The sequence below is a fragment of the Pelobates fuscus genome, chromosome 7, assembly GCF_036172605.1.
Source record: "Pelobates fuscus isolate aPelFus1 chromosome 7, aPelFus1.pri, whole genome shotgun sequence".
In the NCBI taxonomy this organism is placed as follows: domain Eukaryota; kingdom Metazoa; phylum Chordata; class Amphibia; order Anura; family Pelobatidae; genus Pelobates; species Pelobates fuscus.
Window position 1 is genome coordinate 125839142 of NC_086323.1, and position 144179 is coordinate 125983320.

General features: G+C 40.7%; 1 protein-coding gene across 9 annotated transcripts; it reads left to right on the forward strand.

The window, feature by feature from the left end:
- The first annotated feature begins 16429 nt into the window (after window positions 1-16429).
- On the forward strand, window positions 16430-101549 carry SEMA3F (semaphorin 3F). 9 transcript variants are annotated; one of them, XM_063426587.1, is made up of 21 exons: window positions 16430-16909; window positions 35382-35515; window positions 72478-72638; window positions 74476-74538; window positions 75347-75466; window positions 77541-77630; window positions 79478-79571; window positions 81489-81608; window positions 81701-81840; window positions 81931-82045; window positions 82187-82256; window positions 82349-82493; window positions 83044-83266; window positions 84335-84423; window positions 90197-90238; window positions 95514-95671; window positions 96021-96088; window positions 96858-96991; window positions 97591-99867; window positions 99908-100107; window positions 100388-101549. In XM_063426587.1, exons 2-19 carry the CDS (start codon window positions 35407-35409, stop codon window positions 97990-97992), a joined length of 2343 nt encoding a protein of 780 aa, XP_063282657.1. In that variant the 5' UTR covers window positions 16430-16909; window positions 35382-35406; the 3' UTR covers window positions 97993-99867; window positions 99908-100107; window positions 100388-101549. The 9 variants fall into 9 exon arrangements, with proteins under 9 accessions (XP_063282657.1, XP_063282659.1, XP_063282660.1 ...); XM_063426589.1 differs by lacking the exon at window positions 100388-101549 and adding an exon at window positions 100348-100366; XM_063426590.1 differs by lacking the exon at window positions 100388-101549 and adding an exon at window positions 100308-100326.
- Window positions 101550-144179: the final 42630 nt, after the last annotated feature.

Here is a 144179-nt window from a genome sequence, read left to right on the forward strand (position 1 = left end):
TTATAGTGATTGGAGTGTTATATTTCACTGGGCAGTCCCTTTCCAGGCTTTTCTTCCCTGTCCTATGCATGTAATTATTACTAAATAATATACAGGTATGTATGGATTTTATATATAAAACATCACAATTGTGTGAGAGTACATACGATTCTGAACAAGGCACAAAAAGAGGGTTATTCGTTACCAGTGGTTTCCAAACCAGTCCTCATGGCCACCAACAATCTTTATGTTTATGTATTTCACTGTTTTATTCCAATGAAAATACTGACATAACATGGACTGCTGGTGGGTCTTGAGGACAGGTTTGGGAAACATTGTGTTAAACTAAGAATTCTCACAAATTGGCCAGTACATTCTAAATTGTAGGCCAAAATAGTCAAGATGGAAAATAGTGTTGGAAGAATTTTTCCTATTTATTTTTTGGGGGATTAAAATAATGTAATTAAACAATCTTCTTTTTAATTGTTTTCTTTTTCTTTTTTACTTATTGTTTGAAACCTGGCTATAAAGTCTCTACTTAGGACATTGATATATGACATACACACACACACACACACACACACACACACGCATACATACATGCATATTATTATGAAATTATTTGAGGGGAAAAAAAGGCCAAGCACATTTCAGATGCTTTGTTGATTTTTTTAACAGCTGTCATATTCCGAGAGCTAGCACCTTACTTACTAAGCCAATTATACATAAAGGTATCCCTTGTGAGGAGGTTCATTTCCCTGGGGGTAATGCCAGGTTAACTGTGCAAGGTGTTACTCTGCTTCAGAAAGCAGATGTGGGTGAGAGCTTGTGATTTTACAGATCTTTTATCGCATTTGTAGAACAAAATTACTGCTTACATCACATATTTCCTAAACATAATGAAGGACTTGATGAGACAAGAGAAACAATCTTATTTTGGGATTTAAAAAAATGCACAATATAACACATTCCCGGCTGGATTTATTATGTTTAAATCACATAAGAAATACATTGAAAATTATCCATCAAAGCAAGCATGTGAAACTCAGAGATATCACTGCCAAATAAACAAGGTCTAAGTTTAGGTGGCCCGCAAAAAATAAATAAAATAAAATAAAGAGTTTAAAGGGACACTATAGTCACCTGAACAACTTTAGCTTAAAGGACCACTCTAGGCACCCAGACCACTTCAGCTTAATGTAACACATGGGAAATTTCTCGGTATCCCAGCAGGCCAGTCTGGCCCAGGGCCACAAAGATACTCATTGTGGGCCGCATGCATGCTTAAATAGTTAACCCCTTAAGGACTGGACAGTTTTTGCGATGTTGTACATTTGCGACCAGGCCTCTTTTTACACTTTTGTGGTGTTTGTGTTTAGCTGTAATTTTCCGCTCTCTCATTTACTGTTCCTATACAAATTATATATTGTTTTTTTCAGGACAAAAAAAGGCTTTCTTTACATACCATTATTTATATAATCTCATGTAATTTAATTTGAAAAAAAACCAAACAAATATGACGAAAAATTTTAAAAAATACATGTTTTTTTTTACTTTTACTTGAAAAATCTTTTACTCATCTACAAAAGCAAATAAAAAAAACTGCTAAATAGATTACAAATATTGTCCTGAGTTTTAAAATACCAAGTGTTTACATGCTTTTTTGCTTTTTTTACAAGTTATAGGGTTATAGGTACAAGTAGGATATTGCGATTTCAAAACATAAATTCTTTCAATTTAATAGTGACATTGTAACACTATTATCTGCCAAAAGTCTCTGAATAACACCCCACATGTACATATTTTTTTTAAAGTAGACAAACCCGGGTATTCAATATAGGGTATGTCCAGTCTTTTTTAGTAGCCACCTAGTCACAAAAACTAAAAAACTAAATTGAACGCTAATTTTGGCCAGTGTTTGTGACTAAGTGGCTACTAAAAAAGACTGGACATACCCCATTTGCAATACCTTTTGTTGTATTCTTTTGCAAATGGTATGCCATCATGGGGGTAATTCTCATTCCTGGGCTACCATACGCTCTCAAAGGCAACATAACCAACCTGGCCATTTTCAATGTAAAAATATTTGACCCTGTAACTTTCAAAAACACTATAAAATCTGTACATGGGGGGTACTGTTGATCGCCCTGTTGAGCGATCACATGGCCACAGGGGTCCTAATCCGCCATGGGGAGACTGCCTGGGCTGCAGGCAGTCTCCCCACACCGGGAGCACCACCGATCGCCGCCGGGGGAACGACGGCGATCGGGTAAGTACATTGCACCGTTAGGACGGTTCAGGACCGTCATCGGTCGGCAATGCAAAAATGCCGATGACAGTCCTGAACCGTCCTCGGTCGTTAAGGGGTTAAAGGAACACTCCAGGCACCATAACAACCTCATCTAATTGAAGTTGTTATGTTGCCAGGAGGCCCCCGAGCACACTATTATATCAAGGGGTTAAACTCAACATCAATTGAAACAATCTGCTTCTGAAATGTCAGTTTCAGGAATTGCAGGGTCACCGCTGATTGGCTCAGACCTGTCAGCTGACGCTTTAAGTCAATTAGACTCACCATTCATAAAACTGGCTTGGAAAAGATATGTTTCTTTCCAAGCCAGTTTTATGAATGGTGAATCACTGATTGGCTGAGAGTGTTATGAAGTTGTTGTTATGGTGCTTAAACTGTCCCTTTAAAGGGATACTATAGTCACCAAAACAACTTTAGCCTATTGAAGCAATTTTGGTGTATATATCATGTCCCTGCAGTCCCACTGCTCAATTCTCTCCCATTTAGGAGTTAAATCATTTTGATCATACAGCCCTAGACACACCTCCCAGCATGTGACTTGCACAGACTTCCTAAACACTTCCTGTAAATTGACAACTAGTGTTTAAATTTACCTTATTGTACAGTCTGTTTAACTTAGAATTTATTATCTCCTGCACTGTGAATAGCGTGTTAGACCTTGCATGGGGCCTCCTGTGTATGATTAAAGTTCAATATACAGACCAGGATATAAAACCGTCTAAAGCAAGTTAACATCTGGTTGAAAATTAGACCATATTTTTTTTTCATGCAGGCTGTGTCAGTAACACCCAGGGGAGGCAAGGGATGCATGGACAGAAACATAGGTGACTTAACTCCTAAATGGCAGCAAATTGAGCCGTGAGACTGCAAGGTATTTACACAAAAAATGCATAATTGGGGCGGAGCCTAGCATCCAGGCTGAACGGTTGTGCTGACAGCCGCTCCCCGCGCTGACTGACCTGGGCACAGATCCCTCAGGGTTACCACCATCTAATCCCCCCCCCCCCCCTGGACCGATGGGGGTCATCTCGGTCCACACCAAGCGACGACAGGGGCGGTCACATGCTACACCCACAACTCGACAATCCGCAGCACAAGGGCAGCCGAATACATGGCGTACCCAAAATGGCGGCGACAAGCACGACATGCGAGCCAAACTGCATGCCTGAGACAGAGATCCACAGCGATGTACAGCGGTGTCTAGAAGCTGCTTTTGCCCGATTCTGGCACAGACTAAACAACTGGCTGCAAGCACCGCAGGCACACTTGCACATCCTGACAGGTACGAGCAAGCTGAACTGTACCCACGGGGAAAAGAGAAAGGTACCAGGAGCTGGGAACGGGTGGGAACAGGTGCCCCATTCCGGGCAAAGCAATTGTCCCCAAGCTAGCCACACAAACACACAGCCCGCCCAGGCCGAGGGCCGTGAGGAAATTGCCTCTGCAGCATCAACCACCCTGCAGGGGGACTGCCCGCCACAAGCGGCGAAGGAACACTGGGTCCACCTGCACCCAACATGGGAATGCCTCGAACTCTCAGAGCCCTCGAGTCAGTGGTCTGAAGATGCCACCCTCCGCAAGAGCCTGGGGCTGGAGGGGGTCCTCGCCCCGCGATTGCTGCACCGAAACCTTCTGCCTTCTCAACCCTGAAGACAAATTGCCACGAACCGGCATGGGCTGAAAGGGACTGAAAGCAGACACGCAGGTCTCCTTAACTTGCTCCTCTCGTTTTCTTTTATTTCTTAATTTTTAATCCATGACACGTTATACTTTGAATTGTTGTCCTTAATGACCTACCTCTAAGCTTATTATGATCACGCAACACAAACAACGCATTAAGACATGCATTAGCCTGCTTGACTAAGTATTAGTATTTACCTTGGTTAGAAATGTAATGTTCTTGTGAATTAAGACAAGCCTCCCTAGTTATTTCTATTTTTTCCAATTGACATACACTGCCTGAATAATCTAATATAGCCTGCACTGCAGATTGAGGCCAGCATGCTCTGCTACACCTAGATGTCCATAATTATCATTTTTGCGTTAAGCTTAAGCCCATGATTTACGCGGATATCTCCCATTTCTACCCACAACCTGCAGGGAAACCGTTACTCACAACACATAGAGCCAGTACATCTCATAACACAACCTAAGACTCAGCCTGTAATAAGCGACCATCATCCATTTATTTTACATTTTAAGCAGTGCTGACACTGCCTCCCCACTGTTCCACATCGCTTTATAGCATAGCCAGTTGTTCTTAGTTTGACTAGCATGTTCACTATATATAAACTCGTGACTTCTATACATACCTACCTAGCATGCTCCAAACTTGATCCTCTTGTATTTAAAAATAAAAAATTGTGTGGGCGGAGCCTGACACCCAGGCAGACTAGACGTGCAAAGCGAGAGCTCCCGAGTCTGGAGCCAAGATTCAGGGTATAGCGCCCGACCACCCGAGCACACCGACTGCTAACCGCAACAATCGAGTTTGGGAGACCGAACTGCACCCGGGGATACCCAATTCTTGGTTCTCCGGTGCAAGGCGGACCGCACTGCAACTTGTGGCCTGTGCGGGTGGGAGCCGAGGAGAGACGGCCGCTCTCCCGGTTCTCTGGCCGACAAGGAAACACCACAGAATCACCTCCCCCCCCACAGACCGGCGGGGGTCATCCCGGTCAACTCAGAGACTACACCATATGCCCGCACTCACCACACTGCCGGGAAACGCTGCCCCACTCCAATAATGGCGGATGGCGGCTACTCGAGAACACGAGGTGAGGGCCCAATGCTGGGACGGTCGGATGACCACAACGCTGACACCATGGCGAGGCTCGACAAAATTTTCCAGCGCTTCTGGTGGAAGCTACAGCAGTGATTTACCAAGCCCGCGATCAAACCACAGCAGGAAGGCGGGAAAGCTCAACCTCGAGCAGTGAAAGGGCCGGTCAGAAAATGGACACTAAGCAAGAAACCGGTACACATCACGACGGGCCCAGCATCAGGGCCATCACAGGTCGCGGGCCCCAACACGAGCCGCCAAACCCTAACAAAGGCCCCTAAATCCTCGAAAAGACGACCCCCGGGGCACAGGCGGAGAGAAGCAAAGTGCCAAACAGTACCCACACGACAGACCTGCAGGACCTCTCGGCCTGACGCATTGGGGCCGAACCAGAGCCTTCACAGGTCACCGGTCTCCGACAGAGTGAAGCACAGTCTACTCCGGGCATGTATCTGGGTAAGCCAGTCCACCAAGCTCCACAACATGGACGCTCACCCCAAAGCTGCAGGCATGGCCCCCAGACGGGGTATCGGCTAGGCACATATGGACTGGCATGCAGGACTCCTCACACTCTTTGCCCACATGCATGCCAGGTGAACTATACGAAACACAAAACCTGGCCACGGGACTCTACACACCCACAGGCAGACATAGGGTAAAGTGTCTACAATGGCCACCCATTATAACCATGGGTCAGGACTCACTCTCACATAAAACTGAACGCTATCCTGTTTCTCATTAATTGTTGTTTATCCTTGTGTTATAAATAAGCAGCCTCCCTAGTGAATGTGAGCACACCTCGTGATTTACATCTAATGTACCTATCTCTTATACTAGTATCCTATGCTATCTGATCGTGCACTCCAGGTTACTGAATCAATTATACTGCTTAATGTATATCAGCGTTCACAGTATTACCAACAAGCATGTATCACCTGTACCTATTACGCTCCAACTACCATATTAATGTACTGGTAGAAAGCACAGATACCGATGGTTCACTTAATCCCACCTAATCCTATATAACTTAGATGTGTTATCGCACTTGTAAAACTTAGAAGGTTAAAAAATGCAGAGACTTGCAGCAAACGAGTACCAAAGCTTGACTATCTTTATAACTTAAAAATTGTGCCGAGATCAGACTGTCATGCAAATGTTCAAATATGTTACAACTGTCCTTGCACACGCCGTTGTGGCAGTGTAAGATGCCTTGTTACTACTTGCACAACGAAAAATAAAGAATTAAAAAAAAAAATTGTGCACTGTTCATATATACACCATTGTTACCTATGTTTTGAACTACGCAAGTGGAATGCCTTTGGGGTACCACATGCCTGTATGTTATCCTAATATGCACTGCAAAAAAAAAAAAAGCATAATTAAGCTAAAGTTGTTTTTTGTTGACTATATGTAGTGTTACTAGAACTTTAAGATTACTAGAGATTACTTACCTTGTTTACAGCGCAAAGATCTCCACTGACTGCTCCACAATATCATCAAATGCTTCTCTGAAAGAAACATCGGAGATGAGATGCGCATGCATGGCAAAGAGCTGCAGGTTCCTTCAATCATTGCTAAGAAACACTTCTACAAAACATTTATGGGTTAAACGACAATATCAAAGCAACCAGACCACTTATTTTGGATGAAGTGGTCTGCATGCCTTTAGTGGATCTTGAAAAGGTTCCTATGGTTACTTTGTGATGGTATTCTATTCCTCTACAAGTTAGCTGGTTGCTGATTAGGGCTAAAAGCAGGAATTTGCTAAAGAAACTGTTAGAAAATCAGTCCTCTCATTACTTTCAAAAGGTAAACTGGTGACCACAATGAGTGTGTATGACACCTAACTGAAATCCTGATCACTCACAGGGAGAACTGCAGCCAACTCATATTCTGCACAACTCTGCAATGACCAACATTTTATTCTCTAAAGAAATCACACCTGATCATGCAAATAATATATATAGAGTAATCTTTACATGACAAGCAATCTTCGGCACTCCAGATGTTCTAGACTCTATCTCCCCTGATTCATTGCCAACATTATGGATGTAGAAGCACTATGGGAGATGTAGTCCACAACACCTGGAGTGCTGGAAGTTGCCATCTCCTGTTCTGTGTAAATATAAATTAATATTTACTCGATAATCTATAATTCTTCTTCTAAATGCAGCTAAGGTGAAAAGCTGCATTTGCATTCTATTAACACTGCTGAAAAACAGGAATCCTGCAAAAAATAAAAATAAAAAATTGAAACTCCATGAATGCTATATTTGATTTCTGCACACTGGGTGCCTGGATCGCCTATTCATATGTTCATAGGCATAGTTTATAGCAATGTAGCAGAATATGTATGTTTCTGTCTGCTGTATGTTAAAGGAACACTATAGTCACCTAAATTACTTTAGCTAAATAAAGCAGTTTTAGTGTATAGATCATTCCACTGCAATTTCACTGCTCAATTCACTGTCATTTAGGAGTTAAATCACTTTATTTATGTTTATGCAGCCCTAGCCACACCTCCCCTGGCTATGATTGACAGAGCCTGCATGAAAAAAAAACTGGTTTCACTTTCAAACAGATGTAATTTACCTTAAATAATTGTATCTCAATCTCTAAATTGAACTTTAATCACATACAGGAGGCTCCTGCAGGGTCTAGCAAGCTATTAACATAGCAGGGGATAAGAAAATCTTAATTAAACAGAACTTGCAATAAAGAAAGCCTAAATAGGGCTCTCTTTACAGGAAGTGTTTATGGAAGGCTGTGCAAGTCACATGCAGGGAGGTGTGACTAGGGTTCATAAACAAAGGGATTTAACTCCTAAATGGCAGAGGATTGAGCAGTGAAGCTGCAGGGGCATGTTCTATACACCAAAACTGCTTCATTAAGCTAAAGTTGTTTAGGTGACTATAGTGTCCCTTTAACTAATAATACATGATAAATGACAAGTCACTACCAAATACTACTCTTTTCCCGAAATGCCAAATTATAGTCTTTAAAATTCAGAATGGCAAAACTGAGACTAAAATAGTCGAGATGAAGACAACAGAAGGGGTAGAGGATTTTTCCAGTGAAGCTATTTTTGTACACATTTTGCCACTTCGATGTAAGCTCACTTTGGCGAGTAAACCCAATACTGATTTATTATAAGATATACAGAAAAAGTACCTTCAGAAAGAAAATATCACAATTTAGCCAGTGTTCAAAGTGGTTTATATTCACTAAATACAGAATTAGGAATAATTTGAGAAACAATTGCTACTAGTTCTTTTCTTTTAGTCTACATTTTGCAGTATGTCATTTGTTATCCAGTATGAATAAGTCAAACAAAAAGGCTAGGTTGCAATAAAGATATCCCACAAGAGATCACTGCAGGACATGATACAAGATCTTGAGAGGGTGTGGAGCAAGCCACACTGTACAGCTGACAAGAGATCCTGTAAGACCACATTCCTACATTCCATTCACTACCTTAAAAGCCTCAAGTCACTTCAATAGCACAATGAAAAGAAGTTTAAAAAGCAGGGTTAACAAGAGATGTAGGGGAAAGTGACAGAGTGACATATCACTATAGATTGTCTCACCGATTTTGGGATGAAAAGAGGGTAAAACTGCCTTTTGCATATACATGCTGCCACTGTTTCTCTAAACATCTAAAGAAAGGGAGGCCAAAAAGAAGAGTTCTAGCTGTTGAGTAACAAATTTCGTGATGCTTTGCCAACTTTAAAGGGACACACCCTGGACTCCAACACAACTTGGGTTTTTGTCTCATTCTGCATCTCTGAAACATTAATTTAATAATTTTAGCTTTTTAAAAATTATTTTGTTTGTTAAAGGAACACTATAGGCACCCAGACTACTTCATCTCATTTTGCCGCGCATGCCACTAGCCTCCCAATGCTTTCTCAGCCAAAGAGGAAGAACTAAACGGAGCAGAGGGCTGGAAGGAAGTAAATCATGTTTAACACTGGCAGTGCTGGTCCAGGTAAATTAAGGCACTAGAGCATTAAGAATACATATTTGTTGTAGCGGAGTGCAATATTAGAATCCACGATCTCCGCTGGTAATACAGGTAAATCCACAGTCAGCGCTGAAAAGTAAGGCAATATCCCTAATCCTTCCAATAACCGGATGAAACACAGTCTGGGAGTCAACTAGCAGCTTTATTTAGAACTTCCAGTATTTATGCAAGTCCCCATGCAAGGGGTTTCCTTACTGACAAAGCAGGGGTGATACAGTAAGGGACTACATGGGGGACTTAAAGGACCACTCTAGTGCCAGGAAAACATACTCGTTTTCCTGGCACTAGAGTGCCCTGAGGGTGCCCCCACCATCAGGGACCCCCTCCCGCCCGGCTCTGGAAAGGGGAAAGGGGTTAAATCTTACCTTTTTCCAGCGCTGGGCGGAGAGATCTCCTCCTCCGATCCTCCTCTTCTCCTCCCCGTCAGCTGGCTGCGCGCGCATTCAGCCGGTCACATAGGAAAGCATTCATAATGCTTTCCTATGGACGCTTGCGTGCTCTCACTGTGATTTTCACAGTGAGAATCACGCAAGCGCCTCTAGCGGCTGTCAATGAGACAGCCACTAGAGGATTAGGGGAAAGGCTTAACCAATTTATAAACATAGCAGTTTCTCTGAAACTGCTATGTTTATGAAAAAATGGGTTAACCCTAGAAGGACCTGGCACCCAGACCACCTCATTAAGCTGAAGTGGTCTGGGTGCCTAGAGTGGTCCTTTAACATTTGGTACATTTTTCCCATCAGGCACAGCTGCACGAGAGGGATACTCCCACTGAAATATACTGTTAAGTGGATTATCCCCTCGTGCAGCAGAACCGGCATTTCACATTAAAATCTGTAACTTTAACAATATTCGTCTTATTTGCACGAACAGGCGTTCGGTAGATAGCTGGGGTCTGCGGGTACATTTCGTGGGAATACCGCTCAGATCCCAGCTAAACTAACCGAACGCCGCACAAAATACATTCATCTATTTAATTCGTTTAAAAAGTACCGAACACCAATGGGTCCCCCAATAGGAGAAGACCGGAGCTCCCGAACAGCCTGGAAGTACAGCGGTGTTCGTGCCGTCAAGTAGCCGTTTTTAGTTCCATGCACTCGACGACCAAACACCGCTGGGGGAGACAAAGGATCCAAGATAGCCGACCGCCGCGTGGTCGGTAGCCGAACGACGGCCACCTAAGAATCCACTTAATATTACCGATTGCAACAATGTTGAAATCGGGTAATTGGTGCCACACGCCTCTAAGTGTGTGGGCTTGCATTTGGTACCTAATTCGTTTCACAGGAATACATGCAACCATACATTTAAAGGCGGAATACAAAGTACATTCAATTACAACATATTAGCAGTGTGTAGGACAACCTTTAGGGAACTAGTTCCATAGTCTGAAGTGGCTAGGTTTGCCACATTTGTATTCCTAACGCTATAATGTTACTTTAAAGTATGCTACAGCTTTCTGCCGTGGAGTCGTATCCCGTTAGCTTTGTCTCCATTTTAACAAAAATTCGTCATGAGTAGAAGTACACAATATATATTTGGGGATCACTATAGGGTCAGGAAAACAAACATGTATTCCTAGGTGGCTTGCACCCCTTTACCACCCCTCTAAAAGTTTAAAAAAAAACTCACCTTATTTCCACCACCACACAGGTCTGCCGGCGCTGGCTCCACTCTTTTCTGACATCAAAATGGCTGGGTTTTTTTATTGTTTTTTTTTTTTTTTTTTTAATCGGCGCGGGGCCAATTGCCGTTTTAGCCAAACAGCAACTAATGTTTACATTGTGTCAATGCATCTCTATGAGGAAAATTCAGCGTCTCCATGCAGAACGTGGGGACACTGAACGGCAGGGCTGCTTACTGTGCAGCTCTGAGCCAGGAAGCCCCTCCAGTGGCCATCTGACGAGTGGCCACTTGGAGATGTCCCTAGGGGCAATGTAAACACTGCCTTTTCATAGAAAAGGCAGTGTTTACCTGGAAATGCCTGAAGGGAGCCATTATATTCACCAGAACAACTACATTAAGCTGTAGTTGTTCTGGTGACTATAGCGTCCCTTTAAGATATCAGCTGAAGAGAGATCAGTGTGAACACATGATATGACCCTGCCCTACAGCCAATCACAGTACTTTTAATATATCTACGGTATTTCAAATACAATTACACAGGAATAGGGGCAAGATATATAAGGAGATTCATTTTTTTTTTTTTTTTTTTTTAAGAAATCTGGACGTGGAGAAAAATACAGCATCATTATAAATCAATCAAATATACAAAGCCATGAGTCTGGGCACCATAACCACTACAAGCCAATGTTGTTGTTAAGATGCCATTAGGCTTTAGACACTGTCCCTTGGCATTCGAAATATCTATTTAATATATATTTTAAAACCATTCATTGGCTGAGCATGTCATCTGACTGGCTCAGCAAATCAATAGCGTTAAAATATGAATGAAATTGATAGTTTGAAAGTGGAAATTCTGCATTAACAAAAGGCAGCATGTGGCTTGAGTTTTGTTCAGTAAAGCAATCTTTCTTACTTAAACCATGACAAACCAGTTGTTTCTGAACTACATCTCCATGATACTAGCCTAAAGGAATTGTAGTTTGGTTGTTGGTTAGCCTTCACGGCTACGGATAGAGATAGTTTCAGTTTGATACCGTGTTAATGACAGAGTGGCAGATTAAGCTAGTAGCCTCCCTGAGAGTATAGAGCATTGGCCAAAGTGGACATCTGACAGTCTCTTCTGCTCCATATGACCACCCCCTAACAATCATACAAAATAATCCTAGGTTTTCCTGGTCACGTTAATGACTGCCATACTTTTACCGTCACCTACACAGTGTTTGGCAAGCGACTCAAGTCTGGCGGGGAGGGAGTTAAGTGAACAGCAGAGGCCAGTTCAAACATTGGCAGAGATGTAAATATTGACAGAATAATTGTCACTAATTGCATTCCTTACATGAGCCAATAAGAAGGGCGGAGGGGGAGGGGGACCTGTTACCTCCACACGTCAAGGATCATTACAAACAGAAAACACTGGCTCAAATAAAGCGTCCTGCTGCGGGAGATAAGTCTAACACCTGCTCCTATGTAACATATCTTCGCAGTGCCTAGGATTCCCGACCTTATAATGCACAACCACAAGAATATACTGTGGGATTCAACTAACGTAAAATAAAATACTTAACATGGAGATATAATTGCCTCGTCCCTTAGGGTGGAAAACCCAACGCAGGCTTAAAACCTATTACTGCAGAGCAGGTATACTCATTATCCTGCAACACATACAGTGTTATTCACTGAAGTGTCAAGTGCCAGGAATTCAAAGTGAATTCAAATAGAATTTCAAACTTAAGGCCAAAGCTGATGAAAAAAAATAAAATAAAAACCTGGGTCAGCTATGTTTTTACTGTTATTTTGACCTCAAACCCAATTCCCAACAATTTGCACATTTGTGTCAATATTCAACTCTGTACAGTTTCTCATTCAGCCATTTGACACACATTATAACTTTTTTTTTTTTATTCTTTCTATGCACGGTTTTGTGAACTCGGGCATCAATGCAATTCTTTTGGATACATGTTTCAATTGATCACAATCTGTTATAAAAAAGTTTCCAATTATTAATCTACCAAAATTCCTAGACTTTAATGGTGACTTTTTTTTCCTAAAATAATGAAATTAAGGCTGATGTTAGGAGCTATTAGAATGCACTGTTGCTGTGTTTTGATTTTCTCCTACATCCTATTGTGTGTTTTATATATAACTGTATCTCATTTTCACTACATCCTGATCATTCTTTCCTCCTTTCTTCAGCGCTCTGTCTGCTTTCTGCTATTTTCTTCCTTTCTTTCCTCCCATGTTTTTTAATATATCAATATCTCTTCTGCTATTTCCTCTGTGTTTGCTTCAGTTTCCCTCTGTTTATGTCTCCTTTCCCCTTCTTCCTATGCATGCTTCCTACTGTCTCCAAATCTCTCACACTCCTCCTCGTTTTGTTTATACTCCACGCATCCATCCACACTATGTCTCATGTTGTCTCTCCCTGCCTAATTTAACACCTAATTATGTAATAACACGTCTTGAGTTTTGCGGTTCATTTCCAGCAAGCTCAGTAATGAAATGATAATAAACTATGACAAACGAGGTGACAAATCCCTAATTACCTTAAAATAATGTGCCCTTAACTGTCCAAGTTGCGACCCGCTTTGACACAAACCCTAGACATGACCTCCTGACAAAGTCCTTGGCTACTGTGTATTTCAGACAAGTGGCAAGTATCTGCTATATGAAGCTCAGACAGGAGATTACCTTCAATTAACAAGAGGGGATTAGGGTATCACCATCTTGGCTGCCAGAAGGTCCTGCTTTGCAATTCACTGTAAGTACACCTGATAACTAAAGGGTTAAAAAGGAAGGTACCCTGATAATGATGATTGCTCATATATACCATCTGCTGGGATAATACATGCCTTGTCTTTGAAGGGCATCTCTGGTGATGGAATGTGACAAGCCGATGCTGTGTACTGCACTAAGGAAACGTATTTATTTCAGATACACTGTGACACAGAAGGATATAAAGTGACACGCACATCGCAGGCTGGCCTGGTAGTTATTTTTCTGCCTCTAGGAAGGTCCTAGGTTCAGCTCAGATAATGATCCCCTGAAGGAGTCTGCACAGGAACAGTACATTGCTGCAGGGAGGACATGAGATACAGACACAACAGCCCCATACTTCCATGAATATTTTACCAACTTGGCCTAACAACCACCCCACTTCCTCAAAAGACCCCAGGGAACACACGCCATCTCACTTTCTACCTGATTAAAGTTTGTACTGACTTTACAAAACTTTATTTTACAATCTGCAACTACTGTCCTGCTTACCGATACAGATAACTATATATCTATAAATAAAATGTTGTCAAAAGTTGTGCCCTTGCAAATATTAAATAAATGATATTAAACTTTTTAGCTTACTGCCTGACACAATAAGCCCCTTGACTTGCTCTCTTTCTACAATAAAGAATAAATTCCATTAAAAGGTCTGATCTTGATCTACTGGCCACAGTTCCCCTCTCTATAATTTGACAGCACTGTCTCTCTGTGCTCATTTCCCCCTAGTGGACACTATCCAGCTGCTGTGATTTTGTAATCCCTTTACTTGAAAGATGCCCGGTTTGTCTCTGTACATTACAGCCAAGCCACTTAGTCAACCTAAAAAGACATCTGTGCCGTATTCTGCATAAGGAGCAAGGACCGGCCAACTTTTTTGGCAGGACTTGAAAATCATCAAGCTCTGCAAATACTGACTTGTCAACCTGAGATTTATCACATAATATCCATTTTAATGGAGAGAATTTCACATACATGATTCATGCCTTAAGGGAACATTACATTATTTGAGAAATTTAAATGAGGTCAGTGCTCTAAACCCGTAGGATTACATGCCTGACATGTCACAAAAAGTTTCTTCAGAAAAGTCAATACATTTATAGGAAAGTGTCACTTTAGATCTGGTAAATAAAAATAGTTATCACAATATGCCTACAATTCACACGTTAAAACCCGTGGTGGCAGACGGTGAGCTGGACTGATGATAGAAGGTGTCTAACCCCTTGTGCAGACTGCTTTAATACACAATTATATAAAGAAATAGAGGAAGCTATATTCCTAATGGGTTTTGCTGCGAGGGGTCTGATGTCTTTGCTTACGTGGGCACAATTCTCATTCATTCTTCCCTCTGCTCCAGCACTGAGAATTCTACATGTATTGCATTGCTTGCAACGTCAGTCACAGTGCCAGGGGGTATACAGGGACCATAAACCTTTGCTCTCTTGGGGCAGACAATGTCCAGGATCTAGATATTTTAGGGGACCCTCTGAAATCTCACTACACTGCCGCAAGGTGCCACAATGTGCTCAATGTAGAACATGCTGTAACCCCTTCCCTGCTGGAGGAGCTGCAGATCAATGAGGAGACAAAAATGAGCCGAGGACCTCCCGCTGACACCCAAGCAAAGCCATTCAAATGGAGACATAGACATTTATAACTCTTTTATTAGGCAGCGGGATGTTTTGCTCAATCAACATGAAAGGAAGTGATGGTCTGCATATGGTTATGGGTGAGAGGGGGTGCGCTACAACAGACTATCCAGGATAAAAATGGAGAGACGCTCGCTCTGCATGTATCCCTAGATAACGAGCTGGGGGTAGATGCTCTGCAGATGTGCCTGAAAATTACAAAGCTCTCTAAAACTGAAAAATAGTGTATTAATATTTATCTTGCCTGCCTAACTCCTTTCCACCCTGTTCTCCCCTCGACCCTCCTTATGTCTCTCCTCTCCTCTCCCCCAACCCCCTTTTTAATAGCACCTTAAGTAAGTGGATACAGTAACAGGCATTTATCTTGCAGAGAACAGTCAGGCATCCAGCAGACCTGATCGAGTGGGTTAATAAAAGCTGATTTATAGGCTGTACGTAGATGATGTTGGGCGTCCAGAGAAAACTCATTAGTAGCTTGTCTGGGGTTTCAGGAGAGGTAAGAAAATAGAAGGGGTGAAGCAGACAGCATGAGAGATGAAGAGTGTGTAACTGGGGTGAGGGAGCTCACTGAAAAGATAGTGATGGGCACAAGACCAATAAGGGAGAGGATAGGAATGAGATGAAGGGGAGTGAAAAAACTAAAGGAATGGTGAGATTAGAAAGACAGCAGTAACAAGGAAATATGACTGGCAATTAAAGAAACAAAATAAGATATGGGCACCCAAGCAGAGGAGGAGGCACATAAAAAAAACAAAAAAAACCTTGACAAGAACCAGTGCGAGGTGTGCAGAGAGAGAGGGGGGAAGGAGGGGTGGCAGACTTGGCGTCAGGAGGTGGTGGAGGAGTAACTGGTAAAAACAGTCTGGAGAAAGAGAGCTGAATTTAAGAAAAATATAAGAAATACATAACAGAAGGCTGGAGCAGCGCAGAGTGAGAGTTGATTAAGGAGTAAAAAAAAATATATACATTTTTTTAAAAAGTGTGAAAGGAGAGAAAATGAATGAGATATGGGAAAGGGAGAAATATTCAATTTAAAAAGATATAAAGAAAAAGATGGAAATGTATGTCTGCCTAGCCTGCAAAGAGTGCAGCTTGTATACACCTGCACTCTCTCCCCTCAGGTGAGGGGACATCTAAAAGGGGACAGGCAGGTAAAAGAGCATGTGTCTGTAGGGGAGGACCAGGTGAGCCGATATGTGGATGGGGGGTGGGGTGGCTCTCTCTGGGAGGCTGGAAGAGGCTGGTTTATGTAAATTTTTTCAAGTTCCTGACTTTCTCAGCCTGACTGCTGTTCAGTTCCAGTGAGAACATCATCAGGGGAGGCTGTGGTATCTCGCATGCTTGAGAGCTGCTGCTGCTTCTTGCTGCCCACAGTCACAGAGCTCTGTGCCCTCAGGACAGGAAATCTAGCCTGCAGCGCAAGGGAAAGACACTTGGATTTATCATTTTTTACACCTTTCAGCTTTTCGGATCACTGAATCCCAGCTGATTCCTCCTATAGCACCCCTGCCGCTCTCAGACACGCGTACATCACTGCCACTGTCCCATTTAAGTTGCCCACCTTATTGGGGCATGCGCCATTCTGTACATTTATGATTTTTCTTTGCCTTTTGTGTGTTTACCACCCCATGGTACTGGAGGACCTTGGATGATATTTTTTTTTTCTCCTGAGCTTCAAGCGTTGCCATCTGTTATAATTCTTCGTGGCATCCCCCTACAATCTCCATCCGTGGAAGTGCACAGCCGGACATCAGGGGTCGTGTTAGGTAAGTGCAAAAGGGGGGTACTGAGGGATTGTCTAAGAAAATACATGGTTTTCTCGTTCTTAATGCAGCAGTCACTTCTGTCCTGCAAGTCTTTAATGTCTCGTATCGATTATACCTCACATCTGTCTCTCACTCTCCGGCATTAAACCTTTCTCTGGTCTTATCTCACACTCTCTTTAAGGATTTTTTTATAGAGTATCTTTCCTTATATCTCTCTCACTGAAATTCATTGTCTGTCACACATATAATGAAGATCCCTGCCTGTCTGTCCGACTGTCTCAATGCTGCATGTGAGAAGTCTCATAGTCCATAGCAGTCTAACCTCCTACTCCTAACGCTCACATTCCACTCTGCCATAAAATGCACACTTTACTCCTTTCTAGACAAATAGGGATATCATTATGTTCTATCACTCCATCTTTTTTTCCCCCATTAAGTCTTATATTTCCCCTATCTTAGCATTTTTCTCCCCATGTTCCCTCCCATTCCTTTCTCTCTCTCTCTCTCTCTTTCTTCATTGCTGTTCTCTCTTTACCTCTTTCTGCCTTTGTGCTGCCCGTTCGCAGGGTTTCCTCTGTGATTGAGACAGAGAGAATGGAGAGGTAGATTATTGAGAGAAACACAACCAGAGAATGGGAGAGGTAGGGCGATTATAACACAAGTAGAGAGAGGTTAAGGAGTAATAATTCAGGGTAATCGAGCAGTAAAAGAAGGGTGACAGAGCAGTAAAAAGGGGTGACAGAGCATTAATAAGAAAGATGATCGAGCAGTATTAGGGGGTGACAGAGCATTAGTAGAGGGGTGATCGAGCAGTATTAACGGGTGACAGAGCAGTAATAGGGGGGTGATTAAGTAGTAATAGAAGTGATCCCCATTAAGTAATAGAGGGGTGACAGAGCAGTAACAGAGGGGTGACAGAGCAGTAATATAGGGATGATAGAGCAGTAATAGAGGGGTGCCAGTGCAGTAATAGGGGGGTGACAGCGCAGTAATAGAAGGGGTGCCACCGCAGTAATAGGGGGGGTGACAGAGCAGTAATAGAAGGGGTGCCAGCGCAGTAATAGAAGGGGTGCCAGCGCAGTAATAGAAGGGGTGCCAGCGCAGTAATAGAGGGGTGACAGAGAGATAAAAAGAGATGTAATGGGGCAGTTAACATAGAGGTATAGGAGCAGCAGAGGGTGACTGAAAAAAATGAAAACCTTGAAAACAGAAGGAAGGTAGACTGAAAGTAGAGATGACCTGGGAGAAAATGTAAATTTAATGATAAAGGAAAGAGAGACAGAGTAAAAAGTAATTATGCAAAATAAGCTGTTTGTGATTTGAAATGCATAGATTAACCCCTGTGTATTCGTTCCTTTTAAAAAAGCATGAAAAGACCTTCTGAAGAGCCTATAAAAGAATAGCTCTATATGTTCCCAATGGACATCACTTAGCATGTTACACACGCTACTCTGCTCAGAAGAGACAGAGTATCAATCTGCATCATATTTCACAGCTATACAACTTGATGTTGCATTTATTTAACTTCATATAACACGCTGTATCGACTCAGTACTTAAAGCTATTGCTGCCCTATTCAACACTGTATAAGACACGAATCCATGTGTTTAACTCTATGCAGCATAAGTATTTAACTTTATTTTAAAAAGCTCTAACATATATTTGTTTAATTTTGTACAACTTGTAGCTACACTTACTTGCAATGTAATAAGATACTATCTATATATACAGGAGGAAGCAGGCACGTCAATTTATTTTAGAAAAATATATGCACTGCTACATATAGCTGTTAAATCTAACACTGCAATATGTATTATATACATTTAAATTTTTGGTATTAATATATACAGCTTGGTGCAATTTCTCCAATGCTATACCGCAAGCACCTGTATTTATCTATGGCAAAAGAAAACATACAAAAATACTCACCTCGCATATTGGTAATCTGTATTATTCTAAAATTGCTGGGGACATGACAGGGGTATTTTTGAGGGAGGGGGTGGGGGGGATTGACAAAAGTTACAATTTCTCAGCTAGGCAAATATTTCATATTCACAAATTAAGTTGGTTTTACTTTTTGTAAAATAAATGCACCCTATATATGTGAAATGAACTCTAACTGTAAAAATCTAAATATGCATGTGTTTTGAAACAGGCTCAGTGGGATTGTGAGAGCTCACTCGTGTAGATCATTTTCCCGAGACATCCCAGGGGTAGCCAAAAGGTAGTCCCCTACTTGTAGAACTATAGCTTCCATGATGCCTTACCAACCTCAAGGAATTGTCACCTATAAAACTTGTAGTGGGTGAAATTAATGTAATAATGTTATGATCATAGTTTCAGCTCAATCAACAAGCATTCCTCAATAAATGACAAATGTGGATTAATGGGATCGAGTACCAACCCTAAAAATCTAAATATTTTTCCTCTTTAATTTGGCACCGTGCTACAATATTTTGCTATAATATTCTTGTAAATGTTTTTTCTTTTGGCAACTACATAGGTACATTTCTTATTGGGAGATTGAGGGTGTGTATATTTTGTTTCTTTGTTCCAAATGTCAGAGATAATTATACATTACTCAGCGAAAAATAAGAAAATAAATATAAACTTGTCCTACCACGTCCAATGCAAAAATGGACTTCACACATGAATAAACTTAACTATACCCCACATTCCCCAAGTCTACTTTTAATTCTGCAGTCAATGGAATGGTTCCTATCAGTTGGTCTGTTGTCTTCTTGTTTCCTTTTCTTCCTCCATTTTTAGCTTTTGTTGGTTCCATGAATTACTGCACTTGTCCAAGAAAAGGGTAAGATAGGAGAGGAGGGACAGACTGGTACATTTAAGGATCACAGACCAAACCATGCCACCACCTGCCTTTGCCATTAGCCAGTGAATGTTCTTTATATTGTATTATTATCAACTCCTTTCCAGTCTCTCTACTAGATACATTACCCACTGCTTCCTAACAGACTAATGGATAAACAAACTTAAGCAAAATGCCCAAATAAACAAAACCAAAAAAAAGCCAACAGGAAATGATGTCCAGTCTGTCTAAACATTCTCTGATAAGTGGTACTGTCATTCTGTTACAGTAGCAAAACTGGTGGCTCTGTGACTTAAGATGGAATGGAGACCGTCAATATACTATTCTAAACTCTTACCCATATCGCTATGTATTGCACTGTGCCATACCAGCCTAAACCTAGACCTCACAGCCTACTTTGTGCTTCCACTCTCCGTCCTATAATAAATCTCCATACACATTTAGCAAGGCTGCATTCCCCATTAGTGATTTGTATTTATGTATTTATTTTAAGCACAAGTTGCGCTTAAAGAAATTTTTTTGCATGCTTTCTACTAATATATTCAGTTACACAGTCACCTTATTGTGCTTGGTGCTGTGTAGTTAGCATTGTAATGGAGACTTACATGAAGTAAACCAAGAACTGGACTAAGACCAGAGCATTATAACAATGTAAGTGTTCTGATGTAAATTAAAAAGCAATTCAAATTACAATGCCTCAAAAGGCTTTGTTCAAGCACCTTGTTATAATACAGTAAATATGTTAACATAGATATTATTGTCCAGTTCTAGGAACACTAATCAATGACCCACTCTCTCAGAGTAGTCCTTATATAAGGACATGTAATAATTCCATGCGGAACAATTTAATTATACAGTAAAGGGCTGTCATCTGGAACCGTATGGAGAATTATTCACATTTTAATACAGGGATACCAGCGAATGTATGCAGAGTGAAGAACAATAATAATATGCACAATGAAATGTAAATTTCTAGGTTAGTTCTGTGATGGAACTTGCTTGAGACCTTCTGAGTAGACATTTAAGCTTTGAGAAAGCAAGGTAGCGTTAATCCATTGTTCATGTTTAATCCTAGTGATTTCCTTTATATTAATGTATATGTTAGATACAGACTTGCTATTTTATATTTCCTACAGCGGGTTTATGTGTACCTATCTGACAAGGCCTAAAAGAGACCAGACTGACTTTCTGGAGACACTGCAATTTCTGGTTCTAGGTTGTTCTTGTGAGTATGGCCACCAGTCTAAAATACTAATGGTGGACCTTTTCCACTGCTACTGCAGCACATAACTTCAGTGTGGGCTAATCACAGAGCAAGCTAACACGTTAACATTCTGGCTACTCTCAATGTGCCTTACACATTATTTTAAGAAAAACATACATAGAACAATAAGAGATTGTTGACAAACGTAATAAAAACTACTACGGCCTCTAAACTTCTTTGCTTCCACCAAAACTATTGAATTGCTGCATAGAGCACCTTTATCGTGAACAATGTAAGGAGTGAGTAGAAAAATCTATGGAGTAGTAGGAGGACCAAGAAAATAATTGCGTGGAAAATTACAGTGACGTTACATAACGCAGAAGAACAAGGAAGTAATTTGTATAGATCCGTAGAAGCTAAATTGAAAATATGTGTGGTAAAGTAGGCAGGAAGCAGTTGCATGGTGCCAAGATCTGTAATAGACGTGTTGTTTAGGGCACTATCTATATTGTATGGTGAATATGCACAGAGCAGTGGTAGTTAGAGATAACTAGAGCTGAAGTTAAAAAAGATTGTAGAGACAGTTTGCATGGAACACTACCAGTTAAAGGCTATAGTTGTATGGTGAACTTAAAGTTCTAGAGACAAGTAATACGAGACAGGAGGAACTACAGAGATGATTTGTAATGGGAAGAGAGCTGTGTAGAACGTTAGGAGATTTAGATGATAAGGAGCACCACATTATAAGGAGCACTAGAAGAGATTTCATAAATATCAGTTGTATAGAACAGGAGGTGGAATCTCTGGCCGTTGTATATATAAATTAAATGTGTGAAACAACTGTTATCTGGGATGTCAAGAATAATAATTGCATGAATCAGCAATACTGATTACAGAAAAGAAGTGAGGGATTTTGTGATTCAGTAATGAGTAACTATTCTTTAAAGTCACATGATGTAGATATTAATTGCTGTTTCTTGTTTCTGTGAGCATTGTGATTTAAAGGAAATATGCGTTATAATAAGATGCATGTTTCAGCTTTATAGTATAGAGTGAAAATGAAAGTTATGTGAGCCTTGTATCCAACCCAGTTCACCCTTCTGTACTGTTTTCTATGGCCAGGATCAAACTTGTAACACGGATTCTGGTACGGAACACAGAGAGCCGCCTAATCCCCTAAACCTCGAATATAACCTTCTCCGAGCTCAAGGTGAATATTCTTACCTCACTTCGGCTACCAGCCTAAAACAATATTTTCATAGAGAATCTATTACTAAGGGAAATACCATCAGAAATAGCACACATTTTTTTTAAATAAACAAGAACTCTGTTGTGGGTCCTTAAAAACCTTAAAAAGCCATGGCACACTGGGCACTTGCATGCTATTTTTGCATTTTAACTAAAAATACCAGAGAAACGGTTTTAAATATCAATGAAAAAAGTTAGATTTGGCTTTCAGAAATAGTCCAATTTCCTGATATATATATATATATATATATATATATATATATATATATATTTGTCTAAAGATACTCATGCACCGACTGATTTCTTAGGCATATTAAAGGAGATCCACACAGTTATTGGACTTGCCCTAAAACATCCTCACAGATTCACTTCAAAAATGTTGACTTTGAAATTCCAACATTAAAGCTTATAGTGCAGTTGTTAACTACAAATATCATTTGAGAATGGAGAATTCTGCCGATTACAGCAGTGTACCCAATGCAGACAATTTAGGGGATCTGGTATTAGGTGATCGAGCGTTAGAGAGACGAATGGTACTTTTTTTTTTTACAACAGAGACCCAGTTTTCTTTCAAAGAAGATGCACATACACAGACAAACACTATCACTCAACACAGAAAGAGGAAAATTCTCATTAAGTGCAGAGTGAACACATTCTTAGATTCCATTTAGCCCATACAAGAGCTACATTTACCTTTTCAACAGGTCCCCATCCCATACCACTTCACCAGAGACACTCTGTACATCAGTCGACGGCCCATTCCAGCCCTTGCTCTTTTCAGTCCTCTTTCATAAATCCCAAAGTTGAGAGCCATTTACATACATACCTTTCTAGCTGCTCACATACATATCACAATAACAATCATTCATGCAATTAAAAGCATGCATAGGTATATGCATATACTTCCTTGTAGACACACACAAACACACAAATAGTTACCTTGCCAATAACTCACCTCTACCTATGCATGATAACATGTAGATATGAACACACATTCATACATAGACACAAAACTTGACGAGTTGTCGCAAACTTGACAGATTGTCAGTTGAACAATCACTCACAGAAAACCTGCTGTGCTACGAAGCACTACGGTGCAGGTTTTTACATGATAAGCTCAGAATTGTCATGGAAAGTCAAGAGAGCATCATGATTGGATAAGGAAATTCCAGGTTTGGGCAGAGCACAATGAAGAAGCTGCAAACTGTGAATTTACATATGAAGTTCCAACAACTGTATCTTTTTTTGTATTCTTAGATTTATCGTTTTTGCATATATATTTTTTTTTTTTACTCTAAAAGCTCTGCTGTTATCTGAGTAAGTGCTAAGTCACAATGGTTTTTTTTATTTATTTAAATGTATTAATATTGCTTCCCCTGCACAATGATCAAAGGCTGATTTCGCCAGTGAAATATTACCAAATCGCTTTCCTTCTTTGAAAAGTTAATTATTACCAGCTTAGGCAGATGTCTGTCACAAACATTCTGAACACTATTCACATACCAGCAGGAAACGGTTAACTGTATAACCTTGAACTGCATTTTTTTCCCACTTGGCATTCAGAACCGTAGGTTCTGTATTTGTAGTACATTAAGGTCCCTGTAATCATGTTCTGCAGGTCTATATTTAAATGCAAATTCTGCATCCAGACTCCTTACTCCTTGGTTTGTGTTTCCAATACATTACGAGATAAGTGGAGTTTGCTTTCTCCAGTCACTTAATGCAAATACTTTTGATGGACATACAATCACACTTGCCTCGCCTTCTCTTTTTGTAATGCACTATGATCCTTAGCCTTAGTTATTTATTTGCAGCGTGCTTCTTATTGTGCTTGTGCATGTGAACAGCATTCTACCCATTGCAGTATTTGCATTTGAAATGCATTCATGTTTTCCAGTTTATCTGGTTTTGTATTTGTGGTGCATTGTGAAATGTGATTTCTTTAATATCACTTGTTCTGTATAAAGCAAATTGCTCAGGGAGCATGCAATTAAATGGTTGTTGTCTTAAAGGAGATATTTAAAGGCTGCGTGACGTTTTTGAGTGACACTGATATGGCACTTGATCAAAAGTCTCTGCAAAACAAAGAAACGGATTAAGGTTTGGATAGGGAGCGCTTGGGCATAAGGGGTGGCAAGAATTAGGGAGTGTTTAGGGATAGAGGGATTTAGACTAAGTACCGAACCCTATGTTTGTCTAATTCTATTATACTGAGTACAGTCATGTACAATCGATGTGTAGAGACATCTGTTAATCTTGTAGGTCATGCACACTCATTTTATTTCTTTTAACTGTTTCTTTACATTGGTTAAAAACCCATTATAGAACACTTACATTTCTCTGTTCTAATAAGGATTTCCTTCTAGATTTTAAAAAGATCTTCTAGACTATCCATGACCCATGAGTTACCTTAACATTCAAAGCATCTATGGTATCCCTGCATGTTTTAACACACTGATGTTTTTTTATTTATAGCTTTGTGTGTTACTACATATCTATTGGCATGCTGTTAGCCCACGTTACGTCTCAGCGGGTATATTTATATCTATGTGTTACTCTATCACAAGGCATACATAGCACTATCCTAACATTCGTATATGGTACTGTACTCTAACTGTATATGTTTGAGTACAGTTCGGTAAAGATATACCTACAAGTTATCATATATTATTTGTACTTGTGTGCTTTTGGGGTTGTTCACTACAAAGGCAATAATAGAGAACTGACAAGGGAATTGTAAATGTTTGGCCAAAATACCCAAGCTGGGAAAATAGCTGAATTTGAGATTTCTTTCCCCCATTATAGCTATTTTAACCTAAAAAAAGCAATCCCTGGAGAACTTGGCTGAACTTGATAGACCCAAGTATGTTTTCAGCCAAAATACTATATAACCAATTCTCTATTTTAATGAGTAAATTCTGTGTTGTGTCTTTATGTTTATACAGTGTGTTGTTACATTTCCCTTTAGAGGAACACAGTAAGTACCAGAAACCACTCCAATTTATTGTAGTGGTTATGGTGCATAGGTAAACCAGCTCCAATTTCTGTGGTATGAGCACCTGAAATAACTTGTTTCTTTAAAAAATGTCCTATGTTACATCAACAGGTACTGTTAGAGGCAACAAGCATTGGATGGAACACAAACTTTTTTTTATTACCAATTATTTTTTTAACTTATCTTCAACATTAGAGAAAAATGTTAACTACAAAACATAATTTTTTTTAGAAGTATTCAGGTTTTTGGTTAATTTTGTTCTACATAAACATAGTCTAGTTCCAAGAAACACAGCATTTGTGTGCATTTTATGTCCTTTAACATGTTATTACAGGATTCTGAGCTAAAACAGTACAACACATTATTTTTACATTTCGAGACATTCTCACATGTCAGGTGGTACTGTTTCTATGTATAACCTTATCCCCTACATACTGTTATTACCTTACTCTGCTTTGCTTGGCTTGCTTTATCATCCTGGGGTTCGTTCACTAAACCGGGGATTAGAAAGGGCCTCAAAACTGAAAACAAAATCTGTAATTCATTTAGTTTCCCTGATAAAGAATTTCAACCTAAAACTGCAGCACTGTTCCTGGTTTCATAGAAAACCATTCTGTGTCTTTTTAGCAATCCATACACAGCGATATCACTTTGCAGCCCATCACTGACACATGCAGAGGATAGAAGTATTTAAGTGACGGGTATGATGTATACTGTATCGGTGCTTTTTTAGCTATTACTCCGTTACCCCTCCTCTCTGAAAGGTGATCCCCACTACTAGTCTGGCCATCACCCTGCACTGAATTATTCATAACATTGCACTAAAACAGGAGAGATAAACTGTAATTCCAGTCCACTAATACCAACACTGCATCTTCATATTTCAAGGATGCTCTCAATTACATTCCATAGAATCTTGGGAGATTAAAACCAACACCATTATTTAAAGGCACTGGTAGTGATGCAGGGCTTTAATTTGTTTTATTTACAGAGTAGTCACACAAATGTTCCTCACTTTGCTAGCCTACTTTTTAAAACATTCTTCCACAAAGCACCTTTCTCTTTGGAGAACAAGTCATTTATTCCAAACCTGGTATCATTATGTACTATTAAGTATCTAAACTCCCTAGCCTTTCCCATAGTGTTCTGCTGTTCCTGTTCAGCACCCTCTGCTACTCACACACAGCTCTGTCATTGCCCCTCTCCTTCTCTTGCTTGTCAGTTCTTGGGTTTCCTGGCCTCACAGGGCGCTTGGAAAAGAAAACATTACGTAGGAAACACAAGGGACCTTACTCTGCTCCATGTCTCTCATTCACTTCTCTCACCTCTGTTCCAGGCAAATTAACACTGTCTGCTGCTTCTACTTAGCTCAAAGAAAAAGCTGATCTTTGCACTCCAGATGTTTCTAACCTTCATATCCCATTATGCTCAGCCAGCCTTCAGATCATTATGGGAAATGTGGTTCAGAAAACCGTGGCGTACAAAGGTTAGCAATTCTTTAAAACTTTAATTTACTTGGATTCCCTTCTCATCCCCATGTTGCACAGTCATCAAGTTCAAAGCCTCCTAAAATCTGTCTTCCTATGTCTTCTGCTCATATTTCCTGCAAATCTATGTCTTTTCCACGGACCTCTCAGTCTAATAAGTCTATTTACTTCTCTCCCTGGCTCGCTTGCTCACTCATTCATTCATCCCCCTTGATCTCCCCCCTCACATTCAGTCAGCCCCTCCTTCACGTTCTCTTGCAGGCCCTTGTTTATATTAGCTACAAAACTTGCCATGTGAAACAAAATTTGAAAGGGGGAGAGAGAAAAGCAGGGGGTGAAGGTGTCCAATGGAAAGAAAAAGAGTGAGCAGGAAAAAAGAAAAGACTCTTGTGGTTGAGTTATACAAAGTAACATTATAGCCCAATACAAAAAAAAGACAACTCACACTTTTACATAAAGGATAATTGCTCTGAGACTAGTCAATCAGAATTAGGGAAAATACGGTCACATGTAATATCCCCTAAACATATCTATATCAGATGGTTAGTTCAATACTTGAAAACGTTATATCAGCTTTTAATATTTTCAGAGGTTGTTAAATGAGTACCATAGAAATGCGAAACAGGTAATATCAATCGGTTAACATTTCAGGTATAATTAAGAACTACACACCCCTTTGGAATAAACATGGCCAAAAATTAGCATGAGCAGCCTTGGTACATCAAGGAGCGTTGACATCAATATGGAAACTTGACCACCGCAGGTTTGAGTTTTATACTTACCTTTAAAGCACTACTCAACCAAGGGATCACTTGGTGTTGGTGTTCAGGGTTTGGTAAGGTGTGGGAATGAAGAACGGTCATTTCCAATAGGGAAGGGATGGTTCCAATTTAAGGCTTATGATCATAAGGCACCATAGCCCCACATACAAGTCCACTTACTCCCAAAGCCATCTCAATCATTCTAGCTATTCACATTTAAAGGATGTTGTTGCAAAGTACTGGAATCATAGCTACTTTGCACATTCCATTTACACAACTTCTTTGTTAAACATACATATACTCCAGGGCAGAGATGGGCTACAGTATCAGTATCAGTAAGGGGGGCATTGCAGTCCAAAAAAGGAGCAAAAGGAACAAAGGAGAAAAGCTTATCCAATCAAACTGTACTGCATGATGCTAAATAATGTTTTTTTATGGATATTTGTGTTATTGTAGACGCCAAGCAGCCCCCATCAGATATGGCCAATGCAGTGCAACACATCTACTCTCAGAGATCAAACAGTGTACTTCAGTAAATTACTAGGCTAAATAACGATAATTCTAGGTATCCAATGTCAAACAATGCAATTTGAATCCCCTTTAGATTTGGTCTATTCTGTTCCCTATCCTGTTTCGCTAAGTTCAATTAAGCATGCATCGCATCGTCCCCTTACTTATCTGTGCTACACTATCACCTTTCAACATATAACAAGGCAAAGCATGGGAAGACATATTTAGGCAGAGTATTACTTATCATGGGAATTGTTGAAAACAGACATGGGGATTGTTTGAATATACCCAAATCCAATATAAAATTAAAAAGTAGGAGGATTTTTCCAATCCTCTTATGTTAGATTACAATATGCAATGCCTTCTCAATTCTCCTCCAATCCAAGATTTTGTGTCAACCTGCGTGTAGGACTATTAGTGTATTCTATTTGGAGTGTCAGTATCAATACTACAAATTCTATCACATTCCCTGCTCCTTCTCACACATTAACCATTATCACGGTGATCCAGATAGTCTGTGAATTTACATCTATCTTAGCCCCTCATTCATTTTATTGGCATTGTTCCATTACGCTCGCTTTCCATGAACTTGCACTATGTACATGCTAAATGAATCCACAGACAGATATACTCACAAAGGACTTATCTCTCTAGCCATACCTTTCTTTTTGATAACTTCCCATCATTTTTTTTCTTTTATTTCTAAATAAACCCCCTGATGGTTCCAACGGTCTCTATCCATTCATCAGTCCTGTACCCCGCTACCTCCTCTGTCTCTTTATACCTGCTACAAAAAAAACTCTTTCATAAAATGCATTAACGAATAGTTACAATAACAAGAAAGATAAAGCATTTGGAAAACTAAAGGACTTTTGAATTTAAAAGAAAGACTTTGTCACAAGCCTCTATTACACCTCACTTCTAGGAGGAGCTTACAACATAAAGGCATAAGGTGACAAGTTGCTGAATGATAGCAAATGTATGGCTGTGTAACCAATATTTAATTAATTCAACGTGTGCATATGTTGTGTACTAGCATGTAAACACTCTATTATAGAAGTGGAATCAAGACACAACCCGATCTCCACTTTGATTTAAAGGGAACTTTAATTCACTGTCACAAAACTTGGTACAAAATAGATATTGAGCTAATTTGGCATTATCAGTGCAATCTCTCCATCCCAGGCAGAGAGATTACATCAAACCGTTATTAAACAGTTTGATATCAAATCGAGTGACAGTGCCAGGGGACTCGAGGCAGCTGAACCACTACAGTATTGTTGCTTAGAGTAAATTAAATTGCTGTACAATCTATAAGTATCAAGGAGTAAAGAAAAAAAAACACAAACATGCAAACACCGCAGCCTCTCATAATTCCACAAAAATATCTATATAAACAGACACTTTCAGAGCTGCTGTCTAGAGCTAGTCCAAGGGTGTTTTTGTTTGTTTTTTGGGGGGCAGAGGGGGTTATTAATGTGTCTTATGATATCTAGGCACTGTGTATAGCAGTATTTTTAGAATTATAATATGAACATATTTATTGTTAACTTAATCACAGCAACAAAGCCCTGATTTCTAACCATAGATATAACACTGCTTGTTTTGTTTGGGCAGCAGGGAGCTCTTGCACCACAGATAAGGGAAGGAACGGAGAGGTGGAAGCCTTGTTTGTTTTTGTCTTGGTTAATTTCAGTCACTCTTGGTAACCGCATGGCCGGTTTTCAGAGAAGCCAAACCAAACATAAAGGGGGGAAAGAGCGCTCAGACATTGCGCGCCTGCTGCACGTGCCTCAGAGTGGAATTTCTCCTTCTTGCAATCCCCACTGGGATCTCTCTGTTAATTAGAGGCTTATCTGTCTCCAAATAAACCTGGATTTTATGTATCTCTAAGAGACAGGACTCAAAAAGACCATCACAAGCACACAGAATGGAGAGAACATAAATGACAGCGAGGGAGAAAACAGAATATGACATTATGGTAACTGTAAATGATAAAGCGCCAACATAGTCTACAGAGTTGTACAGTAGAGCAGAGAAAGAGATCAGTAAAAAAAAAATAACCTGTAACAGATACAAACATTTTCTAATTTCATTCCAGATATTTGTAGTACTGCAGCAGACAGAGGAAGGACTGGGTTCCATGTTTCCATGCAGCGCAAACAAACTGTGTCTTTTCCAAACCTGCCTTTTATTCAATTATATAATTAGTGTCTATAGTCACTCTAGAGGCTTAGTTTAATTAAATCTAGTAAGAGTCTATTGTAGGATAAACGGAAAAACTGTCCTTGAAAAGGAGTGAAACATTTATCTATTTATTCTACAAATAACGCTTTAATTTGATTGAACCAAGGCCCTCAAGTGCTACTTCAAGATTACTTTTTATTCAAAAGCACGGATTGCGTAGAGGCCCCTAACAACATAACCACGGAGTACACGGAGTGCAGTTACTTTAATTTTTGTTAGTTTTTTTGCATTAGAATCACTTAAGAAGAATCTTGAGAAATATATTTGTAGTTGTACAGCTAAAGAAATAAAGAGCAGCCTATCCTGATGTTAACACACACACACCGGGTAATTAGACGTGTGATTTGTCGGTAATTAAAACTAAACTTTAAATCCTAGGCCTAGGGCAAGATATCCAAACTAAAAGCTTAAAGGGAAACAACATAACCACTGTAAGCAGTGGCTATGGTGCCGGGGTCCACAAACACCATCTACCGCATGCCTGTAAACGGTTATCTTACCATTTCTCAAGAATGTAAGGTCCCTCATCCCAGACATGAATGACCGTATGGCTAAGACATAGAGCCAACTAGGCCTTGCACCATACTGGGGTATGCCGGGCAGTTATAAGCAGAGTGCGTCTGCTAATGCTCTTAACCAATCAATGTTCACTTTCTCTTCCAGATAGAGAGTAGGCAGGACATTTTTTTAAGACTTCAGCTGATGCTCACATCCTATCACTGCCTGGTATATTGTATGGCAAAGTTACTCTCCCTTGGGGGGCAAATCTGCACCTACCAAGGGAACCTGCATCCCTCTGAAACAGTAAGAACACGTTTTAGAAGGAATGTGGGAGATGGTGCCCACAGACTCCAAGCACCATAACCACTTTAATTACTAAGTGACTTGGGGGAATTTTTTTCCCCAATTAAGCTTTTGTGGCCTAAAACTGTAATCTGTGAATTTCAATGAGTAACTACAATATGCACATTTACTTAAAGGGTTTATTCACCACAGGATGTGTGGGAAATCAACAAGTAAACTTGCAAAATATATGACAAAATAACTGAGCTGGAGAATTTCTACAATTTGACTATACTGACGTAAAACTTGCAGTTCCCTTGTCAGCTCTTAGAATTTTCAGTTTAGTGAATAATGCTATGAAATCCAAACACTCCTAAAAGCCTGACAGCTTGCTCTTCAGCGTGTATATACAAAACTGCAAAGATGAAAGATTATTCGCAGGACTTCCCTGAAACATCAACTCTCGCTCACTTAAGCACAAAACTAGGAGAACATTACCATTATTATTCATTTCGTTTATTTACACAGTGAAACGGAACTGGATGTTTTATTTTGTGTTTGTTGACAGACAGTGCAGGTTGGTTACGAAGCCGTTAAAATTGCTGAAAAGGGCTAGGCAGGCTCACAGAGCTGTGGGAAGTCAAAGGCAATTGGTTCTCTGTGTGTGGACTTATGCATTTTCCCCAAATGTCTGTTGAAATCACACAAAATATGTCAATGATTTAAATAAGAGGTTCCTAAGGAGCCTAATTAAGGTGTGCTGAAAGTTTGTTTATGTATTAGATTATATTACAATTGAAGAATGTAGAACCATCCAATTCCACTGAAAATTGTCTGAAGTCATGACACAGTAAAAATATATATATATGGACACTGAGCACCATAACAGTTCTTTTCATAGGTTATGCATGAATTTCTTTAACTGCGCATTTAAGCCCATTCCTTTACTTAACAACTGCAATCAGATTTTCACTTCTTGGTTTGTTTAAAAGAGTTTTACATAGATTTTTTAAACGGAGTATACTGATTTTTCATTTTTTAGAAAATTTCACTTTTCGTTTATGTGACTTTACAGCCATGTTGGGTCTCATTCTACTGTTATAAGAACAACTACTACTTAGCCTGCATGCTTCTGCGATTGCTCTGTGGGCTCTGTGTGAATCTGCAAGTTGGTCAGATGATAGTAGAATCTGACCCAACATGGCTGCTTAGCCACATAAAAAGGTGGGAAAAAAAAAAAAAGGAAATACATCTTAAAAGAAAGAAATGATTAAAGAAACACTATAGGGTCAGAATAACAAAACTAGTAAGGTGGCCAGCCTTACCTTTATCCCAGAGTTGTGCAGGTCCACCGGCACTGGCTCTGCCCCACTATGGAAAAGCATAGAATTGGCTGAGGGGGCGGGGTGGGGGCAGGGACAAGCAGAATGTCAGTCCAGGATGCACTTCTAGTGGCCGTCTGAGTGACTGGCACTCAAGGTGTCCCTAGGGAGCAATGCAAACATTTACATGAATGCCTGCAGGAACTGACTATACTCACCGGAACGACTATATTATGCTGTAGTTGTTCTGGCGACTATTGTTTTCATTTTAAGTCTCAAGAAATGCAATTTAGTGACCGCTGTCCTAAAAGTACCTGACCGCTTTCTCCCAGTGTGTTTCTACAGCAGCATCTATAGTTCCATTCAAGAGTGCACATTCTGCGGCAAGACCTCTTTTATAAGAATATCACAGCTAGACTGTTGTTTCTGTGCTACTTGTTATCTCTGGACTGGAGTTTTATGTTGGTATCACTTACTATCACGACAATGATTCCAGGTGTAAAAATCCCCTTTGGCTAATTTCAGTGGCGATTCTAGCACCTTTAATAATACATCACATAAGAAAAGGGAAAAACTAAATAAGTGATAGCATTAAAATTAATATTTGAATGATATAAATGATTTCCTAATTAAATTTAATACTTGTAGTCATTGGGGTAGCTTTCATTAAGTCTAACGTGATTTATTATACACTCACCTAATTTTGGCTCACTGATCATTCTGTATCTCTTTGGAGAAATCATTAAAGCATGGGTGTAAAGCAGTGGTTCTTAAAGGGTCACTCTAAACACCATCTGAACTTTAAAACATTGCCACGTGAATGGTGCTTAGAGCACTCTAAGTGTGCTCTCATTGCAGTGATTATAGTAGCAGAAATATGTAAAAAATCATTTCCACTCTAATAAAGCCTATGAGGGCTGCCATTCAGGCGGCTTGAAACTCTTCCTGGATTGTCTTATCAATGTTGTCTGTATTATACATGCAGTAATGGCTGTCTCTTTCCTCTTTGGAGAGCACTGATACAGTCCATGGCGATCCCAATGCCATAAAACACTGCCTGGTTCACTAAATAATGTATTGGACTGTGTATACATACTGACATACTGTTATCAGTTTACAATGCCATTCCCATCATCATATGTGATGACTGACACTGGGTGAGGATAAACTATAAACGCTTGCTGCAGAGGGGTTTATGGGATAGTATCAGACCCCATACACAAGAATGAGACATCTTGTTCGAAGGCTCTCATCCTTATGTGAGCAGGGCCTGCCTGCAACTCTAGGGAGACCTAATAAAAGTAACTTTTTTATTTTGTTCATTTACAATTTTTCTACTAAAACATTGTCTGCATAAACGATTAGAATATAGGATAATCTTTTTTTTTAGCTAGACTTTCCCTTTAACCATTTTGACCAGTACTTGTATACAAGCATTGCTTTGGCGACCGATTCTTTAATTTAAAATGTCCTCAGTGACGCATTCTTCAACCGATATGTAGAATTTGCACAAAATTAATTCTGGAAATTCCTAGCTCGACCTCTGCAATAAACCAGTTTATTAAAGGAACATTATAGTATTAGATCAAACGATCATGTACTTCTAAAGCTAGAGTGTTTTCTCCAATACTTATATTAAACTCCATTCACTCACACCTAAATATTTTTTTAAATATTATGTACCGTTAGTCCTCCGGCAATGCGGTCTCGCTATAGCCAACATTAGTTCCTATTCGGATTCATTTGGGGTGCTAGTGCACATGTACGACATTTGCTGCACTGCGCCAGTCAGCATCTCTTCATAGAGATCCAATGACTCACTCTCATTTTAATGCTAAGTGTGAAGATGCTAAAAATCAGACCAGGACGCCCTGCACTGGAGAACTCTCCTCCTCCTCACGACGTCAGTGCTGAATGCGCATGCGCGGCAAGAGCCGCGCTCGCATTTAGACAGTCCATAGGAAAGCATTTCTCAATGAGCTGAAGTGGTCTGGGTGCCTATAGTGGTCCTTTAAGCATGCGTGGGATAGGCATAAGGCTATCCTAACTATAATGTAAAGCCAGGGACTAATGAAAGTATTTAGAAAACTGGGCAGACTAGATGGGCCGAACCACTGCACCAGAACCACTGCATAACTCTATAGTGGTCCTGGTGATTTGACTTTTCCTTTAAGGGTAGTTTCCTTGGGGCCTAATCAACATGCACAGTGTCTTCCTAACACTTAAAACACACTAAAATGGCAAGAGGCTTAAGAAACTCTGATACAAAGTGTTCAAGTATTACCAGTATACTTCTTTTGCATCAAACATGCCTGCCTTAGTCTATAACAAGATGTTGCTATAACATAGAACACACTGTTTGACAGTACAATAGAGGAATTCTGTAAGACACAAGCTATACAGCTACTCTGTTCTGTTTAAACTGAATATCTCATATTGTGAATAATTTTTATAAGATTCATTGCACACTTCACTGAATTTAGCCAAGAAAGTCAGGAAAGTATAGTTATCCCTAAGTATCTAACAGAAATATGACATTATGCTGTGATCACACTGATATCAAACCTGGGCTTACAACAAGCTGAAATGCGGGAGGTTGCCATCAATGAAGTAGAAGGTTTTTTTTATACAAATAAATTAAATAGAATTAAAGAAAGGGGACTCGGATTTGATGGCTAAATCTGTGCTAACTACGAGTATATCTTCTTGACCCTCGTGGTATTTCAGAGGATCTCTGTCTCTCTCTAAACTTCTCTTCTCAGACTTTGCTTTGGATTCAGTGTTCCTGCTCTAAATAAATCATTTTCCAATAAAAACATATTTTAGAAGCTTAAAATATTTAAATAAAAATAGAACAAGGGGTTGAAGCCTAAAAACCGAAGGCTGTTCAGATCAAGGGTAAAAAACAAAAACATTTCTGGTGTAATATTAACTGGTTGGTTCATGGGAACAACTCTCAGTACAACTTAAGGGAACAAAACAAAATATCTTGAATATTAAAGATCTACCACACTATTCTTTGTATGTCAAACAATTTCCTAACCCACTGTGCCAATGATTAATGGGATTGTTTTTGTCTGTCAAGATCCTTGTCCCCGGCTCCACGCAAGATGTACATCCAGGGCCCTGCAATCTGGGCCTCCCTCCTGCTCACCTTCTGCTACGCCAGTGCAAAGGATTCAACACCGCCGACTCCTCGCGTGCAACTCTCCTTTAGAGGTAAGAGATTGGAGGACCTGCCTGAAATGAGATTGTGCCAAAATAATAATGCTACCAAGTGAATGTTTTATTGACCTCCCATTAGATTGTCTACACAGTATACTGCATTGCACTGCAGTTTCTCCAGCAGGGAAGGAGTTAATGCCAAATTGGTTATGATCATTTCTCAGCTGCTCTGCAGGACTTGTTCCAGGAGAGGTGGGAGGGGAGCAATGGGAAAAAGGGAGGGGGCTGGTCAGTGCAATCACTGCTTGTTATAAAAAATCAAGTGGGAAACCTGTGGGTCAGGGATTACAGAGTGGTTAACCCTTTCCTTACAACATTAACTGCAAAATGTCTAGCTATGGCGCATAGAATAATAAGCTGTCTCCATTAGTGATTGCTAAATGTGTTTTTTCGTTTTTGTTTTTGTATGTTTTGGCATCTATCTGCTGTGATATTCATTTTTCTCTATAGGCAGATAGTCATCACATATTATATTGCCTCTTCAAACTCAGATGTGACAATGTCACCTTTAAGTTTAATTAAAAGTTTATAATATTATAAGCTAATTAAATACAATTGTGAAGATTTATGTAAGGACACATTGCAGAGCTGTGACAGGTGCAACAATGTAACTGTTTGTACTTCACCCTCAGCATGACTGCACAAGTGTTAATAGTGGCCTCTGACTGGCAGCTAGTCCCAGTCGCCTTTTCATAGTCTGATATTACTGGATATCTGGCTCTTATCACTGGTAACTGATTAAAGGAACACTCCAGGCACCATAACAACTACAGTCCTAAAATGTTAACACAAGGACACTCCTCGGAACATAACCACTACAGCAGAGTGTAGTGCGTTTGATGTTTGGAGTGTTCCTTCAATTACACTGAATAAGGGGCACTTTGTATAATATGTGGACATTTATTATTGTGTTGGAACCCGATTATGAGACAGGCATTTTCCAGTCCTACAGGGTTTAGTAAATAACCCTGCTAGTGTATAAATATGTTTTTTTACCCCAATAATGCTTGTATAACCAATGCTAAATTAGTGGTTTCTGAACATATTAAGCAAAGATCAGTGGTCCCTGGTTGGAAAGTGTTAATCTTGGGTATTTTTAGACTGCATTCAGCTATTAATAGAGGGGTCTGGTTGCTGTAGGCTTATTTTAGTGGTTTCTGGCTGCATTTGGCTAATATTAGTGGTATCTGGCTGTAATAGGCCAATACACCTTGTTCCAGATTGCAATAGACTAAATTAGTGGTTCTGGATGCACTAAGTGACTATTAATGGTCCGTAAAAATGGCTGTAATAGGCTTATATGAGCTGTGTCTGGCTGCAAAACGCTAACCTTCGTCGGTTTTGGCTGCAACAGGCTAATATTAGTGGTTCCTGGTTCTAACCTGTTATTAGTGGTGTATGGCTGAAATTAAATTATATTAGTGGTCCCTGCTGTAAGTAGTTGTGGCCCTGCTGTAATACATGACCTCATTAGGCTTATAGTGGTGGTGCCTAGCTTTAGTAAAAAAAAATATTAGTGCTGTGTGGCTTTAGCAATTATTATTGGTTACTGCATTAGGACCAATTTTAGTGATTCAGTCCTGTGACAGGACAATAATAGTGGTTCATGGCTGTATTATGGACAATATCCACAGTTACATGTTGTGGAAGAGCTATTGTTATTGGAGCTCCTCCTTAAATTGTAAGCCCAGTCACCTTATTATATAAAGATATTACTGATCCCTGGTTATAATCAGTGCCGCCTGATTAAATATGCTGAAATTAGCATATTTCTCACTCCTTTGCAGCAATACGTCTCTGTATTTTAACTCTTTAATAACTATTTTCTATCACTATTTGCCCATCATTCTCTCTCTTTCTTTGTTGTCCTTCAGCCCCAGTAAGCCAGTAGTATAAGTAATGGCAGTGCAAAAATTAGACCACCCTCCTGTTGTAGAACCAACAGCCCCATAATGCTTGGTAAACCTCAAGGCCGCACATCCCCATTCTCCCTCGGTGCCACCAGGTTTTCTTTTGGGCATGCTTTTAAGGAGTATATTGATTTTTAATTTTAATTTCCCCTCTCTCTTTCTGCTTTCCTCTATCCTTTAACTGTCTACTTTTAAATCCCCCTCCCCTCACCTTTCTCTCCACCTCACCCCTCCCCCCCCTCCTCCTGTAATGACTGAGTGTAGGGGGTCCCCTGACAACCGCAATACAAGCAGTTATAATTATCTGCCAATCTCAGGGCTTTCTCTCTCCCACTAAGAGCTGCCTGTGGTTCACCAGCCTTCCCAACCTGATATTAGGCAAATGAAGCCCTCTCTCCCTCCTCCTTGTCCTGTTCTCCTGGCTGTCTCATTCATACATGAATTTCATTCTACCTAGTCCTCCAACTCCTACATGTTTTGTTCTGTTATTCATCCATAGATCAGGCTTTTAATTCTACGTTTATCCCCATCCCTCCCTTTCCCGTTTCCTGGAAATCATTGCTTACTTAATATCACTTATATAAATGCCGTACATATACAGCCCTATCTGCATCACATACTCCTGTGTCTTTCTTTATGGCACTATGTGTCACCTGTATCTCTCTAATAAAACTGTTTAGCTACAGTGTATACAACCTTACCCCCATCTTCCATCCTCCCTGCTTGTCTCCCCATCTACTACACCTCCCTCTTGTTTGCTATCTGTCCACACCTCGCTGCTAGTCTCTCTCCTGCCTGATCGTTATACTGTAAAGCCCTGAGGGGTGTGTGTGTGTGTAGGAATATATATATAAAAAAAAAAAATAAGTAATCTGCAATAAAGCCTTGACGTTCAACTCTGTAATCCTAGAGGTAACATTCTGCACATGGTAAAATAGCTACAGGTAATTCACTGCATATGGTAATGGTGTAATATCCCTAGAGGTAATACTACATATGACAAAACAGTATGGAGGTAATTCTGCGCATATGGCGTAATATTCCTAGAGGTAATACACTTAATTTAGTATAATATTCCGTGCATATGCGTAATATTGCTATTGGTAATATACTGCAGGTGGCGTAGTATTCCTACAGGTAATTCTATGCATATGGCGTAATATCCAAAGGAATTCTGTGTCTAGGGTGTGATATTTACAGGTTATTTTATGCCTTTGGTGTAATATCCCTAGGCATTACTTTGAGCATATTGCAGAATATTCCTAGAGGTAATAGTTTGCGTACAGCGTAATAACCCAAGGTAATTACACGCATATGCTATAATATTCTTAATGGTAATACTCTTTGTATAGCGTAATGTCAGGTAATTATGCTCATATGATGTAATATAACTAGATGTAATGTATAGTGTAATCATCCTAGAGGTAATTCTTAGTATATTATGTAATGTTCCTAGAGGTAATACTCGTTTCGATCTAATATTCCTAAATATATTAACCATGGCGTGATTTAATGCTCCTAAAGGTCATTAAGTCTGTATGGCGTAATAATTCTACATTGAATACTCTGCTTACGCAGCTTCTGAGATAACTGCAGGGTCGAATTATTATATTACGAGGGATAATATGAATGTGGCATAATATTTTCAGAAATACTTTGTTATAATTTTAAAGCGTATGTGTTCTGCAAGTGGCATTTTACAGAGAAAGTCACATGAATGATTATTAATGAAATCACAATAAAAGGAGCAAAATAGTGCATGATATGTTCCGAGCATTATAGTGTATGCTTACAGGAGTAACAATGGTACATTTTGCAGAGATATTGCCATAGGTTGATATTAATATTTCAATTTGTATGTTATTCGCTAAACTGTAGAACAATTCTTTGTAAAGGGGACACATCAGCTGAAATAAGCCGATTTTCAATTCATTTTAAAAAAAGAAGGAATGTTAGTTTTGAATGAGAGAGCAGCGCAAAAGATCCAAATTAAACAACTCAGCAAACTAGCACCAGTGACAACATCCTACAAAACAGCGTTATTCATTTTTTTTTTTCAGAGTGACCACCTAACACATAGTTAAATAGAGCAGGTACAGGTCACTCACGACTTTAGCCTAAGACAAGACAGGGGAACTCAAACCATAATTTGAGCGAGGGACATACAGGTACACTGTACTTAGGACAATTAAGCATCTTTATCAAATCAATTAGCCATAACTCACATTTTAGTACATAAACCCATCTAGAATGACCATATAGTGAATACATACATTCAGAAGGAAGATTTTACATGTGGCACTCTACTTCTGGGGCTTTTGTTCTCGGAGTGGTGTAATATTATGAATAGTTAACACTCGGCATATGGCGTCATGTTCATTTAATTAATACTTTGCATTTGCCACTGCATTACATGAGGAAATACACTACATATGCTGTAATATTACTGGAAGCAATAATCTACCATATGGCGCAATAATTCCTAGCAGGAACACAAATCGATATTGCTTAATATTCCCAGACCTGGGAGAGACACTAGTCATTCAGGTAGTAGAATTGGTAAATGTATCAGTGAAACCCTTGCTTTCTCCTCTTTATCTGTCTTTCATATCTCTACACACCATATTCCTCTCATGCTCCCTTCCCTGTGTTTTTTTTTTTTTTTTTTTTTTTTTTTTTTTTAATTCGTATTTTATTTGGTTTTGTACACACAGTATACAATTTTCCATTGTATGGGTTATTGAATAGGTTATGACAAGATCGTGTAACATTACGGTGGGATGCAAACATGGCATTAATCACAGTATTGGTGAAATATGTACATCTACATTGCGAGGTATCAAGTTGCTTATTCTACTTTTCGCTTTTATATTTTATACTGTTGTTATTGTTAAACTTTTATTGCGGTTATACGAGGATCCCTGCTAAACGAGTATGCAGAAGTGTAGCGTTCTCTACTGTCACCTTCTGTGTCTGTGAAGTCAGGTGGATGGTATCTATGTGTGAGGTAGTAGACTAGGCGTGTAAAACTTCTAAACATTCTGAAACTATATACATAAACATAAAGACACCTGGACTACAGCATCATATTAATTAAGTGTTGCAAGACTAAGTATTGCGTTTCTCAGTTCTCTTGCTGTGCCCGGTGGCTAGCAAATCTAGCTTTTTGAAGAAAGTCTCTGGGTCTGCCCCTGAGGACAAGGTGAGTACTTCAGTGCCCTGTTGCACCACCAGTGAGCTGTCTGTGCCCCATCGGTACCGGACGGAGTGCTCTCTCAGTCTCTTTGTGACCGGAATTAGTTGTCTCCTTGCTGCCAACACTGCGAAAGGGAGGTCATTATACATAGCTACCTCGTTTCCCTCAAATTTCACCGTTCCCAGTGGTCTGGATCCGGCCATGATGGCGGCCTTCGCCGCTATGTCTCTGGTGGTAGCTATCGCGTCTCTGGGGGCACCGGCCGGTGCTGCTGGCGATTTGCGTACCCGGAAGGTGGATAATATCAGCGGAGTGTCTGAGTTGCATCTGAGACCCATGGAGGAGATAAGTCTCCGGACAAACGGTAGTAGGTCTTCTCCGCCTATTGTCTCAGGGATGCCCCTGAGGCGAATGTTACGGCGGCGGTGTCTGGATTCTAGTGTCGTCACCGTTCCTTGCAAGCGCCGGACCTGCTCAGCAAGTCCTTCCACTTGTTGCTTAGTGTCCTGGAGTTGGACATCCCTGGATTTGCCTTTGGTCTCCACCTCCTGGACTCTCTGCTGCAGGACCCCTATGTCATCCTGGGTCTCTTTTAGATCGGCCTTCCAGACCTGTCTTAGGTCAGTCAGCAGCCTCCTGATGTCTCCTTTAGTGGCTGGGGAGTCATCTTCCTCCGAGTCAGACCTGGGAGTGGGGCCTGGGAGTGCGGCTTGGGAGTCCCTCTCTTCCTGGGAGTCGTCAGACATCTCTACCTCACTCAGCGGTTCCGGCGCCATCTTGGCGGGCCGCGCCTGTGTAGGCCTCTGGAACGCCAGCCTTATGTCGGGAGCCTCGGGTCTCTCCGTGTAGTTTTGTCGCTTGTGTTTGCGCCCCATATTGTCTGCTGTCGGGCGGCAGGTAAGCTGGGTGATTTGGAGCGGTTTTCTCGGCTTTAGGTCTCTGAATCTGTGGGGCTGAAGCGGAGCTCCACAGACATGCGACTGTTCAGCTCCGTGGTCTGCCACGCCCCCCCCTGTGTTTTTTTTAATAGCTGGCTATTGTTTTTCAATTATCATTTGTTTCCTTATCATTGCTATCCTCATTGTTCCTGAGTTGTTTTCCACTGTATTTCTTTTGTTTCACTATCACTCCATGCTCCTTCCACTCTGCCATCTTTCATTGGGGTTAATCTTGGGTTTTCCCTATCACTATTTTTCACTGTCACACACCTCCTTGAATCACTGTAGGTCTTTCGTTATTTAGAATTAACCCATTTTCATAATAAACATTTGACATCACTATTCTCTGAATTATCACTCTTACTATTCACTGTCACATTTCCACTTCATTTTCCTTCACACTAGGTCTTACACTAATCACACCTTTTCTTTTGAGTTGCTTCTCTTTTTATTGACAACATTTCAATAGCAATAAAACAACCACCATTGTGTGCATCTATTTTAATTAAACATCATTTAAATTGTTACTTCCAAGTATCGCTCGCTGTAGTAGTTGAGATGTGAGGAGGCCCCTGGCCCTGTTCCCTAGTAATGAGATAAATGGTTTGAAAAGGTTAGCCCTCTTACCTGAGTACCCTGAGGGCACCCAGGCTCCTTGCATGTCTGGCCGTTCACAGCCAATAATGACATATTGTGCAGAAATATATAGAAATATGCCCAGAACTGACATTAGCTAGCCTGGATCATTTGTGATAGTCAGTCTAATGACGTCCCAATGATGTTGCCAGAGGTGAAGTTACACCTCCGGCACCAAATGGGTTAATCTGTTTGTGCAGCGTTTCATGGTAAACCGCTGCATGTACAGAAGCCACACACCATGACCACTTCAAAATGGTGCGTGTAATAACTCTTTAAAGTACACATGTACTGCCAGTATCACTTTAAAGAAATACATTTTCCCTATAATTGTTAAACAAATGTATAAATGGTGAATTCCATGTTTAATATTATTATTATATTATTATTTATAAAGTGCCAACAAATTCCCCAGCACTGTACAATATGTTCACTTCTGTAACCTTTTTCATGCCCATGCCTCTCCATCCATCACCATCAGAATGACAACACGGTGGCTTCAATACAACAGTCACTCTGTGCTTAAACTCCCCTAAGAAATGGTGAGCCACTCTTGCTAAATCAGTGATCACAGTAACTGCAGCATAGACTTAGAGCAGGAGACCAGCATAAAAGTTGATTCTCATGCTGTAGCCTCTAAGTATAGATACAATGCTATAGGCATAGCTTCCCATTCTGACAACTGAGAATAGATTTTTTTTTATTCATTTTTATGTTCTCTCACTAGAGTATGAATTAAGTATACTTTAAAACTATACCTAAGTGAAAGTGAATTTTTCATCTACAATATATTGGTATGCTAGGGTTCTACTGTACCCCTCTTCTCCTTTTGCAAATTTCTTCACTAGAACTCTGAATTCCTTCACTATTTTCCCCCTGCCACCTTTAACAATCTTATTTTAAAACCCTTCTCTATATTTCTTTCCTAAAAGTGCCAATTTACCCTGCTTTTGTCTAACCCTGCAGGGAACCCATCAGCGTGCCTTCCTCACTTTATTTGCCTTTCCTCACAATTCTCTGTCCTCCCTTCTGTACACCTCAACGGTCCCGTACGCCAGCGCAGTCCCAATAAGGTGCCTCTCTCCGCCAGTTGATGTCCCAGTGAGAGTTTATTGACTATAAACACTGTAATGTCATTTACATGTTAATTATCTCCCGAGAATTACAAGACCATAATTAGAAGCTAATTGACACAGACAGCATGTAATGGGTTTTTCTGGCACACTGATTTCCTAGGGGTACCAGAAAACCGAGGAGGGGCACATACCACTCCTGCGTTAACCAATTCTCTGCCAAACAGGAATTAGAAAAGCAAAGGAACACAATATGTACAGTATAAATTTGCAAATAAAGAATTTAATCACTAAACAAAGACATGTGGGTGGAGAAAAAACAAGGGAATCTGCACATTACTGGCTCAATCAGAAGAGCTTGAAAAATAATTACAGTTGACCTGTTTCAGCCAAAAACTTCTCAATTCTTTGTCTAGTAAAGAAACCCAAGATATTCAAAATGTATTTGCTTGTGACATTAGATTTTTTTTTACTACTGTACCTTTCCATGCAATAGCATTGCCTTGCAGTCTTCCAGTGTTGGCTGAACTTGTATCAAATGTGTACTACAGTAGCACTCTGCAATACTCCAGACGGAGTTTTTACATTGGAATCTGTAATCAAGAAATTATGAAAATTATAAGTTTTAAAAATGCATGTATTGAGAGACCCTCCCATCACTCAAGACTTGTTGGGAGGTCCTACAATTTGACAATGGCACACAAGGAGGGGGTGCAGACAGTATAGGTACACTCTGAAAATGCATCCTTTGGCTGACTGAGCTGCAATGTGCAACTTCTACTCCTCGCACTGTCTCGCACGTTAAAAGTTAGCAGTGGATAAACATTATAGAACTGTCACATTGAAAGTGTTAGTCCCTCATTCTCTCATGCATGTAAACATTATTGGAGCTCTTAGCAGAGTGAATAGTTAGCAGCAGAGGAAAGTAAACTTTTTTTGCGTGCATCAAGACGTCACTGCTCCCATGGTGCACCCAGAGCATCTACAGCGTAATGACAAACATGCATATTACTCCTAAAATCATATGCATGCAAACACCGAAGTACAGCACCATGGGGATTATAGAGGAACTGTCACTTTCCAGGATTTTTAGTATTAGTCTTACTTATCCCTATATTTAACAAATATGTATTTGTGAGGTGTGAAAAATTAAATACAGAAATCCACACCTCTTTACCCTGCAAATTAGCACCTCCGTCTTAGCACACCGTCAATCATTGTTATGGTCTCTCTATATTTTGCACCTGGCAGTCAGGAGATAAAGCGTACATAAAGGAGGAGATAATAAACTATATTTCTCCTTTTCTTTTGCGCTGGCTTTGCCTTGTTTGAACTGGATTATGACGTAATCCGCTTAAATCTTTAATATCAATATAAATAAATATAATATAAAGAAAGAAAATGGAGCATCACAAAAATAAAAAAGTGAAACAAGTTCCAGGTGATTTTCATTTTTTAAAGGAATACTATATTCAACCAGACCATTCAACTCTGCAATGTAAAACATGTCAGTTTTTTAGAATACATTGCTGGCGTATGCTTACCTCTAGTGACAGTCTTCCGGACACCCACTAGAGGCGCTTCCTCCTCCAGACAGAGTAAAACTCGGTCTACGAATGAAATGCCGCTAATTGCTGCTACGCATGCGTACCAATAAATCCATTGCTTTCTAAGCAATAGGATAGGAGGACATAGCAAAGACATCAGCAGGCGTCTGAAGCAGAGGAGTCTAGTTGCTGGAAACAATGTGAGTAGCCTTTCAATGGTGTAAATTCCAGAAGTGTTCATTTCTCCTCCTCCACATATTAATTGGCTCTGTAAGCAGTTCCACTGGCATAAAATAAGTGAGCTTGCAGTGGGTTCTGCACAGGAGATTTTGGTGCACTACTTAAGCATTTATTTTTCATAATCTGGACAACATTCAATTGTTGTTTGGGGGGAGAGGCGAGGTATTCACCAACGCATCCAGAATATTTAAGTATATGCCTAACCCATGATTTTTAATTTGTTAAATAGACATAGCACCAGAGCCATTACAGAATACTGTAGTGGTTATGGTGCCAGGAGTCCCTGAGACACTCTTAGCCAATTATTAATGTCCAAAGGAGGCATGCCAGGCAGCTTACGTGGGTTGCAGTGGTTATGGTGCTTGTTTCCACTTTGAAAAGTGATGAAATCAAATCTTGTTATCCACAGAAACATGAGGACAAATAGTTGATATGAGTCAATATAATACTGTCTGGCTAAGAGTAATGGGAACTGTATCAAAGGATATTCATTTGTGTCTTAAACACATAAATGGAAAGTAGATCACATTCTAAAAATGGTTAAAATCCAAAAACATTGATTCTTCAGATTATAAAGTTCTCTATTAACATCTTGATATAATCTGCCAATTTTTCATTTGCAGTTTACTTCAACGAATGCATGATCATAAACTTTCAAACAAAAACATATTTATATTGTCTATTTTTTTCAAGCCTTATTTGAGAATCAAAATTCTAACCATATTTAAAGTTTTGTTTGCCTTTAACACCTAATTAATTAAGACAAAATAAAAAAATCTTAGATGACATTACATTCAAATTATTTAAAGATCTAGAGGTGCAGACAACATCTGGTTGCCCCTGCTTCATATGAACTGCAGTCCAAATTTCTAAAAATCTTTACCTACCATTCAGAGTGTAAAGTGGTATTAACACATAATAAATATAAATTAGTTACTAAAATAATTTTACACCTACTCAAGCGATTTAAACTCATTCTTTGAAACTACAAATTAATGTCATAATCATAAACATTCATTGCAAGTGCAGGCAGCTAGATCTGTTTATCCACCTTAAAAAAACTCAAAAGCCATTAATTGTGTTATTACATTTCTATGCTGCCATGCACACCTCTAGGTAATGGTTATCAGTTCACTTTTATCAATGTCTACAGCAATGCCACAAGGTACAATAAACACGTCAAAACCACTATTTTTTTTTACAGGTTAATCAATCATAATCGGGAATTATTTTAATTATCTTTACAGAATACTGTTTCAGGATTATTCAGTAAAATGAGAATATAAAGTGAATTTACTTTTAATTTCAAAGTATGCTTCCAGTTTGACTACTTTGGCCCTAAATCTGAAATTCCCTGCATTGAAAGCATTACCAATGGCTTACTCCCAAATCTGAAATTCCCTGCATTGAAAGCATTACCAATGGCTTACTCCCTTCTTCAAGGGACATAGGGGCCAGCTACTGCACAACTCCTATTATCCACAGCAATTCTAGGACATTTTTTTTTAATGAATGCTGTGACAAGTTGTTGAATTATAGCAAATATTGAAATGAAAACCTAATTGTAAAATATATACCACAGATCTGTGATGTTTTTTCTTCTACGTCAACTATTTGGACCCGGAACCATTCGCTGTTTGGTGAATATACCGCTTGCATGTCTGCCAAATTGGGATTTTTTTGTGCAGTGTGCCTGAATATAGCCCTGCAATGGCAAGTCATGGTGGAAATTAAAAAGTCGAGAAATTATGGCCAAGCATACGAGTGCCACATACCCTATAAGGACTGAGGAAAATCACAAGGCTATGTTGTTGTTTTTTTAAATACCGAATCATAGTAATACAAGATACACTGCTATACAGTGAGTACACCTCCCACCAAATATACACACCAGGAACCCCTAGCAACAGGATCACTACCAAGCCAAACAAGCAAAGATAAATGCCACCCTGTCCAGGTTAAGACGGATACCTATAACACTTTGTGAGGCATATAGTAAGTTATAAAAACTAGGAGATAAATATGTGCAGTTATACAATGAATCCCTGAGACTTAGAATCATAATATTTAAATCAGTCTTTCAAATAGCATTTTAGTTTGATTACTAGCATCCCCCCCAACCTCACCCCCACACAATACAAAATATACTAAGTGTGGGCTTTAGTAGCGGGGTTGAATATTAATACTGTCTTGCGGTTTTTGAGATGACCAAGTGTAGGAACCTTTTGTTTTACCAAACGCAGCACTAAGTTTGAGAGTCCACTCAAATCTGCTAAATCTGAGTACTATAACCTACTAGCCCCTCAACTCTACTATACAAGTGTGAACACTATGCCATTTATGCTACACTCAGGAGTGAGTGCTATGCTATATATCCTACACTCAGGAGAGTGAGTACTATGCTATCTATACTACACTCAGCAGAGTGAGTAGTATGCTATCTATGCTACACTCAGGAGTGTGAGTATGTCAGGAGAGTGAGTACTATGCTACACTCAGGAGAGTGAGTACTATGCTATCTATACTACACTCAGCAGAGTGAGTAGTATGCTATCTATGCTACACTCAGGAGTGTGAGTATGTCAGGAGAGTGAGTACTATGCTACACTCAGGAGAGTGAGTACTATGGTATCTATGCTATACTCAGGAGAGTGAGTAGTATGCTATCTATGCTACACTCAGGAGTGTGAGTATGTCAGGAGAGTGAGTACTATGCTACACTCAGGAGAGTGAGTACTATGGTATCTATGCTATACTCAGGAGAGTGAGTAGTATGCTATCTATGCTACACTCAGGAGAGTGAGTGCTATGCTATCTATGCTATACTCAGGAGAGTGAGTAGTATGCTATCTATGCTACACTCAGGAGTGTGAGTGCTATACTCAGGAGAATGAGTAGTATTACCTTGGAGTTCCTCAGACCTGTAAGTTCGGATCTCCTATACTCAACACTGAGTGAAGAACACTGACAGCTTGATTGGAGCCCATTTAAAATGAATCCAACACCTCACAGATTAACCACAGCTAAATCCCAAATCAGGACCCCAAACAGGGTCTTCTATCCCCAGGATGAAACATTGTTTCATTACAGTCACGTGCACAGATCGTGAAACACTCAGCCTTAACCAATGTGAACACAGATCATGCACCGCACCACGCGCCCATCACCCGCTGGGCAGCAAAATAGCTTCCAGTCACGTGCTCAGGAAGGTGAGAAACGTAACACGTTGCCTCCATTGATTGTATCCATATGATCATATTATTAAAAAAAAAAAAAAAAAACTTTTCAAATATTAGTGGAATCTATTTAAGAAGTTAAATGATTTTGAGAAGAAAAGATCATTTAGCATGTTATTCATTATTTTCATTATTTTCACTTACCTAGGAATCGTAAATAATTTTTAAAATAGCAATTGTAAAAATAAGACTAAAATTTGCCTTAGTTTCATGCTGTGAAATGTTCTCAGTAAATATAACATGAGTGGCTAATTTGGCTAATCTGTCCTAAAGCTTGATGTGCCATTATCAATTCCCCACATTCTCCAGTTTAGTGAATTAACACCTTAAACAGTATATACACAGTGGCACACAGTGGTATACTAAGTGATGACACTATTGAACATGTGTTACAAATGGCTGGCTGTGAATCATTGGATATGTCCACACCTCCTGGCAATCAAGTGCTTAACAGTCTATGGTATGTAACAAGTGGCGTGGCAAACTTCTTAAACCTTTAAAAGCAAATCCTTTTTTTTATGTTTGAGTTATAACTTGCATCTAATCAATATAAACATTTCAGGCTCCCATACTGGCAATCTGTAAAATATCATATCAAGATAATGTGATGAAGTAGCACTGACTGTGCGATTGGGCATCTTTGTACAGGTTTAGAAATATATAGAAGACCAATTATATATAGAGAGAGAGCATACAATGGTTATGATATTATCACACATCCAAACATTTCAAATGAAGAAAGAGGGACACTTTCCTCTCAGGGTTGTGGCCAGAAGTGGGCCTCTTCTGAGAAAATGTTAAGTGACAAAATAATAATTTATATCACTAAAATATAATTTGGAACAAGAACACTGTGTACTTAACCACATGGATTTCTCAATATATTTATTGTAGTTTAAAGACACAGTACTGTACAGTATTATTCCTGTGGAACTATGTTATACACTACATACACACCAACAATATGGAGCACATAGAAAAGGACATTAATATAGAAAAGAGGGATAAAAGCTTATGCGCCTGAACTAGGGACTGTCCCGACTAAAACTGGACACTTGGGAAGTATTTATTATTGAGTTGTGTTATATAGTTTGTTATGGAGAGATGTGTAGAATGTACTATTATAGCAGTGTGACATACAGTGTGCTATGGCACATAATATTATATAGGTGTGACGGCATGCTATAGATATGCACAGTGTAATAGTATGGCTATGTAATACATGCTGTGGGATTTATGGTACCATAGTTTAAAATGTTATGAATTGCCATACATGATTTATGTTAATAGTCCATGCTTTCTCTCATACTGTGTAATGCATTAGGCCCTTCACTTGCTGTTACGCCCTTGGGAGGGTCAGCACCTGGGAGAGGTCAAGGGTTATAGTTTTGGCTTATCCCCCCATCCATCACTAACAAAACTCCCTTAATCTCCTGTCTATAGAAATGTGGCTGTGAGGGATAGAAGTGACAGCTGTCAGTCATTGTTCTATCATTCACTGCCCTCCCTTTTGTGTCTTTTCACCCCATTCCCTTTGAAGGGATAAGATCAGTGGGAGGGGTTAAGTGAGTAGGTGTCACCCATCTGCCAGACACTTGACACTTACATTGTACCCGAGGTTGCAGGGCAGTTCCGGGATATAAAGTAGGTGGGATGTTAGTCTATTCCTATGAATGACTCTGTCTGGGAGAGAACCCCTAGGGATAAATACGTAATCCTTTTTATAATAACATTAGCATATAACAACAGCATTGCAAGCAATGGCAAACTAAACTGCTAAGGGCAATAACTGGCCCAGCTGCCAATGGACTACAGCTCTCAACATGCTTAGCCCTAGCCGAAATGCAGATGATAATGATCTCGGTAAAACAAGAGAGGTTAAGCTTTGCAACTATTGCCTCCAGCATTGGCAGATATAATTCCAGCATGACAGGGTAAGAGCTAGACTGGCAATGGGACATGCCAACAAAGCAACCGGACGACAAACACAAGTCAAAAGTCATGAATGACTGTTACTCAGGATTCAGGACAGTTGTCAGTTATGCCTCTTACAAGACGCAGGGTCACACTGCTAACCCACTCTGGGGAACAGTGATGGAAAATGTATATTTTAGGTCATGGCGACGATGCCTGTTGTGTGCCCTTATTATAAGTGTCTTCCCCACACTTCAAGGAGAATTAAGTCTCTTTAAGGCACAGCTGGCTGAGCTTCATGGTTATTCCAAGGTTAGTCGTGACTGTTCGAGCACATTGTATAAATTAAACTAAATGTTCTTCAATACATTTTTTTTTTTCAAAAACCCAGTTGGCGTTTTGTCTTCTCTACCAAGACTTCAACATTGTATTTGTGCCACTATACACAGGAAGAGCTGTAAGAGAGAGGCTGTCAATCATGCCAACACAGGTTATATGGACTACATCTCCCTTGATGCTCTGCTAGTGAGAAGGCTGGCAACGCATCATGTGAGATGTAGTCCACAGAATCTGCACCTGCAGTGATTGCCAACCTTTGGTGTAAGAATAAGATACATATTTTCACTGCCTCTTGCCAAGTTTCTTTGCCCTCAATGTGTTCACAGACTGGTTAACATGTTTCTACATCATCTTGTGGTTCATCTGGTCATGCTCAAGTGTTGGGTTACCATGCTGAAGGCCTAGTCAGCTGTGTAGGGAGACAGGGTAACTGTGCGCTGCGGTACATAAGTGATGGTGTTTATATAGGGTTCTTGTGAAGGATCAGCATCCTCGCCTGCTGTGGCAGATCAGAACGCAGGGAAGGTCGCTCCTCAATTCACCGGAAAAAGTGTTCAGTCAGCCGAGACTTTGCAATAATGACTAACCCAGGCAAAGCAGCCTCGCATTAACTCTTCCCCTGCTAGACCATCTGCCACAACTGCTTTCTGGCACTGATCTGCTCCGACTTAGTAAAATTGCATATAGATTATCTTTTCTTTAGATGGCAAAGATTAGGGGGCTTATTTAAAAAAAAAAAAAAAAAAATAGAGCTGTGGCTAATTGATAAGGAAAATGCTAATAAATAGTGTTTTCCAATCAGGGAACCAGGATCTCTTAGAGTTTCTTTGAAAATAAAGGAATAAATTAATGTTTTGTCACTGTGTCAGTAAAAGGATGGATCGGCTTTCTCATAGATAGTGATTCTTCGGGATAAAAGAAATATATAATTTGATTGGTTGCTCTATGTATGTTTAACCTGATGCTCAGTTGTGTTTCCAAGAATTGTCTGCCAGCCAAGGAAATTTTGGAACTGTAGGAAGGCAATAGCTGTAATATAATGAAAATAGGCCAGTGAAAGACATATTTAAAAAATGAAGTGTTCCGTGGATTAAAAAGAAAATAATGTAATCTATTATTCCAATAACATGTTGTGCAAACATAAAAATATCATATTTAATTTATTTTGCCCTGTACGGAGTGATCCAAAGACAATTTCCTCTTTTCAGATGTTCTATTTACACATTTGCCCTGGCATAGCAGCCAACGAGCTGTATAAATATCCAACTGGCACTGCTAACGTTCTAAACAGATAAACAGTGTCCATCTTGTCTCTCTGTCTGCTGTAGGAAATTTGACATCAGAAATGAAAGATACAAAAACTGCTTCATGATGATGGGAAGTTTTTAAAATGTTTTGCCCTGTAGTATATTGAATTTATATCCTGCAGGTCCTTAGGGAACGCTACTTGACTTTCCTAATGCAGCACCTGTAATACAAGCTTCAGGGCAGAACTTTTTCGCTAACAGTATGAAGTTACATGTGCAGAGAAAGGTTGATCTGGGATCAACTCGATGGAACCTCATCATTGACAAAAAGTATTCGCTTCAATCAAATGTTCCAAAGGATAAAAATGTTACAGGAAAGTCGAGGAGTTTCTAAAGTTTAGTTTTACGTAGTTGTGCTAGTGATGATCCTTTTTACAGTAGAAAAAGTCAAACACATTGCCCTGTCTTCCAGTTTGCATAGTCCCCAGCAGTGAGTATCCCCAGACAGATATACACATTCCTTGCCTGTGCTGTGCAAGGCCCTGATTTATACAGGATTCCCCTGCTGAGGACATGCTGATACCTGCAATATGTACATATTGCACCTGGAAAATGGCTTAGGGGGTAAGTGACCCATATCTGCACTTCCTAGATCTAACTAGGTGCAGGAAGCATTGAGCGCAAGCCCAGCTTGACACCTCGTCCTCCCAACCTCGCTGAGAGATATTATGCTCATATTAAGCACTGTAGGCCTTACGTTTTATGAGAAAAGCAGATCTTTTTTTTTTTTTTTTTTTTTCTGTTTCCTCCAAACGCTCCCCACCATCAATAGGTGTGTTAATAGAAAACCGCCCAATCTGGCTTCTCCCCTGCATAATAGAGCCTATCCCTTCACCTGTCTCTTTGTTTCATTCTTGTTTTTGTTTAAAATGTAGCCTCTGATACCTTGCTTTCTTTTATTTTTCTCTCTGATCCTTTTTTTTTTTCGCTTTTTTGCTTCTTAACACATCTGCCTTTTTTTCTGTCTCTCTTTTTCTCTCTTCCTCCCTTGCTGTGCTGATTATCTGTGAGTTTGTCCTGAAAAGATAATTACCTGCCAGGAGGGATTGTGTATGTGTGTGCGAGGGAGCGTGAGTGTGTTAATGTTTGGGTGCAAGGGAGCGTGAGTGTGTTAATCTGTGTATGATTGAGCCTGTGCCTGGTGCTGGGTCTACACGTGTATGTTTGCATATATATATATTTATTTCGCTGTATGAATAAATGTGTGTTTCTTTTGTGTATTAATGTGTGGATCTATATTTTATATACACTGTCCTTCTGCAGGGACATTTCAAAAGGAGTCATGAGAAAATATAAAGCAAATTACCTCAGTATACCCGTATGACGCACATTGGTAGACAAATATAATGAATATATGTAGTAACTGTCCTCTGAAGGCTGGAATGAATAAATATAAAATTCAAGAAACACAGAAGGGAGGAGATTTAAGCACATTTTTATTGCATTACATATTGCTTTAGTGTTTAACGTAAGTTTTTGATCATTTTTTGATGTATACCATACATTAGGTAATTACTTCCCCCTCCCCTGAAACTGTTAACCCTTTGATAAATGGCACCTCAGAATGACATCTAGAATCTCTGTCTTTTGTAAGCAATAACATAAAACACATTTAAAAATGCATTAATTAAAAGAAAACAATTATGTGTCGTTTCTATAGCAAATCCATGTCCACTGAACCTCTGCTATTAACTTTGCATCAACCAGGAAGTAGCGGAGATAGTAGAGAACCAATCACTGGCTTCCAATCCAGTCCACTAACAATAGTGCACCTGCTGTTTTAGAACTGGGGGGGTCAGCAAGCTGAGCAGGAATGACAGATATCTTGTATATATCGTGTATGCCCCTGTTGAACAGGATAACAAAAAATGCGTGTGACATGTATGTGCACCAAACTGACATACAGAATTGGCCACAAGTCAAGAAGGGCTGTGCATGCGCAGAGTGAATTTTTTGCAGGTGTCCAGAAATGCCATATAAAGGCCTCCCACAGTTGCAGGAGAGTTTGTTTACATTCGGCTTCACTTTTTGAAGACCGATCCTTGTTGTCCTGCAAATCAGCAACATTCAACGATATTAAAAAAGCGAATTAAATGTAGCAAGACTAATATGGAGGCCCTGCTTTATATGCAACCTTCTAGACAGAAAAATTTGAAGGTCTTTTCACTAAAGTGAGAATTTTCAGGAATTCAAAGTGATATTCAAATTTAAGGCCAAAGTGACCAAATTGGAAACATATGGCTATATTAGCCCTAATAAAATCCAGAGATACTCCCAGCAGGTACACATTATTAGGTTGTGTTAAGTACATGCCATTCTGGTTTGTGCTTCCTGACTTTTTACTTCCAGTGCATTGTGGGTCTACGAAATAAAACAATGTTGCTGTTTGTACAGGTGAACAGAATGACTGTCCTGCAGCCTGTTATATTTACTTCCAGACTATCTAGTCTTGTCTGTAACTGCATTGCAGTTAGACATCTATTTATAGCCTTGCCGTATATTTTAGTGCATTTTTTTTCCTTCATGCAGCTCTGCTATAATAATTTTAAACAAACCGAAAGCTCTATTTACACAGGGATCATCTAAGATTCTAAGGCAACGCATGACTTGGTTCACTATCCATGCTTTGTGGTTCGATTTTAATGTAGCATTCCTCATAGAATCGCTGCAAAAAAAAACAACCCAAAATACTTTATCTATGACAGGAATGCTAACTTTTGCTCTGTAAAGGTTTGTGAACTATATTTCCCATGAGCCTCAGGAAAGGACTGAACTCTGGCTCAGCATAGAATTTAGACTGTACCCTATCTATTTCCATGGAACGGGCAATTTCTGGAATCCACCCATGATTCATATGGTCTCTATAGAAGTTATGTTTTTATTGGCTAATGTTTTTGTGAAGAGAATAAGCAAGGTATATCTAAAGAGACATCCTTGGCATAAATACTTCTTATATTTCTTTATTTTCGCTTCAGATCTTTTTAAAAATTGCATATCAGCAGTGATTTCATTACAACTTGATAGCAGGCTTTTTATTTATCCATCGGTAGATCGATCTCTCTTTCATCTATCTGTCTGTCTATCTATATATCTATCTATCATATATTTCGGATTCAAATTATAATCTCAAAACTATAAAATCCTGTTCTATTAGGTTAAAAAGCAAGATAGAAAATAGAATCATTGTATCACTTGTAATTTTTTTTATAGCTTGATTTTATTTTGTGTTTCGGAGCTGCTTTTGTTGTTTGTACATTTTCTATGATTAATCATATAAAGATCAGACAATACACTCCATTCTGATTGATACACAAAACTGTATCATTATGTTAGTCGTCGTGTCCACTCTTGGATGCATTGATTTCACGGACACCGATCTCTAAGCATTTTTCATGGAGGGGGCAGGTTAAAAAAAAAAGGGGGGGGGGACAGGGTATCACCTCACTAAACAATTGTAATTGTATTTTTATCAAATCATAACCCCTGCCCTGCCTGCTCTATGGCATTTTCCATATTTCGTACTTGGTGTCTCCTGGTGTCAGCATGGTCGCTTCCTGTAAAAAATGAGGTGGATGGGTGTGTAGGATGATTAATTTTGTATCGCCCGGTCAAAAAAAAACAATGCAGGATTTCCTCTATCAGGGTGTGATTAACATTAACTCATTTATGGCTGGATTTGACAAATTCAAATCAAACTGACTGGAGGCTAGATGGATATGTAGTGAGCGTTGATTAAACTCGAGCATGACAGATGTAGAATGGGTATATAGCACCAGTATATAGTGCAGTGCTGTATCACATTAATATAAACAATGAATACATTTACATGAAACCCAAACACGAAATGAGAGGGACCTGCTCGAATAAATTTAGAATCTAAAGGAAATAGAATAATAGATGAGGAAATGTCAAGTAACAGCTCTGCTTTTAATGAAGGATATAATAATAGCTAATGATTCTTTAAAATCAGGGAGGAGGAGAAGGCGTAGTTGGGTTCTTTTTTTCTCTACAGCATCCTGACTTCCTGAACCGTCCTAAAGGTCAGTGACCTTTTCCTTCTATTGTCCACTTACAAGGATTAAGCTAAGGATTAGTGCTTTCTGACCTGTACCCACCTCATATGTGCCACATAAAACTCAGCTTAATCCCTTTATCTATGGAATCCCACTTCTAACACCAATACCTGTTTGTTTAAGGGATTCCCAGCTCTGAAGTGATACCCCAGGGGCTCTGAACATTTATTTACAGCTTCCAGATCAAAAAAGGTTTGCAAAAGGGATTGGGACAAATTGAAATGAAAGGAGCTTGGATTAAGCTACTGTCTGTAATAATACAGTACCTTTAAACTTGTGCTCACACATACATACATACACATAGAGATAGTAGTATAACATATATAAATATAGTTGCAAAATAAAATAAAAATAAAAAGATTGTTAGATGACTGATATTTGAGAATAAGTATTATAGCCACAGACTAACATGTTTGAATAGGCAGATAGTTGTGAATGATGATAAACAGACACAGAGACAGTAAATAATGTCATGATATAGATAGACAGATTTGAGTGATAGATGCCCCCCCTCCATATTGTAACCAGGTCAATATCATTGGAGATGGATAAACAAACAGAGAGGCATTTCCCTGCTGGGGTCACTTGTATAATGGTGCTTTGTGTGTTGTGTTAGGATTTCCGGAATGTCAGTGTAGCAATGGTGACTGAATTGTTAATATACGGGATGTGTGGACTATATTCTCACTGTTGAACTCCTCTCACAATTGGAAGACTGAATGATTTTTCCGACTTCCTTCCTCACTGGCTACTGATGGTCACAATCTGACGCTTCCAATTCCTGTCGACAATTGTTCCGATCATAGTTTATAGAAAGTAAGTGTTAGTGTGTACAAAGTGCTCAGGTCCTGTGTACTACTACTGTACCTCCATTATCAGCAGACTGCTGTACCATCTAACATATATTAGGAAGGGAAACAAAGAAGGGTCCCGGCACACAATATATGAATATAGAGCCTTTGTCAAGAGCTTTTGCCAAGTCTTGCAGTACATACTTCTCAGGTGCCCCTATTCAGGAGGGACAGTCCCTATTTTGGTCCCAAATCCATCTGTCCCTCTTTTCTATTTTAATGTCAGTATTGTTGGTGTATATGAGTGTATAACAAAGCTCCCCAGCAATAATATTCACATTAATGTGTCTTTAAAATAGAATAAATATGTTTAGAAATCGGTCTGTATAAATAGGATACATTGCTCTTGTTTTAAATCACATTTTAGTTGCTTATACTGTTATTCATATTTCACCTAAGATTTCTCAGAACACCACTGACTCTGATCAAGTCTCCACTCACACTTCTAAAATAATGTGTGTCAAATCTGAAAAGTTAGGAAATATGGCAGTATCAAAACGAGAAGGCTCCAAACAGAGCAGGATTTAAAGGGACACTGCAGACCCCTAACTTGCTAAATTGCCTTATATGAAGAGTGTGTCCTCTTTTTTTCTATTTTATAAAAACTTCAGATTGTAATATAAATGGGCACTTTTATAAATTAACCTTGTTACACCCCCCCAGCTGTCAATCAAACAGAAGCTGTTACTTCCTGTATCTTTAGCTCAGTGGAGATAAACTAAAGAGGCAGCAATTACCCAGAGCACCTGCCTTGCAAGTACTGCTTATTGAGCTGCATTGGGAAGTCTGTGATTGGACAGCCACAAAAAGGCTGGGCGGGGTTAGAAAGGGGGATTGCAAAGGCTGTAGAAAAGATACCTGCAGCTTTTGCAAGTTGTTTTTACATAAATCACTAATGAAAAAATGCAAAATTAAATGCATGCAAGTTTTCATTGGGAATATATATATTGAACAATGTTCATGTTTTTTTTTTTTCTTTTTTCTTTTGGCAGTGAAGTGTCCCTATAAGTTTAGGTTTGCATGTGAACAAGTGAGTTATAGCCATGTAGTCAATGACTGACCAAACTGTGATCAATAAGCTTTACCGTGACCTGTACAAAGTCACTGAGTATGTATCACAGGGATGGATAAAAGGTAGGCCACTGTCTTTTATAGAAGTCCATGATGCCTACTTGCAAATTTTGTAGGAATGATGACAAGACAGGAGGGAGTGGAGTGATTAGGAGAGTGGTGTGAATGATGCAATTCACAATGCTGCGCATGCAACAGGTTGTAAAGGGGTGTGCAGCTTGGGCAGACCAAACAGGCTATCTGTACTAAGTGCCACTTGTCCCCCCCCCAAAAAAATTAGACTTCGGGGTCTCCTGGATTTAGGACTGATGGCTTCCAAAACATCAAGGGGATTGCAGTTCAACAAGTGTACATCAGCTGGTAATCTATTGTATGGCCATGCTATATCGAGTTATTACACATGTCACATGTACAAATACATTGTACCTACTGTACAAAGAGTATGATGTATTTTTGTCTCCGCTATCCTAATGAATGCACATGACCTAGCAAATACCCATACATCATATGGCAGTGGGTTTAGTACATCCATATGTATCTTTCCTCTTTTGTTCTGTTTTACAGACATTATTGTACAAGCATTGGGGATTAACAATAATTCTTTAGCTACAAAGGTTAACCGTATTATAAGGAAATAATTGCTACCAGGGGTGCCTAAAAGGCAAATACTACAGGTAGTTAGTCTGGAAACATTTGTTACTAGTTGTACATGATTGATAAAATGTTGAGAAATGTGCGCTTCTGTATATTGCAGCTGAAATAAAAAAAAAGATGGGGGGAAAAAAACTAACAGCCCCCTCAAGATTTCAAACCACAGATTAGAGAAAAAACATTACTTGTATGTTTGGAGCTATCACTGCATGCAATAAACAAAGTATTCTCCATGTTCTATTACAATGTACGAGGAGTACGATTCTTGGGGATTATTCACGTAATTGTGAGTTCTCATGCATTGAAAACAAACTTGCAAAATAGAGTTGGAGAAAGAACATTTCATGCAATCCGTTGGACACTACACACTATTCTCTTTGCGAATCCCTACTGTGTACCTTTCCGTATCCATCGTTGCTTTTGTGTGCCTTTTGCTCCAGGCCTGCACCTCATTAGTAGCATGCACACACAGATTTATAGCTCCTATAGCCACAAAAGCATTTATTCATTTCTCCAATTTGCTATTCTGACCCCTTGTTTAAGGTAAACCAGATTCTGCAGGAATCCTTAGGGCATTACTGCCACCCCACAGGGTGTGCGCTGCTTTACGCCCACATCCACGGTTTATCCAGACCATCCTTTAATACAGGTTACTCGGATATCCACAGATTATGCGAGCGTTTCCATTACATGGTAACAGTCAAAACCACAAATGCTGAAACAGCACTGTCAATACAGAGTTACTTACTGTAACTCTCCCAGTAATGCCGTGAATAGGAAAAATCTGCCAGTTCCTCAGCAAAATATATAACTATAGTTCTTAAAGGAACACTCCAACATTAAAAATAAATATATACTTATTATTATTATCTTTTTTACATTTTTGAAGAGGAAAAAGTACAGGCATATGAAAAGTTTTACACAGAATACAAAGTGTTAGACCCTCAAATACACTATATATAGCAAAATGGGACCAAATGCAGGAGTGAGCCATTTAGGGTATCAAACACATGTTGAAAATTTTATTATTTATTATTTATGTTAGAGTGATCCTTTCTTAGTTTAGATTAAACTTTCCCTTTGCTAAAAAAAATAAAAAAAAATAAATTGCCATAAAATCTACCTTTACTGCTGCATTTGGAGTCTCCTCTCTGAGGCTTCTCCGCCTACAATGATGTAATCCGTGTCAGTTGGCTTTTAAAAACTGAAAAATACCTCTCTCCTTATATGTTTGTAATTATCACTGTAGTATAACTAGGATTGCCAAATCAGTGATTTATTTTTTTCCTGGACACAGGCTTACTGTATGACCTATCACCACGCTGCAGGAAGGCAATCAGCTCACCACTCAAAGAACTACCCTGATTAGCTAATTAATTATGAACTGCCCTTATGCAGCATATGAATGATACCTACAGCAGGTCAACATGTTACATGCATTGCCCATCAGCATACAGTAGTGAAATCTGTCCATGAACAAGCATGGTGGATCTGGCAGTACTATCTGTATTAGGTTATAGAAGACAAACTTGTACACATTTATAAAGTACAATTGCCTAGATAATTTTATATTTATCTGATATCTTCCTGTCTTATATTCCTTATAATTAATGCAGTCTACCTTGCAGGGAAACGGTTAAACTCTACTAATACATCCTCAATCTCCCCCCCCCCCCCCCCCATGTTGACCCCACCTGGATTAAAGAACTCAGGCTGCTAGGCTGGGGCTCAAAGCTTTTGGGATGTCCCTATGTTGTTCTTGGCTCCAGTGACGCGAGTATGACGGGTCTGTAACTTTTTAAAGCCTTGCTTCCTTCTGCTGTATATTAAAAATAAAATCTTTTATGAATCACCCCATTTACTGCTCATTTCCGTTTTAACATTGGCAGCTTCCCTGCGCGTGAGACTATCACAGTCTTCCGCCAATAAAAGTCACCTTCCCATCCAAACCTAGAAACCCCTACCTCCCCCTCTCTCATTATCCCAGCGCCCCCATCCTATAATGCTGTAGCTCTAGGATTTCCAGACTGACTGCTGTGATTCTGTCCTAGTCAGGGAACGTCTGGTTATTAGCAGGTGGGGGTTCTGACCCCACTAACTCCTTGTTCTCGTTCCAAATCCTGCGTCGTCTCATAATGTGCATTCACACATCTATACACAGGGGCAGACATACATCAATCTGGCTCGTATAAAGTAGAACAGGGCTAGGCCTAGCAAGCTTTAATGGACATAAAGTCTAGCTATCTTTTGGCTAAAATTATAGGAGTGGTAATCAGAGTAACCTGATCATTTCCTATATAGGGAGATAAGGATGTACTGCTTCACATTATAATTGTTTGAGTTATTCACTAAACTCAGAATTGTAGCAAATTTAAATTAGAATAGCAATATTTAGGTTGAAATAGCCAAGCTGTGTATTGGAAAATTCTTTCAAATTAACTATTTTAGCCTACATTTTGCTATATGGATTTCAGTTTCAGACTGCCTTAGAGAATAAACTCTTCAGTGTTCTAGGTTTTTGGAACAGATCAGTTGCAGTCAGGGTAAAAAAAGGGCAAATGTGACATGGGTATATTAAAAACGGATTGGGTGTGACACAATATAAAAAAAAAAGAAAAAAAGGTCATCAATCGTGTATAGCCTGAGGTTTCAAAGTGGCTAGGACAAGTGGAGCCAAGCGGCTCTCAAACCATGACAAATTATTTGATTCTGTTAGTCTGAAGTGACATTTGTTAGCATGCTTGAGTCAGTCCAGCACTGATGTGGTTAACGTGTGTGTGCATGATTTGTAACAGGGCCCGATTTCTATGAATGAGTCCAGTGTGAGTGTGACCCCCAAGAGAGGTTAAGGAAACACTTTCACTGTGTGTGTGTGTGTGTGTGGTCTCGGGTGCACAATGCTGACTTTGGATTGGTAATGGGTGTGTAAGGAGCAGCGCCAGTGTCAAGGCTATACCTGAGCTTTATATATACATTGCATTGTGTTGGAACTCATATGAGGACACTGAAAGCCCTGTTGCCTGCCTTATAAGTATTGCCACAGTAATGTATAATAACTTGCCTGCATGTGGTGGTTTACCAAGCAGTATGCAGGTTTTTAACAGAGAACAGACAAAGCATATGTACTATGTACACATATTAATAAGGGGTTGCGTGTTCCGATTAAAGTTTTTTTTATTAAACTTTGAATTGAAGCAAATTAAAATCCAAGTAGCAAATTTTAGGCGATAAAAGCAAAGCTATGACTATATCAAATTTGGAGATTTATTCCACATCAGCTATTTTTTATGATGTTTGGAATTTTATGAATAAATAATTATGTTTTGGTGAATAGTGTGTTGAGAATGTTTCAAATTCAGGTTTTGGTGACATAGTAAATTTAAAAGAAGAAAAACTACCACAACAAGAGGACGTAGTCTTAAATTAGAGGGGCAAAGGTTTAAAAATAATATCAGGAAGTATTACTTTACTGAGAGGGTAGTGGATGCATGGAATAGCCTTCCAGCTGAAGTGGTAGAGTTTAACACAGTAAAGGAGTTTAAGCATGCGTGGGATAGGCATAAGGCTATCCTAACTATAAGATAAGGCCAGGGACTAATAAAAGTATTTAGAAAATTGGGCAGACTAGATGGACCGAATGGTTCTTATCTGCCGTCACATTCTATGTTTCTAGTGACTGCGCTGGGCACAGTTCCGTCACATCTTCATGCTGTTGTGAAAAGTCTATCCGTACTATAAATGTACATTTTCATTAGGTACGTAAGACACTTATAAAAGGCGCTGACAAACATAGGGTCAGTGCTGAAAACTGACCAGGGATTTGCACATTTTTGCCAAATAGAAGAATTAGAAAACTTCTACATCTAGGGCTATCATTCCAACATGGCCGTTTTAGCATAGGATTTGCAAATCAGTTGTCAATTCTCCTCCGTTGCGGATTTAGTGAATAAACCCGCGCTTTCTTCTGCTAGAAATAACAGATTTAAGAATCAATGGACACAGCTTCTGGGTCACAGTCAATTAAAGCATAGCCGTTAGTAATATGTTTCTACTGGAAACAGCTGATTGCGTCATTAATGTTTGGGTGACAGCTGCTTCAGTACATTGCCAGAAAGGGCAAACACGTTTTTTAAGCCATCCCTTCAAGTAGCATTAGGCGTGGTACACGTAGCATGTACTGCGTACTGGCATAGCTGCCGAATGTAACTGTAAAATGCACAGTGTGCTTTATATATGTTAGATGTTGGTGGGGGCTGGCACTGCTGCCCAAAACAGATTAAATTCCATGGGATATCAGATTATGAGAGGGCAATGTATTAAGTATATCTACATACAGAGCATGCCTTAAAGTCCAACAGTAATGATGCCAATTAGCACACTATGATTTGGAATCTGGTGTACACTGGAGGTTTCTGTTTTATATACAATCCTTGCTTTGTCCTTCCCAAGTGTTTGCCAACATCTTATAACTGACAAACATTTAACCCCCTCGAAACCTTCTGTAGATTTACCTCCAGGTTAGTTAGAATCCTTCTGCTTGTCCGTGGTTTGCGAAGAGTGTTATGTATAAACCACATACAGGGTTATTCACCAACGTGAGAATTTAAGGTGAATGCAAAGGGAATTTCAAATTTAAGGTCAAAATAGACCAACTGGAAAAATTCACAAAGTCAGCTCTGCTTCCATGCGGCCACTCTGGCCATTGCCAAATAGTTGGAAAACATAACTCAAGTATTTGTTTTCCCAGGTCAGCTACTTTATGCAACACTAAACGTGAAAAATCGGGCTGCCCATAAGGTAGATCCCGAGGTGTTTCAGAACTACAACTCCCATTAAGCTTTGCATGCCTTTGGAATGCCTTTCGAATGGCAAAGCATCATGGGAGTTGTAGTTCTACCTTTTGGGCACCCCTGTCCTAAAACATGATGGTGGTATTTCCAGGTATAAAATTTATGCCAGACTAAACATAATGCAGTAAGATAAAAAGAACATATGAGTGCCACTTACAACTTTATATTATTAGACTGAACGTGTTTAGATGCACAAGCTTTTCGGGGAGTTGCTCTTTCTTGCCAAGTTTAAATTATTCTTCAGCATCAAAGCTATTCAATATACATTATGGTACTCAGATAATATATCAGTATTCATAATACATTATGGAACTAATTAACATATTTTTACCGAACACTTCATACAATTAGCTCACAATCAATACCATTTCATGGGATCATATCTTAAATCAAATGACTAAGATGCATTTATACATTAATATAACACTGCATATGTAGATATCCTGATATCTGTGAATATGATTTGTAACTTATCAAATATTTCTGCATTGTTGTTTGCCATTACCCCAACACTTTCTTACCATATAAGTCATTTTCAATGCTGTGAAGATACCACAGGCACTCAAAGGGTTACCAGTCCGGCATGTGACAAACACTGCGGGATATACTTAAATAGTGCCTGGGACACAGTTGCTTGATTCCTATGTAAACATATCAGAAAGCTGCTCCCTCACCAGTCAGACAATATTCTCCCCTCTCCGGTTCCTAATTAGTGGCTCCTGGTCTGAGTTCTGTAATTAGAGTTGGTAAGACCACAGCCAGAGGGAACTTCAAAGGCTGGTTTCAATCTCCTGCTGAAGGTGACAGGATACACTAGGGAACATGCTCCACCCGCCCCATAGGTGTCATTTGTCACCCTGACAGATCTTAAAAATGTAATGTAGAGATAGATAGATAGAGCGTGCGCGCGCCTAGGATCTCTACCGTGGGAGCAGAAAGATATTAGTGTTTTTTTGGTTTTTTTTTTTTAAGGGACACTATAGTCACCAAAACTACTTTAGCTTAATGAAGGAGTTTTGGTGTATAGAACATGCCCCTGCAGCCTCACTGCTCAATTCTCTGCCATTTAGGAGCTAAATCACTTTGTTTATAAACCCTAGTCACACCTCCCTGCATGTGACTTGCAGAGCCTTCCTAAACACTTCCTGTAAAGAGTCATCTAAAGTTTATCCTTTCTTTATTGCAAGTTCTGTTTAATTTAGATTTCTTATCCCCTGCTACGTTAATAGCTTGCTAGACCCTGCAAGAGCCACCTGTATGTGATTAAAGTTCAATTTACAGAGCAAGAGATATAATTGTTTAAGGTAAATTATATCTGATTGAAAGTGAAACCAGATTTTTTTCATGCAGGCTGTGTCAGTCATAGCCAGGGGAGGTGTGGCAAGGGTGGCATAAACAGAAACAAAGTGATTTAACTCCTAAATGGCAGTGAATTGAGCAGTGAAACCTGAGAGGCATGATCTATACACTAAAACTGCTTCATTAAGCTAAAGTTGCTTAGGTGACTATAGTGTTCCTTTAATTCTCACATCAGGAAGCTGCTTCTCAAAGCAGCTGCCTATTAAAAAAAGAATGATCAATAGTTTAGTGTTCCATCCAGCTAGCTAGGGGGAAGGGATGGTGCCCCCCCAAATAACTATTGAGAGGCGATGCTGAGGAACGGTGATGCACACACCTCTATTAGGCAGTATGACGGGATCACATTGATTACCTGGCAGTGTAGGTAGAACATTAGAAGTACGCTGTTCATGGGTAGAGAGAGGAAAACATAACATCCTCACCTTTCTTTTGGTGTAAGTGTCAATGAGTCTACGTTTGGACTCAAGCCCCAGGAGTTACGGAGACCTGGCAACACCCCTGCCAGTCACTATCACTTTAAGAGTTATTTTACCATCACTTCATTTTGGAAAGGATAGCAGAGTAGTGGAAATTGTGTAACAATATTTGCTTCCTTCCCTAACTGAGATGAAATTTGCTGGTGTCTATTGAGACACAGGGAACTGATATGCTTGCAATTTGTTTTATACACACATGTAACAAGATCTATTTGACACTTCTGTTTATTGATAGATGTAAAAGGACATTGCCTCCGGGAGAGTTAGCATCGGATCTATCACCTGGGGGGGGAAAGAATGTTAATCGATGAAAGTGTATTAAAAACCGTTCAACTCTTTCCTAAGTGTTGATAAAACATATAGACATTTTTTTATGTGCCAGTGATTGATGTAAATTTGGCAGATAACAGTCCTAATGTTATGTACATTTTTCTTACACGTGTATCATTTTCAGATGTGTCTGTACGTGTTTATTACAAAATTAGACATGTACCGGGATTTATTCCAGGATACCAAAGATATTGACTTGCCGCCTAAAATTGCCTTTCATGTTGCTACTAATGACATAATTTTGACTAACCCCTGAGTACAGTACTCAGAACCATTCACAGAGATAATGATTAAAGGACCTGTCAGTATTATTGATGTTCTCTATGAGCAATGCTAAGGTTATAATTACACCTCCTATGAGAATGATTGACAGTAGGAAGTTATGAAACATGGGGACTGAAATTCTAACCATTACAGGGGCCGCAGAAAGATATATAGGACAGAAGGTGCACGAAGTGACAGATACAGCACAACTGTTGACAAACATTGCCCTGTCTAAAATGACTTGCTTTTCATTCATGTCAACGAACATACCACATCAATACCCAAAGGATTCTGGGTATATCAGTGCAGGGTTAATTGGATGGCATTAGAGTTGTTCACTAAACTCTGAATTTTTCAACGTTAAATCTGAAAGAAAATACGAAAGTTGATCTGGAAAAATTATCTAACTCTGACATAGTTACATCTTGGCTATTTTTGCCTCTATTTTGCGATTCAGGTTTCATTTGTGTGTTCAGGCCCACCTTAGTGTAGGGCTTAATTGTCCACATGGTCCCCATTTAGGTCCCTGCCTGCATTCATGTGCCAGCTTATTATCCTGTTAAATATTGTTTTAAAACATTTTTTCATTCAGAGTTTATTGAGTAGACAAACATATGCATTAGAAAGAGCAATACAGTGTACGAGAGGTAGATTGAAAAGTAGCTACATTATTGGTTAATGAGTTAAAGAGTGACAGTCTATACTGCTTGTCTATATGGTAACTTAAAGGCGAGAAAAGACAATTTTGGAACAGAAGTGCTTCATAATACATAATAAAGAAAAGAAGAAAGAAAAGGGACGTAAAAAGTAGAGCCTGTGTAAAGACCCAACCAAGTGACCTGTGGACAAAAATGTGACTGGTCCACTCTTGGGGCCTTATGCCAAGCACGCACAAATAGAAAAATAAAAGAAACAAAAGTGAATAGAAAACATACATTTGTCTGAGGGCCAACAATAGAGTTCAATATACAGGCCACTGTGGGCATGGACCACTGTTCACTGTCCTCGAGCTAACTGGTGCATTACCATGAGAGAACTGCAGCACAGTGGACACTTAAAAGCCCTCCTCACCCCCTCCCATCCTCCTAAGAGACATAGGCCAACAGCCTTCTGCTTCTCTGCTGTGCCACAAATGTCCTGGCAGTTTATAATAGGTTATAATAGGTTATATAGCTCTCCCATCACCAGCCACTCATCTGGGACAGGGAGTGTATAGTCTTACAGCTACCGGTCACAGGTCCCAACATCCCGGACCAGCAGGGCTCACAACAAAAGGGACATCGCTCTCCAGACCACCTTTAAATCCAAGAGGTAGAGGCTCCAGAAATCCAGCAGGGGAGCAACTAGAAAGATGCAGTAGCAAATCACTGTCCCCCAGGGATGTTGGGGTAGTCCATGGACTAGGTGAACAACAAGCCTTAGACTCTTGTCCCCCGATGGGCAGTAGGTTAACCAAAGAAGTGTAGAAAAGGCCCTGGACGATGGTAGGCAGCCACAACAGCAACCTGAACTTATATATATATATATATATATATATATATATATAAAAACTTAAACTAAGAGACCAGAATAAACCCTCCAATTAGACGGGGGAAAGTGTGGCCACAACAGATCCCTTCATGGCCCTAAATACAGCTAGAGACACTAGATAGTAGTCCGAAAAGGTATTTCACCTGGATCAGACAGAAAACTTCCAGCCGTCGCTTGCAGCCCATTGCGTTAGGAAGTATGCCAGACACTCGGTCGGCATCATTCTTGTGAAGCCAACAGCTCCAAACTGACTTCATAATAAAGCTGGTGTTTCCCATTGCCAAATGTATCAAGTAAGCTGTCAAATAGGTCATTGGTAAGTAGCATTTCAGCAAATTTTAAGGCTCAAGACCCAAGCTGTGAAATGTGGCATGAATCAGCCTGACGGTCCATTCCCCCCTCCCTGGAATATTATGAATAATTTTTTTTATTTCTTTTTATTCATACAATGATCTGAAAATTAGATTAAAACTCTTTCCAGATTATTTTGAATGTATTATATTGTGATCATTAGAGAATTAAAACAATAGATAAGATAAGTTTGTTTTATGAAGGGAAATTACCATTATAATGGCTGGTTTTTCATAAATATTACCCTTTAATTTAAAAATGTGCTGCACATCCCTATGATAAGACAAAAGACCGCATCCCCCCACTATCCTAAAACAACACTATCTGTCTCTCTCATTTTAGCCCATTTGCTGTCTCCAAAGAAGAGCAAATTCCAAATGGAGAGTTCATTAACCCCTCAATTTTTTTCAGTATTACTTGCCTGTGGGAGTGCTGGGAATTTTTTAATTTTTTTTTTAAGGAATTAATGACTTGGTATTCATATGCTTATATATATATATAATTTTGCCCTATCCATAATATGATTCCTCATACAGTTCCCGCGTACTAATGTCATGCACACAGATGAGTATTTGGTTATTCCAGCCTATTGAAAAGATAGGACTGCGTGTTTCATACAACTTCTAGAACACCATACATTCCATATTAAGTGTGACAATTTTATTATATCAAGGGATTTGGCGAGTACAAAAGAGGTACCACATTAAGCAGCATCAGGAAGAACAGTGGCGTTTGGAGAGGGGTCAGGAAGGAAATGAGGGGTAATGATAGGAAATGCCTTCTCGTTTATACATGAGGTTGTGGGTGCATGACATATCTGGAGGCTGTCCTGACCAATGTATAAATACAAAATGAGCTATATAGAGCCTTGACTTGAAGTGTGTTAAAAAAAAGCATTAAAAATGACAAGGTCACTGGCAATCTCTATTGCTCCAATAATAATAGATTATAATTCTATTGTACTGTGAGCTGACAGCAGCTATTTGGTTAAATGAGCACTAGTCCATAACATTTGCATGCTAATAATTAGCCATTATTCGATTTAGGGACCTGGGACGTCATTTCTACAACAGCTGGTGGTCTACCTGGAATTACACTTGGTGTGCCAAAGTTCACCTATTTGTGTTCTGCGCAAAATAATATATATTATATAATTTAATTTAAATGTTTTAAATTCTGAAATTATCCATGTTTCTTTTGGAAATGTTTCTCATGTCACTATTTTTTTGTGAAATAGCCACATTTGATCTGTATAATGTTATTAATCAAATTGAATTTAGGGTTTATTTCAGTTTGAAAAGAAACACTGTTTTGTGTTGGCTTGTTTTCTCAGAAAAAAAAGAAAAGACAATGTTTTTTCTCAAAGAGTAGAGATGGATGATTTTTGGGATCAGGGGTATCACTGCCCCCTGCGTCTAAATGACATCAGCCCGCCGCAGCTGTTGTGGGCTCAGTGCCCCTTCACACTTCTAATGAAGATGTTTGGGATGTCTGGCCTCCCCCTGAGAGAGCTGGGATTACACCCAGTGAAGGAGGGGGCTCCAAGAGTATGTTTCTAGAGTTGTCTAGCTTTACACAGCTATAAATGTGCTTTCCTATTTTGTGTTAATTTTTTTTTCCTCATCATTTTGTTTGGTCCATTAATTTTCTGCTTTTCATTTTCATGTCTTAGCCCGGAGACAAAAAGTTCATAATGTGTTATTTTGTTGTTAATGAAGTACATGCAGTATTGGAGATGTCTGTAACTGCCTATCCTTCCAGTAAGCCGATCTAGACCCTAATATACGATAGTTGATGCACTCTTGCTGTGCAAGGTCCATGGACTTGAATTCTGGTGTAGTCTACCCTACAGATATTGCATACAAAGCTTTGGATCTGCTGCCCAAGTTATCATTGATGTCAACTACAAAGGGCATAAGTAGCAAATGTCCTGCCCACTGCCAGTTGCCTTTACTTTGAATACAGATTACGGCTTGAACCTCCTGAATAGTTTTCTTTGGATACCCCTGCTAAGTTTGGAGTACACTACCCAGTGGCGGATCCAGAGCCTGATCTCGGGAGGGGCACTTATAGATTATTTAAAGAAATAATCCAGGCACAATAACCACTACAGCTCAGTGTAGTAGTTATGGTGCCAGTAGTGCCAGGATCCCATCCCAGAGTAAGTAGTTAAACCGTTTAAGAACAGTTTGACAACTTACCTGGGGTCTGCTGGGATATAGGACATAGGAGCAGTGGTATGTGTTAGGGGTGAAGTGTGTGTGTGAAAGGGGCAGTGTGTGTGTGTATGTGTGTGAGCGGTGAAGTGTGTGAGCGGTGAAGTGTGTGTGCGAGTGCGTGAGGGCGGCAGTGTATGTCAGGGTTGCAGTGTGTGTATGGGGGGCAGTGTGTGTAGTGTGTGTATGGGGGCAGTGTTTGTGGGGCAGTGGGTGTAGTGTGTGTATGGGGGGCAGTGTTTGTGGGTCAGTGTGTGTAGTGTGTGTATGGGGGGCAGTGTTTGAGGGGCAGTATGTGTAGTGTGTGTATGGGGCAGTGTGTGTAGTGTGTGTATGGGGGGCAGTGTTTGTGGGGCAGTGTGTGTAGTGTGTGTATGGGGGGCAGGAGGCTTTTTAATATTTTTTTTTCATTAATAAAATAAATATACTTTATGTCCCCTCTCCTCCCAGTAAAGGTAAGGTCCCTTCTTACCCTGTCTGGGAGGAGGGGGGACATTTCTGGATCCGTGCTGGTCCGGTGGGGAATCCCTGGTGATTTTAGCGGTTAGAGTTAACTCTCGCGAGTTTTGGAGCTTTGCCGTGGTAACCGCAGCAACGCTCCGTGCTCGCGAGAGTAGGACCCGGAGGAGCTGCAGGTAAAAGCTCCTGGGTCCTCTCTCCCTCCCCTGCCGGCTGTCAGCACGGTGCCTGCGGACCGGGGAGGGATAACTCTGATCCCCCTCCCCGGTCTGCAGGCACATTGCAGGGTTTGCACTTGGACAATGCCAGCCATGCATTAGCCGGCAGGGGAGAATCTTAGGGGGGGCAATTGCCTCTTTGCCCCCCCTCCCCCCGGATCCGCCACTGACACTACCCTACAGATGTTTGCATGTACAATAAGGCTTGCCAAATTTCAGGACACATCCATTTTAATTCTTCATTCCGTGGAACGTAGCTTCCCAGCAGTATCTGAAATTCCAATGTTCCCATTGTAAAATTGATTAATTAAATCTCAAAAGGTCCTATGGGATCCTAGCCATGATTAGTTAATGGATTTCATGTTGAAAGTACAACAGAAAATACTGCTAGATGACACACAGAATGCAAAAATCACAAGTAACAATGTGGCAAACCTATGTGTAATGCGTCTGCTTTGAAGTCTTACCAGTAAAATGTTAATTGTCCATGTGTTGTAGTATAATATCCATGATGGAGATTTCTCTTCCAATTTGGGTATTTTTGGGGGGAACTGGAAAATGTAGGCCAAAACAGTGGAATAGGAAACAATTCCAAACTGACTATGTGCTGTTTTGGCCTATCCTTTGAAATGATCTTGTTAGTAAATTCTCCACAATTCCCAGTTTAAAGCATAAACGTCACAAATGGTTGAAACCTGTGGGTCTTCCATTCTGTGTTTCCTATGCTCTGTCCAAAGGTGTCAGGCTCCTCTGCTTCCTGCTGTCTGCTCCTAAAAGGCCCTAGAGCCTAGTTAGCCAATTTAATTAGACATGTCCTGCTCTCTAGGGTCACTCAGCATCGCTTTAACATTTAATTAACCCCTCCGCCCTTAGTGCACCTCCATACAGCTCTCAGCAGCTCAACTCCTGACTTAACCTCTGCTTATCGAATCCAAGTTAACCGTTTCCTGCCCCTGTGTCCCCTAAATAGAATTCTCTCTGGTAGTCAAACCCTCTTTGAGTCTGTTATCATCTGCAGTTCATTAAAATCTGGGTTTGCAGACTGCTTTATATCCCTCCATGTCTCATCTGATTCAATTTAATGTGCCTGGTTTATATACATGTTTCATTTATTTACCCACTTACTTGTAGAGAATTGATAAGAGGGTTGAAAAATTTAGGAAAAATATAGCCAAACTTATGGTTTCAATGTTTGTTTGCCATTGACCGAGCTATGATAATCCTGGATATTTATTAATACAATGTGAATCTATTTTTGGAGCCTGCATGCTCTATTCTCACCATTATGTTTTCTTCTATGTGTCAAAAAAATAATATATATATATCTTAAAAACCTCAATAAACAAAATATATATATTTTTAAATATTCTGAAATATATACTGGATTTTATAAATTGGCTTATTTGTATAGGTTTTAAATGTCACCGTCAAACAGCAAAGCTTTACATGTCGGTATCGCTATAGCAAACTAGTACTATATAATTGCATTCGTATGAACAAAATGACAATTAATAATGTCGTATATAATGATGCCATTATGGTAAGCCTCCTGGGATGGTTAAGAGGAATCTGTAACATAAGTGGGTGTTTAGGATTAGGAGTTCTGTACACTTGTGGAGTTTTGGAGGTTTAGGGTTAGGAATTACCTGTCTTCAAGTTGGGATAGGCTGGAACTTTAATCATTCTCATCCATTATTTTATAAATTTTTTATGCCGACATTTAAAAGTTCTTTTAAAAGTGAATCTGCTTATTTCAACATAAATTTAGCAATTCTTGATTTAGCGGACTAACTCCCAAGATTCTGTTTTCAGAATGTGTTTTAACAACTGTCTGTTTATTAACGGTCATTTCTGATCTAGTAAAAAGCCCGTTACGTCCTTCTCCCTCTTATTGTGGCTTTAACCCTTTCTGTTTTTTCAGAACTCAAAGCTTCGGGCACTGCTCACTTCCTGAGCTTCCTGCTAAACACAACAGACTATCGGATTCTTCTTAAAGATGAGGATCATGATCGGATGTATGTGGGAAGCAAAGATTTCATCTTGTCCCTTGACCTTCAGGATATCAACCGCGAACCTCTAATTGTAAGTATCACGGGCAAAGTATTCTGCTATTTTTAACATCATAACTGCCCACTGCAGTTATAGGCATATTGTCACCAAATACTCAACACAAAACAACAAATGATACTACATCATATATAATATAAAACAGCAACACGCAACAAAACAAAATGATAGAGGAACTGCAAATTTTAGAGTAATGTTTTCCATTTCATATATTTTCACCAAACATTTGCAGTTCCCCTCTAAATATAAACCCGTAAGAATCTGAGAATTCTCAGCCAATCCAGACCATTCCATTGTTCTTAATCGCAAAGATGTGCAGAGCCTTAAACTCCTAATCAGTAAGTGGTAAAGGCTTATAATAATATAGAAATAGCATTGCTACAGTTACAAGCATGTAAACTAGTCTTATTCAAAAGGTGACTTAAACACTTGCTAGTAGTTTCATTCATTAATAGTTATTAACTACTGAGCAAGCTGATTAATTCTGCACTAGTCATCCTGAACCAAACACTTGCTAACTAGTCCGTCTCTGGGAGGCTGGCTCTGTGAGGCAACTAAATTGTTCTTGCATTTAAAGGACCACTATAGGCACCCAGACCACTTCAGCTCAATGAAGTGGTCTGGGTGCCAGGTCCATCTAGGATTAACCCTGCCTGCTGTAAACATAGCAGTTTCAGAGAAACTGCTATGTTTACAATAGGGTTAATCCAGACTCTAGTGGCTGTCTCATTGACAGCTGCTAGAGGTGCTTCCGCGCTTCTCGCTGTGATTTTCACAGTGATAAGATGCCAGCGTGCATAGGAAAGCATTGAGAATGCTTTCCTATTGACTGGCTAAATGCGCGTGCAGCTCTTGCCGCGCATGCGCATTCAGCCGATGACGGCCAAAGGAGGAGGAGAGTCCCCAGCGCCGAGGGAGCCCGGCGCTGGAGAAAGGCGAGTGTTTAACCCCCTTACTCCCCCTTCAGCCCGGCGGGAGTGGGACCCTGAGAGTGGGGGCACACTCAGGGCACTATAGTGCCAGGAAAACAAGTTTGTTTTCCTGGCACTATAGTGGTCCTTTAAGGTTAGTAATTTGGTGAGGCCATGTATTTGTTTCAGCACAGTTATGCCAGCTACCTTGGCTTACAGTGAAAGGCCACTTGACCGGTCGATTAGTCCTATATTGGGATGCAGAAGCTGGTTCTGCACTGAGAGACCTGCTAATTGTTCTTGCTTTGCGAGAGTGGTTCTGTAGAGTGAGGCCGATTGATTGTTCCGTCACTGCGAGGCTGTTTCTACACTGTGAATCTTGTTTGACTGATCTAATATTCTGTATTCTCGGCAGTAATTCCAATCTCATCGCTTTTATCTACAGCTCTCAGCGGGTGACCAGGTGTGCTCCCTTTAGCTATTAAAAGATATTAAAAAAATATATATTTTTTGCCATGAATTCAGCCTCAGCAGGGAATAGAAAACAGCACTGCATCATGCCGAGAAAGACAAAATACAGCTTTTATCTGAAACATCTGCAACAGTACCCTTAGAAAACTAATACCAGCAACCTAGATTTCATTTCACAGACGCTGCATGTTGAATCTGGTGACGTTATAGAGCAGAAAAAATATCAGAGATCAGTTGGAAATCATTGTTGTCAGAGAAAATGGAATTCTTTTCCATCAAACATAGCAAATAAATAAAGAAATTCCGTGCAGGTGTTAGGAGTAGTGCTGTATATATCACACCTTTAAATGGCCCTGCGATGCAATCTCGAAGCTCAGTTGGATAGGCAAATTGTTTCATGCTATCTCAAAAGGTTATTTTCCCTTGTAAACCATAAATAACTATGTACTGGGGACTCTCTGTATTTGCAGATTCATTGGCCAGCATCCCCTCAAAGGATCGAGGAGTGTGTGTTATCTGGGAAAGACAGTAATGTGAGTATTTCAAAATAGCATTTAAAATACAAAAAACAAACTGTGGAAATGAGGAGCACAGCGCAGTACGGAATTACACAGTCCAATAAAGCAGCACTTCATGGCCAGAACGACAAGCAGGAAAAACGAGTAGTTTAATAGTTTGTAGAGTGCATTTAAATGTACAAACTCTGGGAGCAGTGTATAAATATAGAATCACTAAGACAACTAGGTGTACATGAATACAGAATATACATGGAGAGCACAGGTATATCAGGTCCCAGAATGCATTGCTTGCATGAAGCCACAGATATATTAGGACCCAAAATGCATTGCCAGAAAAAACAACACATTTATCAGTGCTCAGAATGTATCACCAGCATTGAGCAACAGCACTAAAACCCATAGAACCACAGACATTATCCCAGATCACAATTACATCCCAGAGCAACAGACACATCACTGCCCTGAATGAATTGCACACACAAAGACACTGATGATCGATCTAGAATACATGACCCAGGATGCACTGACAAAGCAGAGACACGGATCATAAATCAGAATCAAACATGCATCGGAAAAACAAAATGCATTGAAAGGAGAATATATTTGACTTCTAGATATTTTGCAATAAACTATAGAAAAAATGTGACCTGTATCTTGTTACATGTCCAAACACCATGCCAGAGATAACTATTTCATTATCTTCTGTGTTTCTTCCTCTCTCTTCATCACTTACACTGACCACGTCTTTGTCCTCCTGTGTCTTTCTTCCTTCCTTCTCAATGTCATTCTCTCCTTTTCTGCCTTTGTGCTTTCTCACACACAGGGAGAATGCGGAAACTTTATTCGACTGATCCAGCCCTGGAACAGGACTCATCTGTACGTGTGCGGCACCGGGGCCTATAATCCTGTGTGCACTTACATTAACCGTGGACGCAAAGCACAGGTACCACAATGCAATTCTCTATACCAGTGCCACAAAAAGGATAACCATTCCCACTGGAAACTATAATATTAAATGCTCCATAAACTCTACCTGCATTTTGTAGAACCTTAAGGGTAGACATCATATTGGCTTCCTACTTCATAAAATACCGATAGCTTAGTGTCAGAATATGACCAAAGAAGCAGTGTCACATAGGTTGTTTTTTTTTTTTTTGCAGGAATTATGTAAAAGGGCTATTGTCTGTTTTTTGTGATTTTGTAATTTGGAGGTGAAGAGTAGGGTGTTTTTTAAATCTCTGAGTATGACTGTATTGTTGGTGTAGTTGTGAAGTAACTGCATGTTTATAGGAGATTATCAGTGAAAAGCTATACAGCATCATGAAGGCAGTCGGGTTCAGGAGAAACTACTGAAATAAAATATATTTTCGTATAGTTAGGGAGATACCTCGGTGATTAATGCTCCCAGAATAGTATCTCGGTCACAAGTTAGATTCCCAAAAGCTAGCCTTTACCTGGTGTAATCTGAATATTAGCAACTTTGTTAAATTTCAAGCTGGTTTTATAGAAAATAAAACTTATTTTCATAGATATGTGAATGTTAGTATTTTAAATATCATTGGTATTTATGGTTGGCAAAGGTGGGCCACATCTCATAAGAGCACTACATTGGAGAGGAAACTGCTTTAATAGGAGACAGGAAGTGAAGGGTGCCAAGGAAAACCACTTATCCCTTATCGTTTAAGAAATGAAGTATGAAACTTAAAATTCTTTTTTTTTTTTTAAATAAATTTACCTTAAAGAAGAAATGTGTCACTTTTATTTGTAAAAGCTCCTATTATATTTACTCCAGCAGACACGTTTGCAGTGTTTTCTGAGTGAAATTTGTTGTCAAGGCAAGTAAAAACCTATTTATCTTCACTGTATATGGGTACTGGCATTGAGGACCATTTTGCAAAGGCATTTTATGCCAATGAGCTCCTACATCCAAAGCTCCTGATACATGCTCATGCGCAACAGTACACTGATTCACTATCTGATTTTGTCCTTTGGAGATAAGTAGGTTTTTTGTTAAATTTCATTGGATTGAATGAAGTGACAGGAAAGAGATTTTTTTTTTTATATTTCCTCTTTATGACAGTACACACAGTAGTGATAGAAACAGTGGCTGTGTGCTTTTAATTGTATGAATAAAGGGCAATCTTTAAAACACAAGGGAGTATATAGCAGGCAGAGACAGGTGAATCAAATAAGACATTTGTGAGGACAATGTTGTGTATGACATGATAGGCAGCAAGCCAAGTGGATTAAGACAGACAGTAATGCAAGCTTGTTGCTAAATATTGAAAGATATTGTAGGCTTCTATTAATTTGCAGCAGCAGCTAATGATAGTTTGTTTGTAACGTGTATGGGTGCACAATCTAAGCTTGCTATAGGATTGTGCGAGCAGTGTACAACTGTTGGTGGTTTGTGGGAGCAGTGCATGGCTACTGGTGGTTTATTGGTGCAGTACATGGTTGTTGTTGTTGTCTTGTGGTAGTAGTGTACATCAGCTGGTGGTTTGTGGGAGCATTGCATGGCTGTTGGTGGTTTGTGGGAGCAGGGCATGTCTGTTGGTGATTTCAAGGAGCACTTTATAGCTGGTGATTTGTGAAAAAAAAAGTTCAGAAAATTATGATTTTCAGGTTGTCTACCACTTATCTGTCCATTTGCTTTGCTCACATTTGTCAAAGTGTATTATTCATTGTGTCTTTACCTGCATTACTCAACTGTTTGTTCATGTGTAACAATCGCCTGTTCAAACTTGTGCATGAATTTCCCTGTTACCAAAGATACTGCCCACGTCTCTGTATGCATGCTGCTCGTGTCTGTGCGCGTTATCACATCCTATTCACCTTAAATTGTCCTGCATCTAAACTAACATCCAGGACTAAGTACAGAACCCCCATCTATGTCTCTGTGTGTCCACCATTTGTGTCACGTGTATCACACACATTTTCCTGGCGGTGTTCCACTCCCCGCCTGCTCACTGACCTACCTATAGGTCTAACTCTTATTGCCATGCTCCTCTTCCCAGGCCTCAGACCTGAGTCATACAGCGCCCCCAGGAGGACGAGGGAGCAGAGCTGCTGATTCCCCGCTCAGCCCAGCACCAGCAGAGCACAAGGTGGGGCTATCCTCAGGGGCCATGAAGCTCCCTTCCCCATCCTGACCCTCAGGGGAAATGAGAGCATTAACCCCCCTCTCGATGTGACACCAGAAACTGTTACAGCGGGCGTCCCAACGAATGACTACGTTTACCAAAACTACTGATCCTTAAAACAGACACCCCAGTTTTGAGTCACAGGCTGCTCTCCAACTGTTGACGCAACCACAATCACCATTGTTCTTCGTCATTGGAAGTTGTAGTAAAACTCAACAGTGGATAGTTGATTACTCAAGCCTACAGATGCTCACCATTAAACAGTGATATAGGAAACCTACCATTGTAGAGACCTCAAGCATGGTTGCACTATACTTATGACTCTGAGCAATGGAAATTCTCAGCCCACACCTTCCCAATTCTCAACATTTTTATCATAGCCACACTGTTATAATGTTTCACCACCATACGGTCTACTGTCTAAGATGTTTCACCATCATATGGTGTTTGGAGTGTTCCTTTAGAGAAATAATAATTAAAAAAGAAGTACCCCCACAATGTATGTTCTGACTCAATCTTGGTTAGCCAAGAACTCTAGCAGAGCCAAAGAGTAACACCCATTTTGTTATACAGAACAGCAAATGACAAGCATTAGTATCAGTTAGAGGACCAGCTTATAATCACCCACCAATTGCTTTGGCACACAGCTTTCAATCATGGGCTTTAGCAATGTCTACAGATCATTTTCACCCATAGTACTCTGTCATGGCTCATTGATGTAAGCTACATTCTACAAGTGTTCACTGTTCCAAGTCTCACTAATATCCTCCAGTGGGGAAAAGCACTAGAATGCTTGTCTGAACCATTCAATAAGCACTGCAAGACCTTAGTTGCTGTATATTCCAGTGTAGTTACCGCTAATCTCGGCACTACAGATTTATATTAAGTAACTACATTTTCATGATGTTCAATAGGGTTCCTAGGCTACATCTATATTGCAATCAAAGCATCTAGCACAGTGGTTCCCAACCTAGTCCTCAAGTACCCCCTAATGGTCCAGGATTTAGGGATTACCCAGTTGTGTCCAAGGTGTTTTTAGAAGAAGAAAAAATAAACACCTTAGACACAACTGGGTAATCCCTAAATCCTGGACTGGTAGGAGGTACTTGAGGACTGGGTTGGGAAGCCCTGTTCTAGAAGAACTTATTTGTCAAAAAAAAGTATAAGCATTTTAGATGGTAAGCTCTGCTGATCACAGACTAAGAGAGAAACACTGTAAAACACTACCTGCGCCAGTGGTTTTCTTCTCCTGTACCATCTAGGCCAACAGATCATCTCTAACAGATCATCTCCAGGACGTCTGTGGTATGTCCATATTGATGTTTGCAGTAAAGGAAAACAAAACATATTTTAACTTGCATTCTGTGTTCAGGTTAAGCAGAGGTAGTCAAAAGATAGTCTCCCAGATGGTGTAGCTGTAAGGCTGGCAAAAGATGATGGAAGTTTGGTTCTACAACATCTGGAGGATATTTTTTTGTTTTTTTAACCTCTTCTGCAAAGGGACTTCTTTCTCTTAACAAAATTGCATCTCTCTGGTCCATCTAGTGCAGTTCACTTTGTTAAGAAAATAGATATGGTTAAATTATCTTTACAAAGGATTTTTAAAAATTAACACTTAGAAATCCATGCAGCACATACTTCCGAACCCTCATGGAGACTTATTGAATATGTTGACCTCTACTTTCAAAAGACTTACAGTAAAGCTTTCTACATGCTTAGTAAATAGTTCCTGCATAGAGCATTAAAAGCATTGTTGTGATGTAGAATATGAAAAGGTTTTGCTTATCTCTTGGCCTATCCCTATTCCCCAGGACTACGTGTTTTACTTGGAAACAGATCGTCTGGAGTCTGGGAAAGGAAAATGTGCATACGACCCCAAACTGGACAGTGTTTCTGCACTCATCAGTAAGTGGCACTCACATTGACACTCTTACACCCCATAGTAAGCTCTTCCATTTCTGCACTGAAAATCCCACGACTCTATTAATACACTTGCTTTCAAACATGTTTGTATTGTTAAACGTTCTCGTTTCTGCAACGGAGTACACTTAATAAAGCACTGACAACGGATTTGCGAATTAAAGGCCAAAATAGCCGAGCTGTAAAAAATAATAGCTGTAAAATGTATAAGTTTGAGTATCTTGCCTTACACCCACAATTTCCATTTTAGTCAATAAGCGTTTAATTCATTGATAACTAACCTTGGCTTTTAACACCATTTTTAAACTACATTTCCCACAATACTCGGCCAGCCCTAACACTGAAAAATTCTTCATGTTGGCTATTTTTGGCTGTCATTCATGTGTAACGTCTCCTCTATTCTTCTATCCCTCTAATAAACCTTACAGTGTCCTATTTGTTTTTAGAATAGACTATTTACTTGCAGTGTTCTGTATAATTTGGCTTTTACAACATGTTAACTTGACTTCTTACACAGTCGTTTCCGTCTACACTGGAATTATACCCTTGAGTTTTCCTCTTTTGCTGCAAATGTGTAGCCTCTGTCTTCACCAGAATTTTTTAGGCAATGCGGGTCCTCCCATTAGTTTAGTGTGAGCATTTTGCAAATCCTATAAACCTCTGCTTTGCAGCATACTTTTGGATATGTAGAAAAAGTCGCAAGTAGTTTCATTTATAAAACGATGTGATTGCCAATAGTCAACAGGCTCCTAAAAGCTTTATGACCTCTTCTATTAGCTCATTAAATAGGTTTGTTCATGCTTCCTCATGAATGAAGCTACCAGTGCGCATGTATTTGCACAGATGCAAAATAAAGTCTCCCACAGAAAGCTGTTAGGCACATTCCATACAAAAACACATACTTATACAGTTAAGAAGAAGTACAGTTATCCTTTTGTGAAATTACAGAACCAGGTCACGGGTTTAAGAATAGAAGAGCCTCTTTAATCACAATCGATGCAGAGTACATAGATAGCGAAGGTGCTTGTAGTGTTCCCTGTCCCACAAAATTAATTAACTCCCTGTTCCATTTTATTTTGAAAATAACCTATACAAAAGAAAGGAAACACAAGCAACAACAAAAACTCTGTCGCCACAATGGAATAGTGTCCATGGATTTCTGATAAACACTTTTCCCCATAGCCTTTTTTAACCAAGTAAAGGGTTAATAGACAGACAGTGTAGTGCAGCAGCTGTAGGTCTTGGGAGGGGGTGCAAGAGGGAAGACTGCCAGATCTCACTCCCGCTAATCCGCTGCCCCCCCAGAGAGACCCGCCGTGTGACCCCCCTAACCCCCACCTGAAGAGCTTTCGTTACAATCCGAGGTCGAGACTCTCTAATTAATCAGGAGCAGCTGCCGGGCTATGAGCCAACAAGATAAGCGTCACTCACAGTGTACGCCACTGAAAGAATCTGTGATGAATATTACTGTACAGTAGAAAAAGCAGAGCACAACACCAGCTCAGCGGTGACCTCTAGTAATTTCCTCTAATGAATTCCAGTACCACCTAACCGTCTCTTGGGGATTGCAGGGCCTCCGCTATTCCTGTAGTAAGCCACACTATGTCGTGCTATTTCGACCCAACCTCTACCCTAGCCGGTGGATTCATCTTCTTGCTACATAGCCTTCTCAAAGACTTCCATTACTAAAACAATGTTTAAATTGTATTAGAGGAGTTGTCTCTTGCCCAAGCCATTGTGCCTTGACGTAGAATCTGTTTAGAGTTCTTTGTGACGATGCTGGTACAGTTATGCCACCAGAGTGCAAGTGCTGCCCTTTCTGGTAAGGGCATGTCTGCTGCCACCTGGCTCTGCATATTAAGGAATGTTATGTATCTCTACTATCTCTCTCATTATTTACAGATGAGGAACTGTACTCCGGAGTGTACATAGACTTCATGGGTACGGATGCTGCCATTTTCAGAGCGATGGGCAAACAAGCAGCCATGAGAACAGATCAGTACAATTCACGCTGGCTCAATGGTAAGTATCATATTTGCACACTACTATTGCATTTGATTTTTGAAGTACTGACCATCTGATGTACTAACGTAAACCATGTCCTGTAATCACAGATCCGGCATTTGTCCATGTGCAGTTGATTCCAGACAGCGCTGAGAGGAACGATGACAAGCTGTATTTTTTCTTCCGTGAGAAATCTACAGATTCACCGCACAGTCCTGCTATATATTCCCGAATTGGTCGAGTCTGCCTAGTAAGTTAGAATTTAAGAGCCATGTTATTTACAATGGATACCAATGACTACTATTTATAAGCAATACATAAATAAACTCTTTTTCTGCAGAATGATGATGGGGGGCACTGCTGTCTGGTTAACAAATGGAGCACATTTCTAAAAGCTCGGCTCATATGTTCGGTACCTGGAGAGGATGGAATTGAGACTCACTTTGATGAATTGCGTAAGTTACTAAGTGGAGAGGGAGGCTGGCTGGAAATAAGGTCCTGCAGTCAAGGATGTGGAAGAATTTGAACATATTGATTTTCTTCGTTAACCACTTTAATTAATAACTACTCTATGAATTTGGTCTTTTATTGTACAGAGGACGTCTTCATTCAACAGACTCAGGACACCAAAAACCCAGTCATCTACGCTGTCTTCTCTTCCTCTGGGTAAGTGTTAAGACCCACTTTATTCTCTTCCATACCGACTCACAATGCATTGCTTCCTCACATTACAAACACCCTGTTCTCTTCCTGTTTAGGTCTGTGTTTAAAGGATCGGCAGTGTGTGTATACTCTATGGCTGACATCCGTATGGTCTTCAATGGGCCGTTCGCTCATAAAGAAGGACCCAACTACCAGTGGATGCAGTACAATGGAAAGATCCCCTATCCCCGGCCTGGCACGGTGAGAACCCGTCTATTTATCATTTACACCTGAGCTTAATGTTCTTTTACCCAAGTTTCTTTCTGAAATCATACAAGCAGCAGCTTAATACATTTAGAGATGGAAGGTACAGTATAGATTAGTAGCACAGACAGGCATTCCACACAAAAAAAATGGGCCAGTAGATGTGGCTAATAATAAAGTTATATTTAGTTCTACAAATGGCGCTTTCGTTTGCTTTCACTTCATTAGTATATCTTTTGTAACAAAGACTATCCTTTCAATCCATGGCTTGTTCACAGAAAATCTTCTTCTTAACCCCTTAAGGACCAAACTTCTGGAATAAAAGGGAATCATGACATGTCACACATGTTATGTGTCCTTAAGGGGTTAAAGAAAAATAGCATGTTTGACATGCCTAAATCAAAATCATTTTCATTGTGGATTATACCCTAACTTTGGCACTAAAAAGGATTCTTCTATACTTACTGATGTGAACTCTCTCATTCCTGTTCCATTGAAGAAGAATCAAGTTTAACCGATGCTTACGCTTTTGCCCTCTTGGTTTCAGTGTCCTGGTGGTACATTCACACCTTCCATGAAGTCAACTAAGGATTATCCAGATGAAGTCATAAACTTCATGAGGACCCATCCAGTTATGTTCAATCATGTGTATCCAGTTCACCGACAACCACTACTAGTCCGAACAAACGTCAACTACCGATTTACCACTATTGCTGTGGACCAAGTAGATGCAGCTGATGGGCGTTATGAAGTGCTTTTCTTGGGCACAGGTATGCTATCTCCTTTTCATAGATATATACCACTTGCATGAATAAATCTCAGAACGGTCTACTAATGAGATAAAGTAGCACTGTAATGGACAACTGCACCCCAAATGTAAAACTACAATCAGTAATCCTTGCTTATGCTCCCACTCATAGTTCTGTCCGTTTTACTTTTTTTTTCTTTTACCAACTGAAGATGATTGTGAAGAATTGACAACGAAAATTAAGATGTTCCTAGCTCAGTAGGATAAAATATGCCACCCAATATTGCATTTTAACAGGCAGGATGGCTGTATACCTATTATCACACTGATATCTGGCTCAGTCGACCTTAAGTCATTGGACTAAGAAATCATTATTTTTTTTACATTCTTTATTTTTGATAGTGCACAGTATGACAAACCATGGTACAGAGCCATTTCCTCCAAGAATAAACGAATGTGCACAAGCATGAATAAACTGTCAGAATACGGCACTGTTTACATAAAATTATCATTTCTTTTTAGACTTGTGTTTGCTAAAATAAACTAAGGCTATTATTTATTATTTTATTTAAAGCATAGTAGTTTATTCCCTAAACAGTTAATTGTGGCAACTGGGGAACTGAAATGCAAAGTTAAAACCAGACTAGTAAAAAATCATCACAATTTAGTGAGCAAACATGTATGCCTAAAATGACTACCAGGTGGACTGCCAATAAACCCGATTAAATAGAAGCCCAAAGCAGTTGATCCCAGTGCAGTAGCTTTAGCAAAGCACTAAACTCACATTATTAAAAAATATTTTTTAAAAATAAAGACGCGTCTGTGAAGGTTTGCTTCACATACTGCATATACACGCAACATATGCTTTAATGTAAACACATGCTGTATTCTTGGATGTGTGTTGTAAATTATATATATTTTCTTATTTTCTGCCAAGAGCAGAGATAAACAAATTCTATCATTAGTTAGAGGCACGGTTGGAGTTAACACAGCATATTGCTGTACTCATACACCGGATAAGCAATACAGGCATATGTGTATAGAAACTTTATTAAATACCTATTTTCTATGTTTGTTGCAACACCTTTAGATCATGGAACTGTGCAAAAGGTGATAGTACTCCCAAAAGATGACTTGGAGACAGAAGAACTCATTCTTGAAGAAGTAGAGGTGTTTAAGGTAAGATAAGTATAAGTCTTTCAATAACCAAAATGAAAAGGAGGCCAGAGATGGGTACTCTAAGCAGTATGACCATTTCAGTCATTTGAAGTAGTCATAGTGCCTGGAGTCTGAATATCGAACGATTTGCTTTGAAAAAGTTCACATACGGAAATTAGCCCCTTCCTTGCTGGAGGTGTAAATCCACCTCCAGCAGCGTTATTAGGCAGCCCAGATCAAACGTGTAAAATTGGCAGCCAATGGCACCACTTACCCTATATGCCGCCCCTATCCTCCCCCCACTCCATCCACTCTGACCTTCCCCCTCTGGCAAAGAATAGTGTTATAGCCCAGAAAGATTGGGATTCAGGGAGAACTTGGCATTGGCACTGGAATAGTATGTTTTTGAAGTCGGGGAGGCATCTCAAAAAGCGTTACCCTGACCAACACCAGTGTTTTATGAAAATTAAAAGATGTAGGAACTCGTGACATTGGTGAGAGCAAACTTGTATCTAGGTGGGACAATTTCAGTGGAAAAGTGATTGAAATGTAAGGAAGGATGGATTCATGGGTTTCATGTTAACAATTACAAATCCAACCACTTATCTGTAAAATGATATTATTCATATTGCAATGTGTGTTTTTGTTTGTTTGTTTATCTTAACCTCACTTGGTGCTTTGAGAGGCTGGTGAGACAGTTTGGTCAGTTAGTGGTGTAGAACATCTTCAATCCACAAGGTTCTCTTCCCTTCAGTGTCAACTTAGTGGTCTGAAATTAATAAAAATGAGTACCAGTGAGATGGGTAGTGATAACAAGTTTTCTGAATCCTGTTAAAGAGAATAACAAACACTTAGTGGTGGTCCCCAGGTACACGTGGCAACCAGCAATCTGTTTGTCACAAGGGCATCTAGCACTCAGAGAAGATCCTGAGTCTGCATAACCCACCCCTCCTTCTCAATAGAAATGCTGAGGTCAAGACAAGCCTCTTGGAGTATATGCTATGCTCAGTGCCACCATCAGCGGGTACAACCAGTAACACAGTAAGGGACAGGCGTGGGGCCCGCTAGAGATATGCAGTCCAGTCAAGGAGCTAGAACAATCTCCCCTAACCAGACAGTATCACTCCTGGGTGGACCCCTTACCACAAGGTGCTGACTGCGTCCTTTCTCCTTCTGCACAGTAGTGCTGGGATATGATAACATATCACTGTATCACCGCGCATCAAAAAAAATTTAAAATTACATTGCAAACCTCTATAAAGGATAACGAACTCTGATTACTCTTCTGGGACGATTTCATGCTGCATGCATATTGTTTGTTTTACGTTTCACTTTTAAATATACATTCCCTCTGCATAAAGCTGGCAGCTATCATTAGGAAATACATCAAATCCTAAATTCTATAAACCCCCTTGGTGATTGTAGGAACGGTTTACAAGTAGTTTCATCAGAAAAGCTCCATTAAATTTATCAAGGGGCTGAGAAAAATCACTCTTACGGAATCTCACCAGGGATGTGAAGTAGTGAAAAAAACAACAAAAAAACACTTGAGTAATCTCTTCTAAGTCATCAGAAATCACGGCTTGAGAAAATGGTGCCATTAATCACATCAGAATTTGGAGTGTTTTTTTTTTTGTTCAATCTTTGATATATCTAGTCACATTTATTTTTTAAAAATAACTACTTGAGATAAAAGTGTGTGTGTCTCTCTCTCTCTCTATATATATATATATATGAAGGTAGAAACAGGAGCACTCACTTGGATTTTTCAAACGTGTATTAACAGTCTTAACACAAATCTACATCAACGTTTCGACCCTTCAGGGTCTTTATCAAGCTTGATAAAGACCCTGAAGGGTCGAAACGTTGATGTAGATTTGTGTTAAGACTGTTAATACACGTTTGAAAAATCCAAGTGAGTGCTCCTGTTTCTACCTTCATATTTATTGGCCTGGAGGCACCCTGGTAATATACTCATATTCAATATATTTTGGGGGGGTTGAGTGCCAGAGTCTGGAATGCTATATATATATTTATATAGACACACACATATCCAACTATAAATGCAAAAAAGCTTGCACCCCGGGGTTATCATTGTGGATACTTTGCGGATATATAATGCAGGCCAGAAAATGTTGTAAAGATCTTCATGCATTAAAGGGGCATCATAGCATCATAGCCAATACAGCCCGTTGCAGTGTTTACGATACTCATAGGGTATGTGAACTATCACTTTGTGTCAAACTGTTTTTGTGCAATTTACAAAATTCTTTTTTTTAAAAAATGAGGTCCCCCAGACACCCGTTACCGAGCTGCTCAAAAATGGTTTAATACAGAAGAACATTTAAGCCTATTCTTGATTTCTGTAAACCTTTGAGATTGGCAGCAACCGTTAACATTCAGACAGAAGAGACTTTTTTTGTTCCACATTTTGAATAAATTGTGCCAATAACACATTAAAGAGTAGTGTCAACTGCAATATCCCTTTAATTATGTCATCACATGACTTCTGCCTCCAAAATGTGTCCGTTCAATTGTATTTCTATTTTATACTCGCTTCCGGAAACTCTTTGCACCAGCCATGACCCTTTGATTTAGCAGCATGTGTTTACATAAACCACAATCAACCCATTGCCATTTTGTTGATTATAACAGAGACCCTGACATCTCCAGACACATAAAACTACAAATGACCCTTGAATCCAAAAGCCAGGTTTACTTCCTCCTAATCTGATCTCAGCAGTCAGGCTGCCTCTCTCCCAGGTGCAACTAGTTACTAAGGGCAAGTCAAGCATACTCAACAAGACATTCACAATCTCCTGTGTATATTGGAGGGAGGGTTTATTTTATCTAAAACAGACAACTGGAAGGCAGGACGCCTAAATAAATAAGTAAAACAAAGCTTATTGATAATGTCCTGCAACAAAACCATATAGTCAATACACACCAACTTCCTTTTAAAAAATATTCAGAAATATCACCTACAAATATGACTGATGTCCCTACTACTGTTTGCCACTAGTTGTTTAACACTGTATACAGTAGCCCTTTAATTCATAATTGGACCTGATAGATATAGTGCATTGATATAATAGAGCAAAAGCAAACATTATATAGTGACGAAATCCATTGTGGGAATGGATTATGGGGACATGGGTTCAGGACTGCTCAGGAAAGTCGAAACAGTCTGCATGTGTGGATAATGTATTTATTCAAAAGGCTTTGGTCAAATAGCCCCATTTCTAAATGCTGTTAGGTGGATGTGCCCACTGACCTGTCTCCTGCCATATAAAAAAAAAAAACCCTTCACTTACCCTACACTGAGGCCCCAGAGCTCACAATGCACATATACTTCCCACCTGGAACCAAGAGTTGGTGTTAAGAGATGGTGGTATGCTGGGATTGTTGTTCAGTCACACCAGAAAGTTCCATTTGCCCTCACACTAAAAACTACAACTCCCAAAGTTAAAGTACCAGTTACACTTGCTTGCTACATAGAATCCTTGTAGGCTTCACAGTATAGTGATTTGAGGAAATACTTACATAGAGATACATAGCAGTCTGTTCTGGTACTTTGTGTCCCTTCTGATATAGGGGGATATTAGGGGCCATTATATAAAAAAGATATAAGGCATTGTTAATTGCGCTGTGAATTTAGTAGCCCTAACGTTGAATTCTTTGGCAAGTGGCAGTGGAAGGGAAGGTAGTTTAAATGAAAGTCTTGCCTAAACCGAAAAAAATAAAATAAAATATGAAGGCAATGAATCTTGATCTCTGTTATTTATCTGAATCCACCATCGTGAATGCTGTTTTCTGTTTATTTGAAAATGCCACCAAACCTTATTGCAGAATTTGAATAGCACAGTAAACCTGCATTTAATCAAACTACCTTTTATGCCTATTTATTGTAAAAATGTATTGTAAAAATTAGAAGGTAAGAATTCGGACTCCCCACAGGGGTTTGGTGGGCTGTGACTCTATGAGGGTGAGGGTGAGGACAGGATGGGTCAGCCTGCAGTGACATGGATCTCTCTAGCTAGCCTCACTCAGGGCTACCAATGCACAAAGTATGGCTGATTGCAGTTTGCAATGTCGTGTTGAATGATCCCTAAAGATGTCATGCCAGTCAATGTGTACAGCCTCAAAATGTGACAAACTATGAGCTGTACAGACTGCACAACCTTCTAACACTAACACCCTTTGTGCCTGAAAGATTAAATGGTGATTGAGAAGTATTAGCAAGAAAACTAAATATTATTATTGCTTAAAATTCCTAAGTCATTCATGTATCTACAGGAACACAATATGTGTTATTTTATTTCATATATTAAGGCCTGTTCTTTAAAGGCTTTGATTTCAGTTATGTAATGTCACTCCTGATGAAGGACCGTCGTGCACCTACTTGCAACTTGTATGTGCCGTAAGGCACCTTTTCACTATCTCTCCTTAATTTGGGAAAAACATAAGTATATGTTGCATTGTTGCTATGGTGATGTAGCCAATATAAGGCAGCTGAGTTTTAATAAGAATCATGAATGGAATTTATGAAAAATTTAAATCTATTATTGAAGAGATATATTATCTCTGGGGAACACATCTGCCAGCAGTCAAACATCTTAAACTTTACTGACAATTAAACTTTCTTTTATTTTGGCGATCACATTATTTAGCGTAACCAAATTTAATAATTATTTGAAATTGTAAAAATGAGCAGTATCATTTTTGGGGAAATGTACCAGTTTTCCATCTGCAATAATAATAATAACATAATGTTTAAACAGGAAAGGTACATTCAGATATTCTCTGGTTTCTAAGTACGTCCTGGGGATGCAATGCTGGTAATTGGGTCTGCGTGTGGCTGACTATGTTTGTTGCCTCCTGAGTCTAGTGAAGATTTAGGTTATTATTCATACCCCAGATTTATATTGGATCTTGATAACTTTGCAGTATTGTCTTCATTATATCTCCTATTTTCCTGTTTTTGACCCAGTTCCGTGTCTCTTTTGTGCACAACGTGACTTGTCTTATTAACTGAAATGCTGGACCTTGTGCAGTAGGCTATTTCACATTTCCAAGTCTGGTAGTGAGTGAGGCTAGACCCTGGAACTTTATTTGTGGTATTGGCTGGATAGCGGACACTGTTTGCAAAGTTTTATCAACCCATGGATTGTGGCCTAGTTTCTTGTGATAAGAAATACGTTTTACTGTTTTTTTACTGGGGACATAATTTAGTTTGCTGTAGCAAGGGGCGAATGGCACTGCTGCAACCAGTAGCACTGCACTCTCAACTCACTGTCGGGCTGGCTGACTCTTTTTGTAGTTTAATTGGCTTTCTAAGACTGATACCTGGTGGTTCTGGAGGAGTGGTAGCTGGTGGCAACTTGCCCAAATAAGGCTCAGGAGTTAAAATCATCAACATTGCCCCAATGTAGCTAGTGTAACCAAAACAAATAAATTAAAATTGCTTGGTATTAATGAGACCTGGACGGGAGGCTTGTAAAGAAAGACAAAATTCCACTGCAGTTAACCCCATGCAGTTAAATAATTTATGGGCAGAGATAGGGAGATTTATATATTTCTTTTTTTTAAGGTTACATATTTATGCAGAATGTGGGAGATGTGAGGCTGCCTTTTAAATCAGAAGTATCCCAACTTAGATCTGTAATTCTGACAACTTTAGTCTAGACAGAGCGTGGACAAACAAAGCCCTGTCCATTCCCAAGTTAAAGCTATCCTTTGTTTGACTTCTTTGCCTCCCCCAAACCACTGATCTATATACTCTTCTGTCTTTCAGGTACCGGCGCCCATCAAATCCATGAAGATTTCATCCAAGAGGGTGAGTAACACAGGCTGTGAGAGGTTGAGGGTAATTCGACCTTTATATAGTGGGAAAGGTCAACTGTTGCATGACCTCTTACAATACTAGAGAGGTTAACTAGAAATTATACCCAATAATTACCTTTTACAAGACCCCTGTCTCATAAAGACAATATATCACTGTATCTCTGCTAGAGGAAGAATGGCTGTCTTAAAGGAGAAGTGTTACTTTATTTTGGCACAACAGAATCAAATATGCAGTTTATTTAATGTAATGGAAATTGTGGCTAATTGTAAGGGAACCTTTAGTCTAACATAGCCAAGCTGGAAAGTGTCTGGTTTGGATAATGTTTCTAATTCTGTGCCTGTTCCCTCAGTTAATCATTGAAGGCACATTGGACACCAGTACGTGCCAATAGGCATGTATGAGTAAAATTATAAACGATGTATATATTTACTCCATACAGAATATTGTGGTATGCACATCATTATTGTATCAGAAGAAAACCTTATCTGTCTGCCTTAGAGGACCAATTTGGGTACCATAATAACCTAATTGAAATTAAATTATTATGGTTCCAGGAGGTCCATGAAGCTGGCTTACTTTTGGGGTTGAACCCCTTTCAAACGGTTTGACTCCAAAAAGTCTGTGTTACAGTGCTGGATCTCTCTGCCCATATGTCCCTCTGTTTGCTCAAAATCTGCAAAACAGAAGGCACTTGCAGCATCGGGCAGTGGCGCCTCTAATTGGCTGAGAGCAGTAAGCTCCCTCTCTCAGCCAATCAGTGACTCTACATTTATAAAGCTGGCTTGAAAAAGGTACGTGATAGGCTGAGAGCGATCTCAGCCAATCAGCGGCGCCACTGCACGATGCTACAAGAGCGTTCAGGTTTAACGATTTTGAGCAAATGGAAGGGGAGACATGCAGGGAGATCTGGCATCGGGACAGACCATTTAAAAGCGGTTTAACCCCTAAAGATAAGCCAGTGCCATTCACTGGCGGATCCGGGGGGGGGGGGCAATTGCCCCCCCCCCCGAGAATCCGAGGTTCTCCCTCTCCCCTGCCGGCTAATGCAGGGCTGGCGCTGTCCAAGCGCCAGCCCTGCAATGGGCCTTCATGGACTCCCTCTCCGGTCCACAGGCACTGTTTGCTGACCGCCAGCAGAGGAGGGAGAGAGAGGACCCGGGGGAGCTCAGTCTGCAGCTCCTCCAGGTCCTTCTCTCGCGAGCACGGAGCAATGGCAACGCTCCGGATCTCACGATAGTGAACTCTAGCCCTAGAGACCGGGGCTAGAGTTCACTCTCACCACATGGACCACCAGGGATTCCCCACCGGACCACCAGGGATCGAGAAATGTCCCCCCTCCTCCCTAAACAAAGGTAAGAAGGGAGAGGGGACATTATGTATATTTTAAATAAAAAATAAAATAAAATAATTTTATCAAATTTAAAAAAAAACATTAAAAAAAAGCCCCCCATCCTTATCACACACATACCCTACACACACACATACACTGCCCCCACACACACACATTGTCCCCCACATACATAGACTGCCCCCATACACACACACTGCCCCCACATACATACACTGCCCCCACATACATACACTGCCCCCACATACACACACTGCCCCCACATACATACACTGCCCCCACATACATACACTGCCCCCATACACACACACTGCCCCCATACACACACATTGCCCCCACATACATACACATTGCCCCCACTCACAAAACTGCCCCATACACATACACTGCCCCCATACACATACACTGCCCCCACATACATACACTGCCCCCACATACATACACTGCCCCAAACACATACACTGCTCCCATACACACACATTGCCCCACATACATACACTGCCCCCATACACACATTGCCCACCATACACATACACTACTGCTCCCACACACATACACTGCCCCCATACACACACATACACTTCCCCCATACACACACATTGCCCCCATACACACACTGCCCCTAATACACGCACACACCCTACACACACATTGGCCCCCCACACACATACACTGCCCCATACACACAAACTTACCCCCATACACACATTGCCCCCCCACTCACACTGCAACGCACACACGCACACTGCCCCCTAACACACACTGCCCCCCTCACGTACACACTGCAACTTTCATAAACACACACACACACTGCTCACACAGTCCTTCTTACACAAACACACACACACACTGCACCCCTGCTCCTATGCCCTACTACAGCCCCATTTCCAAGCAGAGCTCAGGTAAGTTGTCAAACTGTTCTTAAACGGTTTGATTACTTACTCTGGGAGGGGGTCCCGGCACTACTGGCACCATAACCACTACACTGAGCTGTAGTGGGTATTGTGTCTGTATTATTTCTCTAAATAGTCTGCAAGTGCCCCTCCCGAGGTCAGGCTCTGGATCCGCCACTGGTGCCATTGACCCTCTGGCACCATAACCACTTAATTTTGACTAAGTAATAATGGCGCCTTGAGTGTTCCTTTAAGGACAAAATAACTGAAAAGGAAACTCCAAGTCAGCTATACTTCCAGTTTGGCTATTTGGTCTAAAATTTGAAATTCACTTTGAATACCCGACAATTCTCACTTTTGTAGATAATCCTGAGGGTTACACTTATTATATAGAGCATAGATATGTCAGAAGATGCTCCACCAAGTCATATTCAAATTCCAAAAGAAATCAACCCTTATACATCTAGTTTATCAAAGCTTTAAAATGACAGTGGGGGTTCAAATAATGGCTTTCAATGAATAGATTCATACTTTGATAAAATTACTGTAATCAGGGATTCAGAATACTTATTTTTTTGGAGGTGTTAATGCTATTAAACAGAGAAAGCTCTTAAACTCATCAGGACCAGAACATAGGATACTTTTATATCAGTGATATTCTCCATCCGGTTTGTTTTAGCTAACTTTATGAAATTCACCAAGAAATTGCAAAATAACAAATATCAAAATAACAGAAAAGACAATAAGACTTTGACAATAAGTCCAGTTTGGCTATTATGGTCCTAAATTAGCAATTCCTTGTTGAAGTCCAGAAAATAGGTGTAAGTATATTTTCTACAGTCTTCCATTTGGTTCAATGTTTCCCATACCTGCACAGAATTAAATTGCATCACTAACAAAACCCAGGTTCAAAGAAAAGCTGTTAAAACCTCTCGGACTAAATCCAACAACCTCTGATTTCAACACAGATTAGCAGAAGGTTTTTTTTTTACTAACACATTGATCCCAGAGAAAAGAATACCTTGCATGTTTTTTTTGCTTTGAAGTGAATTATCATACCTGTCATGTTACATATTATGTTACATTGGGGTTTTGATGTTACAGAGACTCTTTCGTCCACATTTGTCAACTAGAGCAACAGATTATCTTGACTGACTGATAACGTGGTCAATTTAAAAAAGTTCCTTTAGTTAAAATAGCACCATACATCTTGCTGTAGTGGTTGTATTGCAAAGAGTCTATGGGCACTGTTCCCCTTGTTTTTGTCAACCCCCTTTCTAGCTTTGCTTATAAATTCACTTTTACATTAGCCGCGTTACTGCACAGAGGCCGGATATTGGGTTTCTGGGGTACCCATATTTTTGTCAAGCCTCTTGAAAATGATTTCCAGAGGAATCTGTGCCTGTGGACTACACAGCTTGCACCATAAGCACTATCTGAGCATTGGTGGCTGTGGAATGCCTCCCAATAATCTGTCTCACCAGGACAGCACAGCACGAGAGAGCACCATTAGGCGCTGTCACGCTGTACACTTGTACTATGCAGACAGTACTTAAGCATCTGAATTCTGAAATCAGGAAGACTGTGAGGTCCAAATGTCTTTCCTATTATTTATATTGCAGCTGCATGCCCTAGTTATGCAAACAACTAAACAATCACAATTTAAACACAAGTTTACCTGTCTAGGTATCTGAAACCCTAGCAGCCTGCCTCAAGGATCAGCAATTTGAGAGATTTACCCTTTGCTTTCAGGATGTAAACACAGCTTTACTGTCATTTTAAGGCTTCAAATTAGCAAGGGCTGTTTAACGAGGAAATTGCTTTTACATGCGCTGACTTGAAATACTGGATATTTGAAACATGCTTTTGTGTTTCATATTTAGCTGTTAGCATCCCTTTAAGCAGTTTATATTGCTCACTTAAAATAACAGCAGGCTTTAATTACCCATGCTTGGAAAACAAATGGCAGAATATGCTGCCTAGAGTTTGCCAACAAACAATAAAACCAAGCAAATAATTACAGTTCCACAAAAGATACGATATTCTTTTACACAATCTACCACCTGTTTAAAGTTCTCCTTACAGTTGATATTTATTTAATATATGTATAAAAGTATATATATATATATTTCAATTATAAGAGATTTAAATAGGTGGTAAAACATTACGACAGATACACAAGTAAGAAAAAAAAATTATGTTTATATCCCAATGAGTGGCCAAGAAGCAAACATTGCAGATACTGCAGAAGTACTGTCTAACTAAATTAAACTTTTTGCCTGTTTTCCAGCTGCTAAAGTAACATAGCAATGGATGGGAATAATACCATTATCCCCAAAGATCCGACTCTACGAAAATTGTGTTATTTAGAGTGTTTGGATGGTGTTCATGGATTACAGTATGAAAGAAATTCTCCAGGCACTCAAGGGGTTAAAGCCGCAGGCAGTTTTAATGAAACAAAAAAGAGAGCAGCAACGTTTCGACCTACTATGAGGTCTTTGTCAAGCTAACACCACAAAGCAAACATGAGTGTATATATAGCAATCAGTGCATAAAAAGGTCAAACAATAATTCACTTAAGTAAATATCATTAACACAAGTAATTAACACAAATCATACAAATCACAAAAAATATCTATAAAAGCAACAATCCATGACTTACCTCTTTGTGTCAGAGTAGGGAGAGACAAAATAATTTACAGAATTTGCAAGAAAAAACAAAAATAAAAGAAACAAGTGAAAAAAATTCAAAAAGAACACTAACCGAAGCAACCAAGACTAATTAAGTGGAACGGTTAAATGGTTAAGTGGAACGCAAACAAGCATTTCCTGTACTTTGGAACACATAGGGATGGCGCAGGCGCAGTCTAACAAAATAATTAATAAAGAATAAGCAAAGGATGTCCGTGCGGTAATATGCATGGATTACAATATGTCATTTTAAAATTCTGCAACTTTTTAGTGGCTTCTGGCTTCTCAGTCCAAAAGGAAATGATTAATAATCTTTCACTTATCCTTCTTTCAGCAACAACTTTATGTTTCATCTGTTTCGGGGGTGACGCACCTAGCCCTCCATCGCTGCGATGTATACGGTGAGGCGTGTGCGGATTGCTGTCTTGCCAGGGACCCATACTGTGCATGGGATGGAAAAACCTGCTCCCGATATTCTGCGTCCTCTAAAAGGTGAGCACAGAATGAATACAAGGAAAGGGCCTGGAAAGGGGATGGGGGTAAAAGCACACAAAGGACAGGAAAGGATTGGCACAAGGGAAGGGGTTGACACAAGGGACAGGAAAGGTTTGCCACAAGGGAAAGCACTGGCACAAGGAAAGGGCAGGAAAGGACTGAGGTAAGTGAAGGTAAGAGAAGGAAATAGTAGAGTAGAGGAGAGACTTATATTAGGGATGAGAAACGGCTGACACATCGGAAGGGTTTATGTGCGAGGAGTGAGTATTTATTTTAGTTACCTCATATTACCTTTTACTGTATTACCTATCTCTCACTGTGATTTCTTCTTTATTGGTCCTTGCAGACGTAGCCGACGGCAGGATGTAAGACATGGAAATCCCATAAGGCAGTGCAGAGGATACAACTCCAATGGTAAGATTTTTATTGAATAATGCAAGCAAAAAAGCTTTGTATATCTAGAAAGAATATACTTTATTACATTTACGAACAGTCACAAACCGGGCCTGTAGCCGCACATTTCAAGAAGTGTAGTCCCTCCTTTGAGTCCAAATCTTATATAAAATGTATCATAACATTTCTTAGCAATAAAATTATATGTAGTTGTATGTTTAAACCTTGGTTTACCTTTATTCACATTCTTAGATACATTAATAGTTATTGTCATATTATTAAGTCAGATAAAAATGTTCTGGGATAACACACCTCTAGTCACAATCCCATAAAACAAAGTGTCCTTTGTTAGCAAACTGTTTGACAACTTACCTGGGGTCTGCTTAGCGCCAACTTACCTGGGGTCTGCGCGGAGCTTCTGTTAGTTTCACAAAGCTAAGTCCTGCAATGGGCTAGCTTGATGAAGGGAGCTTCTGGCTCCCATGGAGGGATCACTGGTGCTCAGCAGACCCCAGGTAAGTTGTCAAACCATTTGCAGACAGTTTGACTACTTATCGTGTGATGACGCAAGGGCGCTCTTGGATTTATAGTGCTTATGGTGCTTGGAGTGTTTCTTTGCAATATACTCTTCTAGCACATGCTACTGATAATTATTTTAAACCAACTATACCCATAATTGTCTACAATGGGGCTGGTCTTCTCAGCCTGAAGGTAATCTCTCTGTTTCTAGGGCCACAGTTTTGTACTACATTACGCGCTAAATATCCTAATAATTATATTATTTTTGTAGTGAGTAAAAATGGAGTGGATGCAGTTCAGTATGGAGTGGAAAGCAACTCTGCTTTTCTGGAGTGTCAACCGCGATCCCCACAAGCCTCTGTGAAATGGCTTCTACAGAAGGACAACAGTGACCGTAAGAAAGAGGTAAGGGCCGTTATGACCGCTATATGAGGAAAAGATAACGAAGTGGATATAACAAGCTGAATAGCAGCAGTACTGTACAGGGTAAATAACAAGACAGGAACAACCCAAATATTTGGAAGATGCATAACAGTAATGCTTCCAGGATGCTGGATTCAAGATAGGGGGCATCGGAGGTTATCATACATCATAGGTGCACCCGTTGGTTTATTACTTAATGGTAAAGGATTGATTAGTCTGCTATTAAGCATCAGTTATTTAAGTGATTCCTCATTCACATTGTAGAATGGATTATGGTGGAGGGGCAGTAGAACATAGAGAGATCAGTTTTAAGGACTGGACAGAAGAACTTCAATAAAGTACTGTGACAGTGTATGTAAAAGGCTAATTCCTAAAGTGAAGAGTCAGCGAAAAATGTTAGCGTGTTGTTAAAATACATAAAAGTCAATGTCGGTGTATAAATCTAGAAAGAGCAATTTTTGCAGAGCTGTTTTGCATTCATACATGTTGGGGCTGAGCTTGTTGATAATTGTTGAGTTTTTTGTAGAAATTATATAGTGGCGGTGTCTGTTGTTTCTACTAACTTCTTTGTGTTCATCTAGATTCGCTCTGAAGGACGCTTCTTGAAGACAGAACAAGGCCTTCTCCTGCGGTCCTTACAACTTGCGGATGCTGGAGTGTATCACTGCACAGCTACAGAAAATAATTTCAAGCATGTTGTGATGCGCGTACGCCTCCATGTTCTAAGTTCTGACGCAGTCACTGCTGTCCTTCTCCACCCAGATGCCCCTATTGGACTCTCTACCAATCCTGCTGGTCCACCAGGGGCCTATGATGATTTGGTACAACTCCTCTCCCAGCCAGAGATGGGACTTATCAACCAGTACTGCCAGGGATATTGGCGTCCAGCTGGTTCTGCCCACAGTGATGCTAAGGACCTTCAGGACCAAAAACGAGCCAGGAACCGGAGGAATCATCCGCCTACTGAGGAGCTGCAGACATGAAATGGAACCTCTTTCTGGGACTTACTCTCCTTGTCTCCTTTTGCCCCTACACTTTGTTTCTCCTGCAGACTGTTCCCCTATTTTATTTTTACCCAAACTCCTTTTTTATATTCTAAAAAAACAAAACCAAACAAAAAAAACCAGAACAAACTATAAATATAAAAAGTATATATATATATAAATATATAGAGAGAAAGAGGGGGGCTTTGACCTACCACGGATCTCTCAAACTTTATTTATTGGGGAACACACAAATCCCCCCCACCCCAACAAGGTCTGGGGTGTCATTTGGAGCAGAGGGAGTCTGACCTGATTTCTGGTTATTATTTGGTGACATTTTAGCATGGTGAACAGTTATCACTCATCATTCTTTACAAAGTCCTGGAGCTCAGGGTGATCTCTGTTGCTGGAGAGATTCATGAAACATTGGTGATGCTGTTTTAATCTTTCCAGAGCGAGTAGAACATTGAACCTTTAGCTACCGCTGAAGACTACAGGACCAGTAGGATATTTCTGTGACTTAGTAAGCGCTCTGCAGACCATCGTCCAGTGACCACTGCACCACACGTTCTGTAGAACATTTTTCCATTACCACTGACTTGATAGGTTCCACTGCAGACCTATATTCCAAAATAGAATTGTCAGCAATCATTTTGACTCTGTGGATAAAACATAAACCCATGTTAATGATATTTGTTATCTTTGTAATGTCCAGTTCAAAATGCATCTATCTCTTACCCTTCCTCCCATATTCTTTTTCCCTTTCGAAATAGATGAAATATGCCACAAGACTGCTTAAGGAAAGATTACTACAATCGTTTTATTCTAGACTACTTTGCAAACCAATGATAACCAGAAAGTAGACTCCTAGCTGTTGAAGAACCGCAGTTCCCATGTACAGCTGGGTCAGTCTCTACTTTTTGGCAACTCTTGATATAAGCCAACAGCAGGGCTCAATTTGAATACGTTTTCTGTCTGGTGACAAATAACCACATCATGGGATCTTCCATCGTTTTTATTTTGTTTCAGAGGAAATATTGATGTAAAATATATTATTTTCAGTGGCCTACCTAAATATGTCTGCAAATGTAAAAATGTGCTGGAAATGTACGTGTTGCATGAGTGAGCGCTTGCACTTTATTTAAAAAAAAACAAAAAACTAAAAGTATGTGTTTTCTTAAATTGGACCTGGCTTTTTCAAAGATGGTAGTGCCAGGGTCTAGAGAATGGGAGAAAGAGAAAGATTTTGGGGGCAAAATACACACAACCACAACAGACTGATAAATGTTATTTTAAGCAAGTCTTCCTTTTTTATATATCAGGATTTTTGTTATTAAGAAGAAGTGCTTTCCCATGATCTCTGCGCTTTCAGAGCATAAAGAGCGCAATGTGTGAGTGTAATCAGAAAACTGACTTGTACATATCTCCTGCCTTTAAGTTTCAATGGGTTTTTACACATGTATTGCAGTGCTGGAACAAGTGGGAGGCATTTGTTCTTGTGTCTGTGGAAGAAGCAAAATGATTGTTTTTGCAGCTTTGTTTTAGGAACAAGGGTGAGGTTATAGGTTGACAGAGACGTGTCCTAATGTCTGTGTATTAGGAGGTGTCCTGATGTCTAAATGAGAAGACAATGAAAGTTATTTTGTAATGTCTGTGTGCTAATGGGAAGTGAGAGTGGTGTTTTCTTCTGAATGTGTACTTGCAGGATCTGAGAGGTATGTGTCCCGATATCTGTGTATTAGTGGGATGTGAGAGGTATGTGATCTGATATCTGTGTATTAGTGGGATGTGAGAGGTATGTGATCTGATATCTGTGTATTAGCAGGACATGAGAGGTATGTGATCTGATATATGTGTATTAGCAGAATGTGAGAGGTATATGGCCTGATATCTGCGTATTAGTAGGATGTGAGAGATATGTGACCTGATATCTGTGTATTAGCAGGACATGAGAGGTATGTGATCTGATATATGTGTATTAGCAGAATGTGAGAGGTATATGACCTGATATCTGTGTATTAGCAGGATGTGAGAGGTATATGACCTGATATCTGTGTATTAGCAGGATGTGAGAGGTATATGGCCTGATATCTGTGTATTAGCAGGATGTGAGAGGTATATGGCCTGATATCTGCGTATTAGTAGGATGTGAGAGATATGTGATCTGATATCTGTGTATTAGCAGGACATGAGAGGTATATGACCTGATATCTGTGTCTTAGCAGGACATGAGAGGTATGTGATCTGATATCTGTGTATTAGCAGGATGTGAGAGATATGTGACCTGATATCTGTGTATTAGTAGGATGTGAGAGATATGTGACCTGATATCTGTGTATTAGTAGGATGTGAGAGATATGTGACCTGATATCTGTGTATTAGCAGGACATGAGAGGTATATGACCTGATATCTGTGTATTAGCAGGACATGAGAGGTATGTGATCTGATATCTGTGTATTAGCAGGATGTGAGAGATATGTGACCTGATATCTGTGTATTAGTAGGATGTGAGAGATATGTGACCTGATATCTGTGTATTAGCAGGATGTGAGAGGTATGTGATCTTATATATGTGTATTAGCAGGATGTGAGAGGTATATGGCCTGATATATGTGTATGGTATGTGACCTGATGTCTATATATTTAGAGAACGTGAGAGATACATGTCCTGAAGTCTTTGTATTTGGATGCAAAATGTGGTATGTTATGATGCCTCTGTATTAGAAAGCAATCCGAGGTATGTAATTAAATTGTGTATTTAAGAGGTGGTAAAAGGTATGTGCCCTCATATTTGTGTATGTATATATATATATATATGTTTTAGAAATATATGGTACTTTTATTCTTCTGATATTTTGGGTGTAAGGAAAGCTTGAGAGATAGGGCCTAGATATAGGTATGTATCTGTTATAAGGATAAGAGCTTTGTTTCATGTGGCTTTATTCACTTATAAGTGCATTGACAACAAAGTCGCAACATTTAGACCAAAATAGTTGAAGTGGAACCATGTCTCCATCTCAGCCCCTATATGTTTGTATGACAGAATGTGAGAAACATGTCTGTCACTTATATTAGGGTTACTATTGTATGGTATGGTATGACATAGGGGTTTATTAACAAAAACACCGAATTGGAATGAATTGAAAGCTAGATTTGAAAAACAAATGCACAGACAGCTAAATTGGCAAAATTCTCCAACCCTGCTATAGTCACAGCGTTCCTGTTTTAGCTTAAATTGTGGAGTTTGCTTTTCAGTTCACGACAGTTTGCTGTTTAGTGGATAAACCCTATAGTTTCTTGGCAGTAAGAAGAAAGTGTGCATTATGGGGATTATGTATAAATAATGGCAATATCGCTAAAACTAAGCATGATTCATTTGGTTATATTTTTGCCTTTGTATCTGTAAGGAATGTATAAAGATGTATAAATAAACTTTATACATTAGGGAAAGGGGGCACAATTGTACATTTTTATTCTCATACTGCTACACAGTGCAGATAATGCCAGATACAGGATGGCGAAGGATTGTAGTGCAATAAAGTGATCTGAAACTGAACTTCTGTTTCTATTTGTATACATTATGTGCGGCACAATCTCTAAACAATAAATAGATCACTTTTCTTATTTTTGTTGGCTCAACATGTGTACTTGTACTTAAATCTGGTGTCACAATCGCTCGGTCTTTCGAAAGGAAACACATTTATACATAACCCCCTATGTATCGCTTAGACTAGGGTTTGGACGTCTGCTGAAAATATATGTCAGGATTATTTACTAAAGTGCTAGCTATCATAGCTTATCAGGATACTGTACAACTGAAACCATATAGCCCAACTAAAAACTTTTTTTTTTTTTTTTATTCTGGCAGTTTTGGCCTAAAATGACTTTGAATTCCTGAAAGTCACACTTTAGTAAATGGTCCTAATATGCTAGGAGAAAGTGCAATGGGGTTCATTCACTAAATCAACGATTGTGGAGAATTGCAAATTTTTGAGCGAAAACAGACAAGCTAAAAATATTCCCTAAATCCTGTTTAGTTTTATTTTGGTCTCAAATGTGTATTTTGCTTGTCAGTCCTCCACAATTCCCATTTTAGAAGCAAATCCAATGTGTCTGTGCAGTCCAGTGCTCTAAAATGTGTGTGTTCTTGCTCTTTGTATAAGTGGCTAGATGCCTTTTTGTTCCCCCAGCTAATTTGATGAGGGGTCTTGAGTTTTTCTGTCTGTAATTGAAAATGTAACTAAGTTTCTCTGCGTTTAAGCTTGAAACGTGCAGCGAATTCTCTCCTGTGGATGAAGCAGAATAAAATAAACACTGGCTTGTTTTACACAACATGACTTGGGGGGTCTGTGACACTCACCCACGCTACACATGATGAATGGCGTTAGTCAGGCGTAATACTCTGCCATGTGTTACGTGTAGTCCCTGGCACAGACATTTTACTTGATGCATAAATAATGGCCCCTTGCACATTTGAATCTGTCTCTGATTAAATTGCGGCTTTTGGTAAAATCTATATCTGATTAAGAGCAAAGGAAAGCACTAGAGCAGAAACCTTTTTTTGCTGGTGATTGGATAATTTGATGACAAATGAGACCTCTACGTGTTATTTTTTTCCTTTATAGGAAAACATATCAGATTACCAGCAATATAGTTAATTGATGAAAAAAAATTCTAGTTCTCCATATCAATCAGATGCACCACTTTAAAGGACACTCTAAGCATCAAAAAAACTTTAGCTTAAAGGGACACTATAGGCACCCAGACCTCAGCTCATTGAAGTGGTCTGGGTGCATAGTCCCAGTTCCCTTAACCCTACATAGGTAATTATTGCAGTTTTTAGTAAACTGCAATAATTATCTTTGAGGGTTAAAGGGACACTATAGTTACCAGAACAACTACAGCTTAATGTAGTTGTTCTGGTGAGTATAATAGCTCCCTTCAGGCAGTTTCATGTAAACACTGCCTTTTCAGAGAAAAGGCAGTGTTTACATTGCCCCCAGGGACACCTCCAAGTGGCTACTCCTTAGATGGCCACTGCATGGAGACGCTGAATATTCGTCATAGAGATGCATTCATTTAATGCATCTCTATGAGGAGGTGCTGTTTGGCCTGTGGGAAAGCATTGGATTGGCTAAAAATATGCAATTTGATTATGTCACCAAGGGGGCGGGCCTGTCAAGAGCTGAAAATAGGGTGAGTTTTAATGCATTCTGAGGGGGCTTGGGGGGGGGGGGCAAGCCACCTCAATGGTGGGTTCTCACTATAGTGTCAGGAATACATGTTTGTGTTCCTGACCCTATAGTGATCCTTTAACTTCACCTCAAATGGCTGTCTACAAGACAGCCACTAGAGGGACTTCCAGGTCGTTAGGCGATAACAGACTCTGGATGTCTGCACAACATGCATAAGGACATTCAGCATCACCCAAAACCCATAAAAAAGCACTGTATAAAGCTTTCCTATGGTGGAAGTACTAATGCGCATGCTGAAGGAGCAGAGGCAGAGCCCGATATATGCCACCGCAATGCTGAGCCCAAATAATTGGGGCAGGAATTGCATCTCCTCTGTCTCACGCCCACAGCCAGTGCCCAATCAACCCCAGAGTACAAACCCAAATTAATGATATCCAAACCAATGAGATTAAAGTTAACACTATCAGCCAGCCTCACTCAACTGACGTTTGCTCTGTCTGGTAAGCCTCTTCCCTTATATAAGCTGGGTTACCTGTAACTTTGTTGCCCCTTTACCCTGCAACCTATCAGGAGGCAGCAATCATGCTCTTTCTTACCCACCTGTTCAAGGGGACTTCATGATCTATACACCAAACCCACTTCCCTTTAAAGGGACACTATGGTCACCTGAACAACTTTAGCTTAATGAAGCAGTTTTGGTGTATAGAGCATGCCTCTGCAGCCTCACTGCTCAATCCTCTGCCATTTAGGAGTTAAATCCCTTTGTTTATGAACCCTAGTCACACCTCCCTGCATGTGACTTGCACAGCCTTCCATAAACACTTCCTGTAAAGAGAGCCCTATTTAGGCTTTCTTTGTTGCAAGTTCTGTTTAATTAAGATTTTCTTATCCCCTGCTATATTAGTAGCTTGCAAGACCCTGCAAGAGCCTCCTGTATGTGATTAAAGTTTAATTTAGAGATTGAGATACAATTACATCTGTTTGAAAGTGAAACCAGTTTTCTTTTTTCATGCAGGCTCTGTCAATCCTAGCCAGGGGAGGTGTGGCTAGGGCTGCATAAACAGAAACAAAGTGATTTAACTCCTAAATGACAGAGAATTGAGCAGTGAAATTGCAAGGGAATGCTCTATACACTAAAACTGCTTTATTTAGCTAAAGTAATTTAGGTGACTACAGTGTTCCTTTAATTAAAAAAACATACCATATTGACAAATGTCTTATATTTTCTATCAATGCTAAATCCAAACAATCATTAATAAACATGTAAGTCAGAATTTCTGCAAAACCTGATGAGTGAAGGTAGATTTGATGTCTGTTAAAACGTATGTGTGGACAAAAATAGCCAAAAAATGAGGGAAGCACAAACAATTGCAAATGTGCACACCAAGTGCTACAAAAAGCTTTATTTACAAGGACATAAAGTACAAATGTTTTGGGGATAACCCGAAACGTTTTTACTTAATGTCCATGTAAATAAATCTTTTTTTGCGCTGCCCTCAATATTTCTCTATTTTTGTGGATTACTTTACCCTGCTTGGAGCTGCAGAGGGAGGTGTCAGCAGCACAATAGGAAATGTTTGTATTTGGATTTTTTCTGGGTAATGCAGTAACCCTTACCTCAGCTATATACTGGTCATAAAGGGATGTGCTTTATTTGTCTGTGGGGCAGAAACTGTCTATCCGTTCTTGTATAAGGATGACTGCTGGGTGGGGTATACATGGAGAAGGAGAAACTGGATGTCTGTTGGATGGAGGCAACATCCAGGTCTGTTGTATGGAGGCCGAACATGTATGCCTGTTGGGTACAAGTCAAGACAGACCCTCAATGCCTATTAGGAGTTAGTTTTACATGGGACAGAAGTAAGATGCTAGTTAAGTGTTGATGTGCCTGTGTATAACTAATACATGTGATTAATAAAAGAGTGCATTGGGCAGAATCCAGATTTCTGTTTGGTTGTTGAGGTGTGCATGGGGTCAGAACGTGAATATCTTTTAGGTTGAAGGATATGTGGGCAGAACTAGAACAGCCTTGTGGTTGAGGTGTGAATCTGATTTTTGTTTTGTGTATATGAGCACCAGTTTGGATGCATTTAGGGTTTGATGCACAGATCCAAGATGTCTGTTATGTAGATACGTGCATAGGGCAAAAGCAAGAGATCAATGTTAGATGGGGCAGAATGTAAATTCCTGGTAAATGTGTTCAATATAATCTGGAGGTTTGGGGTCCCTACTTCTATATACTAGGAAGCTGTATTGAAAGAAAAGCATCACTGGGAAAGACAAAAGAAATTAAGAAATATAACTGAAATACGAGACTGATGTTGGAAAAAGAAGGCTATCCTAAAGAGCAATGGCTTGATGTGGATGCCTTCTGGTGAGAACACTTGGGGACTGGGCTGCGGGTCTCTGGGCAATTCTGTGGGTTTCAGTGCCAACGATCCTGAATGTGAAAGCATAGTCCATATTCTGGGCCCCTTTCATCCTAGTATGTCCTTCCTCTGGTGTCACACTTTTGGAGACTTCAGAGAAAAGTCAACAAGTTCTTGGAGCTACACAAGCTTATTATGGGCATTTCCACACATATAGAAGCTCCCCTGTAGCATTCAGAACATGTGCAACCCTGTTATGCCACCTTGTCATCAATGTCGTGCAATGGAAACAGATGGACCTCAGACACTTTTGTATGGCAATTATGAATTTGGGACAAAGGGAGCTAGCTTGGAGTTATGCAACTCACATCATCCCAAGATTGCTCCATTTGTCCTAACTACATAATTGCCAAACAAAAGTGTCTGAGGCCCATCTGTTTTGGTTTGCAGAGTGTACAGTGTCTAATAATAATAAATATATAACAGTGAGTTGGAAGAATGATGGAGGCAAGTTATGACCTGCATCAGAGGACCTTTAAAGTTAAAGCACAATAAAAGCTGCAGGTGTGAGATGTGTGGAAATGTGTAGGATCTGCGTGGCTACTGAGTAATATGGGATGACAACCACTAACAGCACATTAGGCTCAGGAGCCTTAACCCCCAGTTTTGTAGAGTTTTATCTTTATATCAAATATTACCAGATTAATGTTAAAGGACCACTATAGGCACCCAGACGACTTCAGCTTAATTAAGTGGTCTGGGTGCCTGGTCCATCTAGGATCAACCCTTTTTTTTTTATAAACATACCAGTTTCAGAGAAACTGCTATGTTTATACTGAGGGTTAATCCAGCCTCCAGAGCCTCTAGTGGGTGTCTCATTGACAGCCGCTAGAGGCGCTTGCGTGCTTCTCACTGTGAAAATCCCAGTGAGAAGACGCCAGCGTCCATAGGAAAGCATTAATAATGCCTTCCTATGAGACTGGCTGAATGCGCGCGCGGCTCCTGCCGCGCATGCGCATTCAGCCGATGACGAGGAAAGGAGGAGGAAAGCTCCCCGCCCGGCGCTGGAGAAAGGTAAGATTTTAACCCCTTCCTCTCTCCGGAGCCTGGCGGGAGGGGGACCCTGATGGTGGGGGCACCCTCAGGGCACTATAGTGCCAGGAAAACAAGTATGTTTTCCTGGCACTATAGTGGTCCTTTAATAGCAATATGCAAATCACTGCTCCACTCCATGAACGAATTTAACTGGCAGCAACATAAAAGAGATCTCTAGATGAGACGAGGACAAGAGAATGCCATTTTTTGAAAAATACCTTTGTTGGTCGAAACGTTGCTTGGCGTTGCATTTTTTCCTAATAAATCTGCATACGGTTTCAATTTGGAGTGCCTGTGGTCTTCTCTTTTTCGTGTATTATTCTGGGATTGCTGGTCCTGATCCGGAGCACCCTTGGCCGTTGGGATTGAGTGCGGTTCCCACTATCTACTTTGCGCAATTTTTTCCAAGTCATACATTTCAGTGTGCCATGATGCAAGAGGCATTCCATAGACTGGTGGTAAGAATCTTAATCGTAATAAACTCTACTAAAGGTGGGGACGTGTAGTAAAAAAAAAAATTGCTGGAAAGTATTCGCTCTATTAAACTATGATAATTTGGGCTCAGACATGCATCGCAGTGTGGATTTACAATGTGTCATGCAATTTAGCACTGTGGCCTGCGTTGGATGCCTCATTATGATGCTCAGTTGCCCTGGCTGAGGTACCTGGATGGGGTAACCTTTTTTTAATTAAATTGGTGACCTATCTAAAATTGATAAAAGGGTAAATTATAAGACCAGGCAAGGAGGTATTGAGGTAAAATATCTTAATATTCTTCTTAAATGGGTACACTTGGCTATTATGTAGATAATTGTCAGGATTACAGAATGATCCAACATGTAGAATTGTGTAACACAGAGGACTGATAGGTAACGTATACCGGACCTTAGAATGTCCGGACTAACGTACCAAAGAATAGTCAGGAATAGCCGAGGTCAAGGGATACAGAAAGAGACACAACAACAAGGAAAAGCCAAGGAAGTCAAAAACAGTGCCAAAGTCAAATAACCAGAATAACCAAAATCAATAACGCGCTCTCGGACAACCACAAGGGAAACCACAACAGGGCACTGAGCAGGATGAGAACTGGGCCTAAATACCCCTCCTCTAGATCTGATAGGCTGTAACCGGCCTTTGACACCCAAGGCAGTTACCAGGTTTCCATTTGCATAATTGCTGCTCAGCATTAACCCTTCTGTGGATTTGGTTGCTGCTCGGCACAACTTTCCCTGTGTGGACAGTAAATGCCAATAACCACATTTTTATAAGCGGATGAATACGTGACAATAATGTATTAAAAATCGAGACAATTAAAAATAAACAATTAAAAATAGTAAAAACAAAATCAGAAAATGTCACACATCTCCAGACTTTATGTGTTAAATAATCCTTTATCATTTATATGCGCTTGGAAGTGATTCTGTTTTACCTTTAATATGGCAACACAACACAACCAGAGAGCTTCAACATCCAAGCAGGAGTCAATGTACCGCACTACTTGGAAATGGTGAACATATTGCAAGGAACCACTGCATTCTTCTTTAGCAACAAACATTGAATGTCAATGGTAGTGACAGTTAAATAGCCGGGGTAATCCACAACTCAACTCTCTCAGCAAATTGTGCAGAGCATCAATAGTGATTCATCCCAAGAGATACTGAAAAGATGAACTGAAAAAAAGTTTTAATCAGGAATCAAGTGCAATTAAAGGAAAACTGCAGTTATTTTTATAGGTATTTCCCATTTGACATAATGTATGTCATGTAATCAGTTATATTTAAAAAAAATGGCTTCCTGTTTGCTAGATTTTGATTCCAGTTCTAGAACACTCCTGGCTGTGCACATTTGTGCACAAACATTAGTGGTAAGTCAGCATCCAATTATCTACACAACAGAACATAATTATACTATCCATAAGAGGGGACAGTGATGTTAGTGATAGCATGCAAAAACGGCTTTGACTTTTTGTTCTCTTATATTATGTGTTACATTATTATTATTATCATCATAATTTACACTGATCAGTAAAAACATTAAAACCATCTGCCTAATATTATGTTGGTACCCCTTGTGCTGCCAAAACAGTTTTGATGCGAGAGGCATAGACTCCACAAAACCTCTGAACGTGGTGCCAAGACATTAGCAGCCAGTGGCGTACGTACCGCGGTCGCTGGGGTCGCAGCTGCGACCGGGCCCGGCACTCCAGGGGGCCCGGCCGCCCAGCGGACCCCCGCGACCGGGTAGCAGCTGCCACGCTTTGCGGCCCCGGCCCGTGCGGCATGTTAAGGGGTTCATCGGGTGGCCCATGATGTCAGGGCCACCCGATGGACATGGATTGTAAGGGGGCCCGGTCTGCGCTGGGCACTTCAAGAGCGCGACCGGGCCCCCTGTGATTACATCATCACGGCTGGGAGGAAGTGACCGCACGTCACTCCTCCCAGCATACTGAGAGCCCGCGCGGGAGGAAACCGAAAGGAGGATGGAGTCAGAGTGGTAACTCTGACTCCTATCAGGCTGAGCCACCACTGGACCCCAGGGAAAGTCACACATGGTAGGAAACATTTTGTGTATTTGTGTCTCTGTATGTCTTTGTGTCTGTGTGTATGTGTGTCTGTGTCTCTGTATGTGTGTGTGTCTGTGTCTCTGTATGTTTGTGTGTCTGTGTCTCTGTATGTGTGTATGTCTGTGTCTCTGTATGTGTGTATGTATGTGTCTCTGTATGTGTGTATGTATGTGTGTATGTCTGTGTCTCTGTATGTGTGTATGTCTGTCTGTGTCTCTGTATGTGTGTATGTATGTGTGTGTCTGTGTCTCTGTATGTGTGTATGTGCCTGTCTCTGTATGTATGTGTGTCTGTGTCTCTGTGTGTGTGTATCCGTATGTATGTCTGTGTGTGTGTATCCGTATGTATGTCTTTGTATGTGTGTGTCTGTCTTTGTCTCTGTGTGTGTGTGTGTGTGTGTGTGTATCTGTATGTATGTCTGTGTATGTATGTTTGTGTCTCTCTGTGTGTGTGTATGATTGTGTGTCTGTGTCTCTGTATGTGTGTATGTGTGTGTCTGTCTCTGTATGTGTGTATCTGTATGTATGTCTGTGTGTGTCTGTGTCTCTGTATGTGTGTGTGTATCTCTGTGTGTGTCTCTGTATGTATGTGTCTGCGTGTGTGTCTCTGTATGTATGTGTCTGCATGTGTGTATGTATGTATGTGTCTGTCGGGGGTGTGTGTATGTGTTTGTGTCTGTATGTATGTGTCGGGGGGGGCACAGTCAGGGGGGAGTGGGTCAGGGTAGGGGGGCCCACGGATCAGTTTCGCACCGGGGCCCCATGGAGTGTGTGTACGCCACTGTTAGCAGCAGATCCTTATAGTCCTGCAAGTTGCGAGGTGGGGCCTTCATGAATCAGATTTGTGGTTCCAGCACATCCCACACATGCTCCTTTGAATTGAGATCTTGGGAATTTGAAGGTCAAAGCAACACCTTGAACTCTTTGTCATGTTCCTCAAACCATTCCTGTATAATTTTTGCAATGTGACAGGGTGCATTATCCTTTTGAAAGAGGACACTGCCATCAGGAAATACCATTGTCATGAAGGGGTGTAGGTGGTCTGCAACCATCTCTAGGTAGGTCGGGGGTACATGTCAAGTTAACATCCACATGAGTTCCAGGACCCAAGGTTTCCAAGAGCATAACCACTGCCTCTGCCAGCCTGCCTTCTTCCATAGTGCATCCTGCTACCACCTCTTCCCCATGTAATCGACACACATGTACCCGGCCATCCACCTGATCTAAAAGAAAATGTGATTCATTAGACCAGGCAACCATCTTCCACTGCCACATGGTCCAGTTCTAATGCTCATGTCCCCATTGAAGACTCCTTTTAGAAGTGTGCAGGAGTCATTGTGGGCACTCCGGCTGGTCTGCGGCTATGCAGCCCCATATGCAGTAAACTGTGATGCACTGTGTGTTCTTACACCTTTCTATCATGGCCGACATTACGTTTTTCAGAAAGCTGAGTTACAGTAGCTCTTTTGTGTGAATAGACAAGACAGATTAGCCTTTGCACAAGCATCAATGAGCCTTGGGCGCCCCTGAGCCGGACGCCGGTTGTCCTTCTTTGAACCACGTTTGGAAGGTACTGCATGATGGAAACACACAACAAAGCTTGGTGCTCTGACTCTTTTGGCTGACTATCACTATTTGGCCCTTGTCATGGTCACTCAGACCTTTTCGCTTGCCTATTTTTCCTGCTTCCAACACATTAAATTCAAGAACTGACTGTTCACATGCTGCTTAAAATATCCCATTCCTCGACAGGTACCATTGTAACAATATAATCAATGTTACTCACTTTACCTGTCAGTGGTTGTAGTGTTGTGGCTAATCAGCGTATAGCACCAACATATTCCAAGCAATTTACAATTCTTCATTGGGGATTTAAACCTGCAAGTAATAAACAAGATCAATTGAGGTGAATCGAAATCAGAAGTCAAGAGTTCGCTACAATGCAAAATTTAAGGAGGTGTCAGTGGCTCTGCAAGACAGCGCAGTTAAGTAAAAGTACAATTTAAAACAGTTGCCAACTTTTTTCATAAATAGCTGCTTATGTGACTTTTACTTATTTTGCCATATAAGCAGTGTACTAAAACAAAACAAAAAACAAAAAATGAGTTCCACTTCGCTCTATCCCATTGTCTCTAACATTTCGACTATAAGCTTGCTCTAGCAGTGTCCTCACCACCTTCTGCCCCTGTATGTCCAACGTGTCTTGATGACACTACCTCTTTGTTAGTCTACATATTGTTCAGCACTCTAGAATACGTTGGCGCTTAATATATATCAATAATTGTTATGATTATTAAATTCATAATTCAGGTCCAAAACCAGAGGTGAAAAGATCAATCATCATTGCTTCATTCTTTTTATTTTTAAATTACCGACCATATTCCGGGAACCGTGATAATTTAGGTTAATAGCTTGTTCTGTTTACGTTCGGTAACAAAGGACATAAAGACTGTTGCAAGCGTACAGAGTAACATGACGCCAACATAACACACATTACAATCTGAACAAAAGGGAAGGTAGAAAACCAGGACGAATCAATACTGTTTTCAATTAACTGAACATGCTTTGTAAAAGTCTGTAAGCATACAATAAATCCCTGCTTTGCCACGTTCAATGCATCAATATAAGTTAATACTATGTTTCACATTTAAAACCCATGTCTGTTTTAAATGTCTATGACCTATTTTTTTCCATGTCGTTTAATTTTGTTCTTTAACTAAACAATAATAGAACTGATTTTTCTTTTATTAATAGTAACATAAATTTAGAATGTTCAGATCATTGTCGTACTAAGTACCGTATATTTTTATCTTGTTGATTCTAGTTTCTTACAATTTTCTTGCAACCAGCTCCCTACACGACTGTTGTGTAAGGTATAATGTACTTTATAATTACATGTATCTTGAATGCTGAAGCGGTCAGAGGGCAAATCATGATGTCCTGCTGTGTGTACATGTTTGAGTTGTACCTGATATTTTTAGAATTTACCTCCAGGCACGAAGCAGTGATGGACAGGAATAAATGTCACAGCTCAATGCCTGTGCTAGTTTCTTGACTCCAATACAGGCCGGAACAAGATCTAAAAAAGAAACGTAAGCATTTTGAGAAAATTTATTTTAAAACTTGTTGGTCATTGGCACATCTGTTCTTTGTTTCTGGCAGTGATCTTTATACTAAACGTCTTAATATACCAAAAGCTGGTGTCCAGTGACTTTACACCATATGTGATCCTTGAGATTGGGTTTAAAACCCATTGGTCAAGAGTGCTATTGTCCTACTAAATGCCCCAGGCCAGATGTGATAATTAAGTATTTATGCTGCCACCCCAGCAGTGCCTGAAAACCTGATATGTTCTAGTGGAAAACATTGTTTATTTAATAGTGTCTGACTTCCCATCATAAAACTTCTCAATAGAATGTCGCCCTTGACACAAAATAGTTGGCAGCTCTGGGAGAAGGATGTGTGGCTATGCTCTAGTGGCAAATAATGGACATTGTTCTAGGTAAGGACATCAATGTATCACTAAATTGAAATCAGGGTGCAAGAGATTTGGAGAAACAACATTCAAAATGGAAATGTCACTAAATGAGAGTCACTTTCACCTTATGGGAAAATTAAGTGGTATCTTGTTTATAAAATTAATGTAGGTCCTCTTATGTGGATACTTATTTAAGTCATGCATACATCATACATACTGACAGTAGAAAAGATGGAAATCTGTGGGAAATATAGTGCAGTACTGTTCGACAAAATATATAAAGTATGACTCACTTGCAAGCTCTTGAGTCCTGGCATTACATGCAAAGGAGAATTCTGTTTAGCTAAAGTTTTATTTCTATAAGACAGTAAACTGGCACAACAATATAATAAGCAATAGCGTGGCATTTTATTTTTACTCCGGTGGTAGAAAATATACATAGAAAGTTTATCACTTTCTTCACTTTCCTAGTTTCCTTGTTGTGTAATGATCCCCCTTACCATATATACAGTCTTCCTGGAGATTCTGCCCTAAATAACTGCTTGGCTAAACGTGTTGCAGGTCACTGGCTAAAAGGCTATTAGATGGAGCTGTGCAGAAACTAGTGATAATCAGCATTTGGTAGTGAGATTCATAAAAAGGCAGAGAGGAAGTTGGTCGGAATGTCATCCTTCTTCCTACACACAGAACTCACATTCAAATGGGAGTTATAGCAGAAGATACTGCAAAGGGGAAGTGCTGGAGAAGTCATGCCACACCACAAGCTATATAGCAGCACTTACCTCTAGGCCTCCCAAACTCACATCAGATGCTCAGATACCCCATTTTGACAAATCATCTCTGAAATGCCTTTTACAATGTAAAGCAGGGGTGCCCAAAAGGTAAATCCCCAGATGTTGTAGAACCTCAATCCCCATGCTTTCCATGCTTTTCCATGCCTTTAGAATTACAAAACATCATGGAAGCTGTAGTTTTAGAACATAGGGGGATCCACTTTTTGGGCACCCCTGGTGTAGATCATTTAGAGCCTATTTTATCCATCAGATGGCAAAGATATGCAGAATGCAGAGTCTGGAGTCCCAGGCATGCTCTGAATGCAGAGTTTGAGAAGTTAAGAAGTAAGAATATTCATTATAAATCACATAAGAGGTAAGTGTCAAGGTTAAAGGTTACATGCAGACTTGGACCTATGTTATTCTAACAGTATAAAAGTATATAAGGGATAGTGGCATATTACTAATCCTTAGAATATCCAGGCTTCAAGTAATGCCTATAGCAGGTGAAAATAGCAAAGTTAAGAACCATGCCAAAGTCAGGAGATCCAGAAATATACAAGAACATAATGACAGACCAGATCTAAAAGTACAGAGATCAGGATAGTCAAACAAGCTGGGTCTGTTTACCAGAGAACACACTGAGCAAAGAACGCACTATTATGGACAGGACAATGACACACAGCTCTAAAAACGGCTTATATAGGTCCAGGCATCAAAAGCCTGTGCCAATCCTGCGCGCCCAGAATGTGCGTTGATGGTGGAATGACTCAGTGCTGGTTGAGTCCAAAAATTGATAGGATGCAAGGAAGCAGCGTTAAGCGTCAAAACTGATGTCTAAATGACGCTGGACTTGGTCTTTGCTCGGCATCAAAACTGATGTGAATATGATGTGGATCTGGACTTAATATTTGCTCTACATCAAAATTGATGCAAATGGGACATGAAGAAGAACAGAGAGCTACAGGTAATCTTGTAGCAGGAATCTGTGAGATCACCTTAAAGGGACAGTCTAAACACCAATAACTTAATAAAGTGATTCTGGGGCATAGATACTGCACCTGCAGACTTGCTGTTGAAAACATTGCCCTGAGATATTTTACAATTCCCATGCCCCTAGTATCAGGCTGTTAGGGGCTTTGGACTAAAATAGATTCAATAATTCTCACAGAGAAACTCTGGTTTAAACGATGAGCTGAATGTCCGCAGTGTTTCTTTAGGAGAAGCTTTTGTGTTTGTTGTGTTTTTAGAGGGTTTAAAAAAAAAAGTTTTTAAAGAGGTCTATTTTTTAATTAGAGTGTTCCTTTAAGACATCTGTCTGCAAGTTACTTTCCTGAGGGTTTTAGAGAAAATCTAACTCAATCCATGTCCAGAATGCTGTGACTGAGTGGTATACCAAAATACTGGAAAAACATGCAACAAGGAATCCACAGATTATTTTTTTTTTGTCCTTAAAGCTGACCTACATTTATGTGTTTCATAGAAGATGCACTGTGCAAAAATGAATAAATAAATAAATACAATTAGAAAAAGGTACTCCCTTTTGAAGTTTATTCATGTTGAGTTGGTTATCAAATCATTATGTTTCACTACTTAGTGATTATACTATGCTGTGTTTGAGGTTTCCCATCTAATTGAGGAACCATTAGTATTCTGCGTTTGTTAGCCCAGAGGTCTTGCACTGAATGCTGGAACCGTGATTAGGTCAAGCAGGGAGACGTATGTATGTACACTGGAATTTGGCAAGCTGGGATGGCTGATAATAGAATTAAACAGACAGAAATTATCTGAACTGGAATGAACTCAACAAAACAGAACAAGACAGGGCCGGACTATACAAACGAACAGAGAAAGAACAACAAACTAAAACAAAAGCTAAAGCAGGTAATCTACAGAGAATGTATAAGATGTATATAAACAAATGAAAAACAGAAAATAAGGCACATACTCGACTAGATAAAGGATAAAAGCCGTGTAGGGCACATTGAGTTGTATGCACTTATGAGCATTACAAGCACTAAACACAGAAAAGTTTAAGTAGGTATGGGTAAATCAAATACTAGACTGGAGGTATACTGTATGCTACTAAATATTATGATAGAAACCTAGAATGTGACGGCAGATAAGAACCATTCGGCCCATCTAGTCTGCCCAATTTTCTAAATACTTCCATTAGTCCTTGGCCTTATTTTATAGTTAGGATAGCTGCATGCCTATCCCAAGCATGCTTAAACTCCTTCACCGTGTTAACTTGTATGTATACTACATACTGCACGAGCAATTAATAGTGTGCTTCATATTAGATAAGATGTAGACTTGCTAGAGAGGTGCAGGGATGCTGCTAGAATCAAGAAACACCTGGGGCATGAGCCCCCCAAAAAACTCAATGACCCCTGCATTAAAAGAGAGATCATCATGGCATATCCCTTGCCTCTCTGTGTTAGTTCCCCTCCTGTCTACCAATGAACAACACATGGTTGAAGTTGTTCAGGATCTCAATTAAAGTATAGCCACAAACAAGCACATTCAGGTATTCAATGCAACCCCACCGCACTACCTAATTAATAAGGGGGTGTCACCTAGGGTACCATATACTATTAGCTTTTAGAAACTGCCTGATGTCAATGTAGAGATCCAAGGATACAAACAGGGCTTCAACCCCCCCAAAAAACGCCTTTGGTGACGTGTTTATTAAGAGCTATAAGCAAAGCAAAGAATAGCCAAGACCTATAATTCTAGGCTAAACTAATCAAATAGAAAAGTTAGCGGAGGTGAGAATGTTTCCAGTTCAGCTGCTTTGACCTAAAACCAACAATTTCTTTGTCATTCCTTCTCAATGCCACAATACACCCCTGTGATTGAATTTCCTGTGCCCTGAGTCCCCATTCCTTTGTTTGAAGTTTCAGTGCCTTTCGTCCAAACAATCTCAACTATCTGTGCAGTGTTTGCTTTTACCACTTGTACAGAAAGGAGACTGCATGCCTTCACTATACTTTGTGTTTCAAAGTATTTACTAATGTTCAACCTAAGCTGGCCTTCGTTTAACACGTTACGGACCTTCAAAATTCCTTCCTACCATCATAATATAGTCCTTAAGGAGTTTATGGCAGCATGGAATGTGCTCTAATTTGCTGTACGCAGCATTGCTGCCATTAAACAGGTTGGTTATTTAGGAAGGGGAAATCTAAAAGCTGTTTTTTAAACAATATAATGTAACATACTGGCAGGTGGCAGTGGTAGATTTACATCTGAAGTGCCATATTTCTCTCCAAAACTCCTGTTCTTTCTGTCTCCATGGTTTGGTAACTCACTAAACAAACACAAAGTACTCTCTCCCTTCCACTCTCCACAATAAACTTACCACATAAAAGAATAATTAAAGTATATTGAAATATATATATAAACGGGGAAAAAAATCATATTTGTAGGGAACATAGGCATCCCTAGTAAATTTAAGTGGCGGAACTAATGTAGAGAGGGTCCTGGTGCGAAAAACCTTTTTAAGCTTCCCTTATGGAGCAATGAAGACCAAAAGGTAGATCTCAACTGTTGTACAACTATGATGAAACATTGTATGTGCATTGTCTATTTGTGAATGTAGGTGTCTTTTTGCATGGTGTATGAATGTTTCTGTATTTGTGTATATAGCTGATGTTAGAATGCATGAATGTATTTATGTCTAGTCTTAACATTTGAATTCAGGGCTGTGTTTATGTGTGTTGGTGTTTGCATGCAAGGCTGTTTTTGTGTACAGAGTTGATGTTGAATGCAGGGTTGTGATTCTTTTTAATGTTAGCATCTGAATTCAGGGGTGTGTTTGTGCAAAATTTTATTGTTTGTTAGTAGAGATGTGTTTGTTTGTAGTGTCAGCGATTGAATGCAGGGGTGCATTTGTGTGTGAGGGTTTTTGCATGCAGGTGCGTGTCCACATGTACACATACATTGCGACACACACATACAGATGCACATTGCCACACAAAGATACACACACATACACTGCCATACAGTGATGAACACATACACATACACACACATATACACTGACCCCTCAGAGAAGCACACTGACATTCACAGATTGACACACATGAATAGCTACATATACACACTGACCCACATGCACACATATGTACATACTGACACAAAAAGACAAACACATACACAGATGATACACACATACACTGACCAATATGCACACAACACACACATATACACTTGACTCACCCTCACCCTCAGTCCAGTTCTCCTGGTGCTCACCTAGGGCACCAGTGTGCCTCCCTGTAGCTTTGTCTCTATTTCAGCACCAGAACTACTGGTGGTGTCGGCATGACAAGGAACGGCCCCATGTGACCAATAGGTAGAATGGGCATCGCTGGGCTCTCTGAACCCCAGGGGCTGGCTGCACCACCGGTAGTTCAGCATCTGATAGATAGGTACCTGTGCGGAGGTGGCAGAAGACTTTAGTTCAACTATGTTGACCTCAAAGGGTTACTCTAACCACCATAACCATTACATCCAATGTAGTGGTTTAGATGCCAGGTGTACCATGGCCCTGTTTGCCGTTTATGTGGCAAACCATTTTGCAGCAATTTGCCCTCTTACCTGGGTCCATGCTGGGCACCAACTGACCTGTGACCAGAATTCTTTTTCATTTCATTTTGTTAAGTCTCTAAATACATCTTAAAAATAAGGAAGGCAATGTCCATTTTGCAGAGTAAATCATTCCTATAATTTAGCATTTTATTATATTAATGTGTAAAAATTAAACGTAACCTAGGCAGTTAGAATGAATATAACTTCTGTCTCTTTTTCCTTCTTTCTTGCTTTCCATTCATATTTCCACTTAATTTCGTACAAGCCTGAAATTCGGCTTTTCTCACACAGAGCAAGACTTACGTTCCCCAATGAGTTCATTCACTGATTGCCCATGGGAGGTAACTAGTGCTTAATGATCACGAAGGTCAGGAGCAGTTAACTGACTATGTTACATCGCAACAAGATTTAGTAAATTGGAACCAATCCCCGAGATTATGGCATACAGGAGAACAGGAAGACAGGAGTCATGGTTATCAGCATTGTAAGCCCGAGAATTTCTATAACTGCTTTATCGCCACAACCACTAGAATGAATTAAATAAACTGAAGAGGCTCATGGTCTACACCATAAAAGGGGGCGCCGAAAAGGATTAAAGAATGGCAATACATCAGCTTCAGAGGCAAGACAAGTAGAACATGGCTATAATAGAAGTGTCGCAATAAATTAAGGCATTCAGAAATGGCAGGGGCAAGGCATATTTCTGGGAGAAAGAAGAGACAGAGTGAGAGAGGTCATGATCTGAAGTTGATGGATGTCAGGCTAACTGTTAAATGAGTGGAAGGCAGGGCTGGGTGGTGATGTTCCCTTCCCTGGGCAAACAAAAGTGATGTCATAACATAATGTCACGTCTGGGCCCTCAGCATTTCCAGCGCCGTGGAGATGCAAAGAGTCGCAGATCTAAGGCGACTGGGAATTTATTTACTATTTAATATGAGGCATTGTTGGGCAGTCCAAGTCATGTGTCTATGTGGCTGATCATTATGTTGCAATGATTAAAGAGCAACAGTACGGAGTGTAACATTTTAGAGCTGAGCTTGTTCCTCTGATAAAAAAAAGAAAAAGGAAAAAAAAAAGAGGTAATATAAAATAGCCTCCTGGCAGTGACGTTTGGGGTAGACTCAATAGCAAAGGTATGCGCAAGACATGCCTACTGTGCCCTCCCGCTCCCTGCTTCTTTGGGTTAACCCATTACCTGATAAATAATATTAAAACAAACATTTAAACAAAAGTTAACTTAAATTGATGAAATCCACAGTATATACCCTATATGCATACACTATGTCATGGGTCCTCAAACTCCGGCCCCCCAGGTGTTGCTGAACTACAACTCCCATGATTCTTTGAATTACATAGATAGCCAGAGAATCATGTGAGTTGTAGTTCAGCAACATCTGGGGGGACGGAGTTTGAGGACCCATGCTCTATGTTATACACTATATTCATGTACTATACTAAACACTATACACTATATGCATATACTACACTATAATAAATTAAGCAAAAATTGTCTACCACAATGAATGCTAGGTAAGGGAAGATAAATCACTGCCCTATAAGGGGTTTTGTCCCTTGCACATATAATGGAAATCAATTGATATTGTGAAACACCTGTATTAATAAAATATAACTTTTAATGAAACAGTCAAATATTGTCCAACAACTGTATATGATAATATAGCAATAAGGTACTCTAGAGTAACAATACAAGAATAAAACATAACTATAACTGACAAAAGAAGAAAATGGAACAGAAACATTCACACATTAAAAATATCTTGTCGTGTGACAAGTTGTAACACATGGAACTGGAAATGTGAAATAGAAATGCCCTAAGTAAAATCTCCTAAGGGCTGGGAGCCAGTAAATGTGTTAAAAAGAAGGTATACTGGAACGGAGTTACCCAATGATGTGGATGAAGTGTCATTTTTTAGTATACTTGACAGTCGACACACGTTCCTCCCTATGGGTAACCCATACAATACAATATCCATAAGCCGGTAAAACTAAATAAAGTGGAGTTCTAGGCTGAGGGATACAGGTATAACCGTATGTAGAAAATCCCAAAAAGTAAAACATACTGAAACACACACACACTTTACACTTTTGGGGCATGGAGCTGAGGATGGGGGATAGGAGCTGTGAGGGGGGGACAGGAGCTGAGAGGTGGAGGGGGCAGGAGCTGAGAGGTGGGGGGGGGGGCACGAGCTGAGAGGGGGGGGCAGGAGCGGAGAGGGGGGAACAGGAGCTGAGAGTGGGGACAAGAGCTGAGAGGGGGGCAGGAGCTGAGAGGGGGGCAGGAGATGAGAGGGGGCAGGAGCTGAGAGGGGACAGAAGCTGAGAGGTGGGGGATAGGTGCAGAGAGGAGAACAGGAGCTGAGAGTGGTGGGACAGGAGCTGAAAGGGGGCAGGAGCTGAGAGGGGGGACAGGGCTGAGGAAAGGGACAGGGGAAGGGGGACAGGGGCTGAGCAAAGGGACAGGGGCTGAGCAAGGGGACAGGGGCTGAGGAGGGGGGACAGGGGCTGAGGAAGGGGCCAACATTTGCTATTCCCTGCATATTTAGCAGCCAACACACATTACCCCCTGTGGGTAACCAGTATAGAATACAATTAACAGTTCAATGATATGTTAGAATCCGCGTTCTTAGGATCCCAAAGAAGGGTACGTACGTCGGATGGTCCCTGCAATAGTTATAATTTAGCCAAAATGATTTGCTAGTCCCTGCATATTTTGACAGCCGACACACGTTTCCCCCTGTGGGTGGCCAATATAGGATACAAATGTTTAAAGTAATTGTAGCAGTTCCTAAATTTAGTATCAAGGATAAGCTAAGTGCATATGAGTAAAATCAAAAGGAGTACTGAGTAGGGGAGTATACGTTTTGCTAGAGTATGAAAAATCAAAAGAAAAGCAACCTCAAAGTTCGCACTCTACGCGTGTAACTGTCACAGGCATCATCAGGATCATCAGCAGTGCAAATAGGTGTCTAGTGTATTATATTTTCTTTGCACCATTGAGCGATAGTGTGTCGGTATTTTACATTAGATCCACTAGGAAGAGAGTCGATCACACTGCGGTAAATTATATTTATGTGGTCCCGTATGCCACTTCATCCACATCATTGGGTAACTCCGTTCCAGTATACCTTCTTTTTAACACATTTACTGGCTCCCAGCCCTTGGGAGATTTTACTTAGGGCATTTCTATTTCACATTTCCAGTTCCATGTGTTACAACTTGACAAGATATTTTTAATGTGTGAATTTTTCTGTTCCATTTTCTTCTTTTGTTAGGTATAGTTACATATACTACTATACTATACGCTATACACTATATGCATATTCTACACTATATGCAAGTACTATAGTTACTATACACTATACACTATATGCGTGTACTATACTATACACTATAAGCTATATGTATATACTATACCAGGGTTAGACAAATATTGGCACTCCAGATGTTGTGGTCTACATCTCCCGTGATGCTTTGCCAGTATCGTGGCTCTAATAGCATTTTGGGAGATGTAGGGTACAACATTTGGATTGCCAAAGTTTGCCTACCCCTGTACTATACTATACTCTATATGTATAGTGTATAGCACTCTAAAGCTTTATATACACCCTGTTGAAAACAAACAGTGGCTTATGCTAGGGGTGATTGGATTGGATTCAATAAAGCTAATTGAACAATGTATTTATGTTAAAATTAGCTACTTATGGAAAGTAAATACTTTGGGAATTCACTGATGAAAGCCACAGCAGGCATTTGCTGTAGACGCACACGTTAAAATAGCAATTTAGTAATATTAATTAAGGGAATTAAAATGTGGTTTAGACAGATATTAGCCAATCTTCATTATATAAGGTCAAGGATCAAATAGGGTCTGGATTTAGTTGAAACTACAGGCTGGGTGGCCAAATAGTTATTATTAACTGCTGTCAAATGGTATAACTCCCTGAAAGGGTTAACTTTCTCAGCCACTCAATGTCATTTTGATTAATGCCACTGGAGAATTCTCAGGCACTAATGGCTTATAAACCTGCCAAGAATGATCTGCCCCGGAGAATTATATCTAAGGTAAGGAGGTCAGGCCTAGCTTGCTGTAGGAAACTATCAGGCTAGATTTTACCTGTAGCCAGCCTCCAAGTCACCTCTAACCTCAATGCTGTCTGGTTAATCACGCTAATTAAATCTTATAGAACAAATATGCAGCATTTCCAAAACCAGGAGAGTAGGAAAAAGAGAGGGAAAGAGAGAGAAAGAAAGATAGAAAGAGGAAGAGAGAGAGAAAGAGGAATGGGCCAATTTATAAATACAGTAATAAAAATCTTTCTTTTTTTTTAATGGTTTATACATTAAAGTTTGCATTCAATGAACACATCTGCTTTACATCAACATGCAAAATATGCACTAGAGAGAAAACACAAGCATGTGCATTTAATCCATGATGAAAATATAAACACATATTTATTTATATATATACATCGCAATGTAAACAAGTTAACTGTAAACCTTGTACATAACTGATGATGCAAGCAACAGTGTATTAGAATTCTAGAACTTTGACCCAGTCCTTCTAAGAAACAGATTAAATACATAGCCAAGCATTGTAATCACCGACTGGCACATGTGATAATCCTTAGTCACCTACGGAGTGGTATATACTGATGACATCATCATCAACCATGCGCTCTTAGTCGGCAACAGACAAGTAAATAATGAAAGGTCTATATGAGATGAGTAGTGTACACAAACTATTCTCCATCTTTCATGTTCTATATAAACCAAGTTGCGTGACCCATTGTATAAATAATGACACAGTATACATGATTTCCTTTTTTCATTTCTTATTTTTATTTATTTGAGTGTTTGCTTGGTTTTTTTTTTTTGTCCTCCTTAAGGGTTTGAGTTTAGTCATAAGAACGTCATCTCAAGCTTTGTCTCTTTCCCAGAATCACCAGTTCATAACCCCCTCCTGGCACCGTTGCCTATTTTACAGCATCTATAAATTTCCTGCTTTATTGGAAGAATAATATTGTCAGTTATTTACAGAAGGCGAAACTCTTGACGTTACAGTAGGGAGGATACATTATCTTTGGAAACTTACTCCACAGGGGTTTGTAGCGAGAGAGCTTGGAGAGGGATAGCAGAGAGGGTTGTGGGTATTTCTTTTTTTTTTTTAAAAGGGCCAAAGGTGAGACAAATAAAATAAGTATGTAACAATGTATTACCTCTAAAATAAATATTTCTAAGCACACACTTACAGTAATTCTAACCTCCGCTGATTATTCCTTGGAATTCCGGAATGTTGACAAATGTTTGTTCGCCCCATTGGCACTCAGAGGGGTTACATACTCATAAAGTACGCATTGCATAAAGCTGGTTAAGGGTTAAGAATGATTTAAGGCAAAAAGCCCGACAAGGGTAGGGTGATGTAGCTGCTGCCACACAACAGATGGTTGGAAATGAAGAGGTCAAAAATATTTCCCATTATTTATAATAAGCAACAATTCAAACCAGAGAAAGCACAAATTGTAAACAGAGAATGATTTATACAGGCCTAGGCCAAACAAACATAGAAACACACAGAATTTGCTACATACATCTGAGATCTGACCTGTGACCCTTCTCGTCATCTGTCTTAATTAATTTAGCTCACTCTTGCCAATTTTTGAAATTCCCTTTTTTTCACATCCCACCCCTCCTCATCTTCTAAAATCTTGCACAATCTGTGGAGCAAGCAGGTACAGGCAATCTGTGACAGCGGTGTTTAATCTTGACACCTAAGGTGGTTTCCGATATGTGTTTCCAATGATGCTCAACCAGCCTTACATATTTGGAGTGCAAGGGTTCTGGCTGGCTGAGTATCATGGGAAATGTAGTTCAGAAACATCTGGCGTTGTATCCATTGCTGGAACGAGAGGTATGGAAAATGGATTTGGTGCGGTTAATAAGCATGCAGTGTTGCTAGTGAAAGAAAAATACTGGACAATGGATGGAAGGGGGCCAAACATATCAAAACTTGAATTTTTTTATGATGGGCACAACGTTGGAGTGCACAATGAGGAAATGGAGGTCACAGTGTTCTCAGACACAGGGTAAACATTAATTCACAAAAGAAATAAAAAAAATCTATAAGTGACAGATACTGCAGATTACATCATCTGATTACATCATCTGTAATACTGGGACATCACACATTGTTTTGAAAGAGGTGTGTCGGAAACAGGATTTGAAGAGAAGGTAGTTCTATGTATGCTCCATGTATGTCCCATTTGTTGCAAAGCGAAAAAAGATGTGTAATGTACAAAAGGCATAGGCATGAAGCTTTAATATGTAAATCATCATCATGGTTATACTCTTTGGAGTGGATCTTCTAAAATAAAAGTGGCTCTTCAGAATTATAACTCCTGGAGGTTTGCATCACCATCAATAGACAGCTCAGAATGTTCCGGTCTGGCTATTGTCAGTTCTGTGTATATTTCTGTGCACAAATGCTTTTAATGGCTGAGAGCTCTCAGTTGAGGCTCCTCTGATGCTCTCATCCAATGAGTGAGTTCTTGCATCGGCATCCAACTTCTGGAGCTCTGCATAAGTTGGATTTAGCCAGGAGGAGAGGAGACCTGATGCCTGGATGGTCGAAGAGACAAGTTGTAAACCTGTTTGCCGCCTGAGTAGTGAATGGTGCCAAGGTTCTCCTAGCTTCATAACCACTACAAGAGGCTGAAGTGATTATAATACTTGGAGTAACCAGTAACGTAGACTTTACGAATCTATGCACTCAAGATTTCATATCAAAGAAAATGATTGCATAAATTAACTAACTTCTACATCACAATCAGTACATACTTCTCCCAGGTTTTAAAGAAGGTTGGAAATAACACTTGACACACCGATGAAAGATGAAGGCTGGTCTAACATCATCTACTTGATACATCATTGAGCCTACCATTGCTTTGGATGAGGAAGATAGCTATAAACACATTAGCCTATAGGACCCCAGTGTTGCTCTATGCTAGGGATTTTGCAACTGAAGGTGCCTGTCATAAACTTGAAGAATCATTACTTAATTTATGTTACTGTTGAGTTATTATTTTAATGCTGTGTCTTTACAGGACACTGATGGACATTAGCATACCACTTTACTGTCTGGACGCATTGTTAATGTGTTTCTCATGCTGTTAGTCTGATAACATTCTCCGTAATTCAGGTACATCCTCCTTGGGCCTCACTGGCTCATCTCCAGACCAAACGTAAGGATTTTACCTCTTTTTGGATTTGGCTATTTCTTACTTCCTCTGGTAATTGTAATTCTGTCTCATCGCCTGTATTAAATATTATTGAAATCAAATTTCAGTAATGGAACTGCATTTAAGATTACTCTTTTGGATTATACCTATTCACTTCGGATTGTACACGGTAACAACACAGACTGTTCTACTGGATTCCTCTTATTTGGATTCAATACCTGTATAATTTTAAAGATCTTGATCTTGGCCTTCATTCCTGGATTACCTAATCTCCTTATTCCTCGGACTGAATCATGGCTCTTTGAACTCTGCTCCCCTGGATGAATGATTCTCCTTATTGTTTTGACTTATTCAAGGTTACAACTTTTTTGCTTGCTTATACGAATTACACTTTATGCCTGATACTTTCGTTTGGAAAATCCCCTCCGATGTATTGTCCTCTATTCCCTTTACCACAAGCCATCAAAACCATCTTTGTTTTTATTTGTTTGACAACAGCTAAAACTATTATAGTGGATCTTTGAGATGTGAGAAATATAGGAAAATTCATTGCATTCATGGTGGGACTGTCAAATAAATTTTCATTTTTTGAAGGCAATGTTCAAGGATGTTCAGAAGATAATTATGATCTCTTTGCACATTTTCACTACTACATTGCTCACTAAGGTAGATCCAACAAAAATTCTTTCAAAATTATAATTCTTATCTCTTCTAAGTCCTTGAAAAAAATGGAAACTGTGGAACAAATGCTTTTGATGGAGAATCATATCACTTTATATGACAACAAAAAATACAGGGTAACCTGGACAATATAGTTAATTTGGTTCTCCACCTCTCCATCCTCATTCTATTCACAAGACAGATATATCACCGGGGGTATCTTCCATTGCTATCAATTTTCTTGCTTTCTTTGTTTAATTCTCTGTTTTCCCTCCATACGCGATTATTGTGCAACAGGAAGCCACACATTATTTATTGCTGATAAACATTGCATCATTTTGGATAATGATATTATACTTGTTAAAAAAAAAATTATGTAGTGATGATATATATAAGCCCCCAAAGTGCTGTTCATCACTCAGTCCTCCGCAGGGACATTGACAGATTACAGAAGAGTTTTTTTTTTGTTTTTCTTTACACCACTTGGAAGCACAGACTTGCCAAATTATCCACATTGATAATGATTCAACTGTATTCTGCTAGGGGCATGGACGTCCACATCTGTTCTACTACTTCAAAGCTTTCTAGATCTCACAAGTGTTCCTTTGGAATTTTGCCCCTGAGTCAGTGCCATGAGTAGACATTGAACTTTCTCTGTCTCTGAAAGATAACTGTTTTGGATTATCTCCTCATTCCATAGACCTAGTGAATGCTGACCAATAAAATGGCCAATTATGAATGAGAAATCAGTAATACAATACTTTCCTAAGGGGATGCTCTAATGCATGTGTCGCGTGCATGCACATTAGGAGTAATGTCGAGGGAGGAGGAGACCAAGCCACAATTCTATAGTGTTGCTTATTATTAATATTGGTTTATTTTTATATAGCGCCAGTTTATTCCGCAGCGCTTTACAATAAGAGGGGAATTTATCAAATGAGACAATAACAAAATGTAACAGGAACAATAGGTAGTGGTCGAGGACCCTGCTCAAACGAGCTTACAATCTAGAGGAGGTGGGGTATAAAAACATAATAGGAAGGGTATTGAGAGAGACATGGTGGGAAAGTAGCAGAGCTGGAGGTGAGAGTGGAGTGTGTCCGTTTAGGACGGAGCAAGAGTTTGAGAGATAAAAGTTACTCTGGGAGGCCATAAGCAATCCTGAAAAGATGGGTTTTGAGGGACTTCTTAAAGGATTGAAGATTAGAAGTCTTGCAGGCGTGAATTTGCAGTAAGGGTGCGAGCAGCAGACAGGAGAAGGTCATCCGTAGAGCGTAGAGACCCAGAAGGGCATACCTATGAATCAGTGAAGAAATGTAATAGGGGCTAGAGTTGGTTATGTTTTATAGGTAAGGGTTAGTATTTTAAATTGGCACCTGTAGGGTACTGGAAGCCAGTATAAGGACTGACACTGATTTCAAGGTGGTATTCTCCTATAATCCCTTTACCCTAAGCTAAATTGGGAAGGACCCTGTTAAAAGGGAACTGTCACTCTGGAAATGTTACCATTGAATTAAACACTGAAAATAACCTAAAATTTATATTTCTCTTGTTTGTGATGTTTTGCATTATTTTAAATGTGTGTTAAATATTTATCACTTGACCTTGAAAATCAGTTCCGACTACCAGGGCACACATTGCATTGCAGGAGGAGGAACTGAATATTTTGTTTCTGTTTCTGCTTCTCTATATGCTCTCTTTGTTGACTGACAGGAGCAATGGGCAGAGCGTATAGGTGTGGTTGACAGGGACCCAAGAATGAACTGGTCAGTTCCAGGTTAACATTAAATAGGGTTTATCATTAAAGTGAGAATTTAAAGTGATTTTGAAACTTAATGGATTACTCGACCACTGTACTGATCTGAAGTGGTCATGGTGCCGGGATTCTGTACTTGCAGTGCTTTTCTTTTGAAATGATGCACATACAGAGTTTATACTGAGGCAGGTGAAAATACACATTTGTAGTCATTGGGGTGTCATTAGCCAGCATATAGCAAGGGTTCACTCAGCGCCTAGTGGGGATCCAAGCAAGAGGACAGATTGTTGAAAGACGGTTTGCCCCATAACAGGACCAGGGTACTCCTGGCATAAGGTCAAAATAAACTCTGACCTTAAATTTGAAATTTACTTTGAATTCTCACTTTAGTAAATAACTTCCTAAATTACAAACTGGTCAGGAAAGTCAGCCAAATTTCTGTGCTGACCATATATTTTAAATTCACTTTAAATTTCCAGCCATTCATAGTTTAGTAAATAGTTCTGAATGTATAGGTAAAAATAGTACACCCTCCAGATTGATCTAGCTATGCTACTGTTTTGATGACATGTAAAATCCAAGTAACAGTTTTAGAGGATAATGGCATGGCAGCAGTTAAGCAAATATGTACAGTTGCAACTTTTAAAAGAAGATGTAGAAACACTATGTGATACTCAATATTATTTTATTTTCATGAAAAGCTAAACAGAATGATCTCTGGGGCATTACGGTAACAGTAAAATCTCTCCTATATAAGAATTTTATTAATGGGATTCTACAGTGCAAAGAAAACAAAGTAGTTTTCCTGGCAGTATAGGTTTTTACTGTGCCGCCCTCCCGTGACGCTGAAGGGGTTAAAAACCCTTCAGTCACTTACCTGAATCCGTGTCCCTCGGCTCTGGGTCAGGCTCCGGCCATGCTCCTACCCCGCTTATGTCAGCCAGCGGGGGAGACCTAATGCACATGGGTGTCAAAGGCCACGCTCACATTAAGATTTCCCAATAGGAAAGCATTAATCAATGCTCTCCTATGGGGAAAAAAAATCTGACGCTGGAGGTCCTCATGCAGGGCGTGAGGACGTCCAGCATTAGATACTGGACCAACGGTCCGTTTCGATACAGGAAGCCCTCTAGTGGCTGTCTGGTAGACATCCACTGTGGGCAGACTTAGAGCTGCAATGTAAACATTGCAGGACTAAGTGAAAAAGGGACACTGCACCCAGACCACTTCAATGAGCTGAAGTTGTCTGAGTGCCTACAGTGTCCCTTTAACCCCTTAAGGACCAGACTTCTGGAATAAAAGGGAATCATGACATGTCACGCATGTCATGTGTCCTTAAGGGGTTAATACTCTAAAACTATTATTTTTTTAAAACACATCTTATTCCTAACATTTTATGCAATATGGAAGAATAGATCATGATCCTGAAGTTTCCAACCTCTAATTTAAAGCCACCAAGTCTTGTAATAGTTACACCGTTGGCCCCTGGGTGACCCTACCTGGAATGGTTATTATGCTCCAGAGGTTTTGTATAGATAGTAGTTTTGCCCAATTATATGTGCACATACCTTGGTTAGGAATAAAAGAGATGTCCACGCTAATTAAATAAGCTATGGACTATAGAAAATAAAGAAATGGATCAGTGGTGGAAGTAAAATAGAGAGGGCCATGGTGCAAGACTTTTTTTGGGCCCCCCTAGTGCAAAGATGGCCAAAAGGTAGAATCCTATCTGTCGTACAATGCCCACAATGCTTTGCCAGCTGAGGATGTACCATTTGCCTATAATTGTATTTAGCAATGAGCAGTGTTTGTGTGTTTGAATGTAAGCATGGTTTTATATGGAGTATGTGTGTGTGTGAATATTGTAACGGACCGTTTCACTTACAAGAGGATAAAACCCAGTTTAGGCGATATCCCCCTTTCCAGATGCACAGGCAGCTACTGCAAGCACCAATCTCCCGACTGGAAACACACGAACACTTGAATAGCTGAACAAGAAAAGCATACGAACAGCTTACACTCCTGGCAGTCAGCATACACTCCAATTCCCCCCAAGAACGAGACGACACATCGGTTTGAGGGTCAAGCAGAATCTGAGGTCCTGGCACACCCAGCCTGGTTTTTATTACGGTTGTGCACATACAGGACACACCCAGGGGGAGGCATAAAATAACCAATCAAGTAACAGTACAACCCACACATCCCCTCCCCTCAGATAAGCAGTTAACATAATTTATTGCATACAGTAAAAATACAGTTTCCACACATACTCGGTAACTTTAAAACCATACATCACATTCACATAAAAATACATATCCACAATCAATCCATTCAGGGGAACAACATATTAGGTTGTTGCAATCAGGTAAACTGGGCAAATGCCCGGTGGGCTGCGATGGCCATGGGCCGCGGTTGACAGGGGAGATCAGAGGACCACCCTTGCAGGCCCATGCAGAACCGGCGCTATCAAAGTGCCTTGAGGGGCTGGTGGGGAGATCACGGGCATTTTACTTTAGGAGAGTGAGGGGAGAGGAGGAGCCGGGAGGAGGAGCTCTTGTGTGCTGGGCAATATGGAGTATTGCCTTGGTTACCATGGAAATACTTTGAGGAGCTTGCGAGAGGAGGGAAGAGTTACTCCCCCCCCCCCCGAACCACCATGGCTTGCAATGTTCATCTTCCCTGAGAAAAAAGTAAGAAGAAGGAAGGTGGATATAAATCAGTCCTATCTCACCCCTGCCAAACAATATAGCCCTTATAAAGTCCAGCACAGTAACACACTGCAACCCCTACACACACCGCATGTTATATACTGATCAGCCACAACATTAAAACCACCCCAATATTGTGTATGTCCCCCTCGAGCTGCCAAGAACAGCTCTGATGCATGAAAGCTGGAACTATTCCTGTGGTTCCTGGCAACAAGACATTAAAGGTACACTATAGTCACCAGAACAACTACAGCTTAATTTAGTTGTTCTGGTGAGTATAATAGCTCCCTTCAGGCATTTCCATGTAAACACTGCCTTTTCAGAGAAACGGCATTGTTTACATTGCCCCATGGGGACACCTCCAAGTGGCCACTCCTTAGATGGCTCAGGTCTGCACATTAAGCAGCCCTGCCGTTCAGCATCCCCACGCTCTGCATGGAGACGCAGAATTTTCCTCATAGAGATGCATTGATTCAATTGGCCAATAATCGGCCATTTTGATGATGTCACAAAGAGGGCGGAGCCAGCACCGGCAGAATTGCGCGGCGCTGGAAATTAGGTGAGTTTTAATCTTTTATAGGGAGGATAAGGAGAGGGGCAAGCCACCTAAATGGTGGGTTAAACACTATAGGTTCAGGAATACATGTTTGTGTTCCTGACCCTATAGTGATCCTTTAACAACAATGCTGTGGCAATGACAGCTTAAGTGCATACAGTGGAAATATAAAGAACAAAAATGAATATCATTGACGGAGAATATAATGCCTCGAAGACTTCCTTTTGTCTTACAAATAAGTAGGTATAACAAAATGGAGGAAATTCTGCTAAGAAAACAGAATACAAAACAACATAGTGTATGTACAAGTGTAGTTAGAATTAAGTCACCCAGAAGTCCAACGCATTTTGCCCTTCCCAGGGACTTCCTCAGGAATAATTCACATATTAGTGCAATGAGTACAAACTCTCTATCCCCTCCAGTGTCTTTTAAACCCCCTTGATTATCATTATTGATGCTCCATTGGCTGCTCCGCCTTCCAACTATATTAAGTCTTTGGTTCTTTATGATTTCTGGGTGTGGTGACTGTGGCGGAACCAACCTCGCCACTGTCCACTGGAGAGGCCTGGTTGCTCGCCTGCTCCCTTTAGACTATGGTTCTGCATTTTAAACTTTTATTTTACCTGCAGAAATGTTTATTCGTGCCTTTCTGCGGACTGTTAGAGCCATGCTACCCCAGATAGCTATGCCATGGAGCCCAGCCGTATACTGAAAGACTGTATGAAAGACTTTGGCTTATGGCGATTGAACTGTATGTATGTGATCTGAGCACCATCCGGTAATAATGTGCGCTCAGATCTAAGCTATCTGGGGATAGGTAGAATGTGTATGTTCTATGTGATAAATGTACCAGTATGTATTTTAATGTATTTTATTGTCCTTTGTCTGCCATGTGGCTAATGGAGTTTTGCCTCTGTCCTTGGAGATAATTGGATTACTTCCCAATTATCTCCAGGATAGAAGACTCTGTGGAACTGGTTTTGGGCAGAAAAGCCATGCTTAATTTGGTCAAATAGGACTTTCCCATAACTTTTTTTATTTATTTTTTTAATTCTTTATTTTTATTGTGCAAGTGTGTACAGTCAAGCTTCATATGCCACAACAGCTCTATCAAGCATTGCAAGACAAACATAGGATATCAGTAACATGGCATTAGTAGGAATTGCACATTTATTTTTTTTTGTAGTGTAATAACAAAGAAATCACAATAGTAGAGTAATAGTTGTCAGTAGTTAAGAGAAACTCTATGGCTTAGTACTCAGGCTATCTTTACTGACGTATGTGCCCTGGGCACTGAGTGAGTAAACAAGCATAAGTGTTCAAGCTTAATTGTATTCATAGGTTATGGGAATGCTTCAGGTATAACATTCTATGCAGCTTTACCTTAGGGTTAAATATGATAACGCTTTTAATTAGTTGAAGTGGGTGTCTGAGCCCTAAGGTTTGCTAGTGTGGCATTCTAGTTTGAGTACCTCGCTTAGTACAGTGTGTAAAACATGCTGTAGGCACTGTAGGTAGTGTGTCTGGCTGAGCATACTAGGATTTAACTGTAGGGCAGATAATAACTGGCTTAAATCAATGTCCATGAATGCAGGCTAAGTTACATGAGTCCATCAGGTTGAGCAGAATTTGAGCAGGTCTCCTGTGGTTTTCGCTGCACTGTGTTTGCTTGGTGAGTGCCGCTTGTGCCCTGTTGTTGCTATGGAGTCATCCTGTGCGGTTCATTGGCGTATGGTGGTAGTTTAGGTCTGGGCTGGTATGGAGGGCCAGTTCTAGCTGGAGGCAGGGAGGAGGGCTTGGTGTTCTGTCCCTCTGGCTGGTCTTGTCTGGGCTGGTTGCTTTAGGGTCTGGTGGCCCCTGTGGTTCTGCTTTATAGGGGTGGTTTAGTGGGATCCCGTTTTGCGTATACCCCTCTGCTCCCTGGTATTTGCCCGCAGCCTGTACCTTTTTGCTGTTCATCATGGTCCGCCAATTTAAACCTGGGGCAGGCTTTCAAGGTGGTCTGACGGTCCCCTTTAGTCAGTGCGATCGCGCACATGTTTGGTGTGCGGTGGCCATCTTGGATTGTCGCCCGGTGGAAGTTCCTCGCCTGGGTTGTTGATTAGGCCCAGGTTGGTACTCTGTTGCGTGCCCTTGCAGACGGGATGACCCCCCCCGGTCCAGAGGGGGGGGGGGGGCGCGAGGCGCCGGCTGGAGACCCAGGAGAGCGGCCGTCTCGTCCCGGCTCAAGCTCCAACGAGCTCCGGGCCCCAGTCGGGTTACTGTCGGTCTTAGGCGGTATCCCCGTTTACCCTAGCGTTTGGGGGTCTGTGTGGTCACCGGTGTGGCGCGGTTGACCTTCAGTTTGCGCCGGCTTTCGGGCCCTGAAGCGGGAGCTCAGACAGAGCACGTCTGATCCCGCCGGCGGTCAGGCCCCGCCCCCCTTCCCATAACTTTTTAACCCCTGGATGGAATTGGCTGATTCCGAATATGTATGTTTTATGTGAATATGATGCATATTTTTAAAGTTACAGTGTATGTATAAAAAGTGTATTTTTCCTGCCTGTGATAAATTACATTAACCCATTGTGTTCAGTAATTATATCACAGGCAGAGGGGAGGGATGTATGTTTGTGCTGGGTGTGTTTTACGGTTCTCCTGTAAATGATTGGTTGTACTGTGTCCCACCCTGTGGGATATCCCCTTGCATGGGGACTTGCATAAAAGCCAGTATGTGGCCATTACAGTGGAGTTCCTGCTTAACCCTCAAAGTGAAGTGTCGTCTCATTATTGGGGGAGGATTTATTGTATGCTGTTCCAGTTGGACTGCTAGGAGTGTAAACCTATTTGCATGTTTTTTCCTATTCGGCTGTATACAACATTCATCTGCTTAAAAGTACTCATATGCTTCTCCGGTTCGGTGATTGTGGTGTCTGCCAGAGTGCTTGGTGTCCTCAGGAAACGCTAGGAGCATCCTTTAACGGAGGTACCCAGTCTGGTACCCAGTCGATCCGTTACAGTGACTTCATCACGAATGCCGTGCAATGACTTTATGCATTCCATCTTGCGATCCACACTCATGAACACAGAAGCGTGTGTTCCAGCTTGCATTATATGTTCCCCAGTCACATCTTCAGTATTTAGTTCATAAGAGGGCTCTCAAATATATAAATACATTAGCAGCAGATCCTTTAAATCCTGCAAGTTGCGGGGTATGGGGTCCTTGGAGGCCAAGGCAACACCTTGAATTCTTTGCCATGCTCCTCAAACCATTCATGAACATTTTTTTCAGTGTGGCAGGGGTGTGCTACTGCCAGCAAGGAACACCACTGCCATGAAGGTACATGGTCTGTGTGACGAGAGCAATCTCGCCACATTGCATTGGAGAAGCCTGGCTGCCCACCTCCTGCCTTTGGACTATGGCCCTGGGAGATTGGGCCCTTTAAAAACAGTATTCGGCCCTAACAGAGTGCATGTCACTCATTCTGGCCCTTTAAACACAGTGGGGCCATTCGGTACTTGCCCTGTGTGAGCGGTGATACCCCCAGATAGCTATGCCATGGAGCCTATTCATATAATGAAAGACTATGGGAAAGACTTTAGCTCCATGGCAATTGAACTGTGTGAATAGGATCTGAGCGCTATTCGGTAGTTTTGTGCGTTCAGATCCCAGCTATCTGGGGATATGTGAAATGTCTGTGTGTTATGTGTAAAAGGTGACTTTATGTATTTTTAAAGAATTTTATGTCTTTCTGTAACCATGTGGTTAATGGAGTCTGCCTCTAGCCCTGGATAATTGGATTACTTTCCCCTTTGTCTCCAGGATATAGGCCTCTGTAAAACCTGTCTAAACCAGATTGCCATGCGGCCAGCCAGGGACCAAAATATACTTTTACTAACTTTTGAACCCCTGTTCTGATTCATGCCATTTTTTTTTTATAAATTCTTTATTTTAAAAGATTTTTGTTTAATGGGGTGGGGATACAGAAAGAAAACGGGGAGTTAGAGTTTGTGGTACAAATTTTTCAAAATAGACATGTACTTTTTACAGTATGCAAACAATTCAAACGTATATACTAATTATTTGTTGGTAGTTTCCACCTGCTTTAGTTGCAAATAAACATTTTCTACATGCTAGTCGGTATCTGTTGTTTTTGGGCTAAGGTTTGGGGTGGGGAACAGAAATAAGAAGGGTGGGGGGTAGGGTACATTTTCCTTTACATTATGTAGCAAACAAATGACCAATAATGATTACTTGCATTTTGAGTGTTCATAACCACTATTAGGGGTATTATTCAGAAGTGTGGGCTTCCAGGTAGGGTAAGAAGGGGGTCAAAGGCCAAGCTGTGGTACTTTGTTTTTTGTGCCTTTGGCTCTTATTTCCCTTTGGTCTTCTTTTGAAAAATCCTTCTTCGGGGTGGGGGTACAGAAGAGAGAGTTGGTGGTTAAAATTGGCGGTGCGCTCTTCGTGTGCCATGTGTGTGTTTATATTGGCGTTCGCGCTTTGCGCAGATATATCGTGGACCTTTTTCATTGGTGTAAGGGTGTCTTCATACAGTGCACGAGGGGTATTACGTGGGTTTATGTAAGAGCCACAGTGCGAGCTGGTCGCCTACCGAAGCATTGTGATATAGAGAGGCCTATGTAGGCGGAGTGGTTCATTGGTAATACAACGTTATGTCTTCGTGAGCGATGTAGTTCTGATAGATTTTTAAAACATTTTTAACCCAACCAAAACATATACAAACGAGTTTGAACGTACGTTCGTGTTTCTTTGTGGCGATATGAGGGGCAGTAACTAACCTTTGATAGGTGTAGGGGGGGGAACCTGACTCAGGGGTGGAGTGTGTTTTTTGGGGGGTCCCCCACTTTGGGGTGTCCGGTGGGGTTGTGGGGGGGGGGGGTGATGGGTGGGTGAGTAGGCGTCCCTGACCTCTGGGTTGAGCGGTTTCTCATTGTTGACTCAAGTTGTTTTTGTAGTTTGAAGATTATCCCTGTTGTGTGATTTCATTTGAAACCGGGGTTTGAGTATAGGTTGGACAGACTGCCTGCTTAATCGCTTTCTTAAGACTGGGTTGACCTTCGTCTGTGGTGAATGTGTCGCTTCCTATGTCTTTTGTTAGGTCCTCATGAGTCGACCCAAGTTATTGTTTTCTTGCTTACCAGTTACTGGTCCCTCAGTGTATTTCGTGCCTAAGGGGTGTGTGAGCTGAGTGGGTAGTTATGGTTCTTCATGTTTTCATTTATCGAGTGTTTATCTATTTCTGTTTTGTCCTTTTGTTTCCCTATTGTTTTTGTTTATATTTTCTTTCTTTACCCTCTATCTCTTAAGTGGCGGTGGAGGGTTCCATGAGCCACAGGTCCCATATTTTATTGCAATGTGTTGTGGTGTCGTGTATGAGCGCCGATAGGCTGTCCATTGACCTGGCTTCGTTCATTTTCTTTTTTATGTCTGTGAGTGTCGGGATTGTGGGTGCACCCCAGTGGGAGGCTATGGCTCTCCTAGTGGCTAAGGCTAGTTTGGCTAGCAGTTTGTTGTGGGCTCGTGGTGTATCTTCGAGCGGTTTGGATAGTAGCCATAGCCATGGGTCCCTTGGGATGTTGTCGTGTAAAACTTTTGAGGCAAGGGCCACTATGTCTGTCCAAATTTGTGTGATGTGGGGGCAGTCCCACCACATATGGTAATATGTTCCTTTGTGGCCGCATCCCTTCCAGCATCTATCGGATGCGGATAGCCCCATTTGCTTGTGTTTTAGGGGGGTGTGGTACCAGCGCATTAGGGTTTTTTTATTTTTTTGAATTTTTTATTTTTGCAGTGCATATATTGATTACAACTGGCTCTAGGTACCCCAACGGCATTCCTTGAGCTGCTTGGCATAGATAACAAGTAGGGTAATTGTTAGACAGTGCACATTTTTTAGTATAATAGGTACAGGATAGGGTTACAAGCGGATAACACATTCTTTTTAAAGTGTGTAAGCTTTGTATAAAATAAAGAAGCAGGTTCAAGATTTCCCTGTCGCATAGGTTTAACTCAAACAGTAGGAACATGCTAACACAATAAACGATGTAGGGTCAAAAATTACAGGCTACGAAATGAACGAGGCTGAGCTAGTATGTCCCCCTCAGGAAGTGGGGAGTCTCTAACAAGCTATGTACACCATATTAATTGTAGACTACACCTCAAAGATCGCGCAGTTGCTATCTAGTTAATTAAGGCATATTCAGACAATATTGAAATAGCTAGCAATATGCTTTTGACAATGCATGAGAGGTGAAGTAAATAAATGGCATGCGATAAAGCAAGGTAGATAATCTGGGGAAAAACTGGCTAACATGTGTAAAACACAATATTTTATCAAAAAGCTAGTTAGCCTTGGATGAGCCACATAATAAGTATTCACAGTTGTCTGGGGTTCACTCAAGTGTCTCTCGAGTGTCCTGCCGCCCGGTACAGTCCATATGTTTGATAAGTGGCGTGGTAAAAGCACCTTGGGTTCACCATTGGGATTCTGCAGGTTGCCGCCATACAATTGGTTCAGTGAGAGTCTCTATCAGCCGATGCCTTGTCTTGTGGGACAATGAGTAGTGGTCGGGGTGATGTGGAAGGCTGCGGTAGCAGTGAGCAGTGTGGAGACATCCTTCCAGCCCCAGGCTGTTTCGTAGGCCTGCATCTCGGTGCCACGAACTCTAAGGCTACTGGAGCTTGAGTTGCTTCCCCTCTCGGGGGCAATGGAGGGCCTGCTGGACTTTGGCCGCTTGCGGCGATAAAGCCTCCTTGCGTGTGGACGATGCGTCCGGGTCTTCGCCCTTTTGGCCTTCAGCCCGGGTGGGCTCTGTAGTTTGGGGGAGTGTGGGTTGCCTGTCGCTGTGCCCGAGGGTTCCCTTCCCTGCCCCTGCCGCCAGCTACCTCTCTTACCCGCCGTCTGTGCAGGTTCCTGAGTGCTTTGTGCTGCTCTTATGCGGTCGTTGAGTTGTGCCCAGAAGCGGCTGAATATCGCGTTCAGGCGCCGAGCGGTGTCTCGTCGGATCATCTTTAGCTGTAGCTGATTGATTGCAAACAGCGTGTCGGCTGTCGCCATCTTGGGGGAGCTGTGTGGGTGCCGGCGCTGCTTTATCTCTGCTTCGCTTCCCCGTATAGCTGGTGACTCCGGACACACTTTGCAGACCGGGATGACCCCCACCGGTCCAAAGGGGGGGGGGTAGGAGGTGAGGAGCGTGGAGGTTTCATGCATAGGGTTACCCGCGAGGAGAGCGGCCGCCTCTCCCCTACAGGGTCTCAAGTAGGCCTCAAGTTGCTGGTGCCGGATCCCGGTAAGTAGTGGGTTAACATCTGGTATCCTGCGCTTTGTCCGGGTGTCCCCCACGTTTCTATCACCCTCCAGGTGCAGTGCGTGCGTGTTTTTTGGGGTTTTTGCCCCAAATTGTGCCATTGTGCTCAGGAGCTCTGTTGCAGCACGTCCATGCAGCCTGGAAGCCAGGCTCCGCCCCCCTCCAGCGCATTAGGGTTTTATATGCCTGTTCTTTATGTGTTACGCATATTGTTACCGTCGCTGTGGCTTCCCATATTGCTGACCAGTCTGTGGGGTCTGCGGGGGGTCCCAGATCCCTTTCCCATGCTATGACATACCCTGGGGGCCGGGTCCCTGTCGTCTTGAGTAGTTGTGTGTAGGTTGTGGAGATCTGGCTTTTCTGTATGGGGGCATGTATACATGCTTGTTCGAAGGCTGTGAGTTGTGTGAGACCGGCTTGTTTATATGTGGGGGTTTCAAGGAGGTTTTTGATTTGTAGGTAACGGAAAAAGTCATGCGTGGTGAATGGTCTGTTTTGAGGTAGGTCTGTGAATGCAGTGATTTTTTGGTTCCGGAAGAATTGGTATGTCCGTACGAGGTCATTTTCTTCATAGTGTGCGAAGTCTTTTGGGGTCATGCCCGGTGTGAAGTGTTTGTTTCTCAGAATTGGTGTTAAGGGGGAGGGGTTCGTCGTGAGTGCATGTTTTATGGAAAGTTTGTTCCAGATTGCAATGGAGGTGTCGAGTGCTGGTGTGGTGGGGGGGAGTTGTGGTCTTGCTTGTTTTGGGACCCAGATATAGAGGGAAGGGAAATCTTGGCCAAATAAGTCGTGCTCAAGGTCCACCCATCTTTTCAGCCCTATGGGGGGGTGTAGCGCTTTAATCTGAGCCAGTTGTGCTGCGTGGAAATAGTGGAGGAAATGGGGTAAGCCAAGACCTCCGGACCGTGTCGGGAGGTAGAGGATGTCTCTCCGTATCCTGGCTCGTTTGTTGGCCCAGACAAAGCGGTCTATTTGTGTTTGTAATAGTTTAAAGTCCTTGGCGACTACTTGGACCGGTAGTGTCTGGTATAAGTATAAGAATCTCGGTAGGAGATTCATCTTTATGCATGCTACCCTTCCTAGCCAAGAGATAGAGTGTGATTCCCAAGTCTTGAGGTCGGTCGCCGCTTTTAGCAGTAGGGGGGCGTAGTTGAGTTGGTATGTTTGGGAGACGTCTACTGGTAAGTCGACACCTAGGTAGTGTATGTGTGTGAGGTTGAAGCGGAACGGGTAATCTGATTTTAGTGCGTCTAGATCCTCCTGGGGGATTTGTACCGGGAGTGCTTCCGTTTTTTCCAGGTTAAGGCGGTAGCCTGAGACCTGTGCGTATTCTTGTATGGTGTGTAGTAGGGATGGGAGCGAATTCATCGGGTCGGTGATGGTGAGGAGTAGGTCGTCAGCATAGCCCGCCACTTTATATTCTTCTTCTCTAATGCGTACTCCTTTTATTGATGTGTCTGTGCGTAGGGTTTGGAGTAGGGGTTCTAATGAGAGGGCAAACAGGAGAGGGGAGAGGGGGCAGCCCTGTCTCGTCCCGTTGAATATGCGGAAAGAGGGGGGCTGGGCATTTGGGATTAGGAGGTTCGCTTCTGGTGCGGAGTACAGGACTTTGAGCGCATTTAGAATTGGATCCGGGAATCGGAATTTGTGCAGGGTGGCAAAAAGGAATGGCCATAACAGTCGGTCGAATGCCTTTTCGGCGTCTAGGGATAGGAATAGGGTGGGAATTCGTCGGTATGAGGTCGTCCATAGGAGGTCGAAGGTCCGTCTGGTGTTGTCGTACGCCTGTCGAAAGGGTATGAAACCCACTTGGTCAGGGTGTATAAGTTTGTGTACGTGGGGGTTGATCCTGTCCGCAAGTAGTTTTGTTAGTAATTTTACGTCTACGTTTAGCAAGGATATCGGTCTGTAGTGGCTTGGGTCTAGGTGGGTTTTGTTAGGTTTAGGGAGAAGGCACACATTTGCTCTTAGGATGTCGGGGGGTATGGGGTGTCCCTGTAAAATTGCATTAAAGAGGTTGCAGAGGTGGGGGAGGAGGATGGTGGGGAATGTTTTGTAATATAGTCCTGTGAAACCGTCCGGGCCTGGGCTTTCATTGGGTTTGGTATTTTTGATGGTTTTAGCAATTTCTATCACTTATTTTGGATATAGCTTCCGCTTTTAAGGCTGGTAAGGGTATATTTTTTAGGTATTCGTCTATGGATCGTCTGGTCTCATCCGGATGTAGTCGAGTGTTGGGGCTATGGTCGTATAGAGTGGAAAAATATTTTTGGAAGACCTCCCCGATCTGAGATGGTGCGTGATGTTTGGTGCCGTCCGGTGATTGTATTGTGTCTATTCGTTTTCGGTCGGACCTGCGTTGCAGTTTCCTGGCAAGTAGGGTGTCGGCTTTATTCGATTTTTCATAATAAGTTTGTTTGGTCCATTGCATGGCTTTGTGTGCGTCTTTTGTCATGAAGTCCTTAATTTTGGATCGGCATTCTGAGATTTCTATGAGAATGTCTTGTGTGGGGTTTTGTTTGTGGCTCGTTTCCAGGGATCGAAGGTTTGTGAGGGCTGTTGCCAACTCTGCTAGTTGAGTTTTTTTCAGGTGTGATGCTAGGCTTATAATTTTCCCTCTCAGGACCGTCGTATGGGCAGCCCACAGTATGCTTGGTGAGGGTGCCGTGGGTGTATTCAGTGTGAAGTAGTTTGACAGTTCTGTGCGTATTGCCTCTGTTATCATTGGGTTGTGTAGTAGTGTGGGGTTAAGTTTCCAGGACCATGGTCTGGCTACGTCGGGGACCTTGATTGATAATGTGATGTCTGCGTGGTCTGACCACGTTATGTTGCCTATGTCTGCCGATTGGGTCATGTGCGTGAGGGAGGGTGAGATCAGAAAGAGGTCAATGCGGGAGTACGAGTTATGGGGGTGGGAATAGAATGTGTAGTCCTTAGTGGTCGGGTGGAGTAGGCGCCAGACGTCTACCAGTCTCTGTCTTTGTACGAAGTCTTGTAATAGTCTGTCTATCTTGGGTGTTGAGTTCTGATGTGATTGGGTTCGTCGTCTGTCTGCTGTCGGTGACAGTGTGGCGTTGTAGTCGCCGCCTACGATTTTGAGGTGGCCTGGGGTTAGAGCTAAGTGAGCTTGGAATGTGTCCCAGAACTCTTTATTTGGGGTGTTTGGCGCATATAGTGAGGTTATGGCATAGCGGGTGTGTCCTGCTTGACCCGTGATCGTGATGAATCTACCTTGTGGGTCTTTGAGTATTTGCTTTATGCTGAGTGGGCAAGTTTTTCTCATTAGGATAGCCACTCCATTTTGTTTGGTCGTGGGGGAGTTTGCTGTGTAGCACTCTCTGTAGTGTCTGCTAGTAAGGGGGAATGCTTTGGTTTGTGTGAAGTGGGTTTCTTGCAATAAATTATGTCCGCGTTGGTACGGTTTGCCCATCTCATTAGTTTGTGTCTCTTTGAGGGGTTATTGAGTCCTTTACAGTTGATAGATACACATGTCAGTTTGGTGTTCATGGTGTCTTGTTATGTGTGAGGTGGGTCGGTGGGGGGGGGTATGTGTGGGTCTGGAGTGGGAGGGTTGTCCGTATCGTTGTTGGCTGTTAAGTGTGAAGAGTCGGGTCTTTGAGTGTGTGAGGTCTGGGGATCGCCTTTGGGTCGAGGGGAGGGTCGGGTATTTCCTGGTCTTATACCTGCGCTGCCAGGTGAGGTGGGAGCGGAGGTTGAGGGGGTGTAGGTGCCCGTGTATCGGTGCAGACCTATTCCTGTTCCCTCGTTGGTGTTCTATGGACCCGTTGGGGGTGGAAGCGGGTTTGGTTGTTTGTTACCAGATGCTTGTTGTTAAGGGTAGGTTGTGTGCGTGGAGTCGGAGGTGTCTGGAAGGGGTATATACCTCGCTTCCCGTCCTCTCCGAGCCGTGGGTGTGTTACCTTAATCGTGGTCTTTTGACGGGTCATTGTAGCCCGGTGGCTGGGGTTGCGTTTAGCAGGAGGCCTCGGCATGGCCAGGTGTGTAGAGGTGGTAAAAGTTCTGAGGATCTGTGGAGAGAGTGTGCATGTCGTTAGACTATGTTATCCGGCGTGGTGTGTGCTCGGGACGCTGGGGGCCCCTGGCTGCTGGTACTCAGGGTTTTCCCTTATGGTATCGGCTTTATGTCTGAGTTGTGACTGTGCAGTTGTAACCTCTGGGTGGGGGGGGTCCCCCTGTTCTGGTGTGTTTTGTGTACCTTTAATCTAGGCTGTGTCTCCCTCGTTAACAGCACAGTTGGGGTGAGCGTAAACAGTATAACCATATGACATTTCAACCTTGCAACCTGTTGGGGTATATAGTTCTTAGTCCTCGTTCGGGTTATAGCGGTAGGTTCTGCTGGGTGAGAAGAGTGTCACTTGACATTTGTGCCATAATATAGAGAGGATTGTGTGGTTGTATCCTTTGGGTCCTAGTATGGGCAGTGTGGTGCTATTTGTTACTCGTGTCATAGTGGATGGGGGAATAGTGCCGCAGTACTCTCGTGCCATATTACCGGTGGCGTTAAGCGCCTCGGTGGTTTTTAAGTTCGTGGCTCTTTAGTTGGCTGGTGATAGAGATTAGTGGTCTTGTTGGCCCGTGGCTCGGGGTATATCCGCTTGTCATATTGGCGGTTTGTGCCATGGCCTGCTGAGTATTGGGGACATGATTTGGGCTGTATAGTGGTACCTGCCGGACCCTCGCCATTTTGGCAGTTCAGTGTTATGGGGGATTGTGAAAAGAGGAATAGAGGGGGAGGGTTAGGGGTTGTTCGTGGTCTTGTTAGTTTAGGCTTAGTTCCCTGGTCTGGCATGTTTAATATACTGGTGTATTAGTCTGTTACCTCCCACATAAACTTTATAGCAAGGCTGAGCATAAACAGTAAAACAGTAAAACATTTCAACATTGTAACATGTTTGGGTGTACAGGCCCGCATCCCTTCTTGAGGTACAGCAGTAGGTTCCGCTGTGGGGAACGAGTGTCTAACGACATTTGTGCTCCAGAGATGGGAGGATTGTGCTGCTGCTGTATTTGAGTCCTAGCAAAGTCAATTAAAGAAAAAGGGGATCAGCGTTGTTTGGTACCCCTGTCTCAGAGGGGGGGGGGGGGGATAGCGCCTTATCACTTATGTGCCTTGTTGTGGGTGGCGTAACGCTACCCCCGAGAAGTTGTGTTGGGCCTTTTCGCGGGATGGGCCCGCTTGCCTGGGTGGCGGGTTATATCATAGCTCGCTGAGTAGAGGGAGTGTGGTGTGGGCCGTAAAGTGGTGTCCGCCGTGACCCTTGTCTTCCAAGAAACCTAGTGTTGTGGGAGATTGTGAGATTGTGAGGGTGGCGCTAATTAGGGGAGGCAGGGTCAGTGGTTTTTGGCGGGGCTGGTAGCTGAAGCCTCTTCCCCCTGATCTGGCATGTTTTGCGTGAAGGTGTGCCAGCTTATGATTTCTCATATTAAAACCTCGTAACGGGAATGAGTATAAACAGGAAAACATTAAAACATTTCAACATTATGACCATTTAAGGTATACAGGCCTGAGTCCTTGTATGGTTTACAGCGGTCTGTTCCACTGGGTAGAGAGAGAGTCCATGGGCTGTGAGCGTTTAAGTCAGGTCACAGTGGCATGGTGTCCCGGTTGTCGGTGGGGGCCCTTTCCTTGTTTGGTGTCGGTGCGATGGATGAGGGCGTTCTGTCGTGCAGGTTTCTCTGGTTTCGCTGTGGTTGCGGCGGTCTCTTGGCGGTGCTGTGGTGGCGAGCTGTAGCCCCAGGGCAGCTGCAAAGTCTTCCATAGCCGTTGGGTGATGTAGGACATGTTCCTGTTCTCCTATGCGTACTTGGAGTTTGAAGGGGTGGCCCCATCGGTATCTTAGCCCTTGTTGTGTCAGA

What these genes read in the sequence shown, in the direction of transcription:
- SEMA3F (XM_063426587.1), top strand. Translation starts at nt 35,407, where the DNA reads ATGTACATCCAGGGCCCTGCAATCTGGGCCTCCCTCCTGCTCACCTTC. An exon ending in GAATTGGTCGAGTCTGCCTA is followed by an intron (nt 81,841 to 81,930) that starts GTAAGTTAGAAT and finishes CTTTTTCTGCAG; the next exon opens with AATGATGATGGGGGGCACTG. An exon ending in TATTCTGCGTCCTCTAAAAG is followed by an intron (nt 95,672 to 96,020) that starts GTGAGCACAGAA and finishes TGGTCCTTGCAG; the next exon opens with ACGTAGCCGACGGCAGGATG.